Source organism: Anoplopoma fimbria, chromosome 24 (genome assembly GCF_027596085.1).
Source record: "Anoplopoma fimbria isolate UVic2021 breed Golden Eagle Sablefish chromosome 24, Afim_UVic_2022, whole genome shotgun sequence".
NCBI lineage: Eukaryota > Metazoa > Chordata > Actinopteri > Perciformes > Anoplopomatidae > Anoplopoma > Anoplopoma fimbria.
The window spans coordinates 23338892-23482342 of NC_072472.1; the positions used below are offsets into that span (position 1 = coordinate 23338892).

Here is a 143451-nt window from a genome sequence, read left to right on the forward strand (position 1 = left end):
CTTAATCAAAAAACATTAAACTACATTTGTAGGACTTTCCATAACCCTCAGTGAGCTTGTTTGATGCCGATAAATGGGGACATATTAAAGACTCACTTTTTCAGTACCTGTGCAAATACACGTTGGTATTTGGAGTGCCTACCAACCCACATACTGTGAAATAATAGGACCCAGTCAGTTTTCTGTGGGCTGATAACCTTTGCAAAAGTGCACAATATTGCTACATATTTTTCTTGCAAGCCAATTGGAACGGACTCTTCTTTTTCATAAGGGGGCTTATAGAGACAGGCATTAAAACGGAGTGTTTCTGACAGAGGGTGAATACAGCTATATTCAGACGAACAGTATAAGAAATGTGTTTTTTTGTTTTTTTTAAATTAAAACATGTAAACATGTTCTAGTAGAAACCCAGAATACAGGGATGGACCTGGAACTGAGATATGTCCTCTTTAACTGACTAAATTAAGTGAAAACGGACACACAGTATCCAGTTGGCAGACAACCCTGATCAAGGGGGATGTTTTTCAAGCTGTCGGCCACAGTGAACATTTTTTGGCTGGAAAACTCGGGAGTGAACTAGGGAGGTGTTTGCTTTAATGTGGAAAAATGGCAAACTGGAAATCCTGTCCTACCCATGTGTAAGGTCAAACTCTCCATGAAACCGTGTGCAAAGAGGAAGTTTTCACATAGATGAGGAAATGTGCTCGCAAACTTGCAAAAAAAACAATCTTCGCCAGCAGTTGTTATCATCTCAAAGGCTGGGTAGGTTTAAAGAATTGATCGCTGTATAAAAGAGCTATGATTGTTGACTATGAGTACCACCAGTTACAATGAACATTTATTGTCAAAGACCAACAATAATTTACAGATCTAAACAAAATTTATGAAAGAATTTAACTGATATATAGTGTTATTTGCTACTGTGTTAAAGTTACATTCCTAGGCAGTAAAAAGGTGAAGATAATTTGAGCTAGCTTGCAAAAACAAAGTATCTTTTTAATCAACATTACATTATCAAGATTCTTAGGTACAAGCAATACCAAAACCACAGCAGAGACAACAAACTAAGTTACTGATTAGGTGCTTACACTGACAGTACAGCTGTCAAATTGTGTTTCTGAACATAAAAAAAAAAAGAAGAGTTGTCAGGCTATCACTATAAAAAACAGTCATGGATAGAATCGCCCAGATCTTTCTGCTCTCTGTCTTGGAGCATCCTCACAGAGCCAGAGTGTCTTTAATCAGCCTCCTCATTGTCGTGCTCACAGAGGTGCCCAGAGAGTCTGTGATCTGGTATGTGATTTTGTAAAGGTACGGCTGAACATCTTTGAGACTGGTGTCGAAAACATTGTCCACTTCTGACTGGGTGGGCATCTTTGGTAGGTACTCGTGGCGGTTTATGACCTCAACAACGTTGATCACCTTCTCGCCCAGCTTCTCGCCCACTTTCTCCCTGCAGATCTGTCTCTCCTGCTCGTTGGCCAGGTTGACAACGTTGACCTTGATGCTCCACACTTCCCAGGGGATGCACTCGTCAGAAAAGGGCCAGCGAGACTTCTTCTTCTGGTAAAACTCCAGGGAGATTTGCCCCATGCCATCACTGCCAGAGTTGCTCAACGCATCCTGTAACCAAAGCATTTCATAAAACCGTCAGATGATAGGCCTGCAGCAGTATTACAGTCAACAATCACACGTTGAAACCACCAAATACCTTGAATTCAGACACAGCTTTTCTGATCACTCTGTCCAGCTCCTCCGAGGACACCCTGACAAACGTGAAATCGATGAAGTCGCAGTCGAAATCAAGCGTTCCCACGGTGCCAATGGAGTAGGTGCCCTCCTTTTTGTAGTGAAATTTACCAGAGCTGCGATGCAGTAAAATGGTATGCAGCAAAGCCAGCATAGCTTCTTCCACCTGCCTGGCCTCCACCGTCACTTCAAGAACCTCTGAGCGGCAATTCATAGCGAAATGGTTGTTATTTCCATTTACAGGCGACAGTTTGAGCTGGGTGACGATGGCCGCCGTGTAACAGCTCGATCACTTTAGGTGACGATATACTTTGTTTACCTCTTCGGGTGGGCGGGGCCTAACCCTCACAGCGTAATGCAGTTTATTAAAAACACGATAGTATTATTTAGTTTCACAAAAGGCTAACCTACCTCCACATCAAACGAGTGCAACCTGAGCACATGTGAAACAAAAGCTAGCTAGCTGGCTAGCGTTAGGTGTTTGCCACAAACGAGGCAGGAAGATGCGGTAATGATGACAGCGGGGATCTACGGCAAGTCGCGAAGTCCAGCAGGCTGCTGGACTTCGCGACTTGCCGTAGACTTCGCGACTTGCCGTACACAGGCTATAAACAGGCTGTTTATGGAGTCGTCGCTTTCCCCTCAACTGCGTCTTTTTAATGGGACTTCCTTTATCTACTCACAAAAGCACCTTGATACTTGACAGCACACGACATACTTGATAAACACCGATGGCCTCAGTTGGGTGACACGTTGAGTTTTCGCGAAACCACCAGGCAAAAACAAACTCGCAAAGTGCCGCGGTGCATTGTGGGACTTACAGTCTGTGCCACATATCCGTTTAGAGACGAGCAACTTTGTACAGTCTGTCTGGAGCCGGGAGCGAGTCCAGCAGCGACAAATGCAGCCTTCTCTTTCAGGATGTTTACCCGGGACTCTGCTTCAACGTCTGGGTGTCGTTAGGTGGAGCTAAACCGCAGGACTGTGGATATAATTCACGTTTGGGAAAAACTTTGGCGGCTCCATAGCGAGTTAAGCTAACCGCGGCGAAGATTAGCTCACTAAGCTAACATTCAGTGAGAGGAGGAGAGGACAGTCCTTGAATACTACCTCCAGCTCTTTAACAGTCTATATGTGACACCTGTATTGCTTGTGAGAGCTACTATAGAGTACTGCAACATGGACCACAATAAGCATAATCTGTTCTGGGGGTTGAGATCTGTGCTGCTACCAGCTGTGGGCTTCCATTGAGCCTCCCCTTGATCAAACACTGACTATGAGGTTGCCGGGATATTTCTCAGAGGAGGCGTGTTAAGCTGTGATCATCCTTCTCATCTGCAAATAATGTCCGACTTTGAAAGTTCCGGTTCATATTTGGGTTTGGAGGATCCGCAGTGGCTGTGCATGGTCACACTTTTCTTCGCATCTCTGGTCACTCTGCTGCTGTATTTCCTGCAGTATTTCCAACAGAAGGGTGTCGGGGATGAGAGGACAGCAGCCGAGGACAATGCGGCGAAGGAGGAAGCCGCGGCTCTGCTGGGATGGGCGCTGTCACTGGGAAGCTGGAAAAGCCAGTGGAGAAGGGCTTGGTGCAGGGCTTTGAATGAGCAATCGAGGAAGAGTGGGGTAAGTCTCATGACCTCTCACTCTGCTCTGTGGCATACAGGTGACTCCAATACAAGTGCATGTTGTCATAGAATGTGACTTTGCTCTCTAGCTAGACCCCAGCCACTTTAATCAAATCTCACCCCGTCCTTTAACATTAGACACAACCAGAAACACTCTACTCTTTTTTTACTGTACACCAAGCAGTGTGAATTACTTTATTGCCCCACCCCTGATCCATTAGAGTTTTCTTTCTATTACTGGGTATTTGTTCATTACATTACATTACATTACATTACAGTCATTTAGCACATTAAACGACACAGGAAGTGTACCAACAAGGTATTCAAGAGAACTCTAGTCACCAGAAGTCATTGCATCTCCTTTCTTAAACAAGCATGTCAAAGCATAAACCAGAGCAAAAGTATAGTGCAGAGGCAGATTACTGAAATAATTGCAACAGACTAATACGATTAATAAGTGCTACAAACTACTACGAATAGGATAAGTGCAGTGAAATCCATTGCAGTGAACTGATTTGTAAGTGCAACAACTCTGTTACTGGGTATTTGTTCAAGTCAGAACACATGCAATGACTAATGATGCATTACAGCCAAGATCACCATTTACTAGCCAACAGCTTCATTTTCCTGCTATGTGAGTTGCGTAATGGACATTTGTTGAATTAATGTTTCCGTCCTCTTCCCCATCAGAGTCCGGTTCTTTTGACATTTGACGAGGATGATCTTGAAGCATCCGAGCTCATGGTCAGCCAAGTGTCCAGCTTTCAGAAGTCTGCCAGGAACAAGGTATACTGATCATAAAGTATTTTAGTAATGCAGAGGGTCTTTTTTCTGGGCGATATCTGGATCAATCATACTTTTGTTTAGTGCAGATGCAGTGTCCTCCTCTTCCTCCTGCCAACTACTGGCAAGATAACATATTTCTTTTTTCATGGCAGCTTCAGCATTCATTAGGGTTATAGCAGCAGCAGCCAACACGTATAGATTTCTAATTTCCTCTCTATGTACTTTATTGACAAAAGCTGCCCTTCAAATCAATCTCCCTTTCTCTTATTCAGTGGAGAGGGAGCTACTCTCGACCAGTGCTACATTTTAGCCTGCAATGGATAGGCACTGAGTCATCAACTTGGCCAACTTTTGTACCGACGTGTCCCCCATTCTTTTCGATTTGTTGATTTTCACGCGTCAACATGCACATTAAAGAAATTACAGGACTCTATGAACGAACGCTTCTGCTTACAAATATGCTGGTATGATGCATCTTTTTTATCAGTCCTACAGATTTATGTACAGCAGACTGTGTGTAGAACAAACTGCCACCGGAGGGCTTTTATTTTTTGAGAGAGGTCAAATAGGGACAAATTGCTTGCTGTGTTGCCGGCCACGGTTGGCTTTGCACATATCCCGATGCAAACTCAGCCCTTTCTTTGTGACGATCACGATGTGGAGCAAAATACCAGGTGCTCTGTTGTTGAATGCGGGGAGTTTAATGAACAGAGGCTTATTTTTTTGCCCACACTGTGTGTGTGTGTGTGTGTGTGTGTGTGTGTGTGTGTGTGTGTGTGTGTGTGTGTGTGTGTGTGTGTGTGTGTGTGTGTGTGTGTGTGTGTGTGTGTGTGTGTGTGTGTGTGTGTGTGTGTGTGTGTGTGTGTGTGTGTGTGTGTGAGAGAGAGAGCTCTAAGAAGCTTACATAGCTGTCAAGCTCAGCAGCGAAAAGGAGCAGGTAGACAGGAAAGCACTATGCTTAGGTTTCCCCTCACGGTGATCTAATACCCAACAGGACACAAACACACCCACCCTCCACTGTAGTCAGAACAAATGCAATGAATAGACGTGTTTCAAGTAAGAGGACACTTATGATTCTGTTTAATTTACTCTGTTCCAGATGCATTCCATTGCAGTGAAAGTGATTTATTGATTCTACTAACAATGCATTTATTTGAAAGCGAATACAGATGTTCTTCCTTTTTCACAGTTTGGCATGGACTTCTTCTAAGGCAGATGTTTAGCCTCTAGATCAGTCCAACTGAAATCACGACAGAAAGCACCTTCCAGTTTAGTACACATTCTGGTTTCCCTCTCTATTTGCATTGCTTTTCATGCTATTGCTTTTCATGCAAATTTCCCCGCTGCGGGACTAATAAAGGATTATCTTATCTTATCTTATCTTAACTACATGTGAGTCACATGCAAATGCTGTCACGGCTTGAGCTCCGGCGTTCTCAGTATATTTACATTACACTAATGCCTCAATTTGTCTTCCCAACAGGCCGCCCGCTGCAGTGTGGTCGGGGAGAAGCTTCAGTTCTCTCTCGGTGTATCATCGACAGCCACGGCTACAGCAGAACCTTGTAAATACACCGCCTGTATAGCTCCGCTGGAGCTGCAGGTAAATGCTCTTTAGTCTGTCCTCAGGCATCTATTAAAGTGGCAAGTGTAGTGAAAGTAAACATTACTCATATTGTTTTTTTATGTGCATATCCCTTTAAGACTGTCTGAAAACAGACTTCCATCCTTTGGAAGTCACTGTGGTTCAGTTTAATGGGTGATTTTATTGAACGTGATGTGCAGCCCAGCACTGGCTCACTGCTGCCAGGAGTCTTAGATGAAATGGTTGAGATATCTTTCTGTGCTTGGCAAACGTCCCGAAGACCTCATTAAACTCACTGTCAAGCCCGTTTTCCAGTGCGGCTGGCCCACTTTGTCCACATTAATATTCGTCAGGGGCCTGTACAGGATTGATGGAGGTATGACACAAATGACTGCCCTGTTCTTACCTGGAAAATGCAGCAATTTATTTATCATGCCCAAACTTGACTGGACTCATTGTATCAGTAAAATATTGCAGTATTCTAATGAAGCGAGTCAAAGGTAATGTGTAGCGGGTTGTGTACATTAAGCCGTGGTAAGCCTTGATCCTGTTCTTAGTGTCAGTGTTAAATCTTCACCAAAGTATGCATATAAGCGGCTATACAAGCTAACCCAATTGTATTAAGGCTATTTTTAAACCAATAAGGTGCTTTGTCTCCCCCGCTGAACTCATTGTGGCATAAATACGACCTGTGAGTGAATGAGAGACTCCAAAGCCGAAGTCGGGATTAGAGTGGGGGCGGTTTTGTTTTGGTTGTGGATATGTTGTTGTGGCAGGAACATAAAGGAAGCCTCTTGTATCCTTTTCACTCTAATTGTTTGCGCTTAGTCTGGAAAAGTCAGAGAGCCCCTTTTCAAATGTCTCCACCCATCCACTGGAACAGTTGTGAGCTTTTGACCTGGCATCCATGCTAGAATGGTCTTGGCTCGTCATGTTATGAGTGCTGGGATGTGTGGACCAGAAGCCCCAGGGCATTTACTTTACATGGACACAATAAAAACACCCAGTGCACTGTGGTGTGCTGCTGAGTGTACTTTGTCTTTTAACACACTATTGCACCACATGACCTGTCGCATGTGATGAGGGACACACATGTGACATGTGTTGTCCCAATGCAGTAACACCACAATTACATATCTGTTGTATAATTTGAATTCTCTCTAGGTGATATGAAACAAATGTAATGGTTGTATTATGTCTTTAATAAGCTGCTTCTCTGCAAACTATTTCAATTCTTCAGCTCATGTGGTTGGAGTTTTATTATTATGCTAACATGGCCTTCCACACAAAGCTGTTCGCATGAACTGATCCGGTGCTTATCAATGCAGCCTGTGATATTATTCTGCTGGATCCATCAAAGCATTCTCATTGCTGTCTGATGAGGCCTTTGTTTGGCATCACAGAGGCTGTTGTTCAGTCGTCCACTGGAATCCAGGCATGCTGGGGCAGGATGGCCCCCGTCTGTTTTCGGTCCCTATTTTTACTCTCTTCTTCTTTCACTTTCTCTCTCTCTTGAGCAAGGTGTTGATGTTCACATCGCTGACCTCCTCATCTTAACCTTCTTCCTGTTTGTTGGGCTAGAGAGGCGTTGCATATTGTTTGTTGTGGAGAATATGGTGTCGGCCATGGCATCAGGGTTATTTTTGAGATTGAAAAATGATTGTCAAGTAATTTTCAAGGTATATATCATAATGATTTAGTATACAGGACCTGATTTTAAGAGAAAGAATACAGTTTCATAAAACAAGGAAAATGAAATAAATGTTCATGTATTTAAAAATGAATCCAGAGATTGCAGCTTTAGAATACATTCACAAAACAATGTATTCAAGATACGACAAAGTGTCTTCAGATTTAGTCAGCATAACATTGCTTGTTACCATTGAAGTTAGTCAACAAATGAATGCATGATGTGAGGAAAACTGGTGCAGTGGTTACAATCTAAGGCTCTTTTAGCAGGTATAGTGATAGGACAGCGTTTAAAACTGACGCAAAAACAACCTGATCACTTTCCGTTTTCCTCAGACTTTTAGCCACTTGTGGAGTTAGAGCTAGCTATTTTTAGTGGAATAGAGTTGGCAACGCTGCACAGGACACACTGCATTTTGTTCTACCATCTGCCAGTTCCACTACTGGGGATAGTAACTGCTAAGAACTTCAATTGATACTCTTCTGTAGCTAGGCATAGCTACCGATAGCTACTGGGGAGAACATAAGCGCTATCCTCTTCCTGTTTTTGTTGTGCAATGGTTGACGCACTTGCATAATAACATATAGAAAGTGAGGCTTATAGGGAAGTAATCGAAACGCACCTAGTTTCATTTTTCTATAGCCATTCCATTGTGCAATCAGCATTTATTTTATAATGGTAAGTTAAAGCAAAAACCGGATATTTCCACTTTACAACATCAAAATAACAACATCTAAACCTCACTGTGTTCCACATGTTTCATGAAAATGACAAGTTTATGTAATTTACATTAAAAAATGACCACAGATTTGCTATAAGATTCTCTCCACTGTGTTCCTCAGCTTGACCTGCAAATGCAAGAAGCTGATGATGAGGTCAAGGTGAGCTGGGGAGTGTCTCACCTGGAGACAGGGGAGCTGCAGGTGACACCCACTTTCACCCAGGTAATTTTACAGTAATATGTACCTGCACCTGTATAAGTGCTGATTTACCAAAACAAAGTCCAGCACATCAACATAGGGATGGATGTTTCACTGCACCAGAAGAACAAGAAATTGACTGTTGAATTTATGTTGAAATTAACGGCCTGTAATTTATACTTCATTTTCAATTTTAGGGAGTTTGAAAAAAATTATTTACAAGATGTGAAATGTCACAAGTCTATATTGTATTTTTAAATGTACCTATACAAAGGAGGTTATTTTTTTGGTTCAATGCGGTCAGTATGCTTTTAATATGTGGGACATTTCATACTCTCTCTCTTTGTCAGAACAATGCCAACACCTCCAGTGTAGCAGCCATAAGGGAGCAGTTGAGGCAGCTGTTGTGTGCGACGCGTCCCTCTGTGTTGCTGAGCTGCAGGCCTGCTCAGGCATCAGAGGTCAAGGTGAGCGAAGGAGTCGTACCTGATGCTTTACATGTTGAGAGCTGCCACACAAAAACGCCGTGCGGACAAGTGTGTGCAAGTTTGTCATACCAGGTCATGGTTTGCCGTACTTCAAATAGACTTGAAAGAGACTTTAGTCTACATTATTACAACAATGTATAAAAAGACAAACGACAAAAATAACGTGAGAGGGGTTTCTCATATTTATGAACATTCAGAGAATTATCACCTTAATCCGAAGCTCTCTGTCTTTTATAGTGAGTTTCAGCACCCGAGTGGCATGAAAACATTATTGCAGTTTAAATCTATACTTTTATGTCAAGGTCTCTAAGGGTAATTAATCAGATTTATTTTGATGCAATGCAGATGCTTCTCGAGCGTTATTGCAATTATGTTAAACCTACTAAGCCACTGTGTCTCCACAAAAATGTAAAAGATTTATAATTGGAGCATGTCATTGTGGTCACTGCATGCCTAATTAAAGCCTGTAATAACGTAGTGTAATAAGTTTATTATGCTTACACACATTAAAGAAATGTTTTTACTGGTGTGCTCTTTGCCCAGCAGTCACATGATGTCATGTGTTTCTGATTTGATCACGTGTCATACATTTAGTGTTATAGATTTTGACAAATGCCTAGCAAGTCAGCAGTACCCAAAGTGGTCCCTTGATATTACCTTTTTCTTCCAAATGTTTTGAATTTTCCCTCATATCGCAAATTACCAATTTAAAAAGAAGTAACCATGAAATGTTTGAAAAGTTATCAGTTGTCAGCTGTTAGTGTGTGCATGTGTTTAACATGTTTTCGGTCCGACAGCCCACCATCGGGCCCAGCCGACGGGCCGAGAAAAAATTGTGTATTTGAATATTATATATATATATATTGCATAATGGTGTCACTAAAAACCTTTGAATTGCATAAAGTTGGTAAGACTGGACTCTTTTAGATCCAATGAGCCAAATTGTATTCACGTGTGATGATGTTTGATCCAAAAGTAGCCATTTTATTGTCGTGAAACCATTTTTAAAACTTGACCTCAATGTTGTGACCTCTAGAATAATCACAGTCTTGTAGAACTTTACAACCATAAACTAGAGTATTCAGAGGATGTATGGATTTCCTACATAAACGGACAATAACAGGGTTACTGAGCATCTTCAGAGCCATCCAATTGCCGGAAAATGCAATTCTTGCAGAAATCTCCAAATGGCAAAAGTTTAAGATACCATATCACAGCATAGATTTTTCTATGATGCTCCTCAAGTTCTGAATGTGGTATCTGTGTAAATAACGGTATAAATCCAAAAATTGCTACAATAACTTCTGAGCCATCAGTGGGCATGGGGATGGATTATATACTTCCACCATAATGTTCTAAGCCCTTTTACACTCTTTATTTGAATTAATTTATTGATATTTATGACTAGAACAACTTGACTAAGTGCTGAGCTGCATCCCAAATTAAGCGTCAGGTTCCCAGCTTTAGGATGATGTCGACCACTTCTATGTGGCATCTACTGCTGACCTGCTTTCTCCCCCTAAAGATCCCCTGTCACCCACCCATGCCCCTTTAAAAAAAGGTTGGGGTGGTAATAGGTTAAAAACATGTATATTATTGTTTGTTCTTTCTAAGTTAAAACAACCTCTAATGTGAATTCTACATCATAATGCAAGTCCTGTGCAAATCAGGGCCAAGAGTACATTCAGCTCGGTTGTTTTTCCCTGCACACAATATTATAAATGCACTGCACATTAAAATACCTGGGATGCTGAGACAAGCTATAAGAAGTTGTTTTCCCCATAAATGTTTTAGTTTAATTCTGACACATGTACGATAAGCATACTGTAGGTAGCCTCTGAGATTAATGATACAAACGATCCATTTATAGCATTGAGCATTGAACAGGAAAAGCTTTGAAAGTGGTACTTTGCGTACATTGTTGCTGTTAATATTGTGGCCAGGAGATCAACATTGTATGTTTTTTACTATGGTTTGTCCAAAAGGGAGCGCGCAATCAAGTGGTTTCACCCCCAAAACCCCCCCGAGCCCACGACTGGAAGCTGCTGGTGAAGAACATACGGGTGACACTGAATCAGGAGGAGGATGCTGCAGGTTGGACGCTTGTCTTTTTAGAAATTTAGAGTTACCCAAATTCAGATGGAACAGCTGTAGCTAGTGTCCTTATTCTGTCCTGAGCTCATAAACCAACATCAGTCTACTCACATCTGCATCACAGTCATAACCCTGGTTTATGTAATCTGTTTACACTCATGGTAGAGCGGGATGTAACATTAATGAGGTCCTCCTGTGAGCGATAACTTAAAGTGGCCCTAATAGGCTTTTCCACTTTTTCCCTCTTCTTTAGTGTGTTATATATATTTTTGTACATGTAAAAGGTCTGTAGAGTGTAAAACCTGAAGTCCACGCCTAAAAGGAGTTACCCTCCCCCTCAGAATCACTGCTCCTGAGCTGCCTGAAACGGCTCCATTGAATTCTCTCCTTCATTTCTGTAACTTTATGAGGTCACAATGTCATGTAAAACTCTCCGGCTAGTTTGGCCCACCCTCAAACATAAAAGAAAAAGATAGAACCAATGTTCATGACTACCATGGTGTAGTGTTTAAGACAGCAGTCTGTCACCCAGGAGACCCGGGTTTGAACCCCACTGTGAGCTATTGTTCATTTGTCATTCTCTGGAGGGAGAGTTTTCTGAAATGTGAAATGTTGACCAATCACAACAGAGCGGGCTAGCTGACCAATCAGAGCAGACTTTGCTTTCTGGAGGGCGGAGCAAGTGCTACAACGGAGCATTTCAGAGAGAGGGTGAGAAGATGTGCTCCAGGACAGCCAGGATGAGAAAAACAAGGCGGATATGAGCATTAACGCATGTAAACATGTTGTAACTGTAACTTGAGATAAAAATATGCAGCCGGAAAATAGCATAATAGGGCCTGTTTAAGTTGGCTCAGTGGTGCTAGGTGAGCTGGCAGTATCAAGTATAGAGGCATGCAGACATCTCTACGCCTGATATCTCCAATTCTCAGGCAACTCACACCAAAACACTCTAGATTGATAAATAGCACAATAGGTAGGAGGAAAATATGTTTTGGGGATTCTGGGTTGAACTGTCTCTTTAATAGACTGCTGGTTCTGTTTGTCTGTTACAGGCAACGGCTATGCTTGTGTGGAAATTTCCCAGCTTCACTTATTTTATCAGTTAAATATTTTAATATTCCTTTAAAAATTGTCAGATAAGGTTTGGGTCCTAGTCCGAATTAATTCCGTTATTCTATTTCAGGATTTGATTCTACTATTTTTAAACATCTGGGAGTAACACACATTCAGTTATAGCTAATCAACATTGAGTTTATCATTTTTTAAGGACTGTTTCTGCCTTGACTTTGTTTGTTTTGGCAACATGTGGTACAAAAGCTCTCCGGATAACAGGGCAGAGACTGGTTTGTCCGTTGGCTAACAAAGGTAGTAATTTGCTCCTTAAAGCTGAACAATTTATTAATAATACACTCACACTAGTATCATTACACCCTGTTTAGTGGCATGGACCTGCACAAGGATTATTATCGGAGTGAAAACAAGGTGTTGTCAGCTGTGACACTAGAGGACAAGATGTTCTCAGTCACAAGAGACCGTTCAAATTATTGGCCAGCCTTCTACCTTTACATCATCCACAACAACAACAACAACAGTGTCTTAGTCGAGTCACTCTCTAATTGTGAGTCAGCAGTTTTCAGGACTCCAGACATCCTCTTAGTATTCCCCAACACTTGATAATGCACAGCAGAGTCATGACATAGCTTTCAACACTTCATTATCTGTTTTCCGTCCTCTGGGTGAAGTACAGTTATACTTAGCTTCACTTGTGAGACTTCCTGCAGGCTATCCTAGAAGCCATATGTAGAGCAGCTGTAGCAGATATACTGTCTTTAAGGCTTCTGCTGATGTTGAATTCATTAAGACACAGTGCTTTCACAGTATCGGAGCCTTACTTGTAGCTAATACAGTTCAGTGTAAGTGCTCCATAATATTAGGTTGGTGCTGAGGAAGAGCTCTCAGTCAGTACTTTGAATCTCCACTAAACTATGCATAATTCATCATATATACAACTTACACTGACTTCTCATTTGTCTATTTAAGTGAAGTGGAAGAAGTGACCAAAGCAAAGTTTATGATCGCAGCAGCACATTTAATGTTATCAGTTGTCAAAAGCTTTTTCTATGAATTTGAAGCTATTTCTTTGATCACATGTTGTGGTTTTTTTTTCTGCTGTCTTTGTAGGCAGCATGAATCCTCTGTGTGTAATGCAGTTAGACGATCCTCCACAGAGACTTAACACCTCCGTTTTGAAGAACACAACCAATCCTGCCTGGGACCAGCCGTTTATCTTGTAAGTTGTTCTGCAAGTAGTCACTGTCTTTTAATTTCTTTTTGTTATTTCCATGCTATCCATGGCATTTTCTTTCTTTCTCTGATTTTTGTTTTTTGTTTTTGCTATCTCGCCAGTGAATTGAACGGAAGATCAAAAGAGCTCAATATTCAGTTAATGAATGATGGACAACCTCAAGAGAGTAAGGAACAAATAATACCAGCTGCCTTTTGAAACTTGTGTTTATTCATCTAACGATGTGTTCATTTCGTCACATGTATTTGCACTACCAGACTGTTTCTCGTTTTCAGATTCATTACTCGGTCAGGTGTCGGTGCCTTTTGATCTTGTGAAGAAGCAGCCCAAAGGACAGCACACATTTGCACTCATGACCAAAGACGTAGTGACTGGATCACTAACTACTGATGTAAGACCATCATACCAGCTAACATGGGGACATAGTTACACATGTTTGCCTTGATATCAACAGATATACTTGAGCTCTTTCACTCTATCTGAGGTTTTTCCTTTGAATAAAGTTAAAACATTAACTGTGGGGGGGATTGTATCCTTCAGTTTACCTACCTGGAGCCCAGTGAGGTGAGGTCCTGGCACCCTCCCACCCCAGCCTCCAACAGGAGGGTGGAGATGGACCGTACAGTCATGCCCTGTGGCACGGTGGTCACCACCATCACCGCGGTGAAGAGCAAGCCGGGTCGACCCCCCCCTCTTGGACTCAACATAGGTATAGCACTGCAAACTATGAGACCACACAGCACTGACAGACATGATTCTTATTCAGAAAAGGCATGTTCTATGATTTATATACAAACAAGGAACAGTACAGGGAGGCTCATGGATATGTTGATGCTGAGAAAATTTTCGTCATATTGATTTAACCAATAATAGCATTTGAATGCAAAGCTACAGAAGCCCTCAGAGGCAAGTGAGTTTTCTTTTATCCAAACCTGATCGCAAGTTTTTCTTCTCTCCTGGGTTTAGGACTTAAGAATAGGTAACGAAAAACATTTCCAGTATAATCTTTCAAAATTCCAGAAAAAAAAATTAATAATCTGCGAGTAAAGTTTTGCTAGCTAGACAGATCATATTTCAAAATCTTTGTTGTCTTAATACTCTTTTCGGCCACAAGGGGCTAAAGTGCACCACTACCCAAGATCCTTATGTCTTAAAAAACGACAATTCCAAACAGACCTAGAAAATGGACCACCAGAATTGTTTTTCCTCACTTGCCTCACAGGGCTTCCGTTCAAATACCTGCTAATTGAATCTATGTTTACAAGAAAACAAAGCAGTTTTAAATTCATCAATAGTCACATTTAACCTATGAAAGATCCTGCTAGGTCTTTTTAAAAACACAAGCCTATTTTAGCCATGCTAGTAGCATTGCTCTATGGATGCCAATTTACAAATTATACCTGCTAAACATTTGCTTCTCAACATCACTGGGACTGTCACTGGGACCATGTTAGCATGCTGTTGTTAGCATTTAGCCTAAGTGCAGCCTCACAGAGCGAATAGCAGGAGTCTTTTTATCCCAATGTCAGTGTAGTCACGATCCTAATACCTCGGAAACCAAAACAATGCAAACAGAAAATAGAGCAATTAGAAGTTTTTGTATGACAAATCTAAAACTTGAATATACTAACAGCTCAAATACTAAATAAGTCTTCAGATGAAAAAGGAATGGAAGATAACTTTTACTTAACTATTTATTTTTTAACTTTCATCATACCCAACTTTCATCATACCATGAAGCAGTCCATGAAGCTAACTGTGTGCTCCCTCAGATCCTACCCAGAAAGCTGTGGCCATCAAGTCCAAGCTGTCGGAGCGGCGCGTATCGGAGCAGGCGTCCATGATGGGGGCTACAGTCAGCAAGGCCTTGTCCTCCTCTGACACCGAGCTGCTGATGCTCAACGGCACCGACCCGGTGGCCGAGGCCGCCATCAGACAGCTCCACCAGTCCGCCAAGCAGAAGCTCAAGTCCCCGGTGAAGAAGAGTACAATCATCATCTCTGGGATCGCCAAAGTAAGGATGACTTCCAGCACCAGAGACTGTTTTACTTATTTAGTATACAGGGTAATATAGAGCCGAGGTCTGGCCCGTCTCTACTGCTCAGGAAATCAGTTTCCATCGACTTTTTAGCTATTGTGTTCCCGATCTGTGGATCATGAAAGAGGAAAGAAGCAGATCTTAATATTCATAGACCATAATCCGATCCATATGTTTTAAAGAAAGTCAGGTAAAGTAGAGTAGTGGATGTGGTTACGCCATCAAGTTCTGCAGCATTGTTTTGTCAATCCCTACAAACCAATGCAAATATTAAACCAAAGTAAATCTCGCTTCACCAGGAACTGATTTTAAACGTGTCATTACGCTCTATTTCCCAGACGCCCATGTCTCAGGATGACGAGCTAGCTCTGATGGCGGGCTACGCCGCAGCGATGGACGCCTCCATGTCCGAGGCCAGCTCCACTCAGGATGTGACCGCAGCGATCGCCACAGGGAGCAGTAGCCCTCCAGACATGTCTGAGCCCCAGGAGGGCCCCGTCGGAATAGGCCGGCCTCCGGAGGACTGGGAGAGCCAGACCGGAGAGGAACTGGACAACAGCTCGCTATCCATGTGTGTGTCCGAGGCAAGCTGCAAGAAAAGAAGAGGTGAGAGGTCACAGAGGGACTCGCTACCTCCTGATGTCATGAGTAACCGTGGCAAAACTTGATAAATGTCCATGTGACTGTTTTCACGTCTATCTGTTGCTCCTCGGTGATGCAGACTGTTTTTGTGTTCTTTTCTCTCTTTCTTTCCAACTGTTCAACTTTTCCTTTTTGAACTATCATCACTGCCGCCTTAGAGGAAGGCAGTGCTAAGCACACGTTATGTCCAGATGAGTAAGTTATGAGCTACTTGTAGTACCCTACGTGCTCTAGTATGTGTAGTATCTGCTGCAGTATAGTAGATAACGTAGTTTTTCTGTAATGTCACATTCATTTTCAGTTCATGCAAAATCACTAGATAAAAGTAGATCATATAGTTGCTGTTAGAGATTTAGATTAAGTGTTGTGGGGCTGAACGATATTCACTTGCAATATGATGTATTGCATATTAAGACCTTTGGCACTAGGGGTGTGAATCTTTTGGTATATCAAGATTTAATGCATAACCCTCTCTCGATTCAAAATCAATTCCCAATTCAGGAAATTGTGCTAATTTCAGGATCTACTCCAGTCTGCTGTGCGCTAATAAAGGGCGGCAAATGAAAGCAGACTAAAGTGCATACGATTATGGAGTTTTATCAACTGATTGCAATAATGTAAACAAACGAAGGCAAACCTAAAACAAAAGGTGTCATTCATTCATGCTAAATTTGCACAAATTAACACTGTTGTTACTAAAACGTTATTTAGTACTCTTCAGTTATCAATGACTAATAGAATTGGTTGGGTAACAATAGCTGCCTTTTTTAAATTCTCAGAAACTTTCCAATTATTATTTTTTTTATAATTTTTGTAACAGTAAAACTGGTATATTTGGTATTGTTCAGCCTTTAGCTGTAGGAATGTATTCTGCATGGAGGATAAGGAGGTTACTTTCTTCTTTTGTAATTAATTAGTTGTCATAGTGTTGTTAATATAGTTTTATATCAACCTAATCTAATCCACAGAAATTAGCAAATATATACTAATCAAATCAAATCCAATCAAATGTGCTTCAGTGAAGTTTGACTATGCGGCTGCTCTCTGTTGGTACAGTTTAGTTATAGTTAGCAGCTCTTTAACAGAGGAAAGAAGTCGAAGAGGAATAAACTGAATATTTTCAGTCCAACCTGTCGCATCCAAGCCATTTTTATCATAATTTCCATCTAACACAAATTCTGTGCCACTGCGCTTCAGCTGTCTCTAAATTGCTGCCAATTGAGTATTGTTTGATTCTTTCTGGTGGTGTCATCTTGACATTGTCCTTGTCTGAAGTTATCACAATGAATATTGCTTTTCCTCTGCCTCCCAACTACAGGCAGCTTCCTCCAGAAGAGTGCCAAGCTATTCTTCCGGCGGCGTCACCAGCGCAAGGACCCGGGGATGAGCCAGTCACACAACGACCTGGTGTACCTGGAGTCTCCGGCTGCAGTGGAGCAGGCCAGCCGAACAGCCACGCTCAGCCGCATGCTGCACCGCAGGAGTAAGAATAAGAACAAGGCCAACGGCTCTACCTCCATGGGGGAGCCACGTGCGTGACCCCCTCAGCCCCTCCTACGAACAACTACTACCATCACCACCTCCACCTCAACCTTGCACTGGCAAACTTCCTGGCTGACTTACTCCCCCTAACGCCCAGCCTGCAGCCTGCAGCCGGCTCCTGCATTGTTAATGGGAAAGCTGTGCAGATGGGAAATAATATCCTCTTTAAGCCGTTTCCTGCTTCCTTTTAAGAGGCAGATATTCCAGCAAAAGCAGGCGTGTGCATGTGTGAATGAAGGTCCTCCTGTCTCGGAGTAACGGCATTTCAGAGGATATTGTTTTGCATGGTTATTTTATCTCATTTTATGCAACATTTTTTTTAAATCTTTTAAGCGCTTATGTGGCCTTTTTTACGGACAGAAGGGACCGATGTGGGCTGTCACTCTTTACTTCACCGACACTGAGGGCGAAGAGTAAACTCTCCCTGCTGTAATCCATACGTTTCCTACGGTGGACCAACAGGACCAAAGATGAACAGAAGAGTGGTGTTTGTATGATTTGCACAACTTTAGTATCTTTATTTAAAGTGCAATGACAGGAGCTGCTCTTGCAACACATTCACAAAGGGAGATGAACTTTTCACTGACGTCAGTGGGAGATAGTAACGCGATTACTTTTCGACACTAATAATATGAAAATGTGGTATTTATATTGGCTCATTTAAAAATCCTTGTAAGGTTAATTCCAGGTGGAACAAGGTCAGAACAACAGCCAGATGTAATGTGCGCATGAAAGCTGTAAAACAAAGCTATCCGCAAAAAAAAAAAAAAAAAAAAAAAGTCAGCCTTGTGTTTAACAAAGACATCAGAACCAGTCGTGTATGATTGGAATACCGGCTACAGAACAGGTAACAGGTTTACATGGAACTTTAGCTACAGGAGAGCGTTTTCAAGTGATATGCAACTTTTCTTCTTTGTCTTCCTAAAAGAGTCCACCTGTACACTACTGTCATCAGCAGGGTTGTTAATGTGTCAAAAGGGAACCAGAAAGAACCTTTTATCCAGGGACTGTGACGTTACACTCGGCCATACTCGCAGCATAACGTACTAATGAAAAATCCATCCGAAATGAAATCCTCCATTCTTTTATCGGATGTTTTATTGTTTTTTTAAAAGATGTAGCTTTGAACACATGAACACGAGAACGTGTGAACGAACACCTTTGGGAGCTACCAAATAGTTTGGCTGCTTCTAATTTTTTTTTTTATCCAGCTAATGATTGTACTTTTTTGCGAGCAGCTTGTTGAAGACATTTTCTGTACATCATGTTAACTACTGTCTCTTCAATGGTCTGCTCAGAGAATGGCTGCGGCAGTGACGGACAGAACTAACAGATTGCCTTACAGTTAGTCTAAGGATGACGTTGCAGGGAAGGGACTTGTCCTCTTGGTTCCTGAGGCCGTCTCCGCCGTCACAACTGAACTGTTGGAGAGTCGAGGTTACCACCATGTTCCTGAACCATCATCTAGAAGCCTATGCACATAACACGTTAACTGAGCGTTTGCATTATTAGACTATCTGAGAATTAAAAAAACAACTCAATTTGCTGTTCGTGACACTGTCCTGCAGATGCAGTGTGGGTTGTCTTTTGTGTCCAGTAAATTAAAATACATGACAGAGCTATGATCCCTCTCTTTCACCATCATGGGTTCTGTTTTAAAACATATAAAAGCGCAGATTCGGGCTAAGGAAAATTCTGTTATTTTTTTCCTTTTCTTTATTTAAACTCTGAGGAAGAAAGGAGGGGGGTCAAGTTCCTCATGCCCAGCTACAGAGCTTATTGCAGCCTGCAAGCATTGGCTACTGTCATGCATCCAGTAAGCAGTAGGGCTGCATGTGATTAATAAACAACTTCCTGATGTTTTTTTTGTTTGTTTTTATCGGCATCTGCTCTGTGCACACAAGCCGACTGACATAGCGGTTTTTGCAGAGCGTCCGTCATTTCCCTGCAGGGATTGTAACTAATACACATATCGAGTTATTTCATTTTCAGCAATAAATATTGATTGAATAACCGAGAATGTGGTGCCACTTTGAATGTCCAGGCTGTAGGGGATCCTCCCCAATGTTTAGCACATGATGCGTGTTTCAGTGAAAAGGAATCTCCCTGTTATTATGTCATTTTAATCTGGAAAGTCCTCAGAGGTATATTTTCACATAAAAAGTAGCCTACAATTATAGTAGGAATAATTTAACCTGTTTTTAAAGCAAATTAAAAAAATGTACAATATTCTTAATTCAACCTTTTGTTCCGATTTATACTCTCATTTCAGGATACAAACCGTAATTTTGAGCCTTCCTCGTAGCACTTATTGCATTCGTATTAGTTTACTGCACTTATCCTATTCGTAGTAGTTTGTAGCACTTATTATATTCGTATTAGTCTGTTGCAATTATTGTTTTCGTAGTAATCTGCCTCTGCACTATACTTTTGCTCTGGTTTATGCTTTAAGATGCTTGTTTAAGAAAGGAGATGCACTTATGACTTCTGGTGACTAGTAGTTCTCTTGAATACCTATGTTGAATACACTTCCTGTAAGTCGCTTTGGATAAAAGCGTCTGCTAAATGACTGTAATGTAATGTAATTTTGTAATTTTTTTAATGCAAAACACTTTTTTTAATGCAAAACACCACAAAAGACGGACAGTGACAGAAACACCTCGTAAAGTAGTTCAGTGCTCCGCCTCAACCAGCTACAGCAACAACCCTGCCCACACATTAATGCATCGGTGGTAATATTCCTACAACACCATGAAAGGGTACATTCAGCATAATGAAAACTTTTAATTTTGTAGCTTAAAGTACATTACATGACATTACATTACAGTCATTTAGCAGACGCTTTTATCCAAAGCGACTTACAGGAAGTGTATTCAACATAGGTATTCAAGAGAACTACTAGTCACCAGAAGTCATAAGTGCATCTCCTTTCTTAAACAAGCATCTTAAAGCATAAACCAGAGCAAAAGTATAGTGCAGAGGCAAATTACTACGAAAACAATAAGTGCAACAACTAATACGAATATAATAAGTGCTACAAACTACTACGAATAGGATAAGTGCAGTAAACAAATACGAATTCAATAAGTGCAGTGAACTAATACGAATACAGTAAGTGCAGCAACTAATACAAATGCAATAAGTGCTACGAATCAGCTAAAGTACATTTCACTGATTAGTTTTTTATTGTTTCATGGTATTATATATTATATATAAGACTTTGTGGTAATTAAGACAACATGTAGCCATTATAGTGCGTTTCCATGACTTTCTTTCTTTACTTAATTACAGGACAACCTCTAATTCCCTAATTAATGCCTGATTGCACCTCTTTGTCTCAGCTCTGACGCGCCTACATTTCCCATAATGCACTCGGCGCGGCTCGTTTCCGGTCCTGCGCCGTTTCTGGAGCGGATTGGAACCCGGAGTCAGGATTCGCTAAATGAAGGGTGTTTTGCAGAAAAGGTAACGCGTTTCCCTCTTAATACACGTCGAGTTCCCCGAAAATGGCGACGCAGTCCTGTAGTGGAGGTGCAGCCGGTCCGTCCGGTCCGCTCCGGGTTTCTCTGCACCGCCTCCAGCTCCGGCAGGCTGCCGTTGAAGAGCATCGACTCCGGTTTGGCGGTTCGCGTCTCCGGTCCATCCGCCATGCCGACTGTTCTTTGTTACATTTTACTGAAGACCGGCCGCTCAGATCGGAGTTAAAACCCGGCTAGCGTTTGGGAACGACTCAAATCCTGGATCCCGTCTCCTGCCCGGACTGCATAGATTAACACGCCAACTGTATCACTAATAATACCCAAAACATAGATCATGTTTATCATAACACACATGTGATGCATTCAAGTGTCCCAGGTTAAATGTGAAGTTCAACACTCTTGACTCAATCCTTCATAGAAATGTGCATTTTAAGCATGCTATTGAAAAATTGTTTCCTAATAATAATAATATGATATATTATTCAGATATTTTCTCCTGTTTGTAGGTTGGCATAATGGCTGAGCAGGCACCAGATGAGTTCATCTGTGAGTATGACTCCAGCTCTTTACTGTGCTGCTGACAGTGTGTGACTCCAGGCTGGGCTGACAGGTGTGATGTGTGTCTCAGGGTGTGAGGACTGTGGCCAGTACCATGACTCAGAGTGTCCCGAGCTGGGACCACTGGTGACCGTAGAGGACTCCTTCGTCCTCAGCCGGGCCAGGTGAGTGACTGACAACTCACACAGAGTCTGAACCTCACTGACTGCATCAAACAATCCATCCATCCATTTCACTTAGGTCCATTTGCAGATATTCCACCAAAGAAAGAATATGAGTAGACTTACCCTGACCTCATTCCTCCTCCTTGATAGGAGAATGATAATACATTGTCTTTTAAATGTCTCATTTTATTAATATTACAGACCTTGAAGAGAGATAGTGTGAGCAAAGAGCCCATTGCACAAAGCCGACTGTCTGGTACTTGAAGTTCCTTCCCACGCATTCTAAATTCGGATCTTCAGGCAAATCCACGTTATTTTAAAAAGACCCTAAAACTATAATGCAGTTATTGTAATCACATAATGTTGGGTGAATAACGAAGTAAACAATATAAATGCCTTTTCTTTGTGTTATTGCCGTTTCATAACAATCATACTAAGTTGCTCTTGTCCCGGATCAGGTCTTCTTTACCAAACAGCCTAGAGATCAGACAGGTGGATGACGGGCAGGAGGGGGTGTTTGTGCTGCGCCGGCTGGTCAAGAGGACCCGCTTTGGGCCCTTTGAGGCCAAGAGGGTCCCCCACCTTGAGAAGGAAGGAGCGTTCCCTCTAAAGGTGCAGCCTGATGAATCCTGGAGTTTACACGTAGAGCACACACACACACACTTGATGCTCTGCTTTATTATAAATGCATGGATGTGGTGGTTATCTTAGCTTCCTCTCTTGTTAAACCCTTGATCCTCCGATGGGCAGATCTTCCAGAACAATGCCGTAGTGGTGTGTTTCGACTCCAGCAGTGAAGAAGACTGCAACTGGATGATGCTGGTGCGACCTGCCGCCGACCACACACACCAGAATCTGACTGCCTACCAGCAGGACGATGACGTGTACTTCAACACCTCACAGGTGCTATGTCCATCCTAGACCTGAGCATCGTGGGTTTTCAGATTTCAGGGATTCATTTAATAATTTATTTCTAACAGGAGATTGGCGTCTTCTAACGTTTTGGCTTCCTACTTTTTGTTTCCCAGGATGTGTTCCCTGGAACGGAGCTGAGGGTGTGGTACGGAGCTTTCTATGCCAAGAAGATGGAGAAGCCCATGCTTAAGCCTCCACTTCAACCAGCACCTACTCCAGGTAGATGACATCGCAGCACTGATGCTGTTTAATCGTGTTATGGCAACATCGTGAGTTGTGTTTTTTTTTTTTACTCAGATGTGACGGAGACCTTGGGCAAAACTGGAGCTCACGTTCCCCTGGTGGTTGAAGAAAACAACGCAGGTTAGATGGTTCAAAACATCCATCACCTCCAGTTAATGCAACTGTTTCAATGAGAGGGAAGCTAGGTTTGGGGTCACGTAAGGGTCAGCTGTTTCTCTCCACAGTGACAGTGACTCAACAGGGGTGGAAGTCTGACAGTTCAAAACATAACTCCAAGCTGAGAGAAACGCTGTGTCATGGTTACACGCTTTGATTCCCCTACTTCCCTCTTTTGATCGCAGGCCACATGCTGAGTCACCTGGATGAGGCGGCAAAAGCAGAGGAGCCTCCGGTGGACCCGCCCCTGCCCCGAGAGGAGGAGAGTCTGGTCGGCCCATATGAGGAGGAGGAGGATGTGGGGGATCCCCCTCCAGCTCGACCGGTCCATAAGAGAGGGCAGGGCCGAGGGAGGAGAGCTAAGGGACGCAGGCCCGGAGCTACGGCAAGCAAAAGCAAAGGTGATTGAGGAAAAAACCCAGCCTTAAACACACGAGGGTTTAGAAGTGGGTGTTTTAGGAGCAAAATTGTTGAGAATGCGCTTGATATGTTTAGATGAACAGTTGTTAAGGATCTAGAACGTCATCTATAAACATCAGCGTTTGTTTCGGTTCATGATCGAGCAAAAGCTTCTTTTGAGGCTCACTAGTGCTGGCATTCAACAACATATAATTAGAAATGAATCTCAAATACTTTAGTTATTACACTGCGGTTGCATTTTTCAAATGCAATACAGCTCTCACCATTTTACACCATTTGCTATCAGAATCAGATTTATCGTATAAGTGTGTTTTCACAAACAAGGAATGTGCTTTAGTGTTATCAGTGCATAACATTAACATAGTAAGAGAAATATAAAAATGTGTACAAAAATTATAAATATCTAATAGAAGAAAAATACTTAAAAATATAAGAAAGATATGTACAATTTATCTGAATTATAATGGAAGCGCGATGCATTTTTTTAGAGATGGAAGCCTTGTGCTAAATTGTCCCATGACTTTACAAAGGTTCACAGTACAAAGTACAAAAGAATCGGCAGATAGATGTGAAGATGTTTATGTAGCTAGTGGTGTCTATGGGAGGAGAGAAGAGTCCCGGGCCTTGTTGATGAGGCCCATTGCTATAACTACACCACCTTCTTCTTACATGAGTAACACACAACTCTGAAGTGATCAAGTTGCGACAGGTTCAGGTACATTCTGCAGGGGTTGTCGGATGGCATTCTGGGGAAATTTTACAAATACCTAACTGAGCACGTCTATGATGGTGCAGCATGCTGGCTAGCGGCCTCGCTCTAGGGAAGTATGTGTCAGTCCACCACTTTTGTCCAGATTGAAATACCTCAACAATTACTTCATACAATCTTGTACATTTGTGTTCCCCAGAGGATGAATCCTACTGGTCATTTAATTGCATTTATCAATCATTGCATTCTAGTGTCTGTTATTTCTTTCATAGCAGACTGCTCCTATTAATGACAGACCGTCGCCATGGAAACAGTTCTTATCTCCGCACACAGCGAGCAGACTATTCTTTGAGCTGAACCTTTAAAATAATTTTGGAATCAATGTTTTTCCGTAAAATGATCGATTTCTTTCGTAAGAAGCTGTGTGATAATATACAGCGTGCTGGTCATTATTGCAAAATAACCCACTGGCTATACATTATACCTATCATAGTTAGCATTTAGCTCAAAGTGCTGTGCCCAAGTACAGTCTCACATAGCTTGGCTTTTGTTTGATGTATGTACTCTTGACTCTTGATTTTTAGATATTTTATTTATTGTAATATTAGTGAAATGGACTGTCTTATATTTACTGTAATTATAAAGAAGGTTCCGGTTCAATTGTAAAATAGTATTTACAGTGACCAAATTTAAGGTCCTTCACAAAAGTGTTTATGTTTAAGGAAAATAAGACAATATCTGCCAATATGTATTGTTATTGTTATTATATTTCCCTTTGACATTGGGTTCCTGATGTGTACAGATGTGAAGCCCTCGGTGGCGAGCTCAGAGCCAGCAGCAGAGCGCAGAAGCCAGCTGAGCTCTCCGGACGGGGGGGCCGCACCGAAGAGACACAAAGCCAGAGAGCACAAGAGGGTGTACCGCTGCTCCCTCTGCAACAAGGTCTTCCAGAACAGCAGCAACCTCAACAGACACATCCGCTCTCACGGTACGCAGAGATCACAGTTTTCAAATACAGTTAACATTGGGAATGAGTGGATGTGTGGCATTAAGCGATCCCTTCTCGTGCATTGTCCCCAGGTGATAAGCTGTTCAAATGCGACGAATGCGACAAGTTGTTCAGCCGCAAGGAGAGTCTGAAGCAGCACATCTCTTACAAGCACAGCAAGAACATGGTGAGTTAGACTCCACAGCTGGTGGCTCAGGAGCTTTTGTTACCCTGCTAGTCACTGAGTCTTCTTTCGATGTGCTCCCAACAGACGGACCAGGAGTACAAATATAAATGCAACACATGCGAGAAATCCTTCCGCCTGGAAAATGCCTTAAAGTTCCACAACTGTCGGACAGGTAGGAGAGACTCTCTCAGGAATTTTTCACCTTCTCGTTTTTCTTCTTTGGAAGATGTTTCTGATCACATCTCTGCCAGGGTCCCCTCCTTCCGATTTAATTGTTGCCCTCCTCTCTCTCTCTCTCTCTCTCTCTCTCTCTCTGTCTCTGTCTCCAGACGACAAGACGTTCCAGTGCGACATCTGCTCGCGCTTCTTCTCCACCAACAGTAACCTCTCCAAGCACAAGAAGAAGCACGGCGAGAAGCTCTACTCCTGCGAAATCTGCAACAAGATGTTTTACCGCAAAGACGTGATGCAAGAGCACCACAGGAGGCACGGCGTGGGTGAGTTTTACAACACGGCTTCATTTTGTTTCATGGGAAAACAGCGTCTAATCATTAATAATCTAGGGGAAATTCCTTAAGAAGCACTGTACTGGATCAAGAAATCTGTTCCAAAAAAAATCTTGACAGGACCAAAGCACATGAAGAGAGAGGAGCTGGAGGCCAATGGAGAAGAAGGGACCAGGTACAGGAAGGAGCCGTCACCCTGTCCCATCTGTGGCAAGGTGAGCCCTCTGCATGGCAGCCATGACTCATGGCAGCCGGTCAAAGAGCTGCACAAGAGGAGAGGAAAAATAAATTCTGTGGGTGTTTAGAAGTACTTCACTCTGTGACGTGTGTATGTATGTTTTTGTGTGCACAGGTGTTCTCCTGCAGGAGCAACATGAACAAGCATCTGCTGACTCATGGTGATAAAAAGTACACCTGTGAGATCTGCGCTCGCAAGTTCTTCCGCGTGGACGTCCTCCGAGATCACATTCACGTCCACTTCAAGGTGAGACGGGGCTGAGTGGAGGTTTGACATTTCTCTGTTGTTCATTTTTAACAGCCATGTTTCTTGTAGTGTTTCTTTTCTTTTCTTCATCATCGAGCGATAAGGAACGATAGTCTCAGCAACTACAGCGTGTGTGTATTTCTGCAGACAAAGTAACTGAGTAAGAAAGCTGGAATGTGGCATGATGTCAGGCAGTGATCTATATTTACAGTGGTGGAGAGTAACTAAGTACATTTACTAAAGTACTGTACTTAAGTACTATTAAGAGGTCTTTCCATTTTCTACTTCCATTCCACTACAATTCAGAGGAAAATATTGTCCATTTTATTTATTTATTGGCTTTATTTTGATACCCCTAGTTCAAGCAATGTTGCAGGTTCAATTAAATAATACAAAATGTAATAAGAAATTATTTGTAATGATGTATTATTACAGATTAATATAAAACATTATTGATCCCGGGGGGTAATTCCCAAGGTACCTGACAGTATGTCAAGTAATTCAAATGAACTCCACTTTAACCAACTTCTTAATTAAAGTGAAGAGCACATCAATCAATCCAATAGTATAATATATATGATTCTATAATGGACCATTCTGCATAATGAGTACTTTTACTTTTGGTACTTAAAGTACATTCAGATGCTAATTCTTTCATTAACAGTCAATTATAACTAACTAATTTGCGCAGGTATGTAATTATACATTCATCATTGAATATCTGTCTTTCCTTTTCTTTTTTTTTAAAGAGCTTCTGCAACATCCTCATATGCACATCCATGTGACAAGCCCGATCCTGCATATGCACTAAATTAATGACCCCCCTGTAGTCTATTCGTTACTCACACCTCAACTACCTTGACAATTGCAGGGATCAGGCAGCCAATGCAACGTAACAGATGAACATAAGTAGACTTTGTCACTTGCCATACCAGGCTATAGAGGAAGAGCTGCAATGTACTCCTCGGATAAGACTAAATGTTTTATTAAATTAGGTTTCAGCTCCTCCTCTGGGTCTTAGCTGTCACTGAGCTGATTCATTTCAAAGCGCATCTGTTTGCTCCAGGATATAGCCTTAATGGACGAGCAGGAGAGAGAGGGCTTCATCAAGAAGATCGGCATTTCAGAAGGCGACAGCGACGAAACGGACGACGAGGACGATGAAGAGGATGAAGACGATCCAGAGCACCACAAGTACAACTGCAAGAAATGCCAAGTAAGTGTAGCTAAGAGCAGATAGATTGATATAAACCACCCTGTATCAAGGAACAGCAAATGTGTTTGTTTTTCCTTCACACAAATTCACAAACCTTCCTCCTCCTGTGTCTCTAGCTGTCGTTTGCAAAAGGCAAAGAGTACCTAAAGCACATCCTGGAGCAGCACAAGGAGAGAGGATACGGCTGCGGCATCTGTAACCGACGCTTCGCGCTGAAGGCCACGTACAATGCTCACCTGGTCATCCACAGAGAGCAGCTGCCTGACCCAGCAGTGCAGAAGTAAGCTCATAACACGTGTTCCAACTCACCTTTGTGGCTTTGGTCTTTGTGTTTGTTTTAGCCTGGTGCAATCAAGGATGAGTTTACTGATAATCATTCATATGCAAAGTGTGATCATTACTGACAAAGTATGTGGTGATATGGAACAATCATTTGAAATCTGCTCATCTGTCCCTAAAGGTACATCCATCCGTGTGAAATTTGTGGCCGAATCTTCAACAGCATTGGTAACCTGGAAAGGCACAAGATCATCCACACTGGTGAGCGACGGCCTGAGATCTCTTTATTAAATGTTTGTCCCAATATGTGCGTGATCTCCAACCATTTCATGATGAGCTAGAGGAGAATATTCTAGGGATATAGGAGCTATGTTGATGGGACATTATGTGCCTTAGTAATGTCAAAAAAATGTGCTGATAGGGCAAACAAAAAATCAACTAATATTTGCTAATTTGTCTTCCCATTGTTCTTTTTTTACTTCGCTCTGTTATAAACATGTTTTACTTCCCACAATGCTCATGGGAATGGCTTTAAGTAGGAAGTAATAGGTTGCCATTTGGTTAGTAAGTTATTTTGTTTACATTGTTGTAAATTTGCACCATGAAAAGTCAGGCAGAGCCATTAGCAGAGCCTGTTTACACTGCTTTCAAGGAAACCTCCATATGCATTACATTACATTACAGTCATTTAGCCAAAGCGACTTACAGTCAGTAGTATGTTACATATCATTCACCCATTCACACACTGATGACAGGCTACCATCAAGGTGCCACCATCAGACTCTAACTAACATTCATCATCCAGTCCACACCGATGGCCTTCAGGAGCAACTTGGGGTTAAGTGTCTTGCCCAAGGACACATCGACTGCCGAAGCCGGGTATCGAACCACCGACCCTCTGATTGGAGAACTACCTTGCTCTCCACTACGCCACAGCCGCCCATATATGCCAATATGAAGAGTTTTTTCTTGCCTAAGACGGAAATATGTCTCATGCATGCATTACAAGGGCAGGATACCAGAGAGAAATTTGCATTAGATATATTAGAAAGAAAGTTGAGCAGTTTTGACATTAAAAACCACTTTGCACATATTTAACATGGTAACATGTAACAAAAACACAAGTTACTCACTGAGACACAATACAGAAAAGCATTTTTTGTTTTCATTTCACATCTTGTTTGAGTACCTGCTAACATGTGTGTTCTGTTTGGTCCTTCAGGGGTGAAGAGCCACGGCTGTGATAAGTGTGGCAAATCATTTGCGAGGAAGGACATGCTGAAGGAGCACCTCAGGGTTCACGACGACATCCGGGACTTCCTGTGTGCAGAGTGCGGGAAAGGTCAGACCCTCGCTGCCGCGACACATTCACTTCTTGTTTGTCATTGCATAAACAGCACCGTCATAAAATGAGGTGTGGTCAGACATGTTGTTGGTGCATTGCTATCTTGAGGCAGCAGAAAGCAACTGCTCCATTGACTAACAAAAGCCTGCTCTGAAGTCAATGGAGCAGTATTTTCCTGTTATTTAAAGGGCACCTTATTCAGATAGTAAGATGTGCCTACACTCTGCTTGTTACACACACAGAGACACGCAGCAGCTGTTCTTTCCTCAGTTTAATAGGTTATCAGTGCATTTGCTTTATGCAGTCAAATGAACTTGTTGATTGGACAGAGGATGGGAGACGGCTGAGGCAGAGGGTCCAGCGGCCAATGACAACATACCTGTCCCTTACTTCCCTTCACAATATGTAGCCACTTTTAGAATACGTTTCTACTGGTGGCTGCACAGGTCATCCAAACATTTCCAATAACTCCAGAGTATTGTAAAGTCCAAAAGTCAATATTTATGTGAAAAGAGAAATTTAATCATTTCCAAAATGAACTACATGTTTTTATCTAACTAAATAATCAGCTTCAATCCATATTTGTTGGTCAAAAACAACATTTTCACTGAAGAATACCGCTCGCTTCTGCAGTTTGTCGAATCTACCATTTAAATAGCAATGTGCAGGTGCATCTGGCTTTTAAAAGGAATATGATGACACTGATTAATGTTACGCCCAAAATACAGCTATGATTAATTAACAGGCTTAATACAACCTCATTGCCCCTTGCGCCTTACTATGCACTCAGATTATTAGCAGTTCAACTAACAAACACACCCTTAAAACACTTAAAGAGCTGTGCACTTTAGACAATGCCCCCGATAGTTGATGTTTGGAACATCACGATATTGAGCAGCTTTTTTTCTTGTGCAGGCATGAAGACCAAGCACGCTCTGAGGCACCACATGAAGCTCCACAAGGGCATCAAGGAGTACGAGTGTAAAGAGTGCAACCGCAAGTTCGCCCAAAAGGTCAATATGCTGAAACACTACAAGAGACACACAGGTGAGACAAAGTGTGTGTTACAGATTCTGGAAAGACCTCAAAACCTTATATAGACAAAGACATGTGAATGCTGCATGTTCGTTTTCACATATTGCTGACTTCACTGACAAGAACATGGCGTTTATTCTTTGTCTGTGACTCTGTTTGCAGGTATAAAGGACTTCATGTGCGAGCTGTGTGGAAAGACGTTCAGCGAGAGGACCACTCTGGAGACACACAAGCTCATCCACACAGGCAAGTGTCTCATGTCAGGCCATGATGATAAAACAAAGAACCTGGTGACACTTCTCAGTCTATTACGCTGACTAGTACAAGACTATAATTTAAAATGAAAAATGTAGTGGTTTACGGTCAGACAATAGCAGATTCTACAACCTGATTTACGCAGCAAGAATAAAAAAACAGAACAGCACTCAAAAATAAAACACTTAATGTTGGCTGTTGCAAGATTGATTGTTTTGGAACAGCGAGGGACGGATCACATCAATACTGAATTTTTAATTCCTACCCTTGTGAAGAATGGAGCCCAAAAAATGTCAAAAAAAAAAAAAAAAAGAGTTATGTGTTAAGTGCAGAAACATTTTTTGTTTTTTTTAATTGGGCTATGCTACCTTATTGCTTCTGTTTCAAGGCCTTATGCTAAGCTAAGCTAACCATGCCAGTGTAGCTTCATAGTTACCGCACATACATGAGTGGTATCGATCTCATCATCCTACTCTCAGCAACAAAAATTATAATAACTTATTTTCATGTATTTCAAACTATAGGAGAAAAGTATTAAGATTTATATTTATGTTAAAATAACTATTATTTATTAAAGTATTCAGTGATATTTGACTATATTTTGCCAGTTTTAGGCCTCCATAGCAAAGTGTCAAAAGTTACATTTTGAGGTCAAAACTGTCAATAAAACCATAAGCCTGAGAAATGTTTACATCAGTGCAATATTACCATGCTGAACTGACCAGGTTTCCCTCTCTCTCTCGCTCTCTCTGCAGTGGGTAAGACGTGGACGTGCGCCACGTGCGACAAGAAGTACCTGACCGAGTACATGCTGCAGAAGCACGTCCACCTCACCCACGAGAAGGTGGAGGCCCAGTCCTGTCACCTCTGTGGGACCAAGGTGTCCACCCGAGCCTCCATGAACCGCCATCTGCGACGCAAACACCCGGAGGTGAGTCACGCCGGGAAAGGGTCCGCTTGTTTTTACCATCAATGCCAGTCGCTGGTCCTTTTTTTGTCATTGTTGTCCTTTGTGTCTCCAGGTGGTGTCTGTGAGAATGGATGAGTTTGATGATCTTCAGGAAGCGTCGTCAATCAACGATTCCTCTATCAGCATCGTGCAGGTTAGATTACAGATCTTTTACAATGCACTGTTTGCATGATTTACATATCTGAATGATGAATCAGATCATAAAATGATGCTTATATCTGGCAGACTGTGCATCATGTTCCTTATACTCTTAACTTCCTTGTGGTACAGATTAGTTTATTTGATTGGACGCTAAATATAGAACTATATATTATAAAGACTTCCTGTTTCTCCACATTATAAGCTATGAATCAGTCACAAATGTGCTGATGTCGCAAGCATCCTGTGTGACATGTTTGTGTCTGTGCTGAGACAAACCGAATTAAATGTTTCTCCTCCCTCCTCAGCCCACTCTGACACTGGAAAAAGACGGCATGCCCCAGGAGAGGCTCGGCCGGCCATCTCGACACCCCAAGAAGAAGCAGAGAGTTCCGGTTGAGCCCGAGCTCTCCGAGTCCGACGAATACGTTGATTACGCTGAGCCGAGGCACGAACAGATGGCGGAGTTCAACGCCGTCATCGTCGGCGACGAGACCGAGACCAGCTCTGCTGTGCAGAGTATCCAACAGGTAGACGTGAGGATCCTCACAAAAGTTCTCCTTATAACATTTTCAAAGAACACAAGAAGTGGGCAGCAGCTTTGTTTTCTGAAGTGCCAAATGCCCAGAGACAGCATAAAAATGCACATAGTGCCGTGATTATATACATCTGGCTCTCTAGTACTGGGAGCTTGACTTTCTTCTTGGTTGTTTTGTTTTTTGTGGTAAACAATTATAAGATGTGATAATTGATTACAATATCAGCTATTATCAAAGTGAAATATAATATTTCCCTCTAAAAGGGTAATAATGAAATAAAACCTGGAGGGTTCGATTAAAATATGGCAAATTCTCAGATAATGTGATAACATCACAATAACCAGCAATTGTGTTTTTTATTTATACTTATAACATTAATATGGACATGTACATAGCTATGTATATGTATGTGTGTATTCAATGTCAATATACATATAGGGTGTGTGTGTGTGTGTGTGTGTGTGTGTGTGTGTATATGAAATATAAACTAGCCTTTAATTGCATTTTATATAAAAACAAACATAACCATACAGTATAAATAAATATCTGACCTGCTGCTGTTTCAGGTGGTGGTCTTGGCCGACCCCGGAGCTCCATCAGCCTCTTCACCCAACAGCTCAGTGGGTCTGACCAACATCACCGTGACGCCCATCACCAGCCACGCCCCCGCCCAGTTCACCAACCTGCAGCCGGTAGCCGTGGGCCACATGACGGCCAGCGACCGACCCCTCACCCTGGACAACTCCATCCTCACCGTCACCTTTGACACCGTCAGCGGCTCCGCCATGCTACACAACCGGCCCGCCGAGCTCGTCCCGGAGACGGTGGGCCCCGGCGGTGGTGCGGCGCCCCAGTCAGTCGCCCACTTCATCAACGTCACCACGCTGGTCAACCCCATGGGCCACCAGCTGGAGGCCCCGACCCTGGCCTGGAGGCCCGTGCCAGCGGTGGAAGGTGGCCAGGTCAACCCCATGGTGGAGGGATCAGTGGGGGAGAGTCAGGAGGTCCAGAGCCAGGGCTCAGAGCCGGGCAGGCCCGTCCAGAACCAGCCGCCCACACCGCAGCAGCAGAGCAGCTCCGCACAGCAGATGTTCGGCTACTAGAGCAGAGACTGGAGGTGCTGGTCACCTCACACTCACAGACGTTGTAATATAGTAGAATAGATTTTATCAATGTCACCCTGATGCCTCTCCAGCCCCATGGAAGTGAATGAAATGTAATGATTTTTTCTTATGCTGACAAAACACAGTGGCTGTTAATAACTCACATAATATTTAAAAAAAATAAAGAAATGGTACATTTAGCCTAAATCACCTACCCTCCTCTGGAATATTTACATTTCAAACCAAAGCAGCATGTTGAACATTCAAATGCCTTACCAGCCTTTTAAACACATGCATGTCTTTAAGATAAATCTGCTGCTCAAAGAATGAAATGAACCAACCTGAAAGACACATTTGGTGCAGTGGACCGTGAAAGTGAAAACACTAATACCAGGTTATGTGGTGATACTTCACTCTTGAGATGTTATTTTTGAATGCTGTAAACTGTAATTACTGATGAGCTGGAAGAACTGGAAGAGTTTTTGTACTGTTATTTTTAAACAAAATACCTCTTTGAAATGGTTGTTCTTTTTATTTGTCTTTGTTTATATGAACTCAGTTTGTGTGTTCAACAGTGACAACTTTCAGCAGAAACACAAGGTGTCTGAATCCTGAGCAGACCATGTCTCTCTGTTTATATCTATGTGACCGTCTGTCCTGGATCTGCTCTGATCTCAGACCAGCCAGCCTGTTTGTCCTCCACTCAGTCAGCAGCTGATGGTTTCTCTGTAAACAGCACAATGTGAGTGTAACACACATGATCAGTCAGAGTGGATGGATGTGTGTGTGTGTGTGAGTTTAGTCATCTATCACATTCATTCAAAATCTGCAGAGAGATTGTTTGTAAAAATATTCATTCAAAAGTGTTAGAGAAACAACCGAACCAGTGAATCGAAACAAACAGTTGAATTTACAAACGGTTTTCTTTCCCTTTGTCACATGTGTTAAATTATAAATAATATCCTCCTCAAAACACATCACTGCATCAACACATAAATCAAAACTTCCCTTCCAATCCATAACTTTACCAATAATGAGCTGTACGGCAACAGGTTCTTTTTTCGAAAAAGTATGACAAATAATCTAATAATAAAAAGCAACAATATGGAAGAAAAAATAATATTAGTTTGGCACATGAAGAGTATAAATCATTAAACAGTAAAAACTACAAAATCAGCATCTCGTCTCTTAAATATGAAAGATCATCAAATGTATCCATACTTAGTGTTTGCTAAATAAATCATTATTAGTATTATTTCAGTATTTTCTGTTGTAGATTTGATTTGTAAAAAAGTAAATTTCTAAATCTGAGGCAATACGGCAATAATCTTTTTCAAGATCTTGTACGTCTTTTTCTGCAGCAGCTGAAATGTATGAAGACATTTAAAACATGCTTCTTTTACTTTACTTGCAGATGAGAAATATCTTGATTTTACACGACTATGTATCTTCATCTAAAGCAATACTCTTTTTTTCAAATTTTTAATTAAGAGACAAACAAAAAGCCACAGAAAACCATAAAATGCTCAGCTTTAAAATTTGATCGACACAGCTTTCTTCATTCTACCTTAATTTAGGTTATGTGAACTGCACAGAGATAAGAATAAACTGGGGGAGTTAAAGTTATGGAAGTTTGGAGAAATGTATAAGAGACGAATACATTTTTTTTTCTGTTACCGTATCATCGTGAGATTAAATAAAGGCACAGGATTAAGTACGGACAGAAATTTAAGCATTAGGAATGAAGTAAGGGTGTAGAAGTAAGAGAGAGAGAGAGAGACAGATCTGGACCTTCAGCATTGATAATATTTTATACGGTTGTCATTAGTATGTGAACTATGCGATGCTCTGGACGTTAGTTATAAATTATATTTCTCAAATCCAACAGTTTTAAAGCTCATAGAAGCAACAAGATCCATTCAATTAACTCCATTTATCAGGGTTTACTCAAGCATGTGGTATTGACGACATCCGTGGAAAGAAATGCAACATCGAGAATGAAGCGCTCACTCACTCACATCGATCGAGACATCTTGTTGAAGGTGTCCAGAGGTTTTTCTGACAGCTTTCTATAGGTACAAAGCTGTTGAAACATTTTGGTATTTTATAAAAAAGCACCAGCAGCAATAAAATGTATATTCTAGGACAGAATATTTCACATAATCATAAACCTTGTGTTTGAACACACCAAAATTCAGTCATGGCCTTCATACTCTCCATATCTTAGACTAATGTTTAATGTTCAAACAGTGTTTGAGAGCCGGCAGAGATGTTGTAACCCAGCACTGACCTCCACAAAAGAAAAATGTCAAATTAGCTTTATCTTTATGCATATATTTTCAAAAATAGATATGTCTTTGAGAACTCTAGTCTTATCACAGAGCTAAATGCTTTAATATTAAACCTCCAGTAGGTGGCGGTAGTTAGGCAACATCTTGAGGGTGAAATGTATTGGTGTTGATAGTTTTAAATATTCACAATCACTTAAATTAATAACTTAATATTTGTTTTCCTATGAAGACTAGCAAATACAGGTTTTTCCCAATAAGATTATCAAGATTTAGGAGAATGATTCATCTAAAACACCCAACACCTTGCAATCAGTAGTACGCTAAATGAACAACATCACAGTTGTATGTCTACACTGCTTCAAATCAGCCCAGAGGACACCAACTGAATGATGGGAAGTGCAGTGGAAAGCAATAGGAACCATAAATCATTTGCCAGCACCTGTCTGATGTCTGGGCTGCGTGCTGCCACAAGCTGTGATTTACTGTACGGCATTCTAAAAACACCAGTTACTGATTGTATTGATCTACCTGTTACTTTATGAGATGATTTATGATTAATTTAGCCACTTGTGCTTTCAGACCAGCAAAGCTCAAAACAAAAGAAGCACTTTTTTTCTCCCAGTGGAGAAAAGTGGATTATCCTGATTTATTCTCTTGTTCTCAATCAATTTATTCTCTTGTTCTCAATCAGAGCAGGAAAGCAGTTGAAAAAAGAGCTGATTTAATTATCACACAGATCAAAGCTGCTCCTTCATGCTAATGATCAAGAGGTGTGATGCCGCCCAAGAGAGCACTTTACATGAGGGGTGGGCCCCTCTGTTCTAGTCGCACGACTACTTCAGCCTTTTAACTGCTGTTCATGTTAATGCAGCAGCCTCGGGGGGCCCAAACGCTGATTTGTGCTGCAAAGACGAGAGCCGGCAGCCTGAAAATGAAGCCTGGTTCCTCACGGACCAATGACATCTGCTTATTGTCTCGCTGATGACATATTTACACTTGGCCCTCATGCCTCGTCCTACCAGTTTCCTGCTCCAAACCTGGAGAGCAGGGTGGAGCAGGCTGACACAATGAGCTCATGTGTTATTCTGGTGTAGCAGAGGTAAATAGACAGGTGGGGTTCTTCAGTTGCTGATCACCAGAAAAGCCAACGACGATACCGAATCAATAACTGTGTCTGTGGAGATGCATTAGATTGGGTTTTTATCCTGGATTACACTCAGGGCAAGAGGAACTGATGCACCGGAGCATCAGGTGACCCAAAAACACAATTTACATGAACAGTTTTCTGTTTTCAATCAGAATATGTTGACATGCAGGTTAAACAAAATGAAGGCCTGGAAACCATAGAAAAATATAAAAGGGTTACTAGGGCAAATCAAAAGAGGATCTTTTTTTCCCCATTACAGATTCATCCTTCCCTTGTGAGATGTAATGTAAAAACAAGACCATGTGATCCTGGCCCTGAGCCCCACTAATAAATGAAATTATTTGATGGATAGTCTGACCTCTGATCCCATATCAGGCTTTAGCATCATTTGATCCAAGTCATATTTTATGAGGTTGAATCTCGGGATGGTGGTCCAGTGCTTGTTTCTCTCTTTCTGTGGCTGGAGTCTTCACCATTTTGTTATGTTTGCAGAAATGTATTATTTGTGGGCGTAGGTTCCCCCCCCAACACACACACACACACACACAGTTCACCCCATTCATTTTTGTACAGTCCCTACAACCAAGGTTTCTGATCTAATGAACTTGTTTTTTGAGCAAAACCTCTAAGAGTAACGATCTATAGAAGGTATAAATTACAGTTCCTTACAGGTTTTTTAGGCCTCAATTTGACATCTGACGTCTCACATTCAGAGGCTCCATGATTTGCGTGTTTGATGTCTTCCATGAACTTGCTTCATTACATTTATGTCGGCTGATAAAACAGCGTAGCCTGAGATAAGACTGGTTTAAGCTCCACTACATACTTGTTTTATGATAAGTAAAAAAAGTAATCATTTACAGTCTCCCCCCAGAGGACGCAGCAACGTGGATGCTCTCCTCCTTCTGACCCTGAGCTAAAATGGCATGGATCTTAATGTCACTGGAAAAAAAATAATATCATGACAATCCTCGGCTGTTAAAAAGTACGTGACGATCCCCTTCTGCTGAGAACATGAGTCGACACATTCCCAAACGATCTGGTCAATATCACATAACACACCTTCTGTTACGTTTAAATCCCTCCTCTTACCTCTGGGGGCTCTAGTTGGATAATGGTGTACACTGGGACAAAGGTGTGTATTATGAAATGACACATTCCTGGGTTCATGGACTCCGGCTCAGTGTGAAGATATTATTCCCCCATTCATGGCAGAAACATGAGAGCGCTTGGGTCTGTGGGGCATCTGGAGAACTGACTGTGTAAGGACAGCGTGGTGCCTTGTTGTTTGTCTTGTTTCCTTAAGCTTTCCATATTTTCCACTGTGTTTCAAAACCAGGAAGTGGTGTCACAGCACTAGGCCCCTCCCTCTCTTCACCTGAACAGAGGGAGGGGCCTCACTGATTCTGACAAGGGGAAAAAAACAAGGAAGAGCTCAGAAGCAGGCAGTTCAGTGTGTCTGTTCACAAGCCCAGATTGTGCCTCGGAGACGGATATAAAAGAGGAGATTACCCTGCTGGTGGGTTTCTCAACGCGGATATGGACGTACCGGATTCTCCCAATGGGAAGATGGGGCTGTTGAGGACCTTTGACTCCCCTGAGTTTGGCAGCTGGGAGAAAATAGGCTCAGGTGGATTTGGACAAGTATACAAAGTCCGGCACGTACAGTGGAAAACATGGCTGGCTATCAAGTGCCCTCCCTGCCTTCATATGGATGACAAGTAAGTTCCAGCTGTTGTCACATGGATTATCTTTAAAATGATGAATTTATGTTTATGTAAAATTATATGAAGTTGTATAAAACAATGCTCTTGTAGAAGTTATTTCTGTTTTTACTTATGTGGTCCTTCTGAGTACCAGATCAGAGAGTCTCTAAATCTGTCTTTACCCAGCTCTCGTCTGTTAGTTTGTCTCTTGATGAACAGTTTATGAGCAGTTTAGCAGACAGAAAGAAGCTTAGTTTACAACCATGTTGGTGAAAAATCATTCGTTGTCTGGAAGTCCTTGAGAGGTGAATACTAGGCGATGAGTGACTCACCTACTGCCAGTCTGGGCACACGGTGCCGCTATTAAAGGGGCCACAGCAGCAAATGGGAGGAAACATTTTTGGTTATCTAGGCACTGTTAAGTTGTGTTGCAGGGACCAGTGACATGTTGATTCATCCCCTGGGAGAACCACAGCTGTTTACTTATACGAACCATACCCCAACATGAAAGGTTCCCCCGAATCAACAGTGGCGTTTTTATCTATGGGCCTCAGGGCAGGGCTGATTTAAATAAATGTGCATTTCATTAAGGGAAGCAAAGTGGTCTTTTTTTCATAGCATAACCATCTTATTTCTGCTCTGCGTGGTTATCACAGCAAAATAAATGTGTTTGTGTGAGAGTTTCCATTCTTCTTGGCTGGGTACACACTGGGTTCACCTGTTGGCTTCAGACAAATGACATATATCACCTCACAATAACTCTCCGTGCTTCAGTCCTCTCAGAACCTGTAGTGCCACTTAAAGCATCCGCTGAACCCGAACCAAGATGTTATCATCTCTATCATCTGCAAAGTACATAAACAGTGTCCTTTGACTGCAGCCTCCATTGACCCACGCACAGCTTCCAGCAACAGGGACTCAAAGCCACCTTTGTCTGCCTGTTGGCGGCCTCTGTGTGGCACAGACAATAAAAGAAGCCGTGGAACCGGTCTTACCGGGCCTCTCGGTTAAAGCGGGGACATTGTTTGGTTTTCTGAGGAGCTGCTGATGAGCACTTGGGATTAGATGACGGATTTAGCAAACAAGTGCTTACCCATTCTCCCATGTTTTGTTTCATTACTCCTGCCTGCCAGATTTTGGGGGCTTGTGCATCCTTCATTTGCGCTGAAGGACAATTATAGCCGGGCTCCCTCCTAATAGAACATGACTCTTTTAGTAACCTGAGACATTTTGCACATAATAGACTCTTAGGAGCCTCTTCTGTGCTTCTGATTTCATTTCATTAATGGCAGAACAACAACAGAATTCCCCAGCCCGGCTCCCAGCTCATTCAGCCAATGCAACCGTTAGGGATTTATCCTTCTCTCATCTGTCCTCATTAAGTGTTTGCATTTTCAAGGGGAAATGGAGATATGTGCGCTGAGGTCATGGATGACCTGCACACGTTGTGTTTGAGGCATGTCAGCGGGGCCGGTGGACTGATAAAGAGAGAGCTGTGCAAAGGTTGAGCAACTGAGAACAAGAGCTCTGTTTAAGCCTCCTGGTGCATTCCAGGCTGGGAAGGGCCTCAGGACAGTCAAGAGCTCAATCCACATACTCGGTCCGAACCGGGGTGAATGAGTTCTAGACATCTGCAGAGGTCACTGCTGAGGTAAACGCTGGTGGACATTTCACATAGCTGGGAGCTCATTAACAGTTACATGTAATGTGCTGGAATTTGGGTTAGGACAAAAGTTATGCAAACTGTTCCAGCTCAACGAGCAAAAGCATGACCTCAGAATCATTAGGTTAATGTTTTATGAGAAGGTAGATTTGATAAATACCCATGAGCCAATGGGTGTGGAAGGTTTGGTTCAAAACTAGCTTAAAAAGAATGTTTCATCTCATTTCAGCTGGGGTTTGTTTGCACTTCTTAATAATTTGTTAGTCACCAGCACAAGAGCCTGACTCACTGAGTCGCACAATGAAATGTCGACTGCCTGTCGAAAATGCCTAAATTTGCACTGTCTTCTAAATCACAGGGACCGTTTGGAGCTGCTGGAGGAGGCCAAGAAGATGGAGGCCGCCAAGTTCCGATATATCCTGCCTGTGTACGGGATCTGCGACGACCCCCAGGGCCTCGTCATGGAGTACATGGAGACCGGCTCCCTGGAGACCCTGCTGGCCACCGAGCCGCTGCCCTGGGAGCTGCGCTTTCGCATCATCCACGAGACCGCGGTGGGAATGAATTTCCTCCACTGCATGAGCCCGCCGCTGCTCCACCTGGACCTGAAGCCAGCCAACATCCTGCTGGACGCTCACTATCACGTCAAGGTAGAGCGTTTGTCATGAAGTGTGGTCATTAGTGACCTTTGAAGGGCATTTCCTTTCAGCCTGCTTTGAGTGAAAACAACAACTGTGCACATGTTTGCATAAATGTCCTCACAATTGTTGATGTTATACAAAAAAACATCAAAGCGACTGCAATCTGAGGTTTTCTCCGGGAGCATGTTAAAGAATATATGACTGAGAGAAATCATCCTCAATCATCTCATTGATATTATATATAAAAACATGCTATCTAGAGTTATGATTTATTGTTTTTGTTGCTGTCTTTTATTCAAAGCTGGTTTAAAGTCAGAGTTACAGGGTTCTGGAGGGAATTCCAGATTTGAGCTTTTTTGCTATTCCCTTTCATCCATTTTAAAATGACAGCCCGTCACATGCTCTGGGCAGACAGGTGTCTCTCTCAGCCCTCTGTCCAACCTCCAAAGAGCACTGTGTGCTGAGAGCAATGGGTGGGAACCGTCTTCTCTGGAGTTTAATACGTGGATGTAAACACCTCACCCGGGCCTGTCCCAACAAGATTAACTCAGCTCCTATTAAAGCTCCCCCGTGAATGTGTGTGCATGAGCGTGGGCGTGCACTCCTCAGCACAAACGTGAAGGGCCTCTCCTCTGCTGCAGGCTGGGACACGGCTGTGTTGCCCTCATCATGCCACTGAGTGCACATAATGGGAGCTTAGCAGCCTGTCACACTCAGGGGGCGAAGTTAGTCATCAATGTCACGGTTCCTCGTGAGAAAAAGCTCCGTTTGAGGGTCTTATCTGATCTCTCCCTCTTAGATATCTGATTTTGGCCTGGCCCGGTGGAACGGCCTGTCACGGGCTGATGACATGAGCAGAGACGGCTTCTGTGGCACCATCGCCTACCTACCACCCGAGAGCATCATTGAGAAGGACAGAGTGTCGGACACCAAGCATGATGTATACAGGTTGGATTTTTCAGCTCTTGGCATGCAACCTTTTAGTGTGACTGTAGGTTTTTGTGGAGATGGATTTGGTAGCAAAATAGTTATACCATGTTTATCATTAATAAGAGATAGATTTCTTTTTTTTTTTTAAAGTCAACAAAGTTTCTGTTAAAAATGTATAACCACTACAATTTAATTTTTTTTTAAGTCTGACAGCACAAATCTGTAGTGGACGATTTCAACCATAAGCAAGCTCAGCTTGAAATAGAAAACTTGCCAATTTCTCTGAAGTACTATGTTTGATTTTTTTTTTCTGTGTACTAACATCTCTCAATTTCATTTTGCCTCTATTCCAGTTTCTCCATCGTCATCTGGGGGATTCTCACTCAGAAGAAACCCTACCAAGGTGAGACTTGCACTACTATTAATGCATGAAACCAATGAAACTTTGATTTGGGGCTGATGGGAAACTTTTTCATCAAAGCCATTCCTGCCAAGAAAATCAAAGAAGTTAGGATCACTAGAAATAAAGAATACTGATCATAAAATGTACTTGATAAGTAAAAGTCTGGGATTTAAATGGTTTGAACAATATTATATGTTATACGTTTTTACAAATGAATGATTTCAAGCAACATAAAAGTAACAATGCGAAGACCGTACAGCGATGCTAGCTGCTATGGAGCTATATGTAGTCACAGTGGTGCTTTTAAGAGGACATATCATGCTCATTTTAAGGTTCACACTTTTGGTTTCTATTAGAACATGTTAACATGCTTTAATGCAGGTACAATGAGTTTAGCGTGTAAGCATGCTAACATTCGCTAAATAGCACAAAATGAGACGTAGTCTATGAGTGAGGATGATGGGAATGTCATTTGTTTTGCAGATATTTCAATAAAAACATAAATTATTAACCCCATGGTCAGGCTAGAGCTTGATCACATCACGTCAGATGACCACCAAAATCAGTTAGACTCATCTTCTGGGGAACATGAATGTCTGAGCACAATATCTTGGCAATCCATTCAAAGGTTGTTGAGATAGTTCAGCCTGGACCGTGTTTCTGACTCAAAACATCTATTTATCTACTTTATATCTGAGTAATTCTACATTTGCTCCATCATTATATAAATATTGATATGAAAAATATGAAAACAAATATTCTCAGCCATAACCCCCATCCAACTCAAGTTAGATTTATGATATGGTATCTTATACTTTCTACTTAGTAAGTCAAACATTTGACTTGTTATCTCATAAATCCTAACATTTAGTCTATTTTTAATGATTTCCTGGCAGGAAAGAATATCATAGTTTTCAGTTAGGACATAACGTAGACCTTCTGAGGTCTGTGTGTGAGTGTGTTTGTGTGTATGTACAGGTGCTGTACTGTACGTGTTTACTCAGTGCATTCCAGTGCAGGCAGGAGGTGCTTAGCCAGCAAGTAGAGTGTATTTTTCTCCCAGGCGTATCAGGTAGCAGTTCATTCCAAAAAATGTGGCTCCTTTTATAAGAGCAGTGTGTGGATGAGGGTTTCCAGGTTGGCACTGGTACCACCCATGTTTATCCAGACATAATTAAAAAGTGAGAAATAGGCCTGCTTACCATCCCAACCCTTCTTCCTCCTCCACCTGCAACGGGGATTATGGCCACAATAGGAGGCGAAGCACCTGTGATTAAGGCCTCTACCTGTTTGTTTTGAACGATTGACTCAGCTGATCCCACAGATAGAAGGTCATGACCGAGAACTCTTGAGAGCTTTTCCCTTTGGCTCCCATGGGAAACAACAGCCCACACGGTCTTATCTGAGCACATGGGAATTTGGCGATAAAGCTGTGCATATCTAAAAAGGCACTTGCTCCCACCAGCACTTTAGATTAACACGTCATATACTGAAGAATGTCAAGTCTTTTGTATTTGTCTTCAAACTATATATCCTCATCAGAAAATAAACAAAACGTCTACATATTGTGTTTCGTTGATGTATGTTTTTGTGTAAAAAAGCTGATGTATTGGTGATGAAACTGAAGTATGTGATTGTTTTTTCCCCCTAGGTGAGAATAATATCCTTCAGATCATGGTAAGGGTGGTGAAGGGGGTGCGTCCAGACCTGGCTGCTGTGCCCCGCTGTCGGCCCTCAGCCTGTACAGGATTCCTGAGCCTCATGCAGCGCTGCTGGACCACAAACCCTGATGCCAGACCCAGCTTCCAGGGTAAATTGTTCAACTTTCTTCTGTCATACTAACTCCTTTAACTAGACACTGTTAAATTGTTTTTTTGCCTTTTTGTGTTCTCTAATCCATCCCTGCTTGTACTGAAACATGACCTAAAGCTGTTGTCCTTTCAGAAATCACATCTGAAGCTGAGGAGCTCTGCTCAAAACCTCAAGATGAGCCCAAGACGCCGACCTTATTGACGTCAGAGCCGGAGCCCACGTCGCCTAACCCACTAACTAGTGACCAGGTACGACATGACGGCACCATGTGAACTGCTTCCACTGATGTTGTCTTCTTTAGAGGACCTAGTTTGTGTTTTTGTTAACTTTTTTTCTGAAAACATGGCGGATCATGTGAACCTCCACTCCACTTTTTTATTTTATTGCTTTTCCTGACTCTCTTCTTCAAAGCTTTTAAACTGACTGTTTGCGTTTTCCATTAATGTGTAACTACACAGCCAGACGCAGGGAGGCTTATTGCTAAATTGCCCCAGAAATGATTATCACTCTCTAAGTCATCTGTTGTGCAAATGTCTGATCGGGAACAAAAGTTGCATCACAAACAAGGAATGTGGACTGATGGGATTGTTTGGCGTGTGCGCTGCTTTGGCATTTCTGTAATGTTGCTGTTGTGTACGTGACGAGGAACAAACATCCGGATTGTTGACTGGGCACAGGTGCTACTTCATGTAGGGACACAAGATAAGCTGTTTTGAACTTGTGTTCGAGTGACTTTGAATGGATCAAACCTAAGCTCAACAAATAATCAAAATCTCAACATTCAACAGCCGCCTAATAAGAGCGACAGCTACATACCTGAGTGTAAATGTAATGGTGGCGTGTCAAAGACCAGCTTGTCCAAATATGCTTATCTGGCCTTTTTTTCTCGGCAGGTCAAAGAGAACAAGCTGGTGCGTCCAAAGTCGGCCATGTTGCCGGAAAAAGACTACAGCCTGTCGGAGCTGTTGAGCCAGGTGGATTCTGGGATCTCGAGAAGCTTTGATCGAGTGAAGGAGGATAGCTGCCACAGCAAAGAGAGCACTTGCAAGAGGTTGTCTGGCATCTCCTCTGCTGATTCAGCCTTCTCCTCCCAAGACTCTATCACGCTGTCTTTTGAGAAAGAAAACACATACGGTAAGATCTGATTAAAGACCTACAAGAGAAACTATTATTCATGTAAACCTAACAATAGTATGTGATCATGAGTTTTTTTTCTAAAACTCATACTTTTCCTCCTTACCGTCCAGATTCTGCTGAGGTCCAGAGGCGGAAGCTGTGCGAGGCCATCAGGACCAAAGACACAGCCAAGCTGATGAAGATCCTCCAGCCTCAGGATGTCGATCTTCTCCTCGACGGGGGAGGCAGCCTGCTCCACCACGCCATAGTATTGGCCAACGAGGAGGCTGTCAAGTTCCTCCTCATGAACAATGCCAACCCCAACCTTGCAAACGCCCGTGGCTCCACCCCCCTGCACCTGGCCACGGAGAGGCACCTGAAGCCTCTGGCAGAGCTTCTGCTCGGGCGACGCTGCACAAACGTCAATGCCAAGGACGAGGACCAGTACACGGCTTTGCACTGGGCGGCCCAGAACGGGGACGAGGCCATCTCGCGCCTGCTGCTGGACCGGGGGGCGGCCATCAACGAGACCGATGGCCAGGGACGCACGCCGGCTCACGTCGCGTGCCAGCACGGCCAGGAAAACGTAATCCGGGTGCTGCTTAGCCGCGGGGCTGATGTTCACATCAAGGGTAAGGACGACTGGACGGCGCTCCACTTGGCCGCATGGCAAGGGCACCTGGGCATCGTCAAGCTGCTGGTGAAGCAGGCCTGCGTCAACGTCGATGGGCAGACGACGGATGGTCGCACGCCACTGCACCTGGCTTCCCAGAGGGGGCAGTACCGAGTTGCACGGATCCTGATCGAGCTAGGGGCAGATGTTCACATGACGTCCGCTGGGCTAAACGCAGCCCTACACGTGGCGGCAGAGACGGGTCACACCAGCACCTCTCGCCTTTTGATCAAACACCAGGCAGACATTCACAGCAGGAACGCCAACGGACTCACCCCTCTCCATCTTGCCTCCCAGCGAGGCCACCTGGCCACAGTTAAGATGTTGATAGAAGAAGGTGCAGACCCCTACAGGTCCGACCAGGGCCTACGCACCCCCTGCCACCTGGCAGCGGAGAACGGTCACTGTGAAGTCCTGAGAGAGCTGCTCCTTCACTGTCCAGATGGCGGCGCTCTGTCGGACGAGCAGGGGCTCAGCCCACTACATCTGGCACTGCAGGGCGGGTACTCAAACATCATCACTATGCTAGTGCCGCAGGACTGCCAGGACACCGAGCGCTCGGTGCAACCGGTGGCCGAACAGCCTGCGCCGCCGGAGGCTCGGCCGCTCCAGAGGAAAGTCGTCATTCTCAAGCTAACGGAGCACAAAGACTGCCCTGAATCCACCGGCACACAATGCGCCTCAGCGCCATGCTAACGAGAGCAAAGACACTGCCAAGCCTGTACATTACTGCCCTTACTGTCTTTTTTTTTTTTATACTCCCATAGTGCCTCAGTGTTAGGCTCGATGGGTCATACCAAACTTAAGAGGGTTTTGGGACTTAAAAGCTCTTTCAGCACTGTAGGTATTCCCTACAGAAAAGCTTTAATGTAAATATGTACACTGTGAATAGAAAGTATAAATACTCTTTTGTGTTCAAATTTTTGTTTACTTTTTTACTTAAAAAGCACAATTTCTTTTTTACTAAACAAGCACCAGCATCAGAATTATGATATGGGAACGTTGCATTATAGCGAACTGCAGCTGGTATTTCTGTCAGTCATATTTAAGAGAGCACAGAGGGAAAGCTGTAGATCATCAGAGCCATTGATTAAAAAAAAAAAACGTTGACCTTCAGTGTTCTGAACCTGTTACATATCAGTGCTGCATCATCCATTAAAACATTTTAAACCTTTCATTTTGTTTGACCTTGTCGCTTTATTTCACATTAATAACCTTAAAATGTATCTGCAAATATTTTGTTTTCAAGGCATACATTATGCTGTGTCAGCTGCATAACATTGTAACCATGGTAATGAGCAAAGCAAAAGAATGAAAGTTATTTTCTTGTTGTTCCCTCGTCATTTATAGCTAGATAAGTCCTCTGTTCCCTTATTCTGGAGATTAGCTTGCATTAAATAATCATGATAAAAACATTTAATCAAAGTTAATATGAACAGCTGGTAAAATAAACAAAGTGTCAATATTCATTGATTGTTTCGGGTAAAAAGAAATTCTGTGAACTTTGTGCCTCGCAATTGCATTTACAGTTACACTCTAGATGTGATAAAGGCTTCAAGAGTCTTGAAATTTCTGGGGCAGATACACTCAAAGTGCTTGAATTTTACTCTTAAAAAGCTGTATGAACCCTGTATTAAATGCCCTAAATATGAATACATATGTACAAAATATGCAAAAACATTGTCAGAGGCTTATTCCCCACTTTATTTTGTTGAGGCCCATTGTATATTCTCTCAAAATGAATGAAAGGATACCCATTCTTAAGTCTGGTTTTAATTCAATCCAAATCGGTGTTCGAAAACAAACGAGAACGGACCTGTTCCACACCACAAAATAACGTGCATGTTCTAAATTTCCATTCATCCTTTGTTTATTTAAAGTCACACTGGTTCTCCAAAACAAGTAACAGTATTTTTTGGGGGAGAATTTAATTTCAAATCCTCATGTCTCTGCAGGCTTGATGGGGAAGGCGTCTTGTTTCAGAGTCTGTCAGTCTCGCCACCGCTCCACCTGTTTCAGGCAGGGTTGCATGTCTGCATCTGCAGCCCTACCTGTAGTATTATTATGATCATAATGTCTCTGCTCCAGACCCCACAGAGCACGCTCAGGTTGGCACAGACCATGGGAACTGCCCCCGAGGGGGATCTCAGGCTGTGAGATGATGGATGGGCGAGGAGGGGTGCTGATGTTTTCCCTGCAATTCCAGCCTGTTGGCTAATTCCTTAGACCACTCTCCTTTTCATCACTCTCTAAAACCAACATGCCATCCCTGACGCCTCAAGGGCTTGGCTTTTCGTAATCTGAGAAACTGAGCATTTGCTTGCAATGGTCCCGTTTTTATAGCTGGTGTTCGCAGAGAGCAAGGAAAATAACCGGTGAAATGTGTGTAATCTGGGGCCCCTGTAGTGTGTACACAGCAGTCTATCCTACCTGTTGCCTGGTGATCTGTCTCAGCTCCAGCTATGGGGAGGACAATAGTTCTGCTGTTGCCTAATCTCAGCTCCTATCTCCTGTCAAGACTGCTTTTATGTTAAATAGACTGGTGGGTTGGGTTTGTGTCATACAGTAATTTACAGTAGTTATTTTTTTTCCATTCTGGGCTAAAGTTCTCTCTTCTATTGGCAATAAACCAGAGACAATGTTTTTAGAAAACACTCGTTTTCAGTCACAGTAAAAAAAAGTTTATTCTGATAGATTATTGTTTACTTTGATCGAATAAAAAAAGTTTATTCCATGATTAATAGTTTGAAATTTGATGAAATTTGAATTGAAATCTATTTCAGCCTGTTAAAAGTTAGTCAAATAATTTGTGATAAATAATTGAAAGAAAGAAAAAATGAAAAAAAGAAATACAGCTATTATTATTAGATATTTGAACACGATTTCTTTGCCCAATATGTCTTCAGGGTTTAACCTTTTACACACATGAGTCATATCCTTTTCTTACTGTTCAGCTCTCTTCAGTTCAGCCTGTTCATCACACCTTGATGAATGAAGTCAGTCCCCCTACCATCACATTAGTCATAGGGCTCAAACGGGACGGAGCCAAGCCGGGGGTCCGGTCTCCATTATGCTTGGGAGAAGCCCAACAGGTGCTTTCTCCAGTCTCAGAAGTGAACCCCTTGGTTGTCTTTTTTTTTTTTTTTTTTTCTTACAGGATGTGGTGTAACCTGCTTTCTAAAATGTCAGGTCTGCTAGGCCTTCGCTGTGTTCCTCAGGCCTGGGTACAGTCTGCTGTCCATGGTTTAGTGGACACAATAGTTTTTGTGTGGAACACAGTGATGTAAAAGGTGAACAGGAGTTTAATTTAAAGGGGACATATCATGCTCATTTTCAGGTTCATACTTGTACTCTGGGTTTATACTAGAATGTCTTTACATGCTTTAATGTCCAAAAAACATGTTATTTATCTATAATTGTATTCATCTTCTGTCTGAAACGCAGTTTTAGCTCTGTCTCTTTAAGCACCCCAACTGAAAAAGCCCGGTGGCGTGCGAGTTACATATGGTGACCCTTGGCAAAGGTAGTTCTCCAGCCATGGGTGGATATTCTAATGAGACTTCAGTGGACAAAGGGAGAGGAGACAAATCTAAATGACTTGTTGAATGATGTTTTTTTATTTAGGTAGCCTGCAAAAAACTGCTGGATTGTCGTATTTCTCACTCTGGTAGGCACTCCAGATACCCAAATGTATGTGCACAAGCACTGGAAAAAGTGATCTGAAAAGTTCATGATGTGTGCCATTTAAATGAATAACAGTAAGCCTAGGCCTGGAAATTTCAAAGGGCCAGATTACACATTCAAATAGTCAAGTACCTTGTGCTGTCAACGAAGACCTCTGATAGGCGTCACAATTTGACAATGAGAAATAATGTTATGTTGATTTAACTCAAACTAACAACATTTCATTCTACATTTATTTTGACAGCTAAGGATACTAGTTACTTTTTAGATTAAGTTTTTTTATTAAAAAAAATGTCCATCTCAGGAAATATGAAAAATATGACTTTGAATCTTTTTATCAGCATAAAACATGTAATAAATGGTTTATTTAAAATGTCTTTATTAAAGTAAAGTGGGTTAAATTAAAGTGTCACCAGAACTTCAATACTTCTTCCATCACTGTCTACATAATCGTATAAGGGCTGAGCAGTAATGAGATGGATGAATAAGTGTGATTAATCTAAATTTCTTCAGCACTGGCAACCTAATTAACTAACTGACCTTTAGAGTGGTATTCGATACGATACATCTATCTACACACAACATAAGATGCATCATAAAAAGATACAATACAATGCTATATTGCAGCTAAAAGGAATTTGTGTTATCACAGTTTCTTATAAATCCTTGTGTGTCCTGTTATCTGGACTGGCAAGAGTGTCTCCAAGATTGCGAGACTTCCTTCTTATCAGACGTGGTGTCTCATTGCTCCTTTGTTTGACTATGATAGGGACTTTTCAGTTTGTCTGAGTCATACCTCACTGCTCCGACAGACCAACAACAAAGCCCAAATGAACCACAGAACACACAGCAGTGATGCAAGAGGCGTATCAATAAAAAGGTGGGTTAGTGGCTAAAATCTCTAGAAAGTGAACACCAATCAAAGTATTTCTTTCAGAATAAAAAAGCTTGGGTTTATTCTTTCGTTTCCACCACAAACACACACACACACCCCTTTCTTTCGATTTCAGTTGCAGATGATCTGGAAATGGAAGAAGCAGCAAACGGTGACAACATCTGTTCTACACTCTGTGACTGGTTGCTGGGAGAAAAGAGCTCACATACGTTGCTTTGGGCTGTTTTTCTCCCCTCTCTTCTTCTTCTTCTTCTTAGTTTTTTCTTCTCCCCTTATTTTAACCTCACAGAACTCGCTGAACAAGATCTGAGACAAGCTGCAACATGTGGATGCAGCGTCAGGCTGAAAAGATGGATGTGGGCGCACTCAGCGTCGATGAATTATAAGATTTATGGCTAACCAAGCAAAGGCTGAATGCACCATTGAAATGTCGGAAAGTCATTCAATGATAGACACGAGGGAGGAAGATACACTACAGGTGAAAAGGTCAACATTTTAACTTTCATTACTTAGATGAGGGAAATAATTTTACTGAGTTTAACCACCCCATGGCCAACTGTTACATTGTAACAATTTTTAACAATCACTAAAACGTTACATTTTACCATGTGACCTAAATTGTTTGTTCAACCATGGTAACACTAGGAGGGAAAAGTGTATTCCTGGAAAGGTGAAGTCTGAGATCATAATCTCTGTGTGTGGTAAGGTTAAAGTCCACACTCAGGGAGAAAAGCATCTGTGAAGCTGAAATATTGCCACACAGTAACCAGTGTGTTGCCACTGTGTCAACACGTGTCCCTCTGGGACGTGTCTCAATCTGTTTCCAGATGACATCAGTGTTGGCACCCTTGTTTACAGCTTTGTCATGACTTGACGTGTTCATAAATGCAAATTAAGTCTGATCTATCTAAGCAGGATTACATCATATGATGTTGTCTGCTTATTTGGATGGCAGTAGCTCTCATAGTCATGTATTAGCATTAGCTTTACTAGGGCTAGTTGAGAATGTGTTTGATTACAGCTTAATTCTGGCAGCCTGCTATATCCAACTGTGTGATTTAGAAAAAACAATTAATGTGGCTGTACAGCTGACTTTGCCACGGCTGCCAGATAAACACCCCAAGTACAGTGAACATTGTACATGCAACATGTTGCATGTTGCACAATATGCAACAAGTATAGTATGTAACCTGTGGAATTCAGCTATATTGCCAACAATTTATCTTCACAGGAGATAGTATTTGTTGGCAACACTGCATGGTTAAGACAATGCAGAGCCAGAGAGCTATTTCATCACCTCTTACGTGTCTTTTTTTTTTTTTTTTTTCAATAACCAGGTTTATTGTAGGTCTGAGATCATTGTAATGGCTCTGTACTTTTATGCTTCTGTTGGTTGTAGTTGTACTGCTGCGCTTTGGCCAGCAGATGGCACTAACTCTTTGGGAGCTCTGTGCTTGTAAGCTTACATAGAGCGTCACCACTGAGTCACATTCCAGCACTTAACCCCCTTCAATTTCCCTTTTTTTCCTTTTATGAAAATCCAAAACGACAACAACAGTTCATCATGAGCGCTTGTCAATGATCATATAATGAGGTAAAATTAATTTAGAGGAGCCACAGCTGCTATTGCATTCAAAAGGAGAGGTGCGGTGTGTTAATTGCATAATGCTGGCAGTCTAGCATACATTAAGATGCAGAGTGGCCTTCTTTGACAATGCCATCTGCTAAATCATCCTGTAATACGTGCAACGGCTCATGATACACGCAGGATACACTGAACGGATAGACTGCATCCTGAGTGAAGTACCACTGACACATGCATACAGTGGCCTGCCATTGCAGATGCTGCGGCTGTACAGTTTCAATGACAGGAACTGTCATTGAAACTGTATCTGCAATGAGGGTCATGCAGCCATTCAGTAAAGTACTGACTGATGAACTGAACGGCGTATGTGAGATATCAGCACAATCTATGATTATGCAGAGGCATTTCCTTTCAAATTTGAGTCATGGCCCAGACTACTCACTCAATATTAGCTGAGATCATTTTGCTGTTTATTTCTTTTTTATTAACAAATTAACTGCCAGTTGAAAAAAAAATCTGATCTTTTTATGTCATGTGGGCTTAGCAGCAGAGTCAAAATAAATTGCCAGTGGATGGATGACAACGTCTGATAAAGTTGTAAATTCTGTACTGTTGTGGTCTGCTGAATAGTCTTGCTGACATGTAGTCATTTTAGAATTACAATATAATTTTGATGACCATGATTTGGAAAAATAACATCCAGGAAAGGCATTGGGATGCAAGGCCAACATCGCCACAAGTGATGGCATTGTTGTTCCAGTTCTAGCTGTTGCTGTATTAGTATCCCCAGCTGTGACAAAGGTAACAGCATAGAAAGGTCCAGCATTCAAGGCCTTCATAGTCAGGGCTAGTGCTACTTTATTTTTTTAAAGGTTTTAATAAAAGTGTTTTTAATGGATTGCATTTTAAGTAATTGGGGGAGGTGTTGGCAGGAAGTGCCCCCACCTCTACAAATAACACTCCACCACTGGTGAAAGTAAGAACATACTTCTCAAAACCACTTTAAAGAATGCTTACTTCATCAGTTATTCCAGAATAACAATGGCACACTTACCCCTGAGGCCTTCACGGTTGTTGCTACCGGTCTTTCGCGGGAATCCCCCACGTGTTTCTTCATGTGAAGGTGAATAAAAACAAAGATGAGAACGAAAGAAGAAGTGTGAAATACAGGTCTGCTGCCTTATGAAATGTATTCAACAACGGGGAAACGCTTTACTGTCACTATGTAGTATTTATATACACTATGTATAACAATACACATTGTTTAGTAATACCATAAACCCCAATTATTCCTTTATAGGGAAATGTTTTGATGACGTGAGGGAGATGAACCTTGATTCACCAGTAGGGGTGTGTGTTCCGACACTGCTGTCACAAATAGCTCGTTTATTGAAATTAAAGCATTCCATGAAACAATTATACGTATTTAATCAACATGTAATCAGTAAATGTTGTTCCTGTTTTAATACGGACAGATTCGTGGATAATAAAAAATAATGGTACTGCTGCCACCCCTCCAATGGGCGAATGGTTCAGTCCGGTGAGCGGCTCCGGTAGCTCCTCTGGGTTTGCCGTGACGCGCTGGTGTTTGGCGGAACAGAGCCGAGGGGTCCACACAAGAGGGACAGCCGTCCAACACACACTCTTTAAGAGAAAGGTGAGTGTTTACAAAAGTTGAGTTGTTAAATACTGGTGTCGCCTTCGTTTTGGTGGATAGTTTGCTGTTTAACGACGCCAGATAACGGTCACGAAGCAGAGTAACGTTACTCTGCCTGGGTGCTGCTAGCTTAACTTATTGTTAGCATACGATGTGTATAGAGACTGTCTGGACAACACTAACTACTTATGGCCCAACTGTCATTCAACAGATATGGGGGTGTTTAAACTGCTGTCAAGGAGAAACAATACCTGTTCTATCTTTATTTTGTTGTATAGTATGTGTATTTATTGTCTGTGTAGTTGTATAGTATGTGTATTTATTGTCTGTGTAGTTGTATAGTATGTGTATTTATTGTCTGTGTAGTTGTATAGTATGTGTATTTATTGTCTGTGTAGTTGTATAGTATGTGTATTTATTGTCTGTGTAGTTGTATAGTCCCTAGACATTACATTACATTACATTACATTACATTACATTACAGTCTGTGTAGTTGTATGTATTACAGTCATTTAGCAGATGCTTTTATCCAAAGCGACTTACAGGAAGTGTATTCAACATAGGTATTCAAGAGAACTACTAGTCACCAGAAGTCATAAGTGCATCTCCTTTCTTAAACAAGCATCTTAAAGCATAAACCAGAGCAAAAGTATAGTGCAGAGGCAAATTACTACGAGAACAATAATTGCAACAGACTAATACGAATATAATAAGTGCTACAAACTACTACGAATAGGATAAGTGCAGTAAACAAATACGAATTCAGTAAGTGCAACAACTAATACGAATACAATAAGTGCTACGAGGAAGGCTCAGGGTAGTATGTGTATTTATTGTCTGTGTAGTTGAGCTGCTGCAACACTTGAATTTCCCCATGGGGATCAATAAAGGAATATAATAATAATAATATAATAATAATAATAATACGTTAAGGCGAAGGTTGACTTTGTATGTCAACCCGACGAAGTGAAAAGTTCCGATGAAACCAACCCCGTTATTGCTATCTAACCTCTGAAACCACGTAGTGTCCACCGATACAACAATAGATATATCTGCTCACTAGCACAAATCGCTCGAATTTCTTGGTTTTGTTGCATTGGAAGCTCGTATACGTGTAGACATAATCAGTTAAATAACTCTGTACTGACGGGTTTCATTTGATCTCAAACAGAAAGCAACCAGAGCTCTCAATATGACTCAAGACTGTGATGACCTGCAGCAGCCATAACATTAGTATTTGTGCCATGTCACAAGACAGGGTGTTCTGTTTTTCAAACTTAGATGTGTTCACAAATGTCTTTGTTTAAATCAATAGGTCTGTGTTTTACTTTTGCTTTTCATTTTGTGGCAAAGCTTTGTCCTCCTAGCTGTAACGGTGAAATTAATTTCCACCAAATAATGTCAGTAGCCTTGAATACCCTGTTTTTATGTGGTTGGAAAAGTAGGACGAGTTGAATTTTCAAGAGAAACATCAGACTTACTAGAGAACCTAGTTTCTTAAAAGCATGCTAGATACAATAAAGTATACAGTGGTACATATTCTGGTTAGTGTTTGCACAAATGATATGGATACCACTATATGGTCTCCATTTATCTGATATTGCAACACTGACACCAATATTACTAATGGTTTTGTGGGGGAAGTTAAACCGGAGCAGATTTTCATCTTCATCTAATCTTTAGTTCCTTTCTGCTTTTTGTCAGTTTATGGGTGTTTCCAACAGGTAATTTGTTAACTTCTGTCAGTCTTGGGCTGTAGTTCACATACTGTAAAGCCAGACTGCAGTCATTTCTCCTTTCACTACTCTGAATCTTTTGAAGTTAGTCCATCTTTTCTGTATATGTCATCTTGAGTAAACAAAAATCATCATTCTTTCCGATTGTAAATGTGAGGCCAGTCTTGAAGTTCAACTCCTAAAGAGATAGCTGTTATTTTAAGATGTGACTGCTTGTGTTTGGATTGTTGTTTTGTGTGTGGGTATGACATTATTAGCATGTTGTAGCACAGTGTATAGAGAGCGCTTTTGTGGTAAAGTATCAAAAACTTCACTGACTAAAAACATTTTAAAGAAGGACATTCCCTCTTTTACTGTGTTCCATACCAAAAAAGAGTGTGCAATCCAAAAAATATTCCCCCCACTAACACTACCAAAAATGCATTTTTAATAAGTTTATTTGAAAATGTGACCTAATTGGCAACAAAAGAAAGAGCTTGGTGGTTGTGCAAGCTCTTGGTATTTAGCCATGTGCTCTCTTTCGCTTTCCCCTGAAGCACAATGGATGAAGAGGAGCAGTTTGTGAACATCGATCTGAACGATGACAATATCTGCAGTGTCTGCAAACTAGAGACGGAGACGGGGACCATGTCTTTCTGCCATGTCTGCTTTGAACTCAGCATTGAAGGTAAGACTACTGCTCGTTTCCTAACAGGAATGAAGAGCAAACAAAGTGATATAAAGGCCCGTCTTCACATACAGATAATATATTTGTGCTAGCTAATGTTTCAAAGCAACATGCAGGTTAGAGTATGCAGTGTAGCTCCTTAAGGATTTTTTGTTACCACAGCGTGACCTCCCCAACTCTTGAAAAGCCCACACACAAACACACACACACACACACTCTCACTCAATGTGTGTCTGATGGGATTCAGCTTTAATATTCATCTTCATTTCCTAGTTTCACTGGCTGATTCATATAGAGACAGTCTTATGTGGATAGATCAGCACTGGTCTTAGCTGCCAAGAGTCTCCAGCGTTTGGATCGCACAACAAATCACTTTTGCAGAAAACATCCAAATTCTTTTTGATCTTTGCTCCCATCACAGCGAATATGCTCTTGCGCCAAGAGCTGTAATATAGCCTTGGAACCTTTCAGATTTGTTGATGTGTCGTATGATGATCCTCCACAAATGCTTCTTTTATCCTCTCCAGGAACAACATATAAGATATGTGCGGGGTAATGGGCCTGCAGGACCAAAGCCCTCTCTAAAGCAGACCGCTGTGATTCCCCCGTTTGATGTGCCACTCAAACTCAAGAGCATGCGTTTGAAGTTTTTTCATCTCTTAATTAATGAGTGGCCTATTTGAAGAAGAATGACAAATCAGAGGGGATTAGATATGCCTCTCTTTCGGGCACCCGTCTCATAGATCCACAAAGGCTCTTTTCTGCAAGCAGTGTGTGCGTGTTTATGTCATATGCACAGTTTGGTGATTGTGTACCACTTGTACAACGGTGCAATTTAGCTGACTAGGAGCTCCCAGAATGGTATATCATTCTGTTGACAGCGGGAGAAAATGCATATGCATAAAAGATTTAAAGGTCTCGTCTGTTATGGTATAAGGGAACAGAGCGTGGGGGTGTTGATTAATCGCTTTGCTCTTTGTGTGCTGTAAAAGAGTCACAGCCTCATACAAGCATTGTTAGAACAATATTTACTGTAAATTGTGTTTGTAAATAGTTTCAAGCTCATTAATCCTCATTCAGTATAATTTAGGACACAGCCTGGGTTTTCTGGCATATACAGTACATACAGCAATGTCAAAAGCCTAAATGTAAGATCTGTGTAATATGTAGGCTTCCCGAACTGCATGCGGCTACTTTAGGCACGGCTGATTGGACACTGAGGCCAAGCCGTGTGCCCGCCAACTGCTCATGTAGACCTAATAGCCTCAGCGCTCATTCATCTTATGCCGTCCTTCGTTAAAGGAGAAGAGAACAAAAGTCTGCACGCGCAGACAGAGTGTACAAAAAATGTGAAGGGGAGAGAATGTTCTTCATCTCTTGTTGCACACATACACACCCTCCCAGTGCCTCCCTGTCCTAAACCATATCATGCTATCTCAAGGGTGAATTACTGCTGCTGAATATTCATTGCCATCTTGATATATGCTGGTTTTGAATATTTAGTCCAAGCAATAGAAGCAGAATTGCTTCTTGTTTTTGTTTTTTTAAGAATGTATATTGTATAACAGTATATTGCGATGTACAAATCACGGTTCTGTCATACATATTGGCCCCCTGTATTTACTACTCTCCACATGGACTGAGTTTGGACAAAATGATCAAATTGGACAAGTTTTGTTGTTTAGGAAAATGTTATTTTGCTAAAGAAAATCTATCTACAGTGCCCTAACTCTTCATTGATTTTGTACGAAAGTTAGTGTCTTCTAAACTAGAGGACCCATACCAGTCAGAACTGTAGCGTTCTGAAAATACTAATAGGTCTGTTGTAATGTTGCTTATAAAGAGAAACAAAGGGAAAGCAATGAACTGGATTTCTTGAAGTGATCCGGATATATTTGTTTTCATTCATCATAAGGAAAAGCCACCCAGCATATTTGATGCGTTGTTGTTTTAATAAATCACACATATTCTGAATGTTCATGTGTGACATTAGTCCAGTGAGTGAGCATCGTTCCATAATGCTGGGGGACTCATAAGATACAGATTACCAGGAATGGTAAAAATCAGAGCAGTAGCAGAAATAAACTGCTTTTTAATTCATTGGATGACATCATCAGGGTTATTTCTCAAACTTTGTTTCCTCCAGGGTCACAAAAGACACTATGACAGGTTGTTTAGTACTCCTCATGATGTATTAAATCAGTGGAACATCCATTTTAATGTCTAAGATATTCTTTTAACCCTTGTCACAGCACAGAGCAGGCCCATTATGAGGTTAACTGCTTACACTTAAGAATTCATTCCCACCCACAACCGCCCTGAGATCTGCTTGGAGCCTTGCATGACATGGGGATGTTCAGACTTGTCTGTTTAAATGTCAGCCGCTGACACACACATAATTCACAGTTGAAGTTCGGCAGCACTGTACATGAACTTGAACACAAAACAAGATCCACCAATGATAAAGCAATTTTTTTCATCTCTGGATTCCAATTGATGAATGAGCTCGGAGGAAGACGTGCCACTTTATGTTGACAGTGTTTATCAGCAAGGCTTCAGCCCACAGTACCACCAGGTGCAGAAGTATGTGAAGGCTGTTTGTAGCAAAAATAAGCGTCAAGCACAGTTCGACCAAGGATGATTGTTCAGGAAGTGCAGCCTTTGTTGTAGCTCCAAGTGGTTGTTTCCTGAGGAAACTGCTTTGGCCTGTGTGTGCGGAATCCATCAAAAAATACACAGTAGAAATTGCGTCTATTTATGTACTGCTCAGCCTTGGCCTAACTGGGCTTTTCTTACTTTCAGACCTTTCTTTTGTTTTCGCTTACTGCACCATCTGAGCTTTGTGCTACACATGGCTACACAGCCTTGAGCATCAACACTGTGCAGCACAGAACAAGAGCGCTGCTGCAGTTGGTGTCCACATCAGGAGCCAGTTGAACCAGTCTGCAGTTGTTTGTAATCTTCTGTAGAAGTGATGTTGCTGTTTCAAGCTAAAGGCATTTGTGTATGTGGGAGGACTTTCTCGTAATCAAGGCTTCTTTATGACCACTCAAACACCAGCCTCCATAATGCCTGTGAAAGATTAAAATATAGTGGCTCTGTAGCCAAGAAAGCCAAACCTCCCTCCTGCCAAGGCTCGCAGGTACAGCAGTAGTTTGACAAACAAAACAAAACGATAGCCGGCACATTTTGGTTTTCAGCTTTCTCTCTTCTAAGTATTCAAACCACTCCAAATGGCAAAATTTGGTAACAATAACAATTCATCAGACTTTGCTGTTTGGATCTGATTGCTCATTGCAGCATAATTCAAACCAGACAGGGCTTTTTTGAGCTGGCCTTATTGGCTGTGACAAGCTGTGCCATGTAAACACCTGAGAGATCCGACACTAGTGAACGCGTATTGAGCCCTCCAGCCTCCCTCACACACGCTCTTCTGGTCCTCTCTGGCTTCTTGTCAGACAAGATGTCTCCTGAGCTGCCAGGTTCAGCTAAAGCCCAGCATGTTTGTTCCTTTATCTGCTTACATAATGCAGACAGAATTCTCGCTGAGTCCTGGCAGTGCGATTTCCAGCTGTGTACAGAGTGAGGGAAAACATCAAATTCTGACAGGGGGAGGCTGGAATGATTGCAGTCCGCGCTGATTCTGGTTGCTGCTCGCTCTACAGGGGCTATTGTAGCTCCTCTAAAGAGCTCATTCATTGTGGGTGAACTCTTCACCTTGGGATGTAGAGAGGTCTAATTATGTTGCTGCCTGTGCTAGCTGTACGTTTGAACTCAGTCGGGATCCAGATATTTGCTTTGAGCCCTCTGAGTTAGCACTATAAGGCTCTATTTAGAATGGTTTGAATAAATTGCCCCTTTTCTTTTACAAATTGATTCTCTTCATTAGCCCTGCAACTCTTAAATAATTGCCTCTTTCACCACAGGTTGTGCATCTCTAAACTAACTGGCATAGTTTAAAGCACAGAATGTGACACCAATTTGAGCAACCACCTCTATAAAGACAGTTATCCTCTGCCACCGTAGAATGATGCACATTGTGGATGTGAATGTCAGACAGCAGCCATAGCAAATACAACCATGTATCTCTGTTACACTATCAATTGTGGTAGAAACAAGCAGTTGACATATGTAGTTTGCAGTAAACTGTGAACTCTGATACTGGGTATTTGTAGATTTGTTTTGCTAATTTTTATATTGTGAGAGCTTTTGCATAATTTTAAAAGCATTTAACTCGTATACAAGGTGTCATGCATTGTTTGATATCTTTCTGTTTACTCGCAACAATGTCTTCACTAATCAGATTTGAGATTTGACTTTAAAAACATGCAGTTTACATCGCTCTACCCAGAAAGAACAAATGATTGTCACTGACTGTACCGTAAACAGTTATACACAGCATCTGAAGGTAGCTGCCAGTATGGCTCTCCTGCAACACAAGGTCATAATATGCTGTACAGCACTGAAAATTATATTTTGGCTGAATAAATATTTTTTGTTCCCAATAGTTATTCATAAGTAGCTGGGATGTTTTACTAAGTATTATTATGTTATAACAGGATTAGCCTGATTTATTATAATCACATTTTTAGATCAGTCAGATGTCGTTATGCTATGCTTAGTCTGTTCTTTTATAATGCTTAATTTTTGTTCTCATTTTTACTAATATGGGAATATCCTTTTCTACTAATTTGGTAAATCAAAAGAGATAGATAGCTCTGTAACTACCGTATTTATATGACATATTTTATCGACACACAAGCATTTTTATACAGTGTGTGCCATGTTTAAGGATTCTTTATTCAGCTGCTCATTCAAATAATGATTATTTAAAACAGCTTTGATATTTTATTGGACTATCAACGTCTAAGATGTGAGTTTGAAAAAAAAAATACAAAATTAGGCATCGGGAGATTATTGTGGGTGTTTGCTGTGTGTCTTCCTCCATCCAAATTACCTTCACCCAAATCTGACTTTTGTCATCTGTTTCTTTTATATTTTCTTTGCAAATTGTGCAAGTCGTATACGAGCAAACCAAGTTGTTGATTGATGGATGTCTATTCCTGGTTTGGTTACTGTCTCATGCAACTTTGTGTTTAGTTGTAATACTAGTCAGTCATTCATTGAACTCTGTGCTGCTAATGGCAGCTAGTCTGCACTGTTGTGGAAGGTGTGTTGGGGTAAACAGGTGGTTTAAGTTCAGTGTTTGTCATATGACCTCTATGTTGGCGCGTGCAGCTGCTGACCACTCATTCCTCTAAACTGTGCCGTGGAGCTGTGTCCGACACCTTATCAACGATGACCTCTGCCCCCCGTGTCGCAACACCAGCTCTGCACCGTTTGTTCATCTCCTCTTCAGTGTGTCAAGGCTCGAGTGTCCTTGCTCAACACATACGCATACTGAGCAAAAAAACAGAAGGTTGCTCCAGGCAGGACAAAATGTGTCCCTCAGTTCATTGCACTTCAACTTTAAATCCAATTTAAAATGGAGCAGCGTCTGTATTATGCACTGTAAGCATACATGAAGGCTATGAATGCATTACAGGCATTGGAGCTTTAAGCAGAGATCTCTTTCCATGACGGCAACCACAAGACCAAGTATGCAGAGTGAAGGTCCGACTTAAATTTGGGCAGAAGTGCAGCCACTAAATACAAAGCAGGGCTAGATCAACATAGAAATGTCATCCCTCTTCAGCCTGAGGATTATTATGCCATCGTGTTGGGAGCGTTCCCTTGGTTACGTTACTGTTGAGAATCCTCCAATGTAACAAGCATCACTCTTCCTGGTACCATTCCACCAGTTTCTCAACTTTCCCATACCCACTTCATATGACTAAAATAAAACAAACAAAAAATTGTTTTGGTTTCTATTCTTAGGCACTTAGGGTTGGCCCTTATTCGTCGATTTAGTTGACTTTGATTGTCTTGGTCTTAGCTTTCTTACTAAGATTTAATTGTCCGTTTTTTTATTCTTGTTTCATATTGAATTACTTATTTCCAAGAAATGTATTAACACACATCTGTGGTAAACACAATATTTTATAGGTTGTGCTTCTGTGTGATTTCTTTTTGGAGAAACTCAGTTTTACAGATCTGTCGATCAAATCAACTAATCGATAAGTTGATAAAACAGTCAAATTGAGCGTAAGTTGATGAACAATTTCTTTGTCCCGAACGGTCTTACAGTACCAGTCAAAAGTTTGGACACACCTTCTCATTCAATGGTTTTTCTTTATTTTTTTTTATTTTTTTTTCTACATTGTAGATTAATATTGAAGACATCCAAACTATGAAGGAACACATATGGAATTATGTGGTAAACAAACAAATGCTCAACAAACCAGAATATGTTTTATATTTTAGATTCTTCAAAGTAGTTGAATGAGAAGGTGTGTCCAAACTTTTGACTGGTACTGTATGTGAATTATAACCCTTCACTTCATTTGTAAATAAAACAGTCCAAGAAAATTCCCTTTAAATCTCTGACTTTTGAAAGCATAGTTTTAACATTGTTTTCTCTTCAGATCAAGAGAATTACTTCTTCCTTTTAAACAACAAGTACCAATTGATTTCTGATTTGATTAAGGCTCCTCTGACTCTAGTGGGGATATTATTTACATTTCCTCTGTGGAACAACCATTAAGAACTGAAAATCATAACTAACAACAGCAGATGCTTATATTTTACATCAGACCCAAGTATGTGTCTCTGCTTTGTCTCTGTTAGTCGTTTCACTGAATGAGCGACTAACCTTGACTCATTCCTTACAAAAGAGCAGGAAAAAACAAGCCCTTGGCTGTGCTTAATGTCTCTAACTGTCACAGCCGAACAATGTTGATTCACCTCCAGTGAATAGTCCGTGTGTGTTTGTGTGCGTGTGTGTGTGTGTGTGTGTGCGCGCTTGTGCTTATGTGTGCAGCCATGAAAGACAGTAGTGCTAAGCTGCTTAGCTGGAGTGAGGTCTTTGGCTGGTGGTGCACTGGCCTGGTTGTGGGCCAATGATTTTCCTGCTAGGGAAGTGGTAGTCAGTGGGTTTTTGTAGTAGTCCAAAGACTGAGACTGATCGGATTATCACATGGCTGTTTGATTGGCAGAAAGCTCCTGCAGCTATTAGCAAAGAATCTGGAGATGATCGTTGACATTCCCACACAGGACTCTCATACCTGATACTGTATACTGCAGCTTATATAAGACTTATCTGGAGTAAAGGTCCGTCTATCTAGGCACTCAGGTCAGAATACAGTTATGCAGAAGCTAGGAATAGACCTCTGCGCTCACAGTTGTGTAATGGTCTCAAACCTTCCTATGTCCTGAGGCATATAATGTATACTGACTGTCCCCCATTAGGTGTGGACTGTTTGTTTTGATCCTGCAGGCATAAAAAAAAGCTTTTAGAAGAGACGCAAGGAAAGGACACAGGACAGAGATTATACAAGACAATAGTCCTTATGACTATACATTGGTGCTTGAAACAGATTTGTTTTCATTCTTTCTGTCAGCAATACACTTAAGTCAACATATTATTATTTCTGGTCTTCACACAACTTTAGCAAGCTAATGTGATGCTTTGTAGGAAGTTCTGCCTGTAGCCACTGCTGTTCGCTTAAAAAACAGATGATGTAAGTTGCAGTTCTGTTCTGATCCATTTTCTTACCAATAGTACCTAGACAAGTTTCATTTCCTATTACTGGTTTTGCATACATGTAAAATGTTTTTCAGTTGGCACACACATTAAATTATTAGTCAAATAATCTTTGAGAATGCAAAAAAGAAATTAATTTAGTATTTTGGTATTTACTATATTGTGTTGGACCTGTCAGCTACAGGTTGTCAATTACTGACCCTATTGGATATGGCTCTCACAACCCTGTTTTAAAGGAAACCGAAACCCAACATTTGTGTGTGTATTCGTAACTTGAACAAAGGCCCTGCAGACCACACTAAACACAAGTGCTATGTATGTGCCTATTTTACTCTGGTCATGAGGTGTTGGTAATGTCTTGTGGTTTCCTGTGCTCATCTGTCTAAAGCGCCAAGAGAGGCATATGAGGTAAACATACCCAAGTGAGCTGTTAAATCTTAAAGGACAACAGGAACTAATCTCCACACCTCAGGCCCCAACGCGTACTTCTGTCTGCTGAGAAATGCAGGCTGTGAGAAGAAGGCCGTCACACAAACACCTGTGGAACACACACTTGCTTGAGCCTCATCTGCTATCTCTTGCACACACACAATTTTCACTCTCGTTCTCTTTCACCTTCAGCTTCTCTTTGTTTATCAAGCCCTGGCCCATTTTACCCAGAGGTTATTTTAATTTTGGTCCACTTGCTGGCTAATTTCCTCTGTGTGTGCTAAAGTAGTTACAGTGTGGCCTGTTTTGACTGGATACAGGAAGCATTACTTCTTTCCCTTTTAGAGGTACTTACAAGGAATGCAGTTTTAAGTGTGCATGCGCAGTTTGGCAAAGGAAGTTTGGCGGAGTGTAGTAGCTTGTCAAGCTATGCAAAGGCATTAACCACCACAGATCACAAATGCAACCCAAACAAGTGTACTTTATCTACGCCAGCCATTTACTTAAGTTACTGCGAGAAACTGCAGGTGCATTCGGCTGAAAGTCACCAGTTAACAGGGTCACTTGTTAAACTAAAACACCACCGCTGGAATATGGATTCTGACAACCAAATATACAACAAAAAGAGATTAAAAATAAAATAAAACACTGCTTCATGTGGACAGACACCACCTTTCGCACCTCCCCCCCTTCTGTTGCCCAAATATGCTTCATTTGTTTGCAATGAGACTGGGTCAGTGTATTATCCCTGCTATCTCAACGCTCTGCTGGCTAATCCACCAAACATTAAGCAGCTTTCACAGAGATCGCGACGGGTCAATCTGCCAGTTTTAGCTCACTTTCATACTGGTTTACTTTTATTTGTTGGGCGTGTAATGCATTTCTCAATAACTGTTGAGATCATTGCTTTATTTCCAATATTTCCAATGCAGTTCACTTTTTTTGTAACACTCATAACTTTGACAGTTTTGTTTGTGTGGCTGTGAACTATAAACGCATTGTGCCTATTGACTCTGTGCTCTATGTCTTTGTGAATGCAGGTGTTTCCTCTGCCACCTTGTTGCACTCAAAGTCCCTGCGCGGCCACAGAGACTGCTTTGAGAAATGTCACCTCATCGCCAACCAAAAGCTGTCACGTTCCAAGGTCTCCCGAAGTGCCTACGAGGGCATGAAGCTGGCTTTCAGCCAGAAACTGAACCGCATCATCCAGTACGCCCAGAACAAAGACTCTGTCTCCTCAAACGGCCCCAGCAGACGAGGGGCCAAGCTCCTTTGTTACAGCCAGCAGAGTGACTGCAAGCTGCTGCCCCAGTCGGACGCCCAGGTGCCCCGCTACACGCCGTGCTGGGACGCGGGCAAAGCAGTGGGGCTGCCTGAATACACCATGCGGATGTTGGAGTGCCGCACAGTGGAGGAGCTGGGACTGCTGCAGGAGTCACAATCTGACGTGTGGTCCAGTGACGGCAGGAAAGGCCTGCACAGCCGGAACCAGTTGTCGGGAGGAGGACAAACACTGCACAGACAACAGGGCAGCAGCAGAGATGAACGTGAGCACGTTTAAGATTTTACTTTGGGTTTTATTATTGTGTAATTGAGTCATGGAAAGTTTGATTTTGTTTTGTCTTAAAAAGAAAGAATAGTGTTGACAATATGTCAGCAGAAATGGGTCGCCGCGCTCTCTGCCTCTCTTCTCTCCGTCTTAACTTTCAGTGCAACCTCTGCTTTCGGACTTATCAGTTCAAAGGCAGCATACAAAACAGAAACACAGGAACAGAGAATACTTTCTTACTCTGTCCGTCCCTCATCTTCCTCTTTGCTGTGATCCCTCCAGAGAAAAAGTTAATTCTCCTATAACCTCGAGAAAGAGTATGTCCTTGGCTTTCTCCTATCTTTTTACTACTAAAGCAGCTTATGACTACAGACTGCAGAGCCTTGTACAGCTAAAGGTCCCTTATTAACATTCTGGGCTTTAAAATGAAAGATGACAGGCTTTTCACAGGTACACGGTTTGCGTTAATATGTGTCTCTATCTCTACATTAGCTCCTTGACACTTTCTTGGCAATCTGGCAATTGGACTGGAAACTAATCAAACACTTCCTGTGTTCTGGTGAATATTTATGCACCAATTAATGCTGGAAAATGTTATTATTTATGTAAAGAAAAACACCAAATTCAGGCGGCAGACAATAAAAAATATTATGGAATATAATGCCATTAAACAGACTCTTGTGCGTTCTGTATTACTTTCAAGTATTTATTCTCCTGTAGATCAATTTGTCTTGTTTAATGTCATCTCTGCTGAGTCAGCATACATTAATAATTAGTCTATAAACCCCTTGACTTTGGTAGCCCATGTGTGCTTCAGAAAGTTTCTGCACATGTTCAAAACTTTCTGCACATTAAAAACATATCCCACATATCTGTGTTCTCTGAGATTATGAAAATTAATAAATTGCGTGCTTATAAATGTTAACTTCACCACATCAGAGAAAAGTGCATTTCACAGCTGCTTTTTCAAGCTTTTCAGTGCCAAGCATCCTGGGTTAGGGAGCAAAGGTGTCTAAAGGCGAGGCTGGTATATTGACTGGGAGGTGTCCCCCTGCTTCCAGCCCCCACCAAAACCTTCACCTATGTATATTGGCATTTAAAACTAGGGATGACGAGAAGGTTTATAAATGTGTCCACACACTCCTCGAACGTCTCCTCTCACACTTTATAATAAAAACTGTTTGTTTTTTCTTTTAGTGACTAAAATGAGTGTGGACGAACTCCATCAGCTGAACGGCCAGCTACTGATGCAGATTCAAAGTAGGTGCTGTTTTTTTTTTTACTGGCAATCTGTTATGTTGTGCAATACAGCAGATTGAACACAACCTTTGACATCAATTTCAACCATTTGAATCATCAATATTTTAAACTGAACATTTTCAATCTGTCATGCTCATCTTTAATTAATCCCCATATTAGAGACTTAGTGCCCAGACTTAATAAAGCAGTGGCTAATATAGACTGTAATGCTTCTCTATTCAACACATCATCTCCTTCCATGTGACCTGCAGTGCTGAATTGGTCACTGTGTAGTGCTCACTCGTGCACACCCCGACTGTTCACTTTCATCAGTTAGACCTATTGTTTGCTACACACAGTAACGCTAAAGCTCACTAATCCCAAGCAAATTGATTTTTTTCCCCTCAGTCTGGTCAAGAGGCTGAGATAGCACTGTTATGATAGAGCATCGTTGTGAGAGGTTTTGGCACACTCGTTTTCAATTAATTATCATTCAATTATTATTAATCGTTAATTATTTTCATCTTCAGTCTTCTGTTGTGAGTGATTAAACAAGCCAGATTGGCTCTCAGGCCTCTGACACTGGTCAAGAGGGAAATGACATGAGCAGCTAATATAAGATGTCCTCATACATATATTATGAAACACAGAACAGATGGGGAGGTTATTGCTCCTTTGTTATTTAGGAGCAATGACCAAATTGTTATGGTCTAATAGTATTGACAATACTATTCATAACACTGACATCCTTGACTAAAGTTGTAAGTTTGATTATTTATTATTACTTTTTTTTGTGGAGGTTTCTTGAGCAGACGTTTCTGTCCGTATTATTATTTATTTTGTGTTTTTTTTTTCCTCACTTGTTTGTCTGTGTATAAGTTGATCTTGTGTGTGAATGAAGCCACTGATTTTCTTTTCCCTTCTCTCTCTCTCTCTCTCTCTCAACAGAGGTGTTTGAGGAGCTGACCGAGGCCGTGCAGGAAAAAGACTCGCTGGCTTCAGAGCTTCACGTGCGTCACATCGCCATCGAGCAGCTCTTCAAGAACTGCGCCAAGCTGCCCTGGCTGCACATCAGCAGGGCCGGGGTCAAGGCCGGCAGCAGCAGCACCGGCCCTGTGGAGTGAGGTGCAAGGTGGGGGCTTCTGTCTGCTCCGCTGGGAGGACACTAATAAACACTTTAAAGTCCTGGCTGCGGAGCTTAACAAGCCTTTATGTACATTGAGTGACTTCTACGACACCGTGGTGGCGTCTAGTTGTCAGACCTGCTTTAGAGCAGCATTAACGGCTGGATTGACACGGCCTCCGTTCTCCTGTTGCAGTGATGATGCAAGGATTAATGGTGGCTTGCAGTTTAAATCACATTGCTGGTCTGGCATGTGACCTGAATTCAACCCATCTCATGTAGCCAGGATGCATGTGAATACCAGGTGGAATGGGAAATCAGGGTTTCCTGGCCCCGGCACACTGCATAGACATCTTACACCTTTATTACAGACTGAAAAAAAAATGATCTCTATAATTTTACAGAAATGATTGCTTTGGTTTTATCCTTTTTTTAGTTTGTTGTCAAACATTTTAGTTTTTCATTGTTTGGACGTGGATATTCAAATACTGCTTAATACTCCTATATATGTTACCTTATAGTTCTCTGTAAAAAGTGGTGAGTTACAGTATTTTTATGACATGGGTTGGTGCAGAATACTCTATGCGGATTAGCTGGAAAATGTCATATACATACCACCAGGCACTGCCAGGAGTGTTTGATTACTATTCTAATGTTAAGCATGAAAGAGGTTTTAGCTTTTTCTTGCAGCTGCACACCGGCAATATAATTGCTTAAAACAGGAGTTTTCAACTTGCCTTTAAACTGCCCTAGCTTGACTTGATATTTTATGAACTGTGGTGATCAGATAGAAAATAAATAGTAAAATACATTTCAACACATTGATGAAGAATTGAGTCTAATCTGGAAAAGAGTGCAAAAAAAGTGCAAGACAACACCCCCAAATCCCCTTAAGCATCTCCTCAACAAAGATAAATTACAAGTGTGAAAGTCAACAGGGCTATACAAGCCGTGCTGGTTTTCGTTTGTAAGGGTGATGATGACTATTTTGGGAGTGTCCATTGAAATAACACTTTGTAACAGCTGGCAAGCAGCAAGTGGAAATAGCAGTTAATATACCTGCGGCTTTAAGTGATAGGTATTTTGTATTTAATTTAGAAACTATTATTGCTGGTGAGATTTCCTTGATATTTTTAGCAAAGAGCTGTCTGGCTGTCAAGCACAAGTCGTATGTATGGCTATACACTGAATGAGGGCTATCGGAAGAAGGACGGATTAATTATTGAAAAAGAAATCCAGCTGCCAAACCAAAGTCTGTATTTGTTCCATTTGAAATGTGAACTACAACCACATGACTTCCATTAGCAGAGGAAGATGCAATACCAAACTGATTTAAAAGTATGTGGCTTAGTGATTGACTTCACTGTGTAAAAATGAACAATAGATTTTTTTTTTTTCTAAAGCTGTTGATGTGGAAAAGATTTGTTCTCATGTTACACATGGCGTATGTTTCAGAATTAGTTTTATTTTTCTTTTGTGTGCGGTGTTAACTCTCGTTACCCTCTCTCCTGTGTTGGTGTGTGAGAGCCAAGTCGATGTCACAGCAATACATGGAGGTCCCTGATTTTTAAACCAAAGGAGACAAAGTAGGCGACGGTATTAACAGTCAGTGTGTTAAAGCCTGCAGTTTTGGTTCATTTATTATTCAGGAACCCTATGCAAGAAAGAGAGACATGAATCAGAAGCCTTATTAAATAGCAAATCTCTAATGGAATATGGGTTATCTGAGTTTTCCTCAGAAGAGGTCTCAGAGCCACTAGAGTGTAACAAGCTGGGGAAAGACTAGGTTATATTCAGATTGATGTTCAGAATAAAGATGTTCAGCATTGTTCCCATCTCTTTTGCTCTCTCTTTGTAAGAGATTTAATGTATTCAACCCCTTTTTAGGGTTTAAAGTTTTAGCTCCATTTTAAACTTTTATCTTGGTTTTCTTTGATAAACTGTATTCAGTGTGCTTGAGTGTATTCAATCTCCATTCATTCAATCTTCAGTTGTATGTTGTTGTTTTTTATATGTCCTTAAATCATGAATGCAGTGTCTTGTGGTATACTGCTGAAACATGCCCGGGCCTATGCCTCTGCTCAGCAGAACATTCAAAATGGCTCCGGTTGTGTCATTATCTCTTACTGGAGATGTAAGCATAGCTGTTGCACCTCCTTCCCTTGGACTTGACTCTTCGTTTATTTGTTCTCTAATGTTGAACAATGCTGCATTTGTGTCATGTGATAATTCTATTTATTGAGTGTGTTCATGGACCTTACACATGCTGTGTGATTTGTGCTTAAGTGACAGTTTGTATTTTTTTGTAAAATATTTCAATAAAACTATTTTTACTACACAATGTGACATGCTTGAATTGTTACTGATTGTGGCTGCTGGGATAAGAAAGGTGGTGTGATTGATATTCAAAGTATTATAAATGAATGTCACAACAGCAGCAGCTCCTCCCAATCAACATGTTTGGTTTTTACAGGCTTTGTAAACTGTTCTGTGGAATGTTGGCCTCATGCACATTAAAGCATTACACTAACACACATCTTTACTATCTCCCCACATGCACATATTCTATGCATTAATACTTTATAACCGGGAAATTTGCACAGTTCCTGGTAATTATTTTTGCACAGAACTGCACAGCTCTTCCCCTTAAAAGAACAACAATTTAACGCATATCTTGTATATCTCTTCATATTTTCTATTGTTCTATTTTATATTACGTCTCTTGAACTTTGCACTGTTTGTTGTTATGCACCAAATCCACAAGACAAATTCCTTGTATGTGAGAACCTACTTGACAATAAAAACTTTCTGATTCTGATGCACACTTTAAAATCTAACTGATACTATGATTGATAATATTGTCAAAAGAGGCAACGCAAATCATGACTGCAGATGCTGAATTAGTGCTGAGTCCAGCCTCCTTTCACCTGATTATGACCCAGTTGTTGACTCCTAGTTATTAACAGACTGCTGAAGACTGAAGTTCATCGTGTGGAAGATGGAGGTTTGGTGCCCCCTTGTGGACCAAGGCTGTTTATACATTTTATCTACAAAAGAGCTTGATAATTGTAATGAGAGTTATTTCCGGGAAACAGGCACACTATGCCATGTGGTAAATCTTTTCAAGGATCAAATAGCCTGAAGCATATTATTTTGAGAAACACTGATATCGACAACATGGCTTCAAAACAAGGGAAATTTCATGGAATACTGAAAGCATAAAATATTAATGTTCTCCAAGTTGTTATTCTATTCATCTATATAACAAAGTATGCTATAATAAATAAAAGGAAAAAAAATATGATGGTGTAGGGAGAATGACTTGAAGAATCTTTTAACCTGGATACCTATTATAGGTTCCTTGAGGCCAATCCAGAAGAGAGCATCGCAAAAAGCCAGTAGGAAAAAAAAGTTATCCAAATGGGATTTTCTATTAGATAACAACTTTCTACATTTACATGTAGAAAAAACAAAGGAGCTCAAATATCTAGGCATATTTGATAACCAGCTTAAATTTCAAAAAAGTTCATGTTGAGAATGTTTTTCAGTGTCTCTAAAGTTATTTTGAGAATTTTTTAGATTAAGTCTTTTTTCATTCATATGCTGGACTAAAAGTCAGTGAAGGACATTATTTAAATAAAATTGTGAAGATCTGCTCTAAGATCACTGGCATCCAAAAAACATAAGTTCATTGTGGAACAAACAAGCAGTCCAGAAAGCTAAATGCATTATCAGTCAGCTGACCATGTCCTCAGTAAAGAATTTAAACTAATGCCTTCAGGGCGGGACTGTTCAATCAGGACAAGAACAATGAGGTACTCCCACTCTTTTATCCCTGCAACCATCAGGTTACTAAATGATGACAAAAGTCAGGAGTAGGTGGAGAGCACACCAGTGTTGCTCCGGGGCAGGGTGGTTGTTACTGACGGGTTGAAATGAATTGTGAGTTAAATGTGTGTGTTGGACTGCCTTTGATATATGTTTTTGTCTATCTCCTATTGCTTGCTATTTATTGTATTTATTTTATTAAGTAATTTATTATGTGAGACAAACTGTGAACGAAATTGCCCATTTTGGGATAAATAAAGTTTTTCTAATCTAATCTAATCTAAAAAAGCCAGTAGAAAAAAAAAGCCAATGGGATTTTTCTATTAGACTTTGATTTATTGCAAAAAATATACAAATGTTTAAGATTAAGCTTGAGTTAACAACAGAAGTTATTTCAGGCATTTAACCAAAAAACTGTTTAAAAAAAACTGACTGGACAGGCACAAATGCTCTCTCATATCTGGGTTTGGACCAATCTGATTTATGTGTTGTTACTGTTTTGCTATTTTAACTAGACACAGCAGACTGTTTAAATACAGGACTGATGGTGACTGTCCCGAAGCAGGTGAGATCACTCTCCTGTGACCCTGAGATGTTAAAAATGTCAGTGATGACACTTACTAGTTGGATAGCACATGCTCTTAGTACACCACCAGGGAGGTTATCAGGCATAAAAGCTTAACTCATATTCATTCTCATCAGGGTTGTTATGGATATTGGCGGGCAAGACATTACAGCTGATTCCTTGTAGAGGAGATCAAAGTGAGCATTAACGTTGTTGGTGGAGTTGGGATCTCACTTTGGTCTCTCCTGAAGTCTCCACGTTGTCTCCTTGATGCCAGCTATCAGTCTTGCTCTGGCGATGCTGAATGCTTTCTTGTCACCTGACCGTGAGGCAGCTTTTTTGTCTTTGGATAGGGCTCTCAGCTCTCCAATCATCCAGGCTGGTTTGCTGATGTATGATGTCACTGTTGACCTCATTCAATTCCTCGAGTGCAGCAACAAAAACCCTGATGAATTCTCTGTGCAGATAATAAGTACTGCCAAATCCTTATTAGCTACAGTGTGTGTTGCATGATTTACAGACCTTTTCAAACTTCACAACTTAAATATTCTAAATGGATGCAGGAAGTAAACTTGGAACTAACAGAAGTGCAATAAAATAACTATAGGTTACTACGACTACATGTGAATGATGCTGTGTCACTGGGATGAACGATTTTTAGTCCAATATTAGTATTTATTTCCGTCAGTCCCCTTTAAAGACTCACAATTAACTGATAAAGTTATTTTGGAAAATCTTATAGGTAAACAGAAAACACACTGTAACTACTTATAAGGGGGAAATATCTTCTGTAACAATTGAAACTTTGATTTGCTTTTCACTTTTTTATGATAAAAAATCACTGGATACTGCCATTGGGATTGCAACAAACACACACACATGCGTGACGCTGTGAGCCACAACAGTAATGAGTATGATTCACTCCATAACGAGCATATATGCCATCAGACTGTATAACAACAGCGGAGACCACAGTCTGTCAACATGCTGACCAGTGGATATACATGTACATTTTTATTCCTGTTCTATCTTTATTTTGTTGTATAGTATGTGTATTTATTGTCTGTGTAGTTGTATAGTATGTGTATTTATTGTCTGTGTAGTTGTATAGTATGTGTATTTATTGTCTGTGTAGTTGTATAGTATGTGTATTTATTGTCTGTGTAGTTGTATAGTATGTGTATTTATTGTCTGTGTAGTTGTATAGTATGTGTATTTATTGTCTGTGTAGTTGTATAGTATGTGTATTTATTGTCTGTGTAGTTGTATAGTATGTGTATTTATTGTCTGTGTAGTTGTATAGTATGTGTATTTATTGTCTATGTAGTTGTATAGTATGTGTATTTATTGTCTGTGTAGTTGTATAGTATGTGTATTTATTATGTGTATTTATTGTCTGTGTAGTTGTATAGTATGTGTATTTATTGTCTGTGTCTGTGTTTGTATAGTATGTATTTATTGTCTGTGTAGTTGTATAGTATGTGTATTTATTGTCTGTGTAGTTGTATAGTATGTGTATTTATTGTCTGTGTAGTTGTATAGTATGTGTATTTATTGTCTGTGTCTGTGTAGTTGTATAGTATGTGTATTTATTGTCTGTGTAGTTGTATAGTATGTGTATTTATTGTCTGTGTAGTTGTATAGTATGTGTATTTATTGTCTGTGTAGTTGTATAGTATGTGTATTTATTGTCTGTGTAGCTGTATAGTATGTGTATTTATTGTCTGTGTAGTTGTATAGTATGTGTATTTATTGTCTGTGTAGTTGTATAGTATGTGTATTTATTGTCTGTGTAGTTGTATAGTATGTGTATTTATTGTCTGTGTAGTTGTATAGTATGTGTATTTATTGTCTGTGTAGTTGTATAGTATGTGTATTTATTGTCTGTGTAGTTGTATAGTATGTGTATTTATTATCTGTGTAGTTGTATAGTATGTGTATTTATTGTCTGTGTAGTTGTATAGTATGTGTATTTATTGTCTGTGTAGTTGTATAGTATGTGTATTTATTGTCTGTGTAGTTGTATAGTATGTGTATTTATTGTCTGTGTAGTTGTATAGTATGTGTATTTATTGTCTGTGTAGTTGTATAGTATGTGTATTTATTGTCTGTGTAGTTGTATAGTATGTGTATTTATTGTCTGTGTAGTTGTATAGTATGTGTATTTATTGTCTGTGTAGTTGTATAGTATGTGTATTTATTGTCTGTGTAGCTGTATAGTATGTGTATTTATTGTCTGTGTAGTTGTATAGTATGTGTATTTATTGTCTGTGTAGTTGTATAGTATGTGTATTTATTGTCTGTGTAGTTGTATAGTATGTGTATTTATTGTCTGTGTAGTTGTATAGTATGTGTATTTATTGTCTGTGTAGTTGTATAGTATGTGTATTTATTGTCTGTGTAGCTGTATAGTATGTGTATTTATTGTCTGTGTAGTTGTATAGTATGTGTATTTATTGTCTGTGTAGTTGTATAGTATGTGTATTTATTGTCTGTGTCTGTGTAGTTGTATAGTATGTGTATTTATTGTCTGTGTAGTTGTATAGTATGTGTATTTATTATCTGTGTAGTTGTATAGTATGTGTATTTATTGTCTGTGTCTGTGTAGTTGTATAGTATGTGTATTTATTGTCTGTGTAGTTGTATAGTATGTGTATTTATTGTCTGTGTAGTTGTATAGTATGTGTATTTATTGTCTGTGTAGTTGTATAGTATGTGTATTTATTGTCTGTGTAGTTGTATAGTATGTGTATTTATTGTCTGTGTAGTTGTATAGTATGTGTATTTATTGTCTGTGTAGTTGTATAATATGTGTATTTATTGTCTGTGTAGTTGTATAGTATGTGTATTTATTGTCTGTGTAGTTGTATAGTATGTGTATTTATTGTCTGTGTAGTTGTATAGTATGTGTATTTATTGTCTGTGTAGTTGTATAGTATGTGTATTTATTGTCTGTGTAGTTGTATAGTAATAATAATAATAATAATAATATAATAATAATATATTCTCGACCAATAAATAACCCCATCTCGGTTTGTTTAACACCAATGAGAAGCAGCAGGAGGCGGGGTTTCTTTAAAAAGGGAGGAGTTGACAACCGAACCTCAAGAGTTCTTCTGCTGGTCATCATTCATCATTCTCTGTTTCTACCGGTGGAGGAGAGCATCGGAACCGTAAGTCAACATGCAAATGACCTCGTGTCTCACCACATTACACAAGTGTCTTTAATGTGATTGGTATGTAAATATATCACTTTTTTTTATGACACTTTCAAACTTTTGCCATGATATGTGAAGTAATGTTTGTAAGCCACATGCCAGGGCTGTGACGTGGATAACCGGACGTTGTGCGTCGCAGCCCGCCTTCATAACAGCCAGACCGTTAAGGTTAACAGAACAAAACCGGATCTGTAGATGGATAGTTTCTGTTAATCTCTCGTCATGTTGAAGAACAATAATCACCAAAACAGCAGCCGCACATGGACAACTTGTTTGTTGCCAAGGTGACAAAAGAATGTTAGGTTATTTATTTTTAATGTGTTTTTAATTGACAAACCACAACTACAATCTAACATAAAGTTATTATTATTATATTCCTTTATTGATAATAAAATTCAGCTCAACTACACAGACACAGACAATAAATACACATACTATACAACTACACAGACAATAAATACACATACTATACAACTACACAGACAATAAATACACATACTATACAACTACACAGACAATAAATACACATACTATACAACTACACAGACAATAAATACACATACTATACAACTACACAGACAATAAATACACATACTATACAACTACACAGACAATAAATACACATACTATACAACTACACAGACAATAAATACACATACTATACAACTACACAGACAATAAATACACAACTACACAGACAATAAATACACATACTATACAACTATACAACTACACATACTATACAACTACACAGACAATAAATACACATACTATACAACTACACAGACAATAAATACACATACTATACAACTACACAGACAATAAATACACATACTATACAACTACACAGACAATAAATACACATACTATACAACTACACAGACAATAAATACACATACTATACAACTACACAGACAATAAATACAACTACACAGACAATAAATACACATACTATACAACTACACAGACAATAAATACACATACTATACAACTACACAGACAATAAATACACATACTATACAACTACACAGACAATAAATACACATACTATACAACTACACAGACAATAAATACACATACTATACAACTACACAGACAATAAATACACATACTATACAACTACACAGACAATAAATACACATACTATACAACTACACAGACAATAAATACACATACTATACAACTACACAGACAATAAATACACATACTATACAACTACACAGACAATAAATACACATACTATACAACTACACAGACAATAAATACACATACTATACAACAAAATAAAGATAGATATTAAAAGTCTGTACCAGCAGAGCTTCTATCACCATAGACATGAAGAGGGTTATCCTAAAATGAGGGGGAGGAAAATGTTCCATCTGGAAATAAATGTCTTCAAAATTAAATTCTGACATGTCGAGGCAATTTCTATAGTTTAACACATATTAACTTACATTTTACTATAGAAATGCTTGTCATTTTTTATGTCACTGGGTTACTGCTGCCTATGTGACTCAAGCTGATTTCCTTACAGAGGCCAAAGGAGTGTCATGAAACAAATGTGAAACATGAGGAGAGAAATTGCAGCTGTGGTGTTCTTCCTGAAGAGGCTCGTGAAAAAGGGGGGGAAGTTGGCGTCGCACAAGATCGATCTGTTTGTTGAGAGGCTGGCTGTTGCACTGCAGGAGAAGTTCAAGGGGCACTGGTACCCTGATAATCCCGGCAAAGGACAGGCGTACAGGTGCTCTTGACTACTATTCCTATCCAACACAACATTTCTTTATGAATATTTTTCCGACTTTAAAAAACAAACTACAAAAATTTGTATTATTTGCTCTGCAGGTGCATCCGAATGAACAGGCTCCACAGGCAGGATCCAGAGCTCCTTCGGGCCTGCCGAGAGAGCGGGATTCAGTTCTATGACCTGAGACTGTCCCGTGAACTCACACTGTGGGTGGACCCTGGGGAGGTCAGCTGCAGGTTAGACTTTGAGAGAAAAGGAAAAAAAAGTGGAGACAACGTTTGAAAAATGTTCAACAAAAACAACTAGTGGTACCAGCATTCATACCTTTAGTAGTGTAGATATATCCAAACTCATAAGTGTGGTTTTTTTTTTTGTTGTTTTTTTAATACTAGTATCTGCTGCAGCCATTGAAAACAAACCTTTCATTTGACGTTATCATTGTCTACCAACCTAACTTTTCAAGAATGTATCCAGTTTTAAACAGGTTCCCCTCTAAGTATGTTTATCCTAGTATAACTATTGATGTGTTTGCCTCCATCTATTCCCATAAAAAAATTAGGTACGGCGAGAACAATCCTTCTTTCTCAGTTGCCAGCTTCTCTAACGATGATAAGGAGGACACAGATATTGCAAAGGTGACCAGTGCTTTGGAGAGGGTGACTTCAGACTACCACTCGGGTTCTTCCTCAGATGAGGAGAGCACACGCGCTTCCCCCCTCACTGTCTTCAACGGCCGCAATCCTTACCAGGTATTGAAGAATACATTTTAGAAAAAATAATAAATAAATATTCCATGCAGGTCTGGGGAATAATGGAAAGTTTTTCCAATAGTTGCAATACTGTGTTCAGAAAAAATCATTTTTGAACAGTTGGATGACAGCTTTTATTTATTTGTTTCCTTTTCAAGGCAATGAATCCGGCTGCTCCTACGTGGCATCCTAAGAAGATGGTACCAGGGAAAGTTCACATACATCCACGGCCGCACTACAACTTCAGGCCTCGCGGCAGAGCCCCCCCCACTTTCAGGCCCAGTCCGTGGATCCCACCTGGCTTTGGAGGAAGGCCTGTTCGCTACTGGGACACAACCCAAAATCTGACCCTTAGTTACAGATGGAACCTTGATGCTTCTTCACACTAGACATTAAAGCAGAAGACCACTTTAAAATGACTGAACAATGTTCTTTTTTAAAACATGAATTTTTATAGATAACATATTGATCGTTTTTTGACAGAAAAGTCCTTTTTGCACTTTAGACCATTGGTTATACTTTAAATGAATCACTTGTATTAAATTAGATATTTAAATTGGAATACTACACGTGTTGAAGTACTGTATTTTTACAATGGGAGACGTTCATGTAAGCCACCTACTTTGTCCTTTTTGTGGTAAAATGTTTTATTTATTCATAGTGCAGAATTGTCAGATGTATAGACTTAAATTTATGGATTTTTATTAAACACAATTTCCAAGCATCATGATGCCTTATGTATTATTTGGGGTTTACAAAATGATCTTCAAGTGTTGTGGTTGAAATGTAACACTGCTGTTTTTTCCTGTTTGTCTTTTGGCATTTGCCTTTTATTTGCTAGCGGACAGTGTAGAGGAGAGGAAGAAGTATAACATGTTACAAAGGTCCCTGGTTGGAAACAAACATTGCAGTTATGATGTGTTCTGCTTAGCAAGACACTTTCATGCCTTTTTAATGGTAATGTTAAGCTCAAAGGGTCGGTTCACCCAAATCAGTGTTCAAACATAATCTTAAACCTCTCGGAGCAACACCGATTTTTAATTCCATTCACATCTGCTGCTCTGGGTGGTGGCAGTGATCTTGTTGAATAAAACCAAAACACTCTTTGTGGTTAGACATCACAGGGGGTAACTGGTTAATTGAGTATTAATGTTGAACCCTTAGATGTACTCATTAACACACTAAAACTTTTTGTCTGTGGCATCAGAACTATAGGTTAATCTATAAATATGGCCTCTTGGGAGATGCAGTGGTGATGCATCATGGCTGGGAGGGTGCCTTTTTAAAAGATTGGTAAACTACTCTGCAAGGAATTGTGTAGTGATACATTCTTTATTGAAACAAAAAGGAGGGGAAGCTAACATTTGTTCTCCTACTTGTATGGGTCAATGTTTGAATAATGATGCTGCCAAATTACCCACCAGTTCCTGTTTGTTGGCACCACAGCCCTCCCAAATAGTTTTTTATTGTTCTGTCCTGGGCAGCAAATTAACACTATTAACCATGATTCATTTAAATGTCAATCTGCCACAAGCATCACTGAATAATATGAGAGCTGGATATGTAGCTCAGCATATAGGTTTGCCATTGATTTCAAAGACAAATGTATGGTGAGAGGCCTCAGTTTTTGCCACTATAATAACTAATCTCAAGATGAGTCGTGGCCATTTGTGTAACAAATTGACTCAGAACAGGTTGAGAAACCTGTATGGGGGCTGTTTCCCCCCATAGGGTGGTAGGGAAAGACACCCAGAAAGTTATACAAACAGGGCCCTGGTCCAGACACAGGTCAACTCTGGCTCCTTTTTCCCATTACTAGAAGCTGGCAAACATTTTGAGCTGTAATGCATCTATTGTAGAATTGTCCATGTTTGTCATTATTTAAAATGAAGGGGTGTGGGGTAGCATTTTGATTAATTTTACCCATTTGGGGCCAAAGTGTGCTTATCTTTTTCTTCTTCCTCTGATAACTCAGTGGCTACTGACATTTGTGATGCATTAAACATCAGTGTAAATTTAAATGTATATATATATATATATAGTATATTTATATATATATATATATATATATATTTAAATAAGGACAGAGGATTGAGGGTCTAAGGACAGAGGAGGTGAGGGTGTAAGGACAGAGGATGTGAGGGTGTAAGGACAGAGGATGTGAGGGTCTAAGGACAGAGGATGTGAGGGTCTAAGGACAGAGGATGTGAGGGTGAGGGTAAGGACAGAGGATGTGAGGGTCTAAGGAAGGACAGAGGATGTGAGGGTCAGAGGATGTGAGGGTCTAAGGACAGAGGATGTGAGGGTGTGTGAAGGACAGAGGAGGTGAGGGTCTAAGGACAGAGGATGTGAGGGTGTAAGGACAGAGGATGTGAGGGTGTAAGGACAGACAGAGGATGTGAGGGTCTAAGGACAGAGGATGTGAGGGAAGGACAGAGGAGGTGAGGGTGTAAGGACAGAGGAGGTGAGGGTGTAAGGACAGAGGATGTGAGGGTGTAAGGACAGAGGAGGTGAGGGTGTAAGGACAGAGGATGTGAGGGTGTAAGGACAGAGGAGGTGAGGGTGTAAGGACAGAGGATGTGAGGGTGTAAGGACAGAGGAGGTGGTGTAAGGAGGGTGTAAGGACAGAGGATGTGAGGGTGTAAGGACAGAGGATGTGAGGGTGTAAGGACAGAGGATGTGACAGGGGGTGTAAGGACAGAGGATGTGAGGGTCTAAGGACAGAGGATGTGAGGGTGTAAGGACAGAGGATGTGAGGGTGTAAGGACAGAGGATGTGAGGGTCTAAGGACAGAGGATGTGAGGGTGTAAGGACAGAGGAGGTGAGGGTGTAAGGACAGAGGATGTCTCATGTGTACAGATTGTAAAGCCCTCTGAGGCAAATTTGTAATTTGTGATTCTGGGCTCTACAAAATAAACTGAATTAAATTGAATTGAATGACAAAAAACTGCAGAATATTTTGCTGATAACTTTAAACTCAAACTCTATAAGGGTAATCTCTATGCAAAACGCATTTTAAAAGTTGTGCCTAGGTTGTGGAACGAGGATCCCTCTTTAGCCCCCTTTCTTAGCCTGGTTCATACCGGGTTAGAACCGGCAGAGGGCAGCGCTGGGTCTGGTTTGGGGAAAACCGTGTGTCACATGACAGCCTGTGCACCTGCAGAGAGGAGGAGGAGGAGGAGGAGGAGGAGGAGGAGAAGGAGGAGGAGTGTGGATGCTTCGGTCGAGCGGACGGCTGCTTTTCACTCCAACTCAGCACAAGTTATCCACCAAGTTTCACAGAACAAGTGGAGGAATGTCTGGAAGAGCGATGGAGCTGTCGACTGCCCGGGTCTGCTTTGTGCTGTTCAGCCTCTCTGCAGGTAAGTTTATGACACACAGATGAGCTACTTTGATCAGAATGGACATTTTTTTTTTTTTCCACCAAAACGACGACGAGTAGAATCTGTGGAGGACACACCTTACACCTTACTGGCTCCATAAGTTAAAAACGAGAGGTCTAGTCAGAGGATTAACATTTAACATGTATCTGTGGTGAAACAAACATCTGAACACACTTAGAGGAATGTGCTCCGAGGAACTCCGACCCAAGGTCAGTGTAGTTGTCTGGATCTCCACAAACACATTAACATTAACACATTAACACAGTTTAACTAACGTCACATCTGCTGCAGCTCATTTAAACGTAAACACATAATTGGTAATGTTATTTCATGCATTGTTTTACATCTCACAAGTTAATAACTCAGTAACCAGCTTTACATTTTAAGGTGTTTTTTACCAGGTAAACCTTACTAGGTGTCTGTGTGTTGGTGGATGGATCCTCATTTAAACACATTGTGTTAGGTAATCACACAATATTGATTTTTTTATGGAAGTTTCTCGACGAAAAAACCCTTTTTCTTTTGATTTGATAGTAACACAATGGCTTGATCTGCTCTCCAACCTGTGGCTACAGGCCTTTCTGTCTGCCATCTGCCAACCATGCTGAACCCCCTTTTCCCAGTTCAGTATCCCATGTTCTCACACTAACTGAACCACATGTCACTCCTGTTGACAGCTTTGTTTGTGTTGGTGTCCTTTTACTTATTTAAACATTTCAATGACAAGATCCTCGATTGTTGAGAGTTCAGTCCCGGTGACCCTGGTCATGGTTCTTGTTGTTTGGTGATACTGCAGGTTGGTAGATACCAGTGGGGGGGCTGTGAAACCTATTATAGAGCCATGTGATCAATATTTTGGTTACCACTAATTTACTTTTTTGTATTTATTTTCATTGAAAGCATCAATCATTAATAATGAAGTTGACAGATATAATTTGTCATTTGGATAAGAACAAGGCAGGTCAAATATTCAAGTACTTATCTATGTTTTCAAAACTTTTGTGTTTTTCTCTGTAATTGTGTCATTGATGTGTTAAACGTAGAAACATTACTAGCATGAGTTATTAAGTCATCAAAGCTATATGATTATAATGTTAATAGTTATTCATCGTAAAGGCATGTGAGTTTCAATTCAACACTGTTGCTTTGTTAATTGTAGCGTGACTTAATTCTATGGGTGTGGCTTCCCTGGAATTTACATTGAAACTAGTAGATCACTCCTTCCCTTCCAAACAATAATGTGAAACTTCTGCTAGAGGATTGTGTGGTGGCGTCCATCAGCCACATGCCATGCAGTTATTTAAAAAATATTTTGAGATTTCGATGGGAAGCCACAGAGCCGCCACGGTCAGGGCACATTCCAGTCTGCTGATTAGTGAGAAACCGGGCTTTGTTTAGGATCATCCAGCACGTCTCTCCATGTAAACGCTTGGGCATTGAATGCAATATAAGGTGTGTGTGTGTGTGTGTGTGTGTGTGTGTGTGTGTGTGTGTGTGTGTGTGTGTTGTTTAGCCTTCTTTTGTCACAGGATGCACATTGCTTTGTACACTGGTTTGGACTCATTACCATCTTAATAGCATCATGGCCTCGTCATTTGGGCTCTGTTCCACTTCAGCAGACAAGAACAGTATTTACTAGACTCGCAGCATTCTTTTAGCATGGGCTTCCTACTACACAATAATACGCCAACCTCTCTTAAATAGCAAAATAACAAATAGGGTCTTTCTGCTCCATTTTCATTGCTGTATTCGTCCACAAGGCACCGCATGGACTTTGCAATGTTGACAAAAGAAACTGTAAAAGGGAGTTATGAAATCCTTGAAGTTGTAGTCTGGGATCTGTTCAAAGCGCAGTCAGTACTCATTAAGCCTTCACATTATAAGTCAAGTTTACTAAACTGTGTGATACAAGGAAAGGAAAAGGAGAATACTTTCTCGGAGTGTTTGTACACAGTGTAGTTGTGAAAAATGCTTCCTTGCATAAAAATCATAACAGTTATGCTTAAGTGCTGCAGGACTTATCCTGTTGCCCCCATCCACTCCTGGCTGTTTGGGTCAAGAGTGAAGCCACGGACCTAGGATAAACAGAAACCAAGTGAACCTGCGAGCAGGCGCAGAATGCAGTTACCTGATAAGCCTACTACCAAAGGCCCTGGCCAGGAAATGGTTGCTTGGTTACCTTTTTGAAAACAGACACGCAGATCCAGGGAGTGTTCGTGTGTGTATGTGTGTGTGTGTTCTGATTGCTCTACAAAACTCCCCTCCCCCTCGCCTGCATGTATGAATTAAGCTTTTACAACAGAAAAAAAATCCATGTTATTTTTCCACAAACAAAATCTTGCTAGGGTAGCAACTATTGTCCCTCTCACAGCTGTGTGTGTATATTTATTATTAAGGTGTTTTGGGCTTGTGAAGAAATGGTTCCAAACAGAAAGATGGGTGGAGGCATGAACACCACAGCCTGAGCCATTGTCATTGGCCCCACGCAGACAGTAATGACGTGAGGTCACATTCACTTGTCATGACCCAGCAGTCCAACGCCGCTGATCACCTCCTGTCGGCTGAAACATGTTGCAGCCACAGCTTCACCTCCAAGCAAGAAAGCCGACCTCTCTCTGCCCGGAGCCCCCTGTCCTTGGAAAAACGAAGCAGGAACATGTAGAATCCAATTACACTCCGGGGACACTGCTTTGTCCTCCACGATCTGGTGACGGGGACGGCCGCGCATGAATATTCACAGCCCCAGACGTTAATATTTTAGCATGCCAGTGCTGCACAAGCCCTGTGCCAACTCCTATTCACCAATATGGCAGTGTGAAATGCTGACCCCCTCTTTACATCGCCACATTACCTTACCTCCTCTTCTACCCCCCCCACTTCATACCTGGTTTACTGAAAGAACAAAATTGCTGCCTGCTAGAGAATGAGTGAAAATGATTAATAGTGGTGCTAATTTCTGAGTCCTGTTAATGGGTTTGCAGCCACTATGTATTCAGAGCTCATTCCTTTTTCACAATTGGGGACTTAAACCGCCTTCTGGGCTGCTGCCAGTGCATTCTTTTGGGAGAAAGATATATTGGCGAGATTACACTTGAGCCCATTGGTTCAAAAGTCAATGTTGCATCGAACGATTTTTCAAGTTTGTATGTCTTGTAACTTCTGTAACACTCTGGCCACAGTATTGGCTTACTGACAACACCCGGGTCACCAGAGGCATGCAAGTTATTTGCTAAATGTTCCAATAAGCGAAACTCTGGAGAAGTTTTACCTCAAAGACACAAAGTAGTGGGTTATCAGTTCACAAAGGTCATGCTTTAGCGTGTCTGTTGGACCTAAGGGACCTCCATATATTGGCTATCTTGCATGAATGCATCCTTTGTCTGTTTGCTTCTTTTTTGTCCAATCAACTGTCTAAAACTCAAAGGTACTCAGTTTACAATAATTCGAAAGCTGACCAAAGCAGCACATTCCCTTATTTGAGAAGATGAAACCAGCAGTTTAGATTTATTTTGATAACTGACTTAGAAAGAAGCTGAATTGTAGTTAAAAACATGTAAATAATGACCTAACATCGATATAATCGGAGGAAGTTACAGTGATGACGTCATGTCAAAGACTCTGTATTGTGTTACAGTGATATCTATTGAAATGAGCATGCTAACCAGCTAGCCCCGGCCTGTCCTGTCTTGTAACACCTCTTTAACCGCGAGAGGTGTTAGTGAGTCACTGTAGTGTCCAGTCTGTCCCAGAGGGCTTGTCAATCACGTTGAAAGTACATGGTCCGTTTACGTTTTGACATTTTGGTTATTGGAATAAATCTAAATGGAAGAAACAAGAAAACGACTTGTGTTATTGTCGCAGTAAACGCACAGAGGGCTAACGTGAACTATAGCCCGACTCCACACGTCAAGATTCAAAGATAGTGTTATTTTGACAAGCTCTCAGTCTCAGCAATTTGGTTGAATGTGCCAGGTCCTTGCCTTTCTGTTAACAGTAGTTGGTTTGTTTTTATATTATTAAATGAGAGTATATCATTAAATTGAATTGCCAGCCGTACAACATGTATTGTTGTATATGCATTGTCAGAAAAACTAAAGCTAGATAAACAGCTAAAGCTAAAACAGCTGTTTCTTTATTTACGTCTTCTACATGGATCATCAACTGGTTAGGATGCTGACCTATTTGCCTGGGACATGTAGCTTTAGCCCTTTAGTGTTGTAGTGCAGTATCATGTGTGTAGACTTTAAGTTCATGTTTAAGACCCTTTTTTCACAAGGTTCTCGTTTTAAAAACAAGTTGGCCATTAAAAGGTTATACATCATTCTCAACCAACTCCTGTTGTCAACGTTAGCTTAAACAAGCCACAGTTGCTGGCTAGAAATTTGAAGCCTACTTTTGTCTGCTATTCTCTGTCAGCAATCACAGGCCCTCAGGTAAAATATTCAGTAGTAAATGTGTTTCAAATGGTTATAGTACGTAATGGAGAGACATTGCGCTGAGCGAGAGACATTTCCTCTGCTATCAATGTCACCTATCGGTTAAAACAAGGTCACTGCAGTGCTGACTTCCCCCCCGCTTGCGCGAGTCCATCGGTCATCATCGCTGTGTCGCGCAGTCCAGGAGATAAACTTGTATAAGCTGTATAATTATTTTGAAGAAAGTAAAACTGCAATTCATTCAACTTTCCAAATTACGTTGGGGCTATACTTTACAACTATTTTGTAAACAAGACTTAGAATTATGATGAAATAAATGTATGGCACTCATTCTTTCATGGTAATTGTCAATGTTTTGAAATGGTGGCTGTCTCTGGATTTAAGACTGTAGACGTAGCACACCATTTATTTTGCTTCTTTAATGGAGTGAATCTCTTATTTAAACTGATTTATGGAGTTAGAAAAACATTCTAAAGTCAGTATCCAGGTTGGCAAAGCCTTACTCTACTTCTGGTCCTTCGCCCTTATGACTATGTATTCTGTTCGTTTTTTGCATAATGTTTTCATGGCGTCTGAGCTAGCCATGTCAGTGTGAGGATACACGGTGTGGCAGGCAGGTCCCTGGGGTGCTGCCTCTGCAGGTGCTGGTGTGCAGTCCGCTCCTGCTTTCCTACTAGGTTGGTGTCAGCTCAGCTCTACACATGCTTGAACCTTTGTTAAATTATCCTTTGGGCAATGTTGACTGAATTGGGCTTAGCTGTAGGTAGAAATGAAACCTCACTATCGTGTCAAACAGACCTGACAATTTATTCTGACAACAAATCTTTTTCTTGCCACTTCTGACTTCCAATGGACGTGTTGTTCTAGAGATAAGCGTTGTATATTGTGTTGTGCATGTCACTCTATTATCAGCTAATGCCCAGGCATTGTCTTACACAGAAACTGAGTTGTGGGAAGATGATTATATTGTGTCCCCCAGCAGTAAGCCCCCTCTCTCGCCGCTAAGAACATTAGAGTTAATTGTGTGTCTAATCTCTGAAAAATATTATGGCTCAGAAAATAAGGGATATAAGCAGAAGGTGAGGTGAATTTTGGGAGGAGGAGGGGGTGAAGCAGCTGTTGAAGGAGCCATTTTTAGCACCTCTACCTCATTGGAAAACATTACACATTGTCGACCGTGGGTATAGTGAAAAAGGCAAATAGTAATTGTCTGGAGAAAGCCTCTTTCTTGACTAAGTCCCACTGGATTTTGCTCCCTGTGGTGTTGATATTCAAATCAGGTTTATTTCTGTCTTAGTCTGATGTTTAATCATCATGTCAAATTATATAGTTATGTTAATAAGTCTTGTCCATAGAAAAATAAGGGATTTGTTATGAAAAAGGCCCGTCGCCGTGCCCAAAATCCTAGACTGAGTAATTCTACAGGAGACTGATTGCTTGTGTTATAGATTTAAGAATTGGGCTATATGAAAGCAGTTGTTTAGTGGAATTTTACGACGCCGGCTGAATCTCGTTAGGAGCGTTAAAGGACTATTGATGAAAAGCGACACAGAATTAGTCCCAGAAAATCCCATTTCTTGTAACATTTGTTGCCTCATAATCAAGCTGATGCTAAACTAAAGACTGCAATTCAAATCCTTAGAATGTGGAATCTGTAAGGAGGTCAAATAGGAAATGTAGGTTTTACTGTTAACCAAGATGGTTATGCAACTGTATATCTGTTACAACATCTGTGCATTCTTTATATGGCATCAAGCAAACCTCTACATTTCTCTGTTGGGAAAACATTTCGGTGTTGGATATCAATAGATGCTATGTCACTAATCTCTCATCTTTTGAAATACAAATGCAAGGAAACACTTTGTTTCATGAAAGAGCATCGCATGAGATTCAATTAGATGGAAGCTTTCCCGATGTGTGAAAGGGGTCATTGCAGGAACGAGAATGGAAGAATTTACACCAGCCGTCTCTGGGAACTTGAAAATGTAAAAATTCATATATTCAGACGACTTTCATTTACTTACTACGTAAGGTTTAACAACCAGGTTTCCCAAAAAGTGGTGGCTGTGTGCCACCTCCTCTTTCTACTATTAACATTCATGTAACACCTGAGCCTCTGTGAGATCTATTGGTATGATGGCCAGGACATCTGCTACAGTTGGGTATAGAAAAAAGGTTTGGCGCCTGAACCACAGCAAGGTCAGCAAGCCACATCGGACATTTAATAACTTTAGTGCATCTCGCCGCCACGCAAGGCAATCAGCAGCTGGTCAGTCGCCCTCCAGAGGGATGAGATTGGATTTTAAAATAGCTCTGTGACTGGCTGGTTTTATGATGGTCAGAATGCACATTACCACACAACCTTAATCACTAGTGCTGCTGTTTTTAATAAGCAGGCGCACACGGCGAGCAAGGCAGCAGTTATTGCTGGTTAAGTGTCTTAATGGAGGCCATGTATAATTCATGGCTGTCTTTTTCTGAGTGGCTGATTATTGGAAGGAGTAGAATTAGCCTCCACCCCATCTCCAGGCACACTGGCACCCACAGCACCCAACTCTTTTCACTGTTAGGTAAACAACAGCTCTACAATTACCTCTGTGACAGGACATCTATCCAATGGGAGTTCAGGGGTGATTTAGCAGGTAGAGCTGTAACACAACGCTTCAGCTAGAGCTGTAGATGAATGACCTGTGGATATATAAAAAGAGAAAAAGTTATCTCTTATCTCCAACTCGTATTAAACTGCCACTTATGTGTTGGGTAGTACTGTAACATCCCTAGAGCTTAAAAGACCTTGTCAAAAAGATATGTGAATTTTGTTTGGACATGTAAAGTCCCTGATAATCCCTAAAATAAAAGTGTGGGAAAAAATGAGCTGGATACCCTTGACCTGGATTTAAGTGAACAAATATTCATGTTGGACGAGAAGCCATGAACTGCTGTCAATACAACCCCTAAACAGCACAACAGCACACTTGTCGTCCGGTGGTCTTTGCCAGCCCAGTGTAATCAGTGTTTTCTTTATTAGGATTCAGCACATTCAACAGGGAATAAAGTTGTTTTTATTTTCATGCACAAAGTCACGCCACGTAAGGTGAACCATCGTTTTCATGCTGTGCCCCAGTCACTTTCCCTGACATTATCTACTTGTCAGCCTGATCCTGGATGCCCTATGAGCAGTATTTGGCTGCCCGTCCAGACGGCTCAGGGGTCAGACCTTTTTTAGATGTCGTTAAAGCCATCAGGGAGTTGGCTTCTATGGCAGGTTTCAGGCAAAAGCACTTTACTACATCCACTAAACACTCAACAGCCAGACAACCCTGCTGGATGTTTTTAAGGTGGCAGGCTATTTGGAAGGGCCTTTTCGAAGAATTCTACATATGCTAGATTAACTAGATAATGTTAGGATGGTATGAATTTAGTTTAAGACATAGAAGTACAATATTAGTCATAGGTGTACCTCCTCATAGCCATTCATTAGTGGAATATTTGACCTTGACTGATGTAATGTCTCCACTGAAAACAAAGGTTAAACTTAATTTACTAGTTACTCCTGAAAGACAGGGGATATGGTGGCTGTTTGAATAGAACACAGCTATGTTAAAGAACTTGAAGTCCCAGTGAAACAGAAGTTAAAGCTTCTGTTCCGTGAGATGTTTCTGAGTGAAACTTTTTTTTAGCAATTTACAGTTACAAGAGTGATTTAAATCAAAAGCTTTGCATTTGATCTGACCACTTTACATTTACATTACATTACAGTCATTTAGCAGACGCTTTTATCCAAAGCGACTTACAGGAAGTGTATTCAACATAGGTATTCAAGAGTCACCAGAAGTCATAAGTGCATCTCCTTTCTTAAACAAGCATCTAAGAGCATAAACCAGAGCAAAAGTACAGTGCAGAAACAAACTAATACGAATACAATAAGTGCAACAAACTAATACGAATACAATAAGTGCTAAGTGGAAGGCTCAGGGTAGTACTTCTTGAAGAGGTGAGTTTTCAGCAGTTTTCAGCCTGCGCCGAAAGGTGGGCAGCAATTCTGCAACTTAACAGTTGGCGGACTCAAAGTTTCGCACAATAAATTGCTACAGGGGACTGTTGGCTCCACACAAACACCTCCTTCACCTGTTTTTAGATCAGGAGGAGGATGAGGAAGAGATGTAAGGGAAACTTTGCAAACGGCTTTGTTTCACCACAGAGACACACAGTGTGGTTTAATATGACCGGTGGTGTGGCTAGCTAGTCGCCCAAAGTGACATTTGATCGTATTATCTTTTCGTAAAAACCCTCTAATACAGGATGGTTCATCAAACATTTAAACATTGTAATGATCTCTCTATTGACCTTATACTTATCAGGAAGTAAATGTCTAACTTCGTTATTTTGTCTTTGTACTTCCTGTTTGGTAACACGTTTCGATCTAAAGATTGACATGTGCTGATCGTGGTCACCTTGTGCCTACATTTGAACAAATTTCTCAACAGTTTTATAATATATGGTACATGAAGACAAATGAGAGACCGCTATTTACATTGTGGCACTAATTTGAGCAAATCTCTTGGATTAGCTGTTATTATAGTTATGGTGACTGGTCAGAATTTGTTGGTGTTTTTGTTTATTATTAAATCATATTCGTCATGCTTTAGTTTTCTCTGACATGGACTCATTATAATATTATTATTATAAATTACATTATCAATAAAAGCTATATTAAATAGTTGGGTGAAATTATGTTTTTTGATTTAGTCGTAAATCAGATTATATATGACCTCGTAAATGTGGACATCAGTTTCCAACAATCCAACAACAGAAATGTTTGGTAGGATAGGTGAACAGACCCATCATCACTAACCAGATGTTAAAATATGGAACAAACAAAAAAGTAGCTGGCAGGTCAATATATTAATATTTATTGTTAATGGCAGAGCCATTGTTGTTACCCTGGTTTGGGATTGAGATGGATCCACAGGGAGGCCATGCAGCATGTAATTGCAGGGTAGTTTGATCTCATCGATATCAGCCTTGGTACCTGATACTTTCTTTACACCATAGCAGAGCTGTAGTATTAAACCACAGTTGCTGTTACCAAGGTAACCACTGGTGTCACCAAGTCAACCATGATTGAAATATCAAGGAATTCTAATTGAATGACTTGATTACTCTCTTATTTAAGAGAAAATATTGCAGCTTATTACAAATATTGCATTATGCACCTGTAAACGAAAGGCACGTGTTAATTTGCTTCTTGCTGTCGTCTTCATTAAAAACACATTAGGGAAAAAGGTGTATGTGCAGTTGCTTTTAATTTGTGTGGTTGGGCTACCCGTTGCATCTCCAGCATCAGTTTTACTCTGATGTGTATTTCAAAATAGCACAGCTACTGCCCTTTCCTTCTGAAGCAATTTCATGCTCTGGAGTCCAATTTAGTGTGGGATTAACGTTTATGTTGATTGTGTCCAGTTTGCGGTGATCGCCTCTCAGGGTTTATTTTTATTTTTTTTACAGATGCTTGCGCTGACAGATGTATCTAATTGGCCTACGAGGACTGTCAGGCTCAAAATAACAAACTTCTAGAATCTTGAATCCCCTATTGAATCTGAGCTCTGCATCCTTTAAGGACTTACTGCATTTATTTCTACGGTCTGGACTCTTTTTTTTTTTTTTTTTTTTTTTTTTTTTTTTTTTTTTTTTTTTTATGAATCTGATGAGCCTCATCTCATGCACACTAAAAGAACATGGATAATAAATGCCGTCACACCATGTCAGGACTGAAATCCTAGGATTTCCTCTTTTACTGCAGGATAGCTAAACCAGTGCAACAGAGTTATTTTTAACATTCCCCAATCGCATCTTGTCATTTTTAGCGGTACTGCACACTGCAGTGTCTGTTTTGAGTGCTTTCCCCTCATGTCTAGGCTGGGAGTGAAAGCTGGAGGCATGAATAAAACCAGCAATCCCGGTTAAGCTGTAACAACAACCGACAGTTATCGCCTGCAGCCTCCTACAGGGCTCAACACTCAGGTGCATTTACTACACCTGCCTTCAAAAACCTCTGAGTGAAGAAGAGACCCCAGTCTTGAAACATTAGGCCTGTTTCACTGCCTGCACAGTGAGGAATAAGAGAGGAAAGTAAAAGGAAAAAATCTTGTTATCTTCTAACAGCAGCCTTATCTTGATGTCCTGCTGTAGTGTCTCCCCCACGCAGAGGACAGGAAGGGACTGTCTGTGTTGTTACACTTTCACAAAGACCTCATTCTGCCTGGACGGGAGTGCTTTGGACAGGATGAGAGGGTTTAGAGAGGATGGATGTTATAAATGCTTTTGAAAGGGAATTGACGTTTTAGCAGTTATTACAAAGTACTCTGTCAATACAGCATTTTTTTGTCCTCGGACTTTCAGCAGGAATCAGATACCTTTACTCTGACATAGACTGTGTGGGTTCTTTAGCTTTAGATGGAACAATCTGGGCATAACACACATAAAGGACTGTGTATTTTCTTCTACCAATGTCTAGAAGACCACCATCATGCAATGTCCTTCAGGCAGGGGACCTAATTTTAGACCAAAGCCTCCAGGAAACAGCGTGAGCAAGGCAGACTCATTGACTGCCTCCCAGTCAATCTAGCTGACAGCCACACTTGCCTATGCACCACATGGAAAATAGGTTACTGTGTAAAGCTAACATAGGTAGGGTGATATCTTAATCTGCAGGAGTTTGCCTGCTGCGTCCTAAACAAAACATGAGAAAATCAGCTGTAACAGAGGTCACTGACTCACTTCACAGCATTTTTAACCAGCAAACCAGGGTCGATTAGTAGTGAATCTGTAACGAGTTATTTCAAATCTTGCTGCACTCTATCCAAAGAAGCAAGGAAGTAACCCAGGAATTCACTGGGAGGCATTTGTGTTTGAATTCTTGATACTTTTTATACTTGCCTCTGTCAGCGCTCTGGCCTCACACCTTAATCCTTTTAGTGGTTTGGCATACCGTAAGAGACCATAAGAGTCTTTACCTCTCTATAGGTGTTTACTTTACCTACAAGTTTTGTATATGTGACTAGATTTAACACCTAAGGACTTTTTTAGGTGTTACATTTAAAACAGTCCTCAGTTGACTGAACCGAGAGGCTGGAGTGTTGAGTGTCAGTGATTTGTTTCAGATGCTATGAGGAAGTAGTTTCTTTTCGCTGACTAAACCTGCCCTGCTTATTCTCACGGCCTTTATTTCAGCCAGCATGGGGGCAGTGAAACATCCAGTCCACCTCAGACTGAGCACATGAAACTGCTCTAGAGCTCTGGAAATTCCAGAAATGTGAAATTGTTTCGCCTCCTGTTGAGTTTCTGAGTTTTCACTAATGATGTTGAAAACCAGGCTTGTTAGAAGCGCCAGAAAGAACTTCTAATCCCAGTTATTTGCCCTGTGTTTCAAAGGGAATGTTCTAGTAAGAGATTCACGCTCCATTGCTTTAAGCTGACTGTGTTTTCACCGCTCAGACATAATTAAGCACAGACGTGAGAAACCTGTGTTTGCTTCTGTACACTCAGACATTTTGTTTTTCTTCGGCATTGCAAATCCGTATCTGAGTTTTGTGTGTTTTCTATCTGTATTGACTTTCCAACACGTCCAATCCTACAGTTAGAGTAACTCTGTGAGAGTCCATCACCAGTCCCAATGAAGTAGCTGCACTCTACTGTACTCAGTGTGTTTCAGTGTGTGATCAGCGATGCCGCCTCCTGATCACAGTTGGCATTGTGCCTCGGGGGCCCCGGATAAGGGCTGGGGCGCCGACAGGGGCCTGGTCTGTATCAGACACGTTATTTGTTTTGGGGGATGTGGAGGGGGGGGTAGGATAGGCAGCGACATGGCTGCCTCCCCCTCAGTGAGGAGAAACTCCTGTGAGAGGGAGAGAGAGAGAGAGAGAGAGAGAGAGAGAGAGACCCACTGAGACATTTGGCTTTCATTTTTCTTGTTTCATAGTAAACTGCTGGAAGCTTGGAACACAAACACATGCCTATGATGAACAGTATTACTTTCAACAGCCTTAACCCAGTCCTTATTTGTTTTGTTACATGGAAAAACACAAATACATATTTTTGAAAGTTGTTAGAATTGAGAAGATTGTAAAGATGCCTCACCTTCTGGAGGTTGCTGCACTATTCTAATATAATATCCTCCTATCTTTTTCCAGCACTTAACATGCATCCTGGTTAATAAAATATTTGAAATGCCTCGTAATCTCACTGCCCAACACCATTCATATCCATACAGCCAATATGTTTATCATAAAATTGTTTACCAGACCACTAAATTGCAGAATATTCTAGCGTGTATGTGAAAAGTCAGGTTGTAGTGTAATAGTTGAGCACATTTGGATGCAATCTAATCTCTATAGCAGATGCAGCAGGGATGATAGTGTTTGGGGTGAGCCAACAAATACCTGCCAAACAAATGCTGCCTTAGCCCTGTTTTTTTGCTTTGGCACACGCTTCTTTCATCAAACCCCGGCTGAAGATTGATTTCAAACCTCTACCTGATCCTCCATCCCCTCCTCCTCCTGTAACGAGGATTAAGTGGCAACAAAAACACGTGTATGTGTTTTGTGAGGCATATTTCAGTTTTGCACCATTTCTCAAGTCGTGCAAACCGCTTTCACGTGTTCACTAATTGCTTGCAGGAAATTTTATTTGTTGTTTTTTTCCCCTACAAAGTGAGGAGAACATGATTTTGTAATTACTCCTCTGGCAACTCTTACTGAAGAAAACACTCCAGCTGTTTCATGCTTTTGTACCTCCGCTGTCTCACAATTACGTCTACAGACAGGTATTTTTATAAACGAGGCACACCGATGTTTCTCTGAAACACCTCATGAACACCACCTTCATGTTTCTTTGCCTCTTTTCTGCTTAAATTTCCTCCTCACATGACTGAAGCGGCACATTTGCTGTCGTTTCCTGTGAGGTCGTTATCAGCGGGTTATCTGTGTGCTGCTCCTTGGATTGGCGTCTTGCCTATCGGCTTTATGGCACAGCCAGCCCCTAGTATTGTCACCATCTCCCTATGTCCCTCGGCTTCAACAAATCCTGAGAGACACAGGCCTATTGTATGTGTGTGTGTGTGTGTGTGTTTCCACAGGTCCCGGAGACACTGGGGGGTCTTATCTGACTCTTCAGGGTTCTTTAGATAAACCCGCCTCCTCTCACAGGGATGGGGGAAGGGATGTGTGGTTGGCCAGGGCTGCTTTTAGTAGTTTGTGTCTAGCTTTAGAACAATTCACGCTGGCAGAGGGGTTAAACAAGTAGCTTCTGCTTGAATGCACTGTCCTACACCTCCATAAATAAGGAGCACAAATCCCAGGACGACTTCAGAACATTCTAATTTGTCTTTGTTCCTTCCCTCCTGTATTTCCTCAATTGATGTCAACAGAGACATCCGTTTTTACCAACCTGATGGTGGGATTAGGAATGTAATTACAATGTACATGTGATTGCCCCTTTCTAACAATCGGTTGCTGTGCACATTCACAGCAGTGGTGTTAGGCCGGCCTGAAAGCTGTCAAATGCTCAGGCAGTCGAGTAAAGTGGCTGTCGTTCGTCACCCACTCATCATTTAATGTTCAATCATGTCAAAACAGCCTTTAGGTCATCTGCACTGGGAATTGATGGCAGCTCTGTGTGGCGAGCGGAGCTTTCAGGCTGCATTACAGCACAATCGGTATGGTTCAACAATCCGAGCCCTCTGCAACACTAAATAGACCACGGCCCGGCTCGCTCTCCAGGGCACCCACATTGCATCAAATTGAATAGTTCCAGTGGGGGCACTGGAGCGAGCATTCACAGCTTTTTTCTTTTTCTTTTTTGGTGCATCAACCAAGTTATGAAGTTATCCTCTGCTGTGCCTGAAATAATTGATGTCCTTCGCCGTCGTCACAGGGGATTGGCTCGGCTGTTTTTATGATGGGGAGAACGTCGGTGCTGTTTGATTTGCTCATTCCAAAATCCAGAGCCCCCCAGGCTTTACTATAATGAATCACTAATGTTCATCCCACCAACACTGGCCATCCAGGAAAATTAGCCACACTTTTCAAAAGCTCTTTTTGTTTGTTTGTTCTCTTGAGTGAGGTGTTTTTCTTGGTACGGTAATAATACTTTGTTTTCCAGATTGTTTAGTGTGTGTGAGGTAGTTTTTTGCCCAAGATGCACTAAACATATTTCCACTCGCAGGGTTGTTTATGAGAAAAATATGTAAATTCGTACTTGCATATCTTAATTCTAAGATCCATCTTTCCCTGCCACACACACACACACACACACATTTGTTCCTATCTATTTGACTGAAACACTAAACCCAAGCTCTCGCTTCCAGTTTAACTGCATAAAGCAAACCTTAAAGAAGGTAAACAGAAGTAAATCCCAGCGTGACGTCATTCACCAAGCTTTTTCCCGCTGCTGTTGTTGCGTCGTGAGCCTGAAATAGCCGCCGCTTTCATCTCCCCATGGTAAGACTTGGCTTTTCAGACTTTACTCCCAAGGATGCTCTTTAAGGTCAGAGGGTGGAGAAAGAGGCTTATGATCCTCTGTGGCCACTGCCAAGGCTCTGAGGGTCTTCTGCTGGGATAGCACAAGGGTTAGTGTAGGTCAGCTTGTTAAACTGTTCCTGGCTTCAGGGTTTAGTGCTGTCTGCCAAAGCTGCTCTTTACACCTAACATAATGTCTGCCTAGAATACCTAAGACAAAACACTTGCGTAAATGGTATCCATGTACATGTCACTGAAAACGTATCTTCCCTGGCTGCAGACTATAGCTACAGTATACTGAGTAATTGGCCCAGCAGATACTGGCTTATTACAGATATATTGGTATCGCTACAGAAGCACCAACCTTGGTTTGATGTAATTTAGTAACAGTTTCATCTCATTCACTCCAGAGAAATTGACACGTTGATGTTGCAGTGTTTATTTGCACGTTGGTCACAAAAAACTAACCTAAGGCATCTATATTTAAATGGGTTTAGTTTGTTAATGTTGTATTTTAAAAACAACCTCCAAATTATCTAGAAAATGAATTATCAGACCCTGGACTATTCAGCAGAGAGGTCATATTCTTTAGTTGTATTAGTTGTAGGGGTGTTCCCAAGTAAGACTTTACAAAGTTGTATCTAATTGGTCAAGTCTTGTCTACTGATCGTCTAATCATGACTTTTTTTTATTGCTTTCTGTTTAAGCTTTACGTATCTTCAAAAAATAAAATTTAAAATGGCAACATTATTGGCTGAGATACATGTTACTATGGCTTAGCTTTTGTTTCAGAATAACAGACAGCATTGTTTGTGAGTGTAGCGTGTGTGGGAGTGTAGTTGTGGCGGGCGCTATCCGTAGAGCAGACACAAACCGGTGATCGATAGGGAGACACGCTTTCTTTTCGTGGTTCTAAATAGAACTCTCAGTCCAAATTCCTTTTTTGACATTATAGCGATCCACAGACGGAACGGACTAAATAGGGAAACGAAAGGACAGTCAATGGGAGACGGCTGCCCCCCCTCCCAGCTGATTTTAGATACTATTATTTAGTTTTGAAAATAGCCATGTTGTTGTTTATGAATGATCCTTTCTTTAATTACCGCATTTCCAAGTCACGAATCAGCTCCTTAGATGGAATCATCGAATAGTGGACTGTTCCAGGTCACCCCTAATTAGATATTAAAACGTAGATGATAATGACAAAAGCCAAAACACAAGTCTTCAGTGCCCAAAAATGAGGTCTACGCATTCTGTCTTTCCACTGATAAAAAATAAATAAAATCTAAGGTATTAATCAGCTTACAATGATAGAGAAAAGAAAAACAAGCAATTACACAATTCAATTGTTGTTTGATTAATTTTCATCTCATCAATTTAATCAGCGAAACCATGCTTGTGTTTACAATGTCCCTTTGTCATGAAACCATGCGGATGTTTATAAAGACGCCTCACTGTGACAGGTCTGAGCTTTGCTTTGTTTACTTCCACAAATGCTTTATAACAGAGAAGTAACGTTAACTTCGCTTTTCATAACTCTCCCTTGTGTCTTCACCTACTTAACCTCTTTCTCCATCTCTGTCTACCTACCTCTCTCTCTCTCTCTCATGCCGTCTCTTAAGCGCCACGGCAACCTTCTCCGAGGGATTGGTTGCCAGGAGACGGGATTCGCTCCCCATTGTATGCCGACAAAGGTGGAGTGGGTGGGGGTTTACAATCAGCAGGACCGGAGAGAATTGGAGGCCTAGGGGAACCGGCACTCCACAAACATGGGTGTGTTGGAGAGGAGCTGGACAGGCAGGGAGAGTGAGGTGGTGGTGGGGGAGAATGGCAGTGGGGGTATTGGGTGGAGGGCATTGGGTGGAGCGCGCTGACACCCTAAATTCCTCTTGTTCATTCCCGGTCTCCCAGTAACCACGCTGGGATGTGCTGTGTCAGACACTGTGGTGGAGACTGGAGGGTAAGAGCCACTCACAGAGACGCAGGCAGTGATGAATAGCTATTAAGACAGACTTTTTAATTAGCCAGCGTGCCCTCCCCCGCTGCTCGCCCCCCCTACTACGCGGACACACACACACACGCACACACTAACACAGTAGGACACATTCTTACTACAGCAGCAGTCACCGAGCTCAAGGAAGTTGTGTGTGTGTTTCTGGTGTAAATGCTTGACTGCATTTACCAGCAGTCTATTTGTCATAGTTTTCCTTGGACTGTAATGATGGTCTCTCTTATCAGCCGATCATATTAGCTTGGAAGAAGAAGGCCAGTTTACTTTAGCTCTGGTGCCATTACTCTGAATAAGGACTGATGGTCCCCCCATATAAAGCAGTAATTATATTGGTGTGCTCTCTCACTGTGGCAGGGACTTTGAGCTCAGTAAGTATCATTTGTGCTCCAGAGTACACGCACAGTTCTTACAGTGTGTTGATAGCTGATAGTTACTGATTAACACTGTGGGCTGCCTTTTTACAGGTTACAGGGTTGTGTGTTATTCTACTACAGGAAGCTAGTGCCAGGGGTTTGTTTCTACAGACACTTTTCAACCATCATGCAGTCATCTTAAATTGCCATATTCAGGTTAGTTATGCTAAGGGCTATTCTTTTTTTAATTAGTCATGATCATTTGTGATTAGGAAGCCCCTGAAAAACGAATTGTCAATCATCTTCTCCCTATGTGTAATGGGGTCCTACATGAATACACACATTTCTGCCAAAGTATGAACAGTTTGGGTTTATTTTATGGGAGAGATTTCCTGTATTTTGGGTTTACTGTGTGTTCTTCTCACAGATTTAAAGTGGGCGGCACTTGGCTGGAAAAAGGTGATGCCATGTACTTCCATTCACCAATCAGGTTTTAGCAGCCTCTTTAATACAGTTTGATAACAGTTGTGGGGTTGTTTGCTCATGTTACCATACCACTGTCAATCATATCTGACCAAACCACACACACACACACACACACACACACACACACACACACACACACACACACACACACACACACACACACACACACACACACACACACACACACACACACACACAAATTTCCACGCTGCGGGACTAATAAAGGATTATCTTATCTTATCTTACACACAGTCCTCATGGTGCAGATTAGGGAGTTTTGATGTTATAAACTCTTTTAAGAATGAATACTGAAGGGTTTGTTTAACTTAGATTGTTGTGCACTAAGTAGTGGATACTCCATATTGTTATGAAATACTGAAGACTTAAAACGTTTTCAGGGGCTTTCATTTAGAAATCACTTTTATGGATCAATCCATGTCAGTTTACACTTTCTACTTTTTTTTTGGTGTTTATTTCTAATGTGACATTTTAGATGACAGCCACTGATTTGTCTGGGCTTACCTGGTCACATAATCTTTATTAGGACTCATTTCCCCTCTTCCTGCCCTGTTTACCTAAACCGTTTTATTGACTTTTTTTTATCCAAATGATTAAAATAATTGTAATTTTTCTTACTGAGCTTGTATCTCCATTATGATTATTTGTATTTCATGGAAAGGAGGCCGTCTGGGTGTTTTTACAGGAAGTTTTATATATTTTTTTAAATGCCTTTATTGCTAAGGACAATGATCATAGATAATTTAAGGGCTGGCATATGTTTATGATATTACTAAAATGCTTTGTCGGTCTTTTTGTGTTTTCACTCTACTACCTTGTAACAAATTTCTCTAACATTGAATATATATATGACCAAATAAGCAACAATACAAGTTAAAGTTTGTTAGAATAAAAAACATGCATAGTTTCACACTACTCAAAAAGCTCAGCTTAACTAAACATCATCAGTACGGTGTGTGGTTTGATCAGATTTAATTGACAATGCTGGAAACATAAGAAAACACAATTGTCATTGCATTTTGATTTGAAATGTTGCTGAACTCTGATTGGTGCACAGAATTGCCTGACACCTTTTTTTCCAGGGGAGCCCACCCACTTCAACCAGTGAGAAGAACTAACGACAAAAGCCCGAATCTCTCTTTAAGAAATAATTCAAACAGTTTAAACTTTAACACAAATTTTGTGTTTATGTAAGTACCATACCCATAGTGAAAACATAAAATAGGTGTTTTCAGGGTGTTTTCAGGGCCTTGAAATGTTGTCTGCTTCGCTATAATTGCAGATTTGCTGTAACTTAAAATAAACTAACCTAATTATCTCATTTGCATTTACCAAAGTTCCTCTCCAAGACTTTCTGCGTGCAGTAGATGGATTAAACAGGATTGCTGTCTGTTGATTGAACGTGGAATTAAGCTTAGATTACACTCGTGGTGTTTATGTTCCTTTGCCTTGGCACTGCTGTCACCTGAGCCACCATACAGGCAGGTTTATAAGCTAACAAATCTGTTTGCCAGTGGAAGGGATGATATCCTGAAATGGCACATTTTTTTCCATTTATGAGGTGCTGAAAGGAAGGGGCCTCTGGCTGAACTGTAATTTAAATAAATGCTGTCTACGTCCTCAGAGGTACACCAGACAGTTTGCCCTGTTGCCCGTCAGAGAAACCAGTCTCCCTGATAAACTGTTCTAGCTGAATACTTTTTCTCACAGAATGCAATTTTCTCCCCTTTCTAAGCGACTTTGAAAAATTGCCCTGTCTCCTTTAAATGCTTGATGAATTGACACAGCTTTCTGTCATGCAGATGCCAAGCTGTGTCTCCGTTTTGACAGTGATAGACACGTATCTCAGTTCCCTCTATATCGCTCCCTGTTTCTCTTGCTTCTGCTGAAGGCGATGGATCGCTCCCATCAAGGGCGTCTGTCAGAATCTGTGGGCTGCAACGGCCAGCTGCAGGGCCGACGGATGGGGAATAAAACTATGCTTGTTCTTTGCAACCATATCAAGTGTTGCAGGCTGCGGGCTTCAACAATAGTGGGTGTGACTGAGATTGTCACTCTCTCTGTGGTGTATTTTTCATTCAGTTGTCTAAGCAAAGCCCAGAGGAAAGTGAGGTTTTAGGCTGAGCGGAGCTGATGGACATGAGATGCGGCAGGGACCTCAACCTGTAGCTCACACCCGTCTTAAACCCAATGGCCAATATCTACAAACATCGCCTACACAATAAACTGGCAAAATCCTCTCAGTATCACAATCAAAAGGAATACTTTCATTTTCATAATTTAAGTTGCATACTTTATATCCTGTCACCTTGACCTTGCTCAAACTGTTTGTAGATTAGATTGAATGGTCAGGTAGATTGGAGGGTTTTTAGTTCTCTCTTTTTTTTTTGGTTTTGTTGTGTAGCTGCGTGTTTTATGGAAACCTTGTAATCAGGGTAATCTTTTCCTTTCCAAGAAGTGAAGAGCCTCACAAAGAGTATACAGTTGCCAGGTTTGGCTCCTGTTTCACCAGTTATTGCTGAGTCAGCTCCATCTGTCAGTTGGAGTAAAAGCTGCAAAATGAGATGCAGATGTAGCGTATGGAAAATACAATGCTTTTTTTTATATGAGGTGGAATTTTTTTCATTAAGGGCAAAACATTTCAGTTACATGTTTGGTTTCATTTTTGGGACGTGATAAGTATATTTTACACACATGCTATTTAGCAGCAACATATTGTGGTGGAATTTTTTTTTTTGTTCAAGCTGTTCTCCCCCACTCGCTGACTGGAAGGTGGCAGGCTGTCAGAAGGATTTTAATGCGTCGAGGCAGCATGTGACAACTCCATTCTCTATGGACTGTGTTCCTTGCTGCGGCTTAAGTCTCTTATTGAATGGAGAATCTTAACCCAGTTGATGTCACCAGGAAATTATGTTTATTCGTTCTAAGAATAAATGCTTAAGAGTCGGCTCCAGTGTGGCGATGGGCTAGAGTTTCTTTTTTTATTATTATCACCCTCCCTTCAGATAAGCTGTGTTCTCATCTATTGCTGTCTTTTTTTCACTGTGTGATTTACATTATGCATATTTTAGGAGTTACTTCTTAGATGAGATGTGGCCATATTTATTTCATAAGTGACACTTCCCCCCCCAATCAAAACATTTGACTGCGAATGTTTCTGTAAAGCATGTCACTGGAAGCACTTTTCATCAACTCAGTTCAATAAGATACAAGCAACATCATTTTTCAAACCCCCCCCAAAAAAGAATGTACTCTCTGTGATCTTCATTTTGCACAATGTTAAAAAACGCATAATCATTCATTTACTCGCTAAAAAAGAACCAAAAACCTGAATCTGGCTGTGTATCTTGTAATGGTGTGTCAGCCTTATCACTGGTCTCCTTTCTGAAGCTCACTGTGGCTAAATATTTCTACAGAGCTTTCGGCCATTTTGTCTCAGGACGGACAAACTATTACTGCTGCCGTAACAAGATCAAATTGCGGTAAAAGTTCTGCTTATTATGGCCATTCTGGCCGAAATGTTGCCTGGTTAAATTACGACGGGGTAATTAACTGTTCAGATGATTTTCTCTTCTATAAAAACATTATAGCGGGCATTATTATGTCACTGAGTCTAAGTCATTTTTAATATTCACGTTTAAATTGTCACCTCATATTGTCCTGAGCTGTATTGATGGAGAAAAGTAACCTACACTAAAGCAATCATCACTCCTGAATGAGATGAAAAAGATTTTTTTTTTAAATACCCAGACTCAATGATCCTCACAGTCCAAGGCTGGTTCAAATGTGCCTCATCTGAGGGCATCTGAGCTTGCCCGCCACCTATTAAAGCCCTCTTCAGCAATGCGCTCTGCTTCACAATCCATGAGCCCGTCGGTCTCCATTAAGGGTACTTGCAGGTCTTCAAAAGTCTTACAAAGCATTGAATTCAGTTTCCTCAAAAAAGTCCTTAGGTTTAACATATTGAAAAAGTACATTTAAAATTGAATTTACAAAAGTCTTGAATAGGTTCAGATCACATTATTTGACTTATTATCTTTTTAGGAATCATACAGTTGTAGACAGCTGGTATCTACTGGCAAAAATGGGACATAAATTAATTTCCTTAATGAATAATCAAGGCCTTTCTAGTAAACATTCACTGTTTTTATTATTATCGATGTTGCAGTGCATTAACTTCCTCTCTTTGTGTGTGTCTGTCCAGGTTTGGCCTCCGGTCTCGAGATCACATCCACGGCGCCGACATCCATAGAGAAGGCCAGCGGTCAGAGTGTGAAGCTGGACTGCCAGTTCACTCTGGCCTCCGAGGACTCTGGACCGCTGGATATTGAATGGAGCTTGCTGTCCTCCGACAACCAGAAAGAGGACAAAGTGGTATGTGTAGATGTTCCCCACAAACATTAAAAATGCAGTTTTATTCCAAAGATGGCATACGACGGCACAGTTGGCAGTTATCTGTTCGCTGATCGACTCTCATTTAGCACAGACTTGCATTTTGCTATGTAGTTGGTGGGATCTTTTCCAACATGGTATGCAGCTTTAGAACTTCTTTCACATACCTGTCAACAATACCTCAAAAACAGGAAATAGTTGCTTTTGTTTTGTCCCTCATTTGTTTGCAATGTGTGTGGTTTTGCACTAACCTGTTTTGTTGTAATGGTGAGTGGTTTGGTATGTTTGAGGCATGCTAGGCGTGTACTTCCTAGAGGTGTTGCAATGTGACATAGGAACTACAGTATACAAGTTAAATGTAATTTAAGCGACAAGTAATTCTTTTGAGCATTTTTTGGGTGCAGTGTTCTCACAGACACATAGTGGGAGCAATGGGAGCTCTCTTTCCTTTCCAGCATGGCCCTCGGCCTACACAGCTCTACAGGATCTCCACATGCCCTCGGGGCTTTCACAGCCATAGACACGGATTCTTGCTACAGAGCATTCCAGTGGTGTGACCCTCTCCCGTGGCTCTCTACTCCCCCACCTGTCACACTCTCTTTTTTTCCCCGTGTATCCTGTGGCTTTATTATTTTTTTTGGTCCGAATGTTAGAAATAGGTCAGAGGCTCATCATTAGGGTTTCTCTGTGTCTGTCTTCCAGCCACTGTCCTCTCTCTCCACTGACCCAGCCAAGGTAGACCTCTGTACTCCTGCTTCTGGTCTTGTGCCATTACGGAGACACCAATTATCCTCTTGTATTTGTTTTTGACCTACTTTGTTTGTATTCTGAATCATTAACTAGAGTAGTGGAGAAAGGGGAAGGGGAGTTACCATTCTATTGTTATTCTCAGTAAAGCAATGGCTGTTATGATGAAATATCAGCACAGAATTCAGTGTGGGTGGTTCCCCAGGTGGGCCTCTTCCTCTTCATGACTGAATGCAGCTGTAGAAATATATCAAACCTTCCCAAAGTGCATCTGGTTGCACTGTTTATTGTCTTTATTAGGTGCTGAGGTTTATCCGCACACCCGTTAATGTTGCCCAAACCTTTGTAGGAATTTGAACAGGCCAGACATCTCTTTAAACGTATTTGTTCTCCTTGACCTATAAGATTTTGCTCGCTATATACACACACGCACACATTCGTATAGCCTTTTACCAATTTAAGTCATGCTTGCGGGTAATTATTTTATAATTAGCGGCGTATTAATTCCAAGGGGCTGCTTTAATAGTTGTGACAGTGTTAAATGGGATTAAGGCTGATCTGCGAGGACCAAAGCTACTAGATCAGACAAGGAGATGAAAGTAAAGGCTAAACTTTATAGCCACAGGCTCCAAGATGCTCAGAGACCATGGTGAACCTTTGCTCACACGGCTCGAGATGAGCAAATCCAGGCTCCCCTTAAAGGAACAACCACTATTAGATAACTTGAAGAACTAGTCAACAGGATCAGTCCACAGAGTAATTAAACCGGGAACTCAATGCCCTGTCTTTGCGAGCAGGGAGATGGGTTGTGTGGTGTGTTTTGCATGAGCAAATAATCCTTACTTTAAGAACTTTGTTCATATTCATGAGCCATGTAGTCCAGTGTCTTTGCATTGATGCAACCAGAAGTAATCTATTCAATCCAGTATTTGGTGGTGAATGACGGCCCCCTTCATCTGACATGTCCCACATATCATCAGGGTCCGGGTGGTGAAGCATAGCTAATGCACGTTGCTTTGTGGGGCTCCAATGAGAGATGCCAGGCATGCCTACAGTAACAGTCATTAGCATTTTGGCTCTCATTGCCTGGCCACAGATTAGCTGAAAGGAGGGCGTGCCCCGAGTGCTCACCACCACTGTGAGAACGAGGAAAAACAATTACCAAAACTAAACCCACATAATGTGAACAGGAGAGGAATTTGCTCAAGAAAAGAAAGCGTCCAAAATGTATATCTTTATCCGATATCATACACCCCGTCTCTTTTGTCCTTCAGCTCTGCAGCAGAGCCTTTTGTTTACTGAACTTATCGAGACAAGAATTTGTGCATGTTGACAAAGTATCGGAGGATTTGGACGTAAAGCCATAACGCTGTTTGCTGAAAATTGCATTGTTTGTTCGTACAGCAGTGATGATTTTGAATGATAATGGCCTCATTTAGTTCTTTACTGCCTCAGTGTTGAAGGACACTTGATCCATTCTCAGGTTAGTGATTCTGCTTTAACCTTGCCAAGCAGTCTGGAGCAGAGCTGTTCCTGTGAAAGCAGGAATCATTCATGTTAAAAGCCTCTGTGGGAGCGCAGCAGACACAATGCTGCACTTTATGCTCTGCGGGTTGTTTAGAGTACACAGGTATCGCAGCTCTCTGCTTTGCCTCCCAAATGAATCCGCACCTCTTCCTCTTCCCTGCCTGAGCAACAGCATCACGTGACAATGACCTCATCTGTATTTGTCTAATGAAAGAAAGCCTGGCCAATAGAGGTCTGTTACCTCTGAAGCATGATCCGTACACTGAGAGTGGCCCGGCCAGGTGGTGGTTGTATCAGCGAATGTCCTACCTGTTATGAAACGCAGCACACGGACAGTGGTGCTCTTCTGTCCTTTACAGCCCCCGCCAGCTTGTCTAGTCATTTGCCCTTTTCATTTTCATTCCCCAAGCCCTTTATGGGATTTTTTTTTTAAAAATTTCATTGGATCATGATCCTCAAGGTTATTGTGCGGTTCAGATTTTTTTTTGCTAGAGGTGTGCATGTGTGTAAGCACTCCCATCTGTGTGCTTGTAAAGTGGTCGAAGCTCAAGTGAGAGTCTTGTCTGGCTGAGCTCGGGGCAATTTAATTTCCTCTCCCCCGTGGTCTCATCTCGCATATTGCTGTTATTACTGCCGATGTTTTGATTCCCTGTGAAGTTAGAGGGATAGATTTTCCTCCCCTGGGAGCCAGGTGGAATTTTAACCACGTTACCTGTTTACATGGCTAATATGATCAAGATGGACATGGCGCCCGTTGCCAGCATGCCTGCCTTCGCAGCTCCAGAAACTAGTCTTTCAGTTGGAAATGGCACAGCAATTTGACATACTAGAGACACACCAGAACATCCCTGACTCTGTTTCCCTTTGTTTTGCTCCTCTCGTGCTTCCTTTTCAAGTGATCTGCCTCCTCTGATGGGTTCATTATTCTTCCTCTCCTCCTGCCATGTTTAGTTTTTTCCTCCTCCTCTCTACCCGGGGGTATTTGCTGTGTGTATGCCTTGCGTTGATCGTGGCACAGAAAAGCCTGTTGATGACTGTCTCCATGGAAATGTGGAAGAATATGCCAGCGTCTATGAAAGAGAATGGGATCTCTTTTCATTGTTGTTTGCTATTCTTTTCCCCTTGTGTTTTTCTTTTTCCGTGTGTTTTTGTTTTTCCCCTCCTCCATCACCCCAGCTACAAGCTATGAGGTGACTTGTTGGCTCCACCTGGCCTTTATTTCTAGGCATTTCCTTGCTGCTTTCAAGACCCAGACTGTGTGTGTGGGAGAGTGTTTTACCTGTCTTGTGGGGACATATATTTGATCACAACTGATTAACACCGTCGTATTGTGGGGAAGAATGGGGACAAATGCACATCCCCGTAACTTAAATCATTACATTGTAGGATAAAGACTTGGTTTAAGGTTAGGTTTTGGGTTAAGGTAAGGGTAAGGATAAGGCTGGTAGCAGTTATGGTTAGGGTAAGTCTCCAATAAATGAATGTTCTTTGTTGACCCAGCAGGTGTTGATTATGCTCCACAGTGGTTGCTTTGTTTGTTCCACCTTCATTCTTGTTAAGCACAGAAAGGGCATCGCAGCACCGGGCTGCCAGGCTGAAGGGCATCGCAGAGATAAAAGAGAGGGTGCTTTCTCTCTCCATATGTTTTGGTTGGTTCAGTGAGCAAAGCCTTATCTTTCAGAAAGCACACAACTGTCATTTCAAGGCTGTTGCTTTATTTGTTTTCTAGGAGGTCTATTATTTTTCTTTTAAACAGATAAGTCAGATACAGCAGTGCATCACTTTGTGTAAAGCTCTTAACTCAAACTCTCTCTGCAACCCCCGTCCCAAATATAGGTGATCCTGTACTCAGGCGACAGGTCCTACGAGGACTACTACGCCGCAATGAAGGGCCGAGTCCACTTCAACGCAGCCGACCCCAAGAACGGCGACGCCTCCATCAACCTGACGGGGCTGAAGTCGTCGGACTCGGGCACTTACCAGTGTAAAGTGAAGAAAGCTCCCGGAATCCGCAGCAGGAAGATGCTGCTGATCGTCATGGGTGAGTGGAACAAACCGCTGAACACGCTCTGGTGTTAGGCTAGCAGTCCTTTTTTTTTTTTTTTTTTTTTTTTTCTCTCAAAGGGTAAATTCTCTCTCTCTACACAGAGGAAATGCACCAAATCACACGGCCTTTGCCCTCCCTGGCTGTTTTGATGTAATCCCTTCTAAAATCGAGTGCATGACCTTCCTACAGGCTGCAGAGCATTGCCCCCTTTTGTGATACAATTCTGTATTCACTCTGTGATTATGTCTAAAATGATAATCCTGATATCTTTCCACGTCATGATTTATATCTATATTTGTATTAGTCTTGATGAACAAAATGATTGTATTGTTTGTTTTCTTCATAGCAGCTCTTTAAATTAAATTAATGTTTGCAGATATTTCACAATATTAGTGATGTATTCTTAACTGTAACTACGACAATATAAAAATGGCTACACATTACTCAGTTTGAAACGTTAATCAAGATAATCCAGGCAAAAGTAAACAAATAATCTGCAATATTACAAATTGTTTTCAATGTGTGCGCTGTAATCCTGCCTTTTAAAAAAATGTGGACAAACCTCAGAAATGGAGTGTATGCACTCAGCTGGCTTTTTGTTGCACAGGGTGAGATGGGTGACACAGCAGAGTTGTATAAGTCAGATGATTCACTCCCTAGGCAAACACACACACACTCACGCACGCAGAGCGGCCTCGCTGGTCGGTCAACTGACTAAATGATGTTGAAAGTGCCTCCCGAAACTCGCCTGGCATTTGCATATGGGAAAAACAACCCGCGTGCGCCACACTAGTCTGTGTTGTGCTGTTAACGCCCTGTTATCAGAATAGTTTCTCTTTTCTAAAGATTGCTTCAGAACATGGCTGCTGCTCTTGTTGACATGATATCATGTGCGCAAAAGTGTTTTCCAGGAGCTCACGTCTTTCCGGTTGAGCCGGTTAGCGTAGTGCAAACAGGTTTCTCAGTAGTTTTATTGTGGCGCCACAAAGCAGCTCTCTATTAAAGGAGATGAATGGCCACGGATAATCTGACCATTAACTGTGAATACAGCTGACACAAGAGCCACCGACAAAGCCCTTGGGAAGGCTAGTTTACATAAAAATTGATCTGACCAGAAGCAGCTTGAAAAAACGAATCACTGCTGAAGTCATCGCTGATTCATACACATGCTTGTGTGCGTTTGCTGTGACGGCTTCTCCTCCCTACAAAAGTTCCTCATTCCTCTCCAGTGAGCGAGGTTAACAACCCTGCTCATTTGTCACTCGTTTCTCTTCCCTATTTTAAAATTGTGCTCAATTGTATTGTTTAAGTTTATCATTTCATCAAAAGATACAATCTCAATGCGGAACTAACAGCAATTCAATTCAATTCAATTCAGTTTATTTTGTATAGCCCAGAATCACAAATTACAAATTTGCCTCAGAGGGCTTTACAATCTGTACATGCACATCCTCTGTCCCGGGACCCTCACATCGGCACAGGAAAAACTCCCCTAAAAAACCCCTACCCCTTCAGTTCAGTAATTCTAATGTAATACACAAACAAATATCAGTTATATACGGTATAATATACATTTATATTACATGCCGCTCATTTATTCTTTTTAAGTTTCTGTTATAAAGTTTAAAAAATGTGTCCCTCAGTAAAAGTAGTATCTACTGTCAAAATGTCAGTTCTAGTGGTTCTTATAGTCCTTGTATTGTTGTTATAGTAATATTATTTAATTTGCCCATCGTATTCTACCATAGTTAAGAGCATCAACTAAGTGACTAAAATGTGAATCCAACTTTCATTATGGTTATGCAGATGTCCTTCGTTATAGCATGAAGGAGAGAGAGAGAGAGAGAGAGAGAGAGATAGAGATACCTCGAGGCTACAGGAGCTGACAGGCTGCTGGCTATTGACCCCAGGGGGCAGGGGTGTTCTTAGCAAGGAAACATTGACAAGGAGAGGGGAGGACATCTTGCCTGCTCTGCATTTTACCTTCAGGTCGATCTTGTCACAAGGTGGATGGTCCTGGGAACAGGGAAGACGTGCATGCATATGTGTACACAAACACCCCTCAACTTATACACCGGGTGTTGCTTTGGCTTGTCAGATATGCAGGTACGCGAACGTGCCGACCGCCTGCAGTGTACATGGTGTCTAGGTACTGTACAGGAAGTAGCATCCCTTGTTGTGTATTCTCCTCTGGTTGCACCGGGACATTGAAGTTAACAGGAGGAGAGTACCCACCTGTGGTCCAGCACTGCATGTCAGCAACTCTCACAGCTGTTTCTGACTAGACCCCACCTTTACTATCAACAGCCTATCATTTTAGCTCTGCCTGCCTGAAGTCCAGGCGATCCTCATCGCATCCAGGATCTCACTCCAAAAAGCTCAGCAGCCAATCTCTTTAATTATTTCTGCCGGGCTTTAGTGCCCACTAGTCACTTATATTTCATTTTATCATTCAACTATCAGTGACCACTCCTTGAAGCTGCGCGCCTCCTGAATGCAACGAAGACCACAATCTAGCAATCCCTTTCTACTTATCTCGTCCACAAGATAGCCTCATACAGCGCATAAATCCCAATTCATTCTTCCTTTTATCAGAGCCAGGTTCTCTGTATGGCTCTGCTCTTTATTTCCCCGTGCTCCTCCAGCCTCCATCACCTTCCTTTTTGACCTCCATCTCTCAAACAAATAAATCTGCTCACCGGACAGCGGCCCTAATAAGAGGAGCTGCGTGTAACAGCCCACAGACACATCGAGTTGACTTTCACCTTTTAAAAGATGTCAAAATGTCATAGCTCTCTGACATTTACTGTGTGTTGTGTGAGTGGCGCAACACGACTGCAGCAAAGAGCAGGCCGGTGAGTTAGGAGCTGCTCAGCCTCGGCGGCCGTCACTCTGCCATCTGTCCGTCAGCACTTGCTTAATTTTTGCTCCCCCCAGCTCTCTGTTTGGCCCCCTCCATCCCGACCCCCTGTGTGTTTATTAGATTAGTAGGAGCACTCGGTACTGTCAGTCTATTGTTAATCCTTACGGTTATGCCTGCTAAGCTTCCCCCTCTCGCCTGACACCTGGTTCAGATCTGGAGAGCCCCACTCCAGGGTTTTGTTGTTACAGAACGCATTATTACCACATGGGGATGTCAGCTTTCTGTCAGTGAACACACAGCACTTGGATTGTGTCCTCAGAAAGGTTTCTTTTTTTCCTTCTACTCCCTTATTCTCCCCGCCTGTCGGTCTGCTTTTAATTTGAAGCTCTGTTTGTTTTTTTAAATCCCTCCTCTCATCTCCTGCCAGCGCTCTGACTGACCGAGGAGTGATCGCACACATTCGGCTTTAAGACAGAAAAGCTTGGCCTCCATCCTTAACCCTGAACGCGTGCACGCCAGTGTTTGTCTGCCCAACGCATCTTGCTTCTTTCTCGTGGTTATCCTGAGTGACAGTTCCTGTAATGACAGCAGCTGTATCAATTACTCTGATTGCTACTCTCATTACGCTGATGACTGCTGCTTTGGGCAAGGGAGGAAATTAACTTTAGGAGGACACAATACACAGACTCACAACTTGCCCACAACATGAAATATTGAAAAATAACAGGCTTGGAGGCACCAGGCAGGGAGACCGTGTTGTTCTGAGCTAATGCCAGGTGGCCACCTGGTTGTGTCTGTTGTTTTTCACCTCTCTCAAACACTCTCCGCCTTTTCTCTCCACAGTGAAGCCATCCAAGCCCAGGTGCTACGCCGAAGGCCCCATGCAGGAAGGCAAAGACATTGTGCTGAGGTGCAAATCTAACGAGGGCACCAACCCCCTGCAATACAGCTGGGAGAAGACCAGCGACAGCAAGCTTCTGCCCAGCTCCGCCGTGATGGGTAATGGACTCTCTCACAAGCACTCCCAAATCAATAGAAACCAGTGTTAAGGCCCCACACACGGCTCCTCTTTCTGTTTAACCCTGTCATCTCTTCATTGATGTGTTCTTTGCCCTCACTACAGATCCAGTGGGAGGCACGATCAACGTGAGGAACGCATCTGCCAGTGCATCTGGCACCTACCGCTGCAGTGCCGTCAACCGCGTTGGCGCTGAGGAGTGTATGCTGTATCTCAACGTGACGCCTCGTGAGTGCCCAACTTACATCACCTTGATCCACTGACCTGCATTCAGCCTGTTAAACAGTTAAACCTGTAGCTCTGCTGTCTGAGGGTCAGCTGGATAATGTATTTGTACAGTTTGCAGTACTCTTTAAACATACAGGTTTAATATGGAACCCTTTGGTTTAAAGTCAGTGTTTTTACCCCTGACATTTGTAACTTCCAGTAAGAGTACGGTTATGTATTCAGGGGACATAAATATACATAGTATACATATTAACAATGGTGTATCATGAGGTAATATTGAGAACAAGACCAAGAGTCTGGAGTCGTGCTAGTTGCTCTGTGAAGCTGTACTTAGGCACAGCAGCACTTTAATGCTTAATGCTCAGCATGAAACGTCAGCATGCTTTTATCAGGTACAATGTTTACAGTGTTAACTATTAGTTTAACATGCTTGCATTTGCTACCTGAAAACACAAACTGCAGCTGAGGCATATGGGGAAACGGATCGAGGGGGTCATTAAAGATTCCTAGCGGATTGGTTGCGGTTGTTTGGAATATAACATCACTAATGAACTAAATATTAACCACATTTTCTAAAATGTGAACAGAGCAGAGCTGCTGTCCACAGCTGAGAGACGCTGTGTGCAATTTGCTCATGGAACAGCAGCATAACTTTAATGATTATTTCAGAAGTTATTTAAAAAGTTTTTAACTACAGTTAGTTTTGCTGCTTAAATGTCCAAACATATTTGCTGCAGTGACTATGCTACTTGCATAGAAACATTAACAATTACTGAAAGCATCACTGACATCTAATTATTAAAGTGAATCGTTAGAGAAAACACTAACATCAATACAATATATAATTTAGGAAGTGAACTGTCAATGCGGGTGCGGATCTATAAAGCTGAGAAAATAATTGATTCTGGTGACGTTAGAGCCAATCCGCGCATCACTAGTTTTCAGATATTTGATTATGGACCAAAGTATTGTAACAAATCAATTCTTCCAACCAACAGTCAATAACCTAAAGATATTCAATTTAGTATGATTATACGAAGAGTAAACCAGCAAATTCTCATATTTGAGAGGCTAAACTTATATGTTGAGAAGAGGACCGTGGTAGAACACTGCCACCCGCTTCGCATACTGAAGACCTACTGAAGATCCAATTGCATTTAAAAAAGATAGTATGCATTTGATTCACGTGTGCCTTGGAAAAGGGTTCAGGATTCAGGCAGTGTCAGCTTCTCGAGTAGTCAAGTGCTTCAGCATGGGGCAGCTGTAGCTGACTGCTGGAGCATCATACAGGAGGAGCATGGATACTAAATTTGTGTTTTAGAGGATCTCTAAGGTGACATTGGTGACTACAATATAAATGTTAACCTTTTTTTCAACATGATAAGCTGAAGAAAAGTGCTAGATGCTATAAAACAGGCACTAAATTGTTGAGTCATGAGCACCTTAAGCCATGGTCAAAGGCAAGTACCACTTAGAAAATAATTCATCTATAAATTTTTAAGTCTTTGTTGGATTTGCTACCCAAATTCCATTTACCAAACCTTCCAACCCCTTTCTTCTTTGTGTCCAGCCCCCAACACTGCAGGCATCGTCGCAGGAGCCATAATTGCCGTGCTCCTGATCCTCCTCATCATTGCCTTCATCCTCTTCTGCTGTTGCCGTGCCCGTCACAGGAAGAAGTACGAGAAGGAAATCTGCAACGAGATAAGGTACAGTCACTAAAAATATCAATGACATCGGCTAATAGATGCACAAAGCTCCCATTGGAAAGAATCTTGTAACACTCTGTGGTCTTTGCTATATAATGACAAATGTGTAACGGGTTGTATAATACTAGATTTAATGTAGGCATCAAAAATGCCATAGTTTACATGTGATTATTACTCACAGCTCGTCATGTAGTTTGACCTGTGGTCATCACAGACACACACACACAAACACAGGCTCACACAACAACACATCGCTAACCGCCCCAACAACCGTGAATTATTTTTTTCTCCATCAGCGTTTTCCTTTTTTTTTTTACCCCTCCTCAAATAAACAGCTGTGGTAATCAGTTTGAAAGCTTTGTTTGCTCTGTGGATCCTGTGTCATGTCTGCTGCTGGCTGCCCCCCACCCCACCCCACCCCACCCCACCCTCACCATCCAACTCCCCATCCAGCCCACGAGCTCTGTACAACCCCTGGGCTTACTATCACTCTGCTGCGGACTGAATCTGTCTAAGACCACAATGTGACACTCGCGCTGTAGGACAAAGAGGATTAGACTACTGGTCCTGTCTCGTATACACAGACACACACACATTGGCTGGAACGCCACAGCATGAAGCTGCGGACTAAACAAGCTCCAGACCCTCGGGCTCCGTTTGATTGAGCATTTAACTGGATTATTGCTGCTTATTAGTTGCTAATGTTGTGGCAGAGGGAGTAGAGGGCATAGCTGTACTTGGTTGCTCAGCTCAATCTCTACAGGCTATTGCACAGTCAGTGTGGCTGAGCAGTGCAGACATTGCCCCCAACCAATCAAACGGGCCAACTCTAATTGTTTGTCCCTCTTTATTGAATCTAGTCATGTTTTGCTCTTGAAATGACTCATGCAGACTCCTTAAGTATTCATTGTTTTCCTCACTGTGGGCGGTAAGTGCCAGACACTCCAGACTTCGATACCTGTGTTTCAGCCAACTTCATTCTGATTTATAGCACCTTCCATAATCCTTTCCATATTCAAAATCTCTGACCTGACACCCAGATAAGCTTGTAAATGTGAGTTTACGGTCTTATGGTCTAAATGTGCTGTTGTCTGTTTCCTCTCAGAGAGGATGTGCCCCCTCCAAAGAGTCGCGTCTCAACGGCGCGCAGCTTCACCGTGGGCAGCCAGCGTTCCTCCCTGGGCTCCATGTCGCCCTCAAACCTGCACGAGTACGCCCTGAAGCCCCAGTACGACAAGATCCCCTCATCAGAGGACTTTGAGAGGCCTCCGAGCCACGCCCCTCTGCCCCCGCCCACTGCTGCCAGGATGGCCGGCCCCAACCTCAGCCGCATGGGGGCCATCCCCGTCATGATCCCTGCCCAGAACCGGGAGGGCTCCATCGTTTAGCCTGTCCTCTTCTGGAGGAGGGGCCGTGCAACGAGGGGGAGGGAACGGCAGAAGGGAGTAGGACACAAGCCAATGAAAACGGAGCTGGGATGGGCTGACTCGCCTGACTTTTAGCTCCTCATTATTTACAAATGGGAGTGTATTCCTCTTATGAAGGATTGGTTCTGCTGCGGTACTGAGAAGAATAATTGAGTTGTACTGGAATCATTACAGAGCACATTAACTTTTTATCAAATACAAATACAAAATGAATTTTTAACTTCCTGGACTGTTTCACTGAAAAATGAATTGGTGTGGATATAAAGCAGAATGGTCATATACAAATTATATTGTACATAAGTGAATGCATGTTTTTCTTTTTTTATATAGACAGTCGCTGTAGAGAGACTGTATGTTCAAAACAGACCCACACCCCTAAATGACCCAAAACAGACCCACACCCCTAAATGGCCATGTGTGTGTGTGTGTGTGTGTGTGTGTGTGTGTGTGTGTGTGTGTGTGTGTGTGTGTGTGTGTGTGTGTGTGTGTGTGTGTGTGTGTGTGTAGTTCTTTGTAGTGTATCTTTTAACGCCTACAAAACAGTATGACCATCTGTCAGGCAATCCAGTCTCATCTCTGACATTTTTAATTCCATGAATTTATTTTTAAACTTTTCTGACCTTTGTAAAAATATACAGACCAACTTATTAGAAGAACATTCACAGATTTTTTAAATAGTCCTTCGACTGAGTTGAAAAAATGTCTATGTAGGTCAGCCTGTTTTCTGTTGGACCGTTTGAATTGTCCAGTCTGGGTTTTGGGGGGACAGGATTGGCTGGTAGTGAGGGGGAGGTTTAGGCCACCACATCTCGTGATTGGGTGGATTATTGCCTCTTGACCGAGCTTAAAAAAATACAATAAAAGACCGGCATCCCTTCTTTCAGAGGAGGTAGTGTATGGGAGAATAAGGGGGGCAGCTGGACAGCAGGGTTCACTGAGCAATCTGCTTTGATTGTGTTTGACTAGCAACAGGCTCCTTACCCCTGTTGCCTCCCCCAGCACGCCCTAGCTGGACAAGAGGACCAAGTCTTCATTTATCATCAGTAGTATCAGTCACCCCACCCTCAAATGTCCGACATATGTAATCCTCCTCATTTGCAGACGTGTTACAAGAAGCCAATATCTTGATTAACCTTCTCTCTGTGGTCAATATGAAACCTTTCAAGGCTTCTGTAGCGTTAATTGGACTTTTTAATGAAGGATGTGAAGCCTGCCTACATGAAGAAAGTGGCCACAAAGGGGAACAAATGAGAGAAGCCGTAGCATGAATGAATTGTGCCGCTCTGATTCCACTGTACAACCACTCCAGTTTGAGCTCATTGTGCAGTCTCAGTGCTGGATTATATAAATGTTTGTTCAGTCAGTCAGTGTAAGTAAGTTGCCATCGGTCAGTCCTTGCAGTTTGTGGGTTATTCTACTCTTAAACCGTGCCCATTCTTCCATTGTGTGCAAACATGTTTGGAAGCCCAACATTTCATCTTGTCTGCTACAAAAAAAATCAACAACTAAAAACAGTATGAATACTTTGAGTGGGCAAACAGTTTCTTTTTGCTCCGATGCCTTATTCTATTCTTTACTGCAGCCTTACACACCTCCCCTCAGTTCACCTCAGCACAGCCCTCATAGCTGGATTCTGATAACTTCCATTGTGCCTTGTTGCTCCTGTTGAGTTGTGTCGTAGCATGTCCGCCATTGTGTGCTGCACTAAATCCAGTAGCATCATCATCCCATCAGCCCACAGCCACTAGAACAATATAATAATCAGTACATAGTGAGCCTATCGATTGCTTTCTGTCTCCTCGGTCAGGTCAAGTCCAGGATTTCCCACACCGCATACAAATTCCCCCATAGCTTAACAAAACCTTGATCGCTGTCTTAAAGCTTTTGATTTTTGTATTCCAAAACATGTCATGGGTTTTTTAAAGTTTTATTTAAGATGAAGTAAATTGATGTGCTTTTTTTTTTTTTTTTTTTTTTTTTTTTTTTTAAATAACATTACTGGTTCTGGCTGTGTGTATAAATATCCTGTTGAAGTAACCCTATGTAATCACAACACAGTTGAATGATATAAAGATGATGTTTGTATGTATATGTGATGCTCTGCCGTGCTGTGCTTGGCAAGTCTATATGTAAAACAGAAGAAGAGGGGCGGTGGGGGTCTCTCATTGGTACAGTAGAAATGCTCCCTTGTGTGATTGGAAACGTCTGGTATTGTGTGAGTGAGTTCACTGTAAGTCTTTGTGTGGATTCTGTTAGCTAAGCAGAGGTGACAGATGTAGGAACTCCTTTGCCTCTGTACTTTCCGGCAGATTTGTTGTCGCACCTATTTTCTAACACCAAGGAAAGTGAGACCTGGACCTGCCTAGACAAAGACATTACATCTGTCAGTTCCTCTTAAACACGTGTGTGTGTGTGTGTGTGTGTGTGTGTGTGTGTGTGTGTGTGTGTGTGTGTGTGTGTGTGTGTGTGTGTGTGTGTGTGTGTGTGTGTGTGTGTGTGTGTGTGTGTGTGTGTGTGAGTGTGTATTGTACATGAAGGGAGTTTGCTGTCAGGATGGGCCCCTGTAGAATTCTACTTAGACTTTCACCTGCTGACAAACTGTATCGAGCTCTCGGGGGGACGGTCCCGTTACCGTCCCTCTGTGTGCTCACGACATTAACTACTAACAATATTAACTGTAGCTTTGAAATCAGCGTACTAATATTGTATCTCCTTTTTTTCTTCCTTTTTTTTTTTGTGTGTATTCTTTTGTGCTGTATTTTTAAATAATAAAAGTCCATGAAATCAAGAACAGAATAGCCAGCCCCCGTTTGTTTGTTTGTTTGTTTGTTTACTGAAGCAGGAGCAGCTTTTGTTGACTTGAGCATGAATAAAACTCAATTCCTCTCCAGTGGCGTGTGCTCTCCCGGGGACTCGGCTTCCTGCAGCTTTTTGTCTGTGATCAATTTTAATCAGCCAGTGAGTTCCACCCCTTGCGCCAGGTGAGGTGACTTTCTAACCACTTAATGACTGTAATTAATCAATTAAGCGGAACAGGCACAACCGCCGCCTGCCGTCTCCAATGCTCGCCATTGAGCTTCGGTATAAACATGACCTATCTCAGCTACCAGCGCTGTTGAGCCCCTCATCCCGTAGGCGTCCCTTTTTTACCCATTTCCCTGCTGCACTGTATTGTCCAAAGCGTTGTGGCCATTTGTGACAACATTTGCCCAGCTTTTATTTGTTTTCAATTACAGCCAATTCCCCCCCGTAGTTAATGTGGTGGGTAATTACTTTCAATGCAAGCCAGCACTCATCAAAGTTGTACAAAATTAGCTCTCTCATTAAGCATGCTGAATGGTGTGAAATGCCTGGTTAATGACTGAGGGACAGATCATGCTCGTGTTGATGTTGCATGCTTCTATTGTGACCACTCACGCTCTTTATACACTTAACTACATGCTGGTTATGTTGACATCTGGATTGGATCGATTATTAGCCGATAGCACCACTTTGTGCAGGCTGGTGACAGGTAGTCAATAAAAAGACTAAAGCACTGAGTAGCAGTGCTAAGTGGACATCCATTGCTATAATTGGATGTCAGTAATAGATAGGGCCCTGGAGCAGTGATCTGTGGCTAGTCGAAGTCCCTGGTGGATCCTAATGGCTCCCAGGCAGCTCTGCACATCAGGGGTTCTGTTCTCCGGGTTTGTTCAGCTGCACTGATACCTGCACACTCACAGCCGTCCCCACAAATAGATGTGGCGGGACGTAATGGCACTTTTATGGCCTTGCATTCAAAACATTCATTAAAATGACATTAGCGATGTGTGCTGCTGCACGTGTGCAGATTAGATTTATGGACTAAAGGCTGCTCTCATTGAATTAATGTACAATGAGTCATGCATCATCCCTCAGTGTCTTCCAGCCCAATATCCATTTGTGAAGGGTTTTTTTTTTTATACCTCATGTCCTCATTCACATAGCTGAAGGGAGAGAGCGGTGTTGTGCTAAGCACCTGGGGATTTGTGCCTGCCTCCCACTTCCCCGGCTCCCTCCCTTCTGCCTGGGTAAGGTATTAATTGTTTGCACAGATCAAGGAGGTTGGTATTTGCACACACAAAAAAAAAAAAAAAGCCCATTGGTTCTCCAGGAGGGTTTCCTTGGCAACCTTATCTGGTTGTACACAGTCTAAGCCAGCTGCTAGCGGGATGATTTATCTTGTAAAGCGTGATTCGTTCCCTGCTAACAAAAGAGGCCTCTAAAAGCATGGGTCTCATCAAAGTCGCTCTCCTCCAGTGTGACGTCTGCTGTCACAGGCGTTAAGCTTTCTGCCGTTTTTAGAAACCTCAGTCAGGTTGGGAGAGGCTTGCAGGGGGAATTCTGGGTAGGATGGAGCAGTATGCATATGCATGAAGAGCGAGCTCCACCAGCTCCGTTGGCACAGCAGTACATTAACATTTTGGCTCGGTGCTCTTAGCACTTTGGATGTAAAATGACACAGATTATGATGTGAATGCAAGCTTTTAACATTGGATAATTGACTGAGGAGCTACAGCCATTTTTTTGGACATGGTCCCTCTTGTTTCCTGGCCGCAGTAGTATTTAGATGGATACAGAGGAACTCTTATAAATCCTTAAGTTCTATATTTGGGTGTAAAGTTCTCTCGTGTTTTCAATTCCATGTCCTTCATCCTACTTTAATGATCATAATATTAATATCACACATGTGGGAGGGAAAGAAGGCCTAGACGACTGCAGTTATTATAACAACGCAACCAGTCTGTCTGAGACGAGTCTTAAATTAAAGCTGACAGTCTGAACTTTAAATGCGCAGTCATTGTGCCATGTGAAATGAAAAAGGAATCGGAGGAGGAGGCACAACATCAATGTGTCACCATGCAAACACTCACGGCACTCAACCGTATGTCGCCTTGAACAACCTGCGTGTTGTGGCTGGAGACGGCATAGGGTATTCTGCGGAGAGGGAGTCGAGTCCAAACCGGAGCCAATCATCCCACTCTTGTCTGCTTCGCCTGCAGACAGCCCAGATTTCTCAGGAGGCTTACCCAGCTGCCGTGCACTCATTTGTCAGTCCTCCTCATCTCCCCGTCTGGGAGGAGGAGAGCAGTCTGGTATGGAAACCGACGGCCCTCTCCACCTCTCCCGCCTCCCCCTTTGGTCGATACCGAGTCATCTGTTAAGGGCCGACCTCTACGCCCGCTGCATCTCAGCACCGTTTTGGGTCACTATTCCGACCCCACGCTGCTCACATTTCTATGACTAATATGTGACTTTTTGATGGATGACCTTCCCCTATGTGCTCTAGGGAGAAGTAGGGGAAGCAGCGGTGGATGCATGTTGAGATTATACTCCAGTCCAAGAGCATCATGTCATATAAAGATCTCCCCCTCTCTCTGGTGGGACTCTGTCTGGTGAGCTTCATGGATCAGTGAGGTGACGCTCATCAGCAGATGTGACATTTTACTCACTGGCGGGAACATGAGCGTGTAGCACGAGCGAAAGAGAGAGAGCAGCACTTAAGCTCTTTACCACAGGAGACACCCCTCTCTTGCGGGAAAATGAACGTCATCAGAGTTGCTTGTCTACCTGCTTCCATATAGGCAGCAGAGGAGAAAGGAGAGGACACAAGAAGGTTCAGAAGCAGGCCACCTGGTTTAATATCTCTCTGTGGTGTACTGTAGCTTCACAAACACAGTTCCTCTGATCTTTTGTTATTTATCTTCCATGGCTGAAACCTCCGAGACCAAGATAGAGGTTACACAGTGCAGCCCAACTCAGTCGTTTACAATGTGATTTGTACTTTCAATCTGCACCTCGGCCGGACTCTATTATAGGTGATCATCCACCAATGCCATGTCATCAGGAGGGCACAATGGAGGCCGGCAATAAAACGTAGCCTTGGCAAGGGAATGGGGCTCAGTTTCCCCTTTTTTCCCCTCCCTCTGATGATTGGGGTCATCTCTATTATTACCACAGTGATGTCAGTGATATATCGTATGTGTGTCTCTAGGCGTCTCCCCATGTATGTGTTCATACGTATTAGTGCTGGCCGTGTGTATCCATGTGCGGGAGCATCACCCTGAGTGGCCACAGTGAGGGGCAAAGGTCAGGGTGGTGATTTAACAAGATGGGGCAATCCCTATTCCCTCTCCACAAGCAGATCCCCCCCCCCCCACCACCACCACCACCACACCATCTCAGGCTATTTCCAGCCCAGCAATTAGACTATGTCTTTTCTTCATGCTGGACACGTACCTCAGGCCACCTTCACAGACTGAAACCTCCCCTCTGTGCAGCTCTGCAGCTGTCACAGCTGTTAAATGAGACAGAGGCTCCGTGATGTGGCAGAGTTGGTGGGATTGCCTGGCAATACCATTCATCATAGAACGTTTTTTTCAAACTTCAAAATGTCCAGCTCATTGGAAGCATCATTGAAATTACTTTCAGTGTTTGAATCTTTCATTCTTTACGTTTTTGAGAAATGTTTCTCCTATTTAAGGGAATGAAAGGAATGTACGTGAGGGACACATGCAGAGCGGGTAAATCTGTTAACTCTTCTTAAAAAATCATCTTCAACTCCCTCTCACTCCCACAATCGTCACTCCTCACACATTTTTTTTCATCAAAATGTAGAAAAATGTGTCCTCCACTTTTCAGCAGCCCTTTCTTCAGAAATTGCCTTATCTAGTTATGAATTGCTGTGCAAAAGCCCATAGAAATCCTCCACCTAGATTTGTATGGGCAAGAAATTCCAGCAAGCAGAATTCTACTGAAGATTTTTGACTCTAATAGAGAGAACAGAATGGATTTGATCGTGACATGTTGTTGTCTCAGACATAGTGAGGATTACCATTTCCTTTCCTACAGTATTTAGGTTTCACAAATGATGTTGCTTGGGGAAACTTGGAAGGTTTGGTATGTAGGTACAGTGTTGGAAAAAAACAACGGGAACATCCCTTCCATCCATCCATTTTCCGTAACCTGCTTATCCAGTTAAGGGTCACTGGAGGGTGAAGGCAGGGTTCACCTGGACAGGTCGCCAGTCTGTCGCAGGGCTGACATATAGAGACAAACAACCATTCACACTCACATCCACACCTACGGGCAATTTAGAGTCTTCAATGCACCTAAGCTGCATGTCTTTGGACTGTGGGAGGAAGCCGGAGAACCCGGAGAGAACCCACGCTGACACGGGGAGAACATGCAAACTCCACACAGAAGGTTGTCCAGCCCGGGAATTGAACCCCGGCCCCTCTTGCTGTGAGGTGACAGTGCTAACCACTACACCACCGTGCAGCCCACAACGGGAACATGGTTCAATATAATGTAGTACTGCAGGACAAATATATAAAAACCATGTTTATGTGGGAATAAACATTAAATATTATAAGCTTCACAATATATTAACTGCTGGTCTATGAGATGTGAAATGTTCCTTTACATTTGTCCCAACCCTGTATACTGTTAATGATGAATCTAGACTTGAAAGTCGCTGGGTTTTGAAGAGAACTCCAGTGGATCCTCAGAAGAGATTTATATTGGTCATCCTAAAAAATGACCTTACAAAACAATTCTTCTCAGATGGATTTCACTGGACAAAAGTCCTTGACTAAAAACCTGTCTGAACCCCAGCAGTAAAACCGCATGATATGATTGATCCTTACCGTTTGTATGGGATTCCAATTAAATCCATATAAAATAAATAAATAAATATGCCTATGAAAATCCCAGTGGTTCCCCCAGTACCCTGCGGTACAGAAGAGGAGAGGCAGTGGCACAAACCAAGAATTTTGGCAAGTCTCATAATAATGGAATTGTAAATCAGATGCTACCACTAAACATGCACTCGTCATCTCATCATATATCTTGGCTAAATTCACAGGCACAGCACATGGCCAGCCCAGTCTGACCATGAGTACTGTGTTGTAGCAGTGTAGTCGTGGACCTTGAACACTGCGACGGTATGCAACGGGAGATGCTCTAAACTCAGTAAACTGCTCATCCACAAATGCTATTTTATCTTCCAGAGACTGAACCAGAAAGTATTTTTGCTTTAATACGCACGCAGAGTTATAAAAAATGAATAATAATCATTAGTTGCAGAAAACAAACACCAGATAATATTAGATAATGTGTATTTTGTTCTAAAGGTATCCCTCCTATGATCATCTAATGGCCTTCTGGACCGTCATGGAACCAGTGACGTCAAGGATGATATGAGCTACCAGGGTTAAAGGAGCCTTACTTCTGTGGGAGAGGAGGCTTTCAGCAGAACCACAGTAAGTACATGGCTGTCATTGTAAAAGTCACCCCACCCTCATAGCAATACAAAAGGTCCATACTGTTTAATACTAATCATAACTCTGTTTTTTCCACATCAGAAACGTCTCCCCATTGATGAGTTTGTCCAGTTTCTGTACTACCTGTCAACTGGATGCACCCAGAGGATGCTTGGCCACCGTTTTGATATCCACCACTCAACGGTCAGCAGAATCATTATAACATGGACCAATTTCCTCTCATGACTTCTTGGATCTCTGTGCACATGGGTGGCACAAATCCCATCTACAAATCAAATATTATGATACTAACATGCTCACATTTTTTGCTACAATTACAACAGTGAATATGGTGATAAACACATCGACACACCTGTATTTAAAAAATTGTCAACATTTGCATATCAGCAAATCAGAAGTCAATAACTACAACTGCTTGAATCTGCTTTTACTGTTTTCCGCACGCTCTCATGTTTGCACCTGTAGATTCAGGGGCAGACACTCTTGAAGTTAGAAAGGTGAGAAGGCTCTTTATATTATTTTTTTGTGATTTGTAGATGGGATTTGTGTACTTACAATGAAGAATATGAGAAGGGATAACTGTTGTGTTTGTGCAACTCCTCAAACATCTTACTCCGTGATACGTGTGTGTCTACAACTTCCACTGTCACAGGTGCTCATACAACTCTCCTTTTCTTACAACTCCCACTGCACCTTCTAGGGCCATGATAGGCCTGGGCCCACATGGTGCTGCCAGAGGTTGTGTTATTTTATCTATCATTGACAAAAAACTGAAAGCCGTTGGTCATGTTGACAGATGAGAGGAACTTTAGACCCGTCTGTGACCACCACGGGTCGGTGTTGTGTCTCTGTTCATGGTTTCACTCACATTTGTGCTCTTATGAATGCGTAATCTATAAACTTACTCTGTATATTTATTATTAAAAGAAACACAAAAAACACACAGCCAGCACCACGGCTATCTCAGTCCAAAACTTAAAATGTATTTTTTTTAAATAGATGTAATAATTTCCAAAATTCATGACATGTTTTTATTTAGTGAAATAAATATCCTGCCGTTAAGCTGTTCAAAAACAACATTTTTCACTGCGGTCAAAAACAGTTTGGACACACACACAAAGGAAGGTTCGCACCTGTATTAATTAGCATTTCTTCGAAAACCTAAATAGGCTTTGAATGTAAATGTATGTAAAATGTGTGTCCGTACCGAGCTGAAATCTCAGTCAATCCCCATAGACCCCCATGTTAAGATACCCAACTTTACAGCAGAAATGAACAGGTTTACAGACTGGTGCTTAAATGGGTTTGGTCTCTAAAGGTATCATCCTAATTCATGAATCGCCCGTTTTAAATATATTGAGGCTTAAAGTCATGCATAATTAAGCGAGAGGCCGTTTTCAGTGACAGGTGGGTGCCGCCACAGCCTACAGCTGTCTATGTGTCACCTTGGCTAATATGAGTCACTCAAGTCCTAGCTGTGTTTGCTTCAAGCAAATATTGAACAAATAATGCTAATGTGCAAATTAAAGGAGCTGACAGGATTGCATTTCACTGAAGTTACCTTGTATGATTGTGATCATGTGATAAATAAATTGATCAATTGTATGTAGAGGTCAGTAACAGGTAATAATAGATTATGATGGAATTTTTCAAGTCTAACATAACCAGTGGGGGCTCTCACATTTGTGTGAGCACTCAATCAAGGCTCTCTGAATGACAAAATAAATCTCCCGGCAGTCAGGCATCATACCTCTCCTGTCCCCTGTCATGGCTGTTATGGGTGATAACAGGGACCAAAACAAAGATTTCTTTACTGAGCCGGGTTTTACACCCTGTGAATTTAAAGTTACTGTGAGGATATATTTACATATTTTTATATATTTATTGCCTCATTTATTCTTTTCAGGATTTATTTAATAGTCACATTTTTTATTATTTTTATTATTGACTTAAATAGCATTCCATTAGTGGGTTCTTATTAACCAAAGGTAAACTGGGGTCTCTAGGGTAACATAAGGTCGATTTTTCTCATTCACATAACAGGCCATTTTTGCATTGCTTGTTGACTTTTTTTCCAGGAAAAGCACAGGCTTAATTAATAATAGTAAGGGGTTGGAGTTACAATTAACTGTAAAATAAGTTGTTTTTTGTATGCTTGTAATTTACCTTTTACTAAAGTACCATTTATCATAAGTATTGTGTTACATTTTATGTCACTTCTGGCACACAGTGAATTGAAAAGTCACATGAAAAGAACTGATAAACTGTGTGAGAATGGAACAGAATGAAGGAGATAAATCTGCAGAAGAGAAGAAGCTGCTGGTGTCGTATCAAAAAGTGTGCGTCCGCCCAAAAGTGATTGCTTTTCTCAGGAGCCTGCTACTATTGCAACATGAAGACAAAAGAACACTCCAAGCAACTCAGAGAAAAGATCATTGAAAAGTAAAAGTCAGGAGATGGCTACAAAAAGATTTCCAACTCACTGGACATCCATCAGAGTTCAGTTAAATCCATCATTAAGAAATGGAAGGAGTATGGCACTTGTTTAAATCTGCCTAGAGCTGCGACTCGGGAGAAGATTTATTTTCCAGCAAGACACGACCCCAAGCATACAGCAAAAGCTACACAGAAATGGTTCAAAGACAACATCTAAAGTTTAGATGCTGTTTGGGCAGCAAGCGAAATAATGAGTTTAGTAAATAATGTGTAGATAATCTTTGGTGCAGTTGGATAGAACTGTTGGTCATGTGACTAGGGCTTATTGGGCAATCGATGGACAAACACCATTTTTTTGTTTTATAAACTTTTATTTGGCTCCTAAAATGTAAGTATTATTGATTCTGTGTTGACTGCAATCTGTATTTTCCCCCTGATCGGCAAGGACTAGGGGAACACATTTCAAAGCATTGTTCACCAACCAGTGAGATTTTTTGTTGAAAAGACGTTTAAGAAGGACTTTGGTCCTCGGTGAAAAAAGGTTTAGAATGGTTCAAAAGTTAACGTTTTTTCACCGATTATTTGTAGACTCTGATCTAACATTTAATAAACCACACTTCCCCAGATTTGCAAAATTGGCTTTCAACTGAGAAATGTATATGTGGTTTCTCAGTTATGCTCCAAAATGAAAACGTTTAATCGACCCCTTCAATTAGTCGTAAATAAAACTTTCAATATTGAACAAATTTTGAAATTCTTTTAACTATAACCATATTTTAAACGCCTCAAAAGTGCTTGCTGTAAGAGATGTAGTTACTTACATACGTAGTCATACTAACTTAAAAAACATGCGATTGAGACATAAACTCATGTTTACAATGTTTACTGAGGTAATAAATCAAGTAAGAAGTAAGGACATTTTCTCATAGACTTGGATAGAATCTGACTTATCAACTTTAGCAACCAGAGAAAAACGCCTTCTAAAGGCCATCAAAGAGAATACAAGTTTAAGACACATTTGCATTGGATTCACTTTCAGAACCGGAGATTGCCACCTGTGTTATACGATAGCATCAATAGCCAATTTTGAAAGTCATACAGTATAATGTCAAAATAATCATTAGGTGTAAATTATGTAGGATTTAACTCAGAATTGCTTAAAAGCATGAAATATACAATCATTAGTGAAAAACCTAGGCTTGGATAACAGCAGACTAATTGCACATGACTCTTATGATGGGTCTGGACAACATGTAAACTCTGTTCCTACTTAAGGGATAATTAAAAGTACAGGAAATGTGGAGAATGGGATAAGTCACTCGAACAAGCCACTTTGGAACGAATCTGTTTGTGGTTATCGCATGAGGCCAAAGATTTTGACCTTCTTCATGTTTGCACGTTATATTCACTCCCCCCTACCCAAACTCTGTGTAGCCCCACTCGCTTTCTATCGTTTATTTGACGATGTAAATTGGCCTAAAACTAATTTTTATACAACATTAGACTGCAGCGACAAAGCTTAAAGCCAACACTACACATGTTTTTTATTACCGTTGGTCCACGCTGCCGTGCTCTTCAAGCTAACACTAACGAGCCAAGATGCTAACACTACAAGTTGGCAGCATAGACCTATCATGAGCAGCATACAAATTATACTAATGGTGCCAATTTCGGTTTGCTTTGTTGAAATACAATAGTTGAAGTACGTACACAGTAGGTAGTTGGGGTTTAGCCTCACGTTTGTTCCGCCAGCTCGTTCACCTCGCTCCCAAAGTCCCGAGGCTGAGCGAGGTTCAAGGACGGTGCTACTTTCAAAGTAGACCAAACGTTTGAGTACCTGCGCATGCGTGTTACAGCACTAAGTACACTTGATCGTATTTATCAATCATGTATAAAACTGAGACTGTATAAAGAACATAAACGGTATAGAACTGCTCCCCCCAGAGAGAGAGGCTGAGGTTTATATACTTCTTATCGTATAAGTCATAGCAAACTATATAGAGAATCGATGGAGAAAATAGAAATGAGAATAATTAAAAAACTAAAAAGAATTTCAGAAACTGTTTAAAATGGTATCCGTATCCAGTATAGTAAAGCTTGGAGTGTCTAATTCAAACATTGTAAGAGGAAATACATTTGGATATCTTAAACTCCATTTTTTTTGATACATCTCAAAGTATACAAGCGATAACACTTTTTTATTTTTCGCATACTTTGTTACACATTAACATGAAAAATACATTTTATTCCTCACTTTAAACATTTTGCTCTACTGCACAACGTTTGCTGTTTTTAAATAAGGTTTCTTAATCAATGTGATGGCCTGAGCTGTGCCAACACACCGTAACATATGACCTCATATGATACTACCTATCAGGGCACTATGTGCAAATTTGAACTAAATACAAGCAATTGGTGAAAGATGACATGACAAACCCAACACTAATCGCCCCTAGTTCTACGTGAGTTGGCTGACTGAAATGTTCTGGTGCAGGAATTACACCTGCATCTGTCTGAATCTCCCGGCTAATGAGGCCCTGCTGCACAGGGGTGTGAAGGTCGTCCTAAACCAACCTGCTGGTGAAAAGGAAATAAAATGAAATCTATAGGATTATGGTGCATTGTTTTCATGATAGTATCTGGGTCAGCATGAAGAACCTTGACTATCTTGTTTTAGAAGCAAGAACACACAACGAGTAGGAGTAGTAAAATGCAACATGTCTGAAGGACCCCACAGTGCTGTTGAAGAGAAAGGCTAATGCTTTAATCAGTTTGGATGAACAGCAGTTGTCCTCTGCTTTCTTTTGTCACATTGTAGCTGTGTGTTTGTCTTCTGAAGGTCATGGCTGTGTGAGAACTGTTTTCATTGCTGCCTACAGAAAGGCAGTGCCCAAGTGTTTTTCTCCATCTGCTGTATGTATTCACGTTTGTTTGACACAGCTTCTGTAATGTTTATTCAGCCTCATACTATAGCATGCGTGACATCTTAAGACACTCCAGTTTTCTATCAGTGCTCCAAGCTATCATTCAGAGGGGCCTAAGGCCTCCTCAAAATGACTTCAAACATCAAACAACACATGTACAGTATGAACAGTGATGTGGGAGGATCAAAATAATCTATTAAAGTTAATAAAACAATCTGTATTTTGAAATAAGGGCGTACAGCTGCAGTCGGCTTGAACCTGGTGTCAGAAGACGTTTACATAGTGGTTTAAGCAAATATGCCTCATCTTCTCCTCAGAACGGGGCTCGTCTAAGTCTGACCACTGTGAGCAGTCAGTGTGAAAGACTATCGGATACATACGTCTAAAGTATTATGCTAATTTCCCCGGGTTCAGTGGGGGGCTGGATCCACTCTGTGCACTAATACAGCGTTTCATATTTGAAGCCAGCTCTTGCTCTTTTGATCTCATCCCTTCCAGAATTTAACATTCGATGATTCCACTAATGATGAATGAATGAACTCCGTTTGGGAGGCCTGAGCATCAGCTTAATCCCAGTAGAGGGGCCGACAGCGGTACTGGTGGGCTTGTGTTTATGGGCTTTTTCTCAGGAGAGCAGAAACACCAGGGGGATTTTACCACTGAGAATGGGATGCCTTCCCATTTATAAACAAGAAAGTATTTTTAGGAGCGTTTCAGAGTGTTTGTTTGGATGTGATTAACTGTTGTCAGCAGGGAAAAAAAAGACTGAGCATTCCCACATAATTGGGTTTTTTTCTAGGGAAAAGGGTTGTGTATCAGCCAGGGCCAGATTATTATACTACGAATTATTAAAGTGATAGTGAGGGTATTAAAGTACATTCAATAAGAAAGGGATATAGAATCTCTGCAGGTGTTTACCAGACAGTTTTATTTCTCTTACGTGTTTTGCATAACCCAGAGACTAGTCAGTTCCCAGAGACAGGTTTTGTTGACAATAGCACTTAGGCGTCAAATGTTCTTGTTTACCCGATATCATGTGAGCACAGAGAGGTGCTCCACCAGTTATGAGACGGATGACATTCTCAGTATTGGGATAATTGCCAGGCTTCAGGGTTCAGACAGCTGACAAGCGAGGACCGTGGCTTTATTTGCTTCCTGGCTCAGCTCAAACACACGAACGAGACACCCAAAGGAGTGTTGTATTTAACACACCATGCTGCTCTTCCTGTTTGACAGCATGTGTGATGACGGTGTTCCTTTAACTCCAGGTAAATACCAAGCGTATGATGGTGGTCAGAGGAAGTCAACCCGGCAAACTGGTTTTCCTCTCTCAGGTCATATGAGATGACACCTGCTGTACAGCATCTATCCACTTAATCTCTCCTTTGTCTGGCCTTACAGTGATGGAGTGTACTCCGATGCCACCTTGTGTTCAAAAAGCTACTTACACCACCAGAGGGAGATGGCGCAGACTGTACAGGTGTCAAAGCAAATAAGGTCATAAATGTAGTTTCTCACTGTGTAACAGCATCATGGTAGAGTTATTAAACAATAACAAAATAATCACTCAGCATCTCATGGATTCCCCTAAAGCCATTAATAAAGTGTTGTCTATCAAAAGATCAAACCCGAATGTTGTTTTCAGCACAGCACATCTTATTTAGCACAAAAGTAGAGCTGAAATGATTCAGTCGACTGGAATTAAATCTGCAACACTTTTCATAAAATATTAATAATCTAGGTAATCCCAATAGTGTATGCCAAAGAAAATGCCAACAATTAACTGGTTACAACTTTCCAAATCTGAATATTTTTTTCAGTCTTCTATTATTGCAAATTGAAAAATAGTGGTTTTTGAACTGTTGGTTGGACACAAGTAATGTGAAGACATTAACTTGGGCTGTGGATAAATGTGATTGCCATTTTTTACAATCGTCTGACATACAAAATGTTTTTATCCCATTAACTTGTCTCCTGGCCTAGAAAGACAGCAACAACCATGAGCTACTGACACCAAAATACAGATAACACAAGATACAGTACACCCTTATTTTTGAATTAGAAATCGTGAATACTATTTTTGTTGTGCAAAATACTACAAAACAACCTCATCAGCATCTTTAAACAACCAAAGACTGGTCTGATACCATAACAATTGAATGAATCATAACTTTTTAGGCTTCACGCCTCTAAATATTAAAAAAATGGCAGCCTGGAGAGAGATTTCTGCAGAAATTATGATTTGAATTCACACTTTTTTGCCGTTTATATCTCATTGCAGGCCGGTTTCCTTTGAGGGATTAATCAAGAAAAGAAATGATGGTGTAAGTGCCTATTAATAAGTTATTATCAGTTGTTTATTTGATCAGTTTAACAAGTTAATTGAGAGTTTTAAGTTGGATCAGTGTCAAGCTTTCACTACATGGAGCCTCTGTAATCCGTGGAGTAAACACATCCATCACTTACTGATCTGTAATACTCCAGAGTAGCTGAGTGGCTTTGTTGTGTTTCGTCTCATCAGTCCTCTCTGTTGTTGTTGTTTTTATGTCTGTTGTCAGTGTTTTGTCTGATAAAGAAGTTGCATTCACAGGATCCCATTTGCACTGAAAGCCCGTCAGACACCCTGCTGTCAGACCTCATTAATCTGAAGCCTCTGTCTGTCAGCACAGTGGATAGTGTCTCTCTTCGCAGAGTAATGCTTCTCTATTGCTTCCAGGCAGTTACTTCATGTGATTCTTGATAGCGACTACATCTGGCTGCAGTTCAGGGTAATTGCAATCACTCTGGCTGAATGAGTAGCTTTGAGCAAAATGAAATTGGTGTGAAGACACTGACTGGATGCTCAATTTGTGCACCTTTTCCACATAAATAATGAGTATTTATTTCAATCTGTCAGTAGATGGCTTCTCAAATTTTATGTGTGGTTTCTCACTCAAGGCTGTTTCCTCAAGTTCGTCCATCTGAGCATTGCCCCTGGCCCTACGCTGTCCCTGTGGCCTGGCAGGATGTGGCAGATGAGGCATATTTAGGGAAGATGCTTAGATACATTAAACCTGCAGTGGAGGCTGAAAAGCTATTTTCTGTCCAGTGGAAAAAGGATTTTAAGCATCATCCAAAAGCAGTTAACTCAGACAGTTTAGGATCATAAATAGCTGATAGAAGCAGCCAGCAGCTCTGGCTGAAGGGAGAACACAATAGCTCGGATGAGATTGGAGGTGGATCTCATGACTAAGGTAGATGACATACCTGCATGTAGATGGTCTCTGAACTGCTGACCAGGCTGTAAGGAGTTAGTTTCACAGAGAGAGGGTGATATGAGAGCTGAAATGATAAATTAAACTATCAGTTAGTATGATTGACAGAAAACTAGTCTGTGACAGAATTCACTTAATTGTCTTTTTGTCAAGCAAAATCAGCAGACAGTTTCTGGTTCCAGCTTCTGAAATGTGAAGATTTGCTTGTCATTTTCTATGATAGTAAGCATCTTTTGATTTTAAACTGTTGGAAATGACAAGCAAAATGTCAGCTTAACACTAGAGAAATTATTATTAGCACAATTTTATGATCATTTTGACTAAATACATTCTTTATATAAATTGTCAGCAGATTAATCTTTATTGAAAAAAATAAGGTTGCAACCAATGTTCTTTTATTATTTCATGTTCTGATTATTTTCTCAATTTATTATTTTGTTTGTAAAATATAAAATAATCGGTTCCGTTCAAAACACAGCACAGAAACCGCCCTACTGAAAATCACAAATGACATACTTCTCTCTGCTGACTCTGGCTTCCTCACCATCCTCATCCTCCCTGACCTCAGCGCCGCCTTCGACACCATCAACCACTCCATCCTCCTCTCACGTCTCCAGCACTCCCTTGGCATAACTGGCACTGCCCTCTCCTGGTTCACCTCATATCAGACCGACATCAATTCATTGCCATAAACAACTGTAAATCCTCCACCTCCCCAGTCACCCACGGTATCCCCCAAGGTTCCGTGCTTGGTCCCCTCCTCTTCATCATTTACATCCTTCCCCTTGGACAAATCATCCGTCGTCATGGTCTCCATTTCCACTGCTACGCTGACGACACCCAACTCTGCTACACCTCAGTCACCCACTCCACTCTCACCACCTGTCTCACTGATATAAAATCATGGATGCAACAGAACTTTCTCAAACTCAACTGCAATAAATCTGAAATACTCCCTCACCCGCTCAGCCCAGACCTTCTCTCTCAACATTGATGGCTCCATCGTCACCCCCTCCACCCAGGTCCGCAACCTCGGAATCATCCTCGACCCCAATCTCTCTTTCCTACCCCACGCCAACCACATCACCAAAACTGCCTTCTTTCACCTCAGGAACATTGCACGCCTCCGGCCCTCCCTGTCCTCTGCCACCACCGAAATTCTCATCCATGCCCTCATAACCTCCAGACTCGACTACTGCAACAGCATCCTCTATGGCTCTCCCAACAAAATCAATCATCATCCTCAATAAACTCCAATATGTTCAGAACTCTGCCGCTCGACTGCTCACCTCCACCCGCCTCTACGAACACATCACCCCGGTCCTACGCAACCTCCACTGGCTCCCGGTCAAATACAGGATAGACTTTAAAATATTACTCACCACTTACAAAGCCCTAAACAACCTGGCCCCTCCCTACCTTTCAGACCTCCTCCCCCTCCACGCCCCAACCCGTTGCCTCAGGTCCGCCGGCGCAAACACTCTGAAGACCATCAGGACCAAGCGCCGGACCTGGGGTGACAGGGCCTTCTCAGTTGCTGCACCCTCCCTCTGGAATGCCCTCCCCATCCACATCCGTCAGGCTCCCACCCTATCATCATTCAAACAAGCCCTCAAAACCCACCTCTTCAAACTCGCCTTCACCTGCTAACCCCTGCTCCCTTTCCCTCCCTACCCTCCACTACATGACTCATTCCGCACAGCTTCTCCAGTTTTCTTTTTTACTAAAATGTTCTGTTTGTTTGTTTTGTTTGCTCCTTTGTGTTCTTTTTTGTGTTCTTTTTGTTTTGTTTGTCTTCGCCCTATGTAAAGTGTCTTTGAGTACCTAGAAAAGCGCTATATAAAATTAAAGTATTATTATTATTATTATTATTATTATTATAATTACAGCTTGAAAATTACTTAAATAATTTTTTTATTTATCATGTTAGAGTAAGAGTACCATAAAATATTAACATTTGAGAAGCTGGAACCATTGCTTAAAAAACAAGGTCAGATTATCTTATCATCACCTTTAGTCTTGCAGCAGATATGCAGCATGTTGGCGCCCTCTCCTGGTCCAGAGCCTGAACTACTGCATGCTGCACGAAAAGCACTTCCGTAGCTCTGAAAGGAAAATTAGTGTTGGTCCCTGGAGCAGGAGGCATTCACTTGGCAGGAGGAAAAATACAGGCAATTCACATTTCCCACCACTGACTGATCGAGCCAGCATTTGATTGATGCATGACCTGGATGCTTCGGCGCTAAACATCAATCAGAGCACGGTGCATGAATGCTGTGGTTATTCAGTGTAATGGGGATGTCAATAACTCTTGCATCCTCTGATGAATACACAAGTACCGTGCCATGACTCACCAGTGAAGGCTGCTGATGTTTAAAGCACTGTTATTGAACCGAACACAAGCACTCACTTGTCCAAGTAGCTGATGTGGTGTGATGCATGATGTTTCCGCGGTTTTAACCGTTACCAAGCAATTTTCTAGGAAGTCGGCACTTACTGGTCCAGCAGAGATTTGAGAAATGAGACATGCTTCATCTTCTGGCTCTTCAGACGAAATGAAACATGATTAGAAGTGACTATCAGGAGACAAAATTATTACTTTTTAACTACATAATTAGTAGCACACTTAAATAAATACATGGTGAGAGTGGTACCTTAGGTAGTTTATCCTCCATGGGGGTCTAATGCGGAAAGTCATTAACAGTGTAAGCGGAGTGTCAAAAAAGAAATATAGCCTGTTTTCTCACCTCAGTAGGAATAAAAGCCCCACAGACAGTTTTAGTACACATTTTTTAATAACATGGCACAATTTACATAACACAAGTTTAAATGAGGAGCATGCTGAAGATTCAGTCGCTTCATTTTTTTCTCTTTTTTGTACATGATCTAGAAAGACTTCACTTTTTTCCCTGTACATGGCTAACAGCAAAAAAAAAAAATCTCATTTAACAATCTTTTTGCAATACGCATCGACTAACCACTATGGCTCCGGTGGACATTTTTATGTTGGAATAAAAAACACTGCACGACATGATATCACAGAGTTTGAAGCGCACAACTAAACCTTCAGTGGACTACTAAAATAGATCTCTGCTCATTAGAAACAAACTGTCCATAGTGTAGACTTTGCTTTTTTGTCTTTTGATTTTGTAGGTACAACAACTCAGGAAAGCACTTTAATACACTGTTTGACCAACAGAACCTATTTCCAAAACATGTACTTTACACTCCTTCAGTGGGGCAAATGTGCTGTCATGGTGTTAAATGTGCTGCATTCTCCCCAGAACAACACTGGTCCTAACTGAGAGAAGGAAGAGAGGGGTAAAAAAAGAGTTGACATTTGTGCTGCTGGCTGTTTTTACATTGAAAATCTTTAAAATGCAATACCTCCCTTCAACTGTTTCTTGGATTGTCACTACAATTGATCATATTTGAGAGAGAATACTTCTCAAAACCTAACGTTTCTGTTGATTCCAAATTGCGAGCTACAACCCCTGCGTGGATCAGTTAAAGCTTGTATCTGTTTGCGTGGACCCAATGTGTGTCTGAGTTGTGGAGAGAATACAGCTGTTTGTCCGTATTGTTACACAGTCAGTGGTGAGAAGGCCAGCTTTCAGAAAGGGAGCCCAGACGTTTGTTGCATAGTTGAACATGGGGTCTCTGGTACAATGCTAATCAGCTGCGTCAACTGAAAAAACAAAAAGGAAATAGCAAAAAGCACATTCTGAATCACTGCTGTAGGACTCCTCTATTTACATGTGTTCAACGTAAAGCTTTCAAAACACCCTTTTGCATATTTGTACCATGATTTTGAATCCACACAGAGACTGTACACATTATCTACACACTTCGCTGTCTGTCAGTGATAAAGTACCTGTACATTCCAAAACTGTTCATTCTCAGTCCGCCTCACTTCGCCATACAGGAGAAAGAATGCACACAAAAAGCTGGAGCAAACCGGAGGAAACACCTTTGAAAAATCTTTTTTTTTGTTTCATGATTATTGTCTCTTTGTAGTTTTATATAAAAACAATTCATTGTGAGGGCATTTCTCTGCCCACATAAGTTATTCACAGCTATTTTACAGTCTTGCTTTGCCCAAAGCTAAGTGCTTGGTGTGAGTTCAGTGTTAGTGAGGCACAGGGCTGCAGGGGCACCGAGTCTGCTCAGCTCACCGTGCCTCGATGTCTTTGTGAGCCGGTCTGTCTCTGATATCTGTGGCCATGGGGGTAGTCCGTCTGGGTGAGCCGGGCCGGGCACCCAGCGTGGGGATGAGAGGGGGCGGTGCACTCAGAGAGGCGGTGGGTGGTGTTTTGTTCAGGATACCGTTCTGATGGGCGGCGGCGGCTGCTGCGGCCACTGCTGCAGCCGAGGGACTCACCCTGGAGTAGTGCATGCCTGGGAGTCCAGGAGCCATGAGGCCCTGGGCCGGGTGTGGCAGGTGTCCGTCAAGGGCAGGATGGTGCATCGCAGGGTGGAGGCGCCCGTGCTCATAGTCCTCTCTGAGCATGTTGAGGCGCTCGCGCTCCTCCATATGGGCACGCTCGTGTTCCCTCCTCTGCTCCAGGGCCAGAGGGTGGATGTGGTCACGGTTAAAGTCGTGAGGCTCACGGTCCCTGTAGGAGCGCTCGGCCTCGTAGAGCCGAGGTGCTGCCAGCCGATGCAGAGGGTCATTCCTTAGCAACAGGTCCCTGGCCAAAGGGTCCCGTCTGTGAATGTCCAGGCCCCTGTAGGGGTCCCTCATTGGGTCCCAGTGGAAGGCAGGGTAAGGGAACCTGTCAGCTCCTGGTATGGGGCTGATACCCATGAAGGGAGCCACCACTCGAGTTCTCTCCAGACCGCTGATGCTGTTCATGGGGTGAACGCCAGCCATGCTCATGGGCATAGGCATGGAGGAGGGAGGGTGGAGGTTCGGCGTGGAGGGTGCATGTGTTGGGTGCTCAATTGCCCTCTCTGCGGCTCCATCCTGCTCCTCCTTCCGCTCCTCCTTCACCTTCACCTCGCTGTTCTTTTTCTGGTGCTCGTATGGCAGATCTACCTTTTTCTCCAGGACCTCCCTGCTCAGCCCGCCGTTGGGACGTTCCAGGCTGGTCTGCCGGATGTAGGGCGATGGCGTCCCCCTGTTGGACAATTTGTCCTCTGACACTCGGCCGTCGTGGATGACTGGTGTGTCCTTGTCGCTGTGGTGGTTGTCTTTGAGCTTATGGTCATCCGTGCCGTTGTCTTTCCAGGAGTCTGAGTGCTCCCTCTCCCTGTCTTTGGCTTTCTCCTTGTCCCTCTGAGGCTCTCCAGAAGCAGGGGGCAGGTGGTTCCTGTGGTGCTCGGGAGGCCGAGTGTGGCCCAGGAGGCTGATGGGGTTGACAGGGACTGGGGACGGATGGCTCGGATGGCGCTTCTCTACTGAGTCCCTATGATGATAAAGAAAGGCCCTCAATCAGTATCAGTAACTTAGCTTTTGTCCAAATGATTAACTGATCTCTTCATTTTTATTCTAAATTAAAATAACAAGCGAAATCATACAGTACACAAATAAAATAAAAAGATAACATAACTGATCCAACAAAATCCAAATATGTACCTAAACTCCTTCTATCCATTTATGTTCTTGGGGTGAGGAAACAGGTCTTAGGCTAAAGTAGTAACGTTTGGTAACACCCACCTGTCTTTGTCGTCTTTACTGACTGATGAGTCCCGTTTGTCAGAGTCTCGGTCCCTCTCGTGCGAGCTGGCTGAGGCGCTCCTCTCAGAGTCACCGGGCTTCAGCCATGGTGGCGGTGTGGGGAAGGAGGGCGGCGTGCGGTGCAGCCGGTTCCACGGCTCCTGGTGGCCGCCGTTGCTGCCGCTGTTGAAGTGCTGCTGTGCGTTGGGGCCATCTTTATGGCCGAACACTGCGTTGGCCGCTGTTAGGGATTCAACACGTGGAAAAACACGGCAGGACGCAAGTTAAATGCGTATCTTGACAATGTGCAGAGGTGAATATCAGTATTCAAATGATATTCTTATGATGCTGTTATGCAGCATGAGCAACAATAACTCTGAAACTTTAATTACTAGATTGGAAACATTACAAAAGCAACCATGAAAGGAGGATTTCAGCCATAGTGATTGTCGGGCAGTAACATGAGGTTAAAACTCACTTAGTGCTGGATTGCCCAGTCCACCGAAGGCCGATGAACTGAGGGCTCCCAGTCCGCCAAATGATGCAGGCCTACCGAAAGGTTCTGGAGGGAGAAACCACATGTTACCATGCATCCAATCACATCTTATTTACCCATTTCAGATCGTGACTGAGAAGAAGTGAACTTAGAGGGTACCTAAGTGAGATGCCGGGGCGAGGAAGTTTCCAGGATGGTGAGGCGGATGACCAAAAGGACCTGCTGATGGGTGTGTGGGACCTGAGGAGGGAGAGAGGCATCACAGAAAGGTCCATCAACCACTGACTGAGTTAAGATTGTTTGTCAAACTACTGTCGGACACAAACACATTGTTATATTGCAAAGTCCACTTATTAAGCTTTTCTAAATCAACTAGAGCCAGACCAACAAATGACAAACACTGTAGTTTAGAGACAGTCCCCATTACATAGTTTGTCCACTAGAGAGCACTAACAAGGTCATTTTTCCACTGTAAAATGTTCACCTCAGTAAATATATTTTTCAACATAAAAAAAAATATTTTGCTGGTGCACCTTGTATTGCAGCCAGTTCCACCACAAATCATTGTGTTTTATACACTCACACAGACACTGCTTAGCTCTGTCTTTGAGATTAAGTTTAGCAGGCCACACTTGACAGAAAATGTTTTATTTCTCAAGATGATGTACTCATTTTTTAAATATACCCAAATAGTCTTTCCAACTTTCCCTATCAATTTAAGGTGGGGGTAACGGTAGTTAACTCTAGCTATTTAATAGATAATAGGGCGATGCACTGGGATGATGCTGCGGGCAACCCAGAAGATAGAATCTATTCTATAAGCTGCATAGTAATGTTGTTGTGGACTTTTTTGGTAATATTTTGAAATAATAGTATTAAAATAGTATTAGTAAAAAATAGTGAAAGTAATGATTTCCAAATATTTTTTCTTGGATGGATGGCGCCATCATCAGGTGTTTTTGTTTGCCTCAAATATCTGGTTTTGGTTCAGCTATAATGTCAACTTCATCTGATGGAGAGATGTGAGAAACGTAAGACAGCATGTGTCCTCATCTGCAAACTTCTTCATAAGACCACAATATGTGGTTGAAAGCTCCAGAAAACTCTACTTAGTTGACCTTGAGTTAAAAACGTTGGTTTTGCTGTCTCAGCTTGTTCACAGCTGAACTCGGTAACAATAATATTATCAGACACAAACTGTATTTACCGACTGCTGCTGCATGTCAGAGTGTACCCTGGTTAACCATCAATCAATCATTCTACTCTGATCTGACAGACACTCACCTGCGGCGGAGAAGAGCGTGGCGGGCCGTGCCAAGTCGTTGGGGTGATGGATGGCGCCGAAGAGGCTGGGGCCCGGAGGTCGACTCAGGAAGTCAGGCTTGAGGCCAAAGTCTAGCTTGTGAGGGTCAACCTGCATCTGCTGCTAGAAGACGGCAGATGGACGGAGAGGAAGACATGTAAAACCCCTTTATACACTACAGGTTGATGATACAGTCAAAGTAAACTACTGAAAGTCAGCTACTAGATAGTTAGTTGTCCTCCCTTTTTAGGACCCTTTTTAAAGGTGTTGCAGACAGGCAAGGGACGATATGAAAATTTCATGTCACGATTATCCGAGCCAAAATAATTGTGATTCACAATACAATCCTGACAATATATAAAAAAATGCTTAAAATCATAAAATGGCACCAAAATATGATAAAATCACTTAACCTTACATTTTATTAACAATATAAAATGTTCTTAACATATTAGTTTTTTTTTATTATTTTCTTTTTTTAGTGAACATTCTTCTTAGTGAAAACCAAACAACCATAGATTAGGAATGGACACAGTTCACTTCACACTGTGTCAGCACTAGCTTTGGCACAAAGCAGAGGGACTATGAGTCAGATGAGTCCTCACCTTCACTTTCTGTTGGTGGTGGTATATCTGCCAGGCGATATGGACATGCATGGCGCACCACTTCCCTGGTTTCTGTAGATACAAGACAAAAACTCTTTAGCATGAAAACAAGGCCATTACTGCTACAAATGTACACATTAAACGGTTAATTGAAGTGTAGTTTCATACACATTCTGTTCTCATCTATCTATCTTCACCTCAGCCAATATCTGTTATTCAAGGTAATTAGACCCACATGTAATGGATAAAGTGCTACATTGTCAATGCACATTTACTCTCACACGTCATACAACCATCTTAAATGATCAAATGACATGAACACAGCATACCATTCTGATATATTTACTGTCAAGTCACCTGAAAATGACATACTGATAGCTTAAATATGGAACCTTTAATCACATATTACCTAAAGATAGGATATGATGGTGATTGGGCATGTGTCAGAGGACTTATAATTATGTCTGTAATTTGTATGCATGTCTAAGCAAAGTCTATCAATAGCAATTTCACATATAGAGTCTGCATTGTTCTCCAAAATGAGCTTTGTTGTTGTATAAACTAAAACACTCTGCCTCCAAGTGCAGTGCTCATTTAATTAAAGACACTATCTTCCCATTAGCAAAAACCCTTTAAAGCATCGTGTGTGTGTGTGTGTGTGTGTGTGTGTGTGTGTGTGTGTGTGTGTGTGTGTGTGTGTGCGTGTGTGCGTGTGTGTGCGTGTGCGTGTGTGCGTGTGTGTGTGCAGGAGACTGAGACACTGCAGGGAGTGAGCACTCACCCTGAGAACGGGCCGAAACGGATCCGTTAGCTACAGGAGGTAATACAAAGAGGTTGAGTTATTTTGCTGTCAATCAAATCACCTCTAATTAGTCTCTGTGTGTAGCCTTCATTATGAACCAAATTAAAATGTGAAAATGTCCCTTTAAAATGAAGCATTTCAGGAGTAATTAACACATGGGTTTGTCTTGTGTGACCTTCTGCATGCAAATTAATACAGACCAATATGGCCGTCTGTGCTGTCTATAAACTAACGGCATATACAACACTCAAAGACTTATATACATATACAGAAGATCTATAGGTTATCTTTACACCACAAGTGTCTGTTAGCGTGTGTGTGTGTGTGTGTGTGTGTTTGTGTGTGTGTGTTTTTGTGTGTGCTCTTACCCTGGGGTCCTTCTGTAAGAATGTGTGTGGGACGCCTCCTGGTCTGGACACATCGAGTGGATTAGAGGTCTAGAGAGCACCAGACACAGATGGAAAACAAGAATCTCTGTAAATAACTCTCAATAAAATAAGTTTGTATATGCGTGGAGCGTAGAGAAGTCCTTGTGTCTTACCTTGGGCTGAAAGGCGCCCTGCAGCGAGCCGAAGGGCCCGGTCGGGGGGATGACGGGCGGAAGGCCAGACATGGCCGGTGGGTAGGAGTGGAAGAGCTGAGGGAGAAAAGAGGAAGAGGAGGCGTGAGGATGGTTGGGTCTGTCAGGGGAATGCAGGACAACAACTATGCATGGCAGTGGAGATGAACAAACATGTTACAGTGATGGATGAACCGTGACATTCAATCTTTTTTCAGAGACTGCTTGGATGGGGAAAGTTGCAAATGATTGCCTACATGTTTCATAAATTGCAGGTTTATAAAATATTCCCTACTCATTCTCAATGGATTTTAATAAGGGGAAAAACACTACTTTGATGTGAAAACTAGAATGTTGTAATACAAGCAAAAACCCACGTAAACCAAACAAGTGCCCAAGGCTTCCCTCAAAACATCCTATGGAGAAACAGATAGGTAATCAACCGCTCACAACCATTTTTCTTGTCAATCTAATTAACATTAAGTGGAAGTGGAGAACGTTTTTCATGTCTCTGAACTTGCAGTCTTGCATTGCTTTAATCATGGTGCAACAGAATTATTTAAACTTGGGTTGCCAAGATGAGTTATTATTAGAAGCGCTTGAGGAGGTGCTGGGATGTTTTTTAAATGCAACTTGTTTCTCCTGGTGCATTACGTTTTAAGATGTCAGTGTGTTTTACAGAGAGGAAATGGCTTCAGGGTATTTGCTGCTGCCATAATAACAGTGAGGAAATACTAAGAATCTGAAACGAAGCACTTACAATCAAAGTAACAACATTCAGCAACATCTATTGGGCCCTGGGGTTGGTCTGAATACAAATGCGTGATTTTTCTGATATTAAAATCTTCCTCGCAGCTCAGGTTGAAGGGAAAGCAAACTTGTGCAGGCGTACACAGCAGGTGTCTGTGGAGGCCTGAGCAAACATGGTAGAAGAGTGTTTACTATAAGTCCCCTTTAGTGAGTGATAATCATGAGCAAGCCACTGCCGTTAGCAGACAAATACAAATAGTAGGCAAGAAAAAGACTTAAAAATTCTGGCAATAAAACGAAGTCCTCTCTGCAATGTCGCCACTGTCTCCTTCTGTATTAATTTCTATGCACAACAATTTTACCGTTGCCTGCATGCACAATAAATGTTGTGCTCCGAGATCTAATAATCCAGCAGTCTTTCATTAACCCTAACATTTGCCGGGGCTGAAGGGTGAAATGGTACAGCTGGGATACTTAGAGTGTCCATCAAGAAGTGGACGAGCAATTGCATGAAAACCATACATCTGACACACACACACACACACACACACACACACACACACACACACACACACACACACACACACACACACACACACACACACACACACACACACACACACACACACACACACACAGAGAGCAAGGGCTGAAATGGCATAATGGGCAAGCAACACTGTACGCAGTAGGAAAACTCACACTGTGTCTGTAGAAGGGGTCCACTTTTGTTGGGTATTTTTCAAACTGTAGGAGAAATGAAACAGAACTAAGTACAAAGTTGTAGAGAAAAAACATGAGGAACTGTAAAGGCTGACACAAAATGCATCACAAAGTGTATTTTAGGACTAAAAACATGCTTACAGATTGACATTAGGATTAACGATCGAAAAAGTCAACTGAGATCCAAAGTTCAACAGCTTTTCCAAACCAGGCTGTTTTCACTGTGCCCTTTTCCTGATCATCTGAAGACCTTTTTGTGGGTTCTGTGTCTCATTTGGTCTCCTTTTAGTGGTGCAGTGCAGGCTCAGGGCGAACATTTCCCCAGTCAAGACTAAACACTGCAGCCATAAAGAGCCTTTTTATGGCCTCATTAGCTGTCAGAGGCCTCGCCATGCTGCCTTTGAGGTATCATCAGAGCCAAGGGAACCCTCTATGGGCCAGACAGTTATGAATGTGTGTGTGTGTGTGTGTGTGTGTGTGTGTGTGTGTGTGTGTGTGTGTGTGTGTGTGTGTGTGTGTTTGTGTGAGTTTTAGGTCCAGCCACCCATTGCCTGTGGTCTCCCCCAACAAACAGTGGGGCTCTTAATGCAAGACATTTGCCAGTAATGAAAACCCCCAAACGGGACC

General features: G+C 41.7%; 8 protein-coding genes across 10 annotated transcripts in view; 6 read left to right on the forward strand and 2 right to left on the reverse strand.

Annotated features, from left to right (window-relative positions):
* Positions 1-971: 971 nt before the first annotated feature.
* Positions 972-2278, reverse strand: atg101 (autophagy related 101). The gene is made up of 2 exons (XM_054626335.1): positions 1712-2278; positions 972-1623 (listed from the first exon to the last, which is right to left on the reverse strand). The coding sequence occupies exons 1-2, from the start codon at positions 1961-1963 to the stop codon at positions 1219-1221; spliced, it is 657 nt and encodes a 218-aa protein (XP_054482310.1). The 5' UTR covers positions 1964-2278; the 3' UTR covers positions 972-1218.
* Positions 2279-2329: 51 nt separating this feature from the next.
* On the forward strand, positions 2330-19628 carry LOC129113792 (C2 domain-containing protein 2). The gene is made up of 13 exons (XM_054626270.1): positions 2330-3375; positions 4068-4163; positions 5647-5766; positions 8281-8382; positions 8709-8825; positions 10832-10940; positions 13125-13233; positions 13350-13414; positions 13524-13639; positions 13789-13957; positions 15021-15262; positions 15625-15892; positions 17247-19628. Exons 1-13 carry the CDS (start codon positions 3094-3096, stop codon positions 17465-17467), a joined length of 2016 nt encoding a protein of 671 aa, XP_054482245.1. The 5' UTR covers positions 2330-3093; the 3' UTR covers positions 17468-19628.
* Positions 19629-20828: 1200 nt separating this feature from the next.
* prdm15 (PR domain containing 15) lies at positions 20829-33746 on the forward strand. 2 transcript variants are annotated; one of them, XM_054626265.1, is made up of 24 exons: positions 20829-20935; positions 21456-21495; positions 21578-21671; positions 22130-22283; positions 22422-22574; positions 22700-22805; positions 22884-22949; positions 23171-23386; positions 24917-25102; positions 25195-25289; positions 25374-25461; positions 25619-25786; positions 25916-26010; positions 26148-26279; positions 27346-27495; positions 27612-27775; positions 27956-28035; positions 28997-29116; positions 30035-30166; positions 30317-30400; positions 31165-31340; positions 31432-31512; positions 31826-32047; positions 32623-33746. In XM_054626265.1, the coding sequence occupies exons 1-24, from the start codon at positions 20837-20839 to the stop codon at positions 33157-33159; spliced, it is 3438 nt and encodes a 1145-aa protein (XP_054482240.1). In that variant the 5' UTR covers positions 20829-20836; the 3' UTR covers positions 33160-33746. The 2 variants fall into 2 exon arrangements, with proteins under 2 accessions (XP_054482240.1, XP_054482241.1); XM_054626266.1 differs by lacking the exon at positions 20829-20935 and adding an exon at positions 20964-21325.
* A 4044-nt stretch (positions 33747-37790) lies between these two features.
* Positions 37791-46702, forward strand: ripk4 (receptor-interacting serine-threonine kinase 4). 2 transcript variants are annotated; one of them, XM_054626267.1, is made up of 8 exons: positions 37791-38318; positions 40325-40616; positions 41407-41555; positions 41891-41940; positions 43592-43750; positions 43885-44000; positions 44646-44886; positions 45000-46702. In XM_054626267.1, exons 1-8 carry the CDS (start codon positions 38137-38139, stop codon positions 46235-46237), a joined length of 2427 nt encoding a protein of 808 aa, XP_054482242.1. In that variant the 5' UTR covers positions 37791-38136; the 3' UTR covers positions 46238-46702. The 2 variants fall into 2 exon arrangements, with proteins under 2 accessions (XP_054482242.1, XP_054482244.1); XM_054626269.1 differs by lacking the exon at positions 37791-38318 and adding an exon at positions 39886-39954.
* A 6035-nt stretch (positions 46703-52737) lies between these two features.
* c24h21orf91 (chromosome 24 C21orf91 homolog) lies at positions 52738-70088 on the forward strand. The gene is made up of 6 exons (XM_054626271.1): positions 52738-52828; positions 53181-53362; positions 55635-55765; positions 64877-65383; positions 66583-66645; positions 67573-70088. Exons 3-6 carry the CDS (start codon positions 55639-55641, stop codon positions 67746-67748), a joined length of 873 nt encoding a protein of 290 aa, XP_054482246.1. The 5' UTR covers positions 52738-52828; positions 53181-53362; positions 55635-55638; the 3' UTR covers positions 67749-70088.
* Positions 70089-75273: 5185 nt separating this feature from the next.
* Positions 75274-78569, forward strand: btg3 (B-cell translocation gene 3). The gene is made up of 5 exons (XM_054626329.1): positions 75274-75313; positions 76893-77099; positions 77201-77338; positions 77662-77851; positions 78010-78569. The coding sequence occupies exons 2-5, from the start codon at positions 76927-76929 to the stop codon at positions 78238-78240; spliced, it is 732 nt and encodes a 243-aa protein (XP_054482304.1). The 5' UTR covers positions 75274-75313; positions 76893-76926; the 3' UTR covers positions 78241-78569.
* Positions 78570-81047: 2478 nt separating this feature from the next.
* cxadr (CXADR Ig-like cell adhesion molecule) lies at positions 81048-115392 on the forward strand. The gene is made up of 7 exons (XM_054626244.1): positions 81048-81213; positions 103260-103429; positions 107558-107762; positions 111475-111630; positions 111755-111877; positions 113448-113586; positions 114692-115392. Exons 1-7 carry the CDS (start codon positions 81066-81068, stop codon positions 114972-114974), a joined length of 1224 nt encoding a protein of 407 aa, XP_054482219.1. The 5' UTR covers positions 81048-81065; the 3' UTR covers positions 114975-115392.
* A 19324-nt stretch (positions 115393-134716) lies between these two features.
* The window catches only part of auts2a (activator of transcription and developmental regulator AUTS2 a), a 12360-nt gene continuing 3625 nt past the window's right edge, over positions 134717-143451 (reverse strand). The window contains exons 4-13 of the mRNA XM_054625596.1: positions 142804-142848; positions 141337-141432; positions 141164-141232; positions 140775-140804; positions 139994-140065; positions 139370-139511; positions 138245-138325; positions 138068-138151; positions 137590-137830; positions 134717-137338 (exon numbers count right to left, since the gene is read on the reverse strand). Coding sequence (XP_054481571.1) covers positions 136102-137338; positions 137590-137830; positions 138068-138151; positions 138245-138325; positions 139370-139511; positions 139994-140065; positions 140775-140804; positions 141164-141232; positions 141337-141432; positions 142804-142848 — 2097 coding nt within the window. The 3' untranslated portion in view covers positions 134717-136101. The remainder of the gene's footprint in view (positions 137339-137589; positions 137831-138067; positions 138152-138244; positions 138326-139369; positions 139512-139993; positions 140066-140774; positions 140805-141163; positions 141233-141336; positions 141433-142803; positions 142849-143451) is intronic.

Coding starts and splice junctions, on each gene's coding strand:
- atg101 (XM_054626335.1), bottom strand. CDS start 1,963: ATGAATTGCCGCTCAGAGGTTCTTGAAGTGACGGTGGAGGCCAGGCAG. Junction 1,624..1,711: donor AAGCTGTGTCTGAATTCAAG/GTATTTGGTGGT, acceptor CTTTGGTTACAG/GATGCGTTGAGCAACTCTGG.
- LOC129113792 (XM_054626270.1), top strand. CDS start 3,094: ATGTCCGACTTTGAAAGTTCCGGTTCATATTTGGGTTTGGAGGATCCG. Junction 4,164..5,646: donor AGAAGTCTGCCAGGAACAAG/GTATACTGATCA, acceptor TCTTCCCAACAG/GCCGCCCGCTGCAGTGTGGT. Junction 13,234..13,349: donor TGGGACCAGCCGTTTATCTT/GTAAGTTGTTCT, acceptor CTATCTCGCCAG/TGAATTGAACGGAAGATCAA.
- prdm15 (XM_054626265.1), top strand. CDS start 20,837: ATGCACTCGGCGCGGCTCGTTTCCGGTCCTGCGCCGTTTCTGGAGCGG. Junction 22,806..22,883: donor TCAACCAGCACCTACTCCAG/GTAGATGACATC, acceptor TTTTTTACTCAG/ATGTGACGGAGACCTTGGGC. Junction 23,387..24,916: donor TACGGCAAGCAAAAGCAAAG/GTGATTGAGGAA, acceptor TGATGTGTACAG/ATGTGAAGCCCTCGGTGGCG.
- ripk4 (XM_054626267.1), top strand. CDS start 38,137: ATGGACGTACCGGATTCTCCCAATGGGAAGATGGGGCTGTTGAGGACC. Junction 38,319..40,324: donor TGCCTTCATATGGATGACAA/GTAAGTTCCAGC, acceptor TCTAAATCACAG/GGACCGTTTGGAGCTGCTGG. Junction 41,556..41,890: donor ACCAAGCATGATGTATACAG/GTTGGATTTTTC, acceptor CCTCTATTCCAG/TTTCTCCATCGTCATCTGGG.
- c24h21orf91 (XM_054626271.1), top strand. CDS start 55,639: ATGGATGAAGAGGAGCAGTTTGTGAACATCGATCTGAACGATGACAAT. Junction 55,766..64,876: donor CTTTGAACTCAGCATTGAAG/GTAAGACTACTG, acceptor TTGTGAATGCAG/GTGTTTCCTCTGCCACCTTG. Junction 66,646..67,572: donor GCTACTGATGCAGATTCAAA/GTAGGTGCTGTT, acceptor CTCTCTCAACAG/AGGTGTTTGAGGAGCTGACC.
- btg3 (XM_054626329.1), top strand. CDS start 76,927: ATGAGGAGAGAAATTGCAGCTGTGGTGTTCTTCCTGAAGAGGCTCGTG. Junction 77,339..77,661: donor CCTGGGGAGGTCAGCTGCAG/GTTAGACTTTGA, acceptor TAAAAAAATTAG/GTACGGCGAGAACAATCCTT. Junction 77,852..78,009: donor ACGGCCGCAATCCTTACCAG/GTATTGAAGAAT, acceptor TTCCTTTTCAAG/GCAATGAATCCGGCTGCTCC.
- cxadr (XM_054626244.1), top strand. CDS start 81,066: ATGCTTCGGTCGAGCGGACGGCTGCTTTTCACTCCAACTCAGCACAAG. Junction 111,878..113,447: donor GTATCTCAACGTGACGCCTC/GTGAGTGCCCAA, acceptor CTTTGTGTCCAG/CCCCCAACACTGCAGGCATC. Junction 113,587..114,691: donor GAAATCTGCAACGAGATAAG/GTACAGTCACTA, acceptor GTTTCCTCTCAG/AGAGGATGTGCCCCCTCCAA.